The sequence below is a fragment of the Abramis brama genome (genome assembly GCF_963993115.1).
Source record: "Abramis brama genome assembly, chromosome: 1".
Lineage (NCBI taxonomy): Eukaryota > Metazoa > Chordata > Actinopteri > Cypriniformes > Leuciscidae > Abramis > Abramis brama.
Genome location: NC_139963.1, coordinates 22364327 through 22497853, shown reverse-complemented (window position 1 = coordinate 22497853; position 133527 = coordinate 22364327). Strand labels below are relative to the sequence as shown.

The 133527-nt window shown below is 38.4% G+C and overlaps 3 protein-coding genes across 3 annotated transcripts; 2 read left to right on the top strand and 1 right to left on the bottom strand.

Moving 5' to 3' along the window:
• The first annotated feature begins 15405 nt into the window (after positions 1 to 15405).
• col1a1a (collagen, type I, alpha 1a) lies at positions 15406 to 32901 on the top strand. The gene is made up of 51 exons (XM_084125804.1): positions 15406 to 15620; positions 17025 to 17216; positions 17593 to 17615; positions 17831 to 17866; positions 18727 to 18819; positions 19245 to 19316; positions 19672 to 19716; positions 20091 to 20144; positions 20558 to 20611; positions 20842 to 20895; positions 21036 to 21089; positions 21188 to 21241; positions 21329 to 21373; positions 21501 to 21554; positions 21794 to 21838; positions 21985 to 22038; positions 22497 to 22595; positions 22717 to 22761; positions 22898 to 22996; positions 23086 to 23139; positions 23358 to 23465; positions 23564 to 23617; positions 23769 to 23867; positions 23973 to 24026; positions 24629 to 24727; positions 24933 to 24986; positions 25095 to 25148; positions 25407 to 25460; positions 25569 to 25622; positions 25849 to 25893; positions 26007 to 26105; positions 26277 to 26384; positions 26527 to 26634; positions 26744 to 26797; positions 26914 to 26967; positions 27063 to 27170; positions 27316 to 27369; positions 27511 to 27564; positions 27678 to 27839; positions 28659 to 28766; positions 28946 to 29053; positions 29159 to 29212; positions 29341 to 29448; positions 29560 to 29613; positions 29724 to 29831; positions 29937 to 29990; positions 30137 to 30244; positions 30338 to 30617; positions 30722 to 30912; positions 31014 to 31256; positions 31561 to 32901. The coding sequence occupies exons 1-51, from the start codon at positions 15539 to 15541 to the stop codon at positions 31705 to 31707; spliced, it is 4347 nt and encodes a 1448-aa protein (XP_083981930.1). The 5' UTR covers positions 15406 to 15538; the 3' UTR covers positions 31708 to 32901.
• A 7566-nt stretch (positions 32902 to 40467) lies between these two features.
• On the top strand, positions 40468 to 86138 carry ppp1r9ba (protein phosphatase 1, regulatory subunit 9Ba). Its single transcript, XM_084127631.1, has 11 exons — positions 40468 to 40602; positions 42382 to 43785; positions 72938 to 73070; positions 74441 to 74561; positions 75472 to 75576; positions 76381 to 76516; positions 80139 to 80279; positions 81073 to 81126; positions 81261 to 81490; positions 81674 to 81770; positions 82422 to 86138. The coding sequence occupies exons 2-11, from the start codon at positions 42439 to 42441 to the stop codon at positions 82473 to 82475; spliced, it is 2418 nt and encodes an 805-aa protein (XP_083983757.1). The 5' UTR covers positions 40468 to 40602; positions 42382 to 42438; the 3' UTR covers positions 82476 to 86138.
• A 2820-nt stretch (positions 86139 to 88958) lies between these two features.
• rapgefl1 (Rap guanine nucleotide exchange factor (GEF)-like 1) lies at positions 88959 to 127008 on the bottom strand. The gene is made up of 15 exons (XM_084127639.1): positions 125949 to 127008; positions 111363 to 111441; positions 108629 to 108779; positions 108323 to 108420; positions 107533 to 107645; positions 104767 to 104934; positions 104468 to 104565; positions 103491 to 103613; positions 102220 to 102398; positions 101524 to 101614; positions 101086 to 101136; positions 99927 to 100014; positions 96042 to 96106; positions 94780 to 94834; positions 88959 to 89230 (listed from the first exon to the last, which is right to left on the bottom strand). Exons 1-15 carry the CDS (start codon positions 126328 to 126330, stop codon positions 89106 to 89108), a joined length of 1866 nt encoding a protein of 621 aa, XP_083983765.1. The 5' UTR covers positions 126331 to 127008; the 3' UTR covers positions 88959 to 89105.
• Positions 127009 to 133527: the final 6519 nt, after the last annotated feature.

Genomic DNA, 133527 nt, shown 5'->3' with positions numbered 1-133527 from the left:
GAGACTTACCTGCTAAACAACTCTGCCTAAATCTGTTTAAAACGATTTGCTGGGCTTGGGTTAAGCACCTGGTATAGCCTGGACTGCAGAAAAGTGTCCAAAACCCCTCTAAAACCAGCCAACAGACCAGGCTGGGTAAAGTGCTCCCATTAGAAAGAGTTTGAAGAATTGAGAGTGGTGATTCTGACTGACTGATAAATGGCATGTTGAAGAACAAGCCTCACTCCTTGGCCAACAGACCGGGCTGGGAGAACAAATGAGACCAGAAAACCAGCTTAGGCTGGTTTAATGTGGGGGGTTTCCCAGCAGGGTTGCTATCTTATGGCATCAGAAGATTTAGAATATTGTGCACAACATTTATTAAGCTTTTTTTTTATGGTGCTTTATTATTATTTTTGTCATTTTGCAGCCTCCAACCACATGGACTTTTAATTATTTGGAAATGTTTGACCTGGATACTTATCAAAACAGAAGAAAGAAAGTCAAACAGGTTTGGAATGACATAAGGGTGAGTAGATAATGACAGATTTTAATTGGTGGGCAAACGTTTGTGTGCACACTCAGGGTGTTTATTCACCATGGCTTTTCTCTGCACACGTTAAATGTGCTCTTGAAGCTGACATCCAGGTGAATGCATCCTCTGTGCATCATTAATTAACAGTTTTGTGTGTTTATAATGGAGCTTCAAGTTGTGGCAGAGTGAATAAAAATCCCAAATCCTGAGGCAACAAAGTCATGAAAGTTTGATAGATTCCTTCCAAACAGACTCATTTAAACGCAACTTGTGTTTGATCGCCAAATGTTGTAAATATTTACTTTGTCATTGCACAAATAATTAAATTCACATCGTTTAAATTTTCCAGATACGTAGTATTTAAAGACCTTTCTGCTGCATCTGGTGTTTTTTTACTCATTGAATTTTGCAGTTATGGTTAGTTATGCTGGAAACAGTATGAGACAAGGGGCCCTATCTTGCACCCAGCGCAATTGACTTTGTACACCGACGCATGTATCATTCCTATTTTGCACCCGACGCACAGCAGACTTTTCCCTCCACAGACGCACGCCGGTAAATTAGGGAATAAACTTGTGCTCCTGGGGGCAGTTCAGCGAAAAGAGGAGGCGTGTTCCGGTGCAAACGTTCCCTGGTGCTATTTTGCAGTTCCAGAAAACAATTCCGCCACAGACCAGGAAAAACCTAGTCTAAAGTCAGTGCTATTCAGATGCTATTTTAAGGGCGCATGCTTGGCCATAATGTAGCGTGTGCACAACGTGCATACACTTTGCTTCTCTCATCTACACACAGACGCAGCAGTTGCCATTTTTGCAAACCATACATAATTACAAGGAAAAATATTCCACATGAGGGAAATCATTATGGTGTCCATGAAGATGTGAAAAAATAGGCATAAATCTAGCTTACACATTTACCCAAATTATTATATGCCTGTTTAACCGAAGCTAATTTGGGTGGGTTTCTCCCATCCCCATACAATGTCACTTTTTACGGCCCTGACAAAAACGTCGGTCTCCTCGGCTGTGAACCGCTCCTGGCGTGCGCCTGGCAAATCTGCCGTTATAATAGCAATCCGCCATGGAACAAACGCGCCTGCTCTTAAAGGGAATGTGAGAAGATGCTCTGATTAGTTTATTGCACGTTACGCCCAAACCACACCTATGAGTAATGTAGCTACTTCAGACCAACCCATTTTAGATTTGTGCCGAGATCCGCCCACAAAGTTATTTGCGTTTCGCGTTTGATACTTGCGTTTCAGATTGTTAAAATAGGGCCCTAGGTGTCTACTTGACTTCCTGAGAACACATGCACTCAGTTAGAAGAAATAACTCCATGTATTCCTCCCTGTTATCTGCTCTCCATCCACTTTGTTGGAATATTCCATGACCTTCTGGCTTCCTCTGTCCTCCCCTATAGTGGAGAGGAAATGGTTGTGTAAAGTGCCATATACAGGGTGCTCACTATACAGGGTGCTCAGGTTTGCTTTATAAAAAATATCAACTCAAGAGTGTTCACAGTTCTCTTAAAACTTCTAATAATTGCACTAAACTGTTCAAGTTTAGGGACAGTAAGATTTTTTTTTTTTCTATTCAGCAAAGACACGTTAAATTAATAAAAAGTGACAATAAATACTTTTACATTAAAACTTTAATTTGGAACTTTCTGTCCATCAAAGACTACAGAAGAAAAGTATTGCAGTTTCCACAAAAATATAATTGTTTTCAAAATTGATAAGAAGAAATGTTTCTTGAGCACCAAATCACTATTTTCAGCTCCACTTTTAATAATTAGGTTCTTTCTGGGTGATAAATATTGTAGGCCCACATAGGGGAGTTTTACCCCACATTTTCTGCACTTATTGTAAGAAAAATGGGTTTAAAATGGGTTAAATTTAGCTGAGAGTTTCACACTCTTATTGGTTACTAAAAGCATTTAAAAACAATAACTAAAATATTTAGCTAATAACTAACATGCAAGGTTCAGGGAAGTTCAGGGAAGAGTGACTTGAATTCTCCTAAAATCTTCAGAGTTTTGCATACAGGCCTAATAAAGAATGAAAATACATAATTTAACACTGCATAATTGTCAATATGTCATGTTGGCCATTGTGCACATTTGTGGGAATGTAGTTTTGTTCGTAATCTAATGTATCACAAGCTGCCCAGCAGTATGAGTGTTATATGTGAGGGTTACTCGTTTGCCTTTGCGACCTGTAGTTGGGCACAAAGATCAAATGAGCTTATCTTATTCATTGACAAATACAGTAGCAGGGTAAATGCATTCATGTGGTCGGAGGGCGAAAATACTTTATTTTCTTTCTGTTTCTCTCCAACTCACACTCTTTCTCTCTCTCTCTCTCTCTCTCTCTCTCTCTCTCTCTCTCTCGCCTACATTCCTGAAATCCTCATCTCTTCTCCTCATTCCCTACCATTTACTTTTAGGTGATACTGGGTTTATTGCCTCGTGTCCTCCTTCTGTGCTTTCATTTCTGGCAGCTTAAACGCATAGAGCTGCCATACTTTCCATAAACTCACTCACTCTCTGTCTATTTCCTTTTCTATCTCTCTTTCTCAGTCGTTAGCCTTGTGGTCCTCAAATAATGTAGCAAAAGTATCATAAAATAAATGCATTGTGGCTACAAGACAGCACTGTACATTTTATACTTTCCACCTCACAATATTGTTATTCATTTTTAATTTTAATATTATTAATTCAGTTCAAACTGCTTCAGACTGCATTCAAATGTTGATTTATGTATAATTTATAACAAAGATGTGTCATTTTATGTGATGGATTTTTTGGCATTTTGAGTTACTAACTATTCTTGTCAGTCTCACATCTCAGTGAATTAATGGACTGCAGTTGTGGAGATCCCATATATAGTGCACTGCAAGGCACTTCTAGTGGTGGTCTTTAATAGAACAGACCTTGTTGAAGCCATTGCATTAAGCCCAAGTAGGATTTTGTGGTGTACAAGGGACACACAAGCCAAATATTTGTACTGCATTGTTAGAGAATATTAAAGTGTATTAAAATGACAAAAAGCAAGTTAGGCTAACAGTGAGACTTGCTTCTAAAGTATACAGATGATCATTTGTTGTTCACTTGTAATAGTTTGGCCACTGAACCTAAACTGGTGGAATGAATTTATCAATCTTATAAAACTTAACAGGATAGAGACAGACAGAAAGAAAAAGAGAGAGAGGAAAAAAATCAAGAGCCAAAGACAAGAAGCCTCGCCTAAACCTAAAACACATAATCAGTCCAAGGCAAAGGAGATTAAATTATACCAAAGTAAAACAGAATCCTGCTTCCACTCTTTCTGTAAATTACATGTCTCTTTCTCTCGTCTCTCTCTGTAGGTCGTCCCTTAACCTCGTTCGCTTCTGGTGTGAGCTGTGATCAGCCATGGTTGAGCAATAATGTACGTCAATCAAAAGCTCATGCCACATTAATTTTGATATTCGGAACCTTTTTTACAAGGACTGCACAGATTGTACTGACTAAAAGGGTTTGAATTTTTCTGGAATTGTCAAAATTGCAGCTGCCCTCCCAGTGAACGGCGAACTACACAGAAGACGCCCCCACCTTGTTTCTTTCAGCTTTGCCGGCTTGGGCGGCTCTTACATCCACACACACACACACACACACACGGCTCCATAATGCTTTGCAGCCTCCAGCGTGCCCAATCATTAGAGCTGTCTGTGTTTGTGTTGAGAGCTGGCATAACAAGCATCCGGAGCTTTTGTCAGGGAGGGCAGGTAGGACCAAACTAAGTGATATCAGGTGGACTGCATCAAGAACGGCTGGTCTCAACTTAATGGAAACAGCAGGAATCGAACCTGGAGGCGAAGCTCACCTAAGCAACTTCATGAAATCCTCCATTCATTCAGTTTCAATCCCTATAAGTCCTCTGTCAGCAGAGTCCCATGGAGACGTGGCTGTCCACGGCCTTGTCTCCTCCTCCAACCTCAGAGCTGTTCTTTTCTAGCCAACATAAATAATCACAAAGGAGATGTCAAATTTATCCCAAATATTGGACACTTGCTGTGTTTTACTGCAAAGGGTGGACAGACTTCCGGTTTCCTCAACTACTCTGAGTCCTAGCCTGAGCTATAAAACAGTGGAAATAACATAAAAAGGTCAATAAAAATTCAAAAGTCCATGTGGAAATAAAAATATTTGGTGCAAGTAATAGTATTTGGGTCATTCCTAATATGTAGTATGCTTACCTTCCCCCATCATATAGGCTATATGTCTTAATATATTGGATAAAAATATTAAACTTTCCATTTATGGGAATCATATTAGCTATATTTTTAACAATACCACAATAATGTGAATTTTCTGATCGGATGTTGACATTTTTGCACCAGGTCCTATGAAGTAAGATCTCAAATTTATTCTGCAATGTATTTACAACTATTCCAGGTATTTTTTATTTTATTTTCATCTTCTAATGTTTCATTCTGATCATTTTCTCAAAATTTTGAAAATAATGAATTCATAATTAAGTTTAAATGCCTGGGCACTAACAGGAATTACCCATTGGTATTGGTTGCCCCATCGTTTATTAATTGTCGACTGATTTCCATTAAATTTACTCAGCTAAAAAAGAAACTTCTTGCCACTTTCAACTGATTTTTTCCCTGCAAATTTCTTTCAACAACTGAAACATAAACTGAAAATTTTTTACAGACATTTGATGAACAGAAATGGAATAATGAGTCCGTGAACAAAGGGAGGGTCAATATCAAAAGTAGCAGTCTGAATCTGGTGTCCAACAGCTGCTTTAAGTCCTATAGTGCATCTCATCTTCATGGACTTGAAACAGATTTGCCAGTTCGTGCTGTGAGCTTAAGTCTAGTCCCAGACTAAAATGCATGTTTGAGCTGTTTTAACTGAAAGCAACTTGCACTGACAGATCTTAAAATATATCAGTTCCACTATTTAGATTCACACTAGTGATGTTTTTTTCTAAGGCACGTTTATAAAACTTAAAAGTCTTAACTGAACTAAGGCCTAATCCTGGTTTAAACTAAGCCCTGTCTGTGGAACCAGGCCTTCATGTCCTTAGGACTATTCCATAGGTGCATGTGCAAAAATTGTTTATGGTTCATTAAACGAGCATGACAAACATTGTTTAACACTCTCCAATAAAGATCTGTAAAGCTTATTTTGGAGTTTAAAAAATTATCTTTAAAATACAGTATCCTGAAAAAGGGTTGTTTCTTTTTTGCTGAATACATGACCGTTATTCAATTAAATTCAAATTCTAAAACCATAAAAAAGCTGAAGTTTCGCAAATGTGTTAAGCTTCAAGTCAACCACCTGTTCCCCAGAGCCCAGTATTTCTCTCCAGTTTCTGTGTACAGAGGGCACCTGTAATTGTGTGGGATGATTTTTACCTCTGCTCTAATGACAGACGTTTACAGTCGTCTCTGGGGCGGCACTCAGGAGCGAGATCCCCCCTTTCACCACCACCCACCTTCACCCTGTCATTAGTCTGGAACGTGAAGAGATTATCAAAGCAGAAGTGATGCCATGGTAGTGCCTGGTGGCCAGACAGTGAGTGAAGTAAAACATGCTGTCTGTGTGGATGAAGAGGGCTCTGAATCCCCATCATTTCCTTTCTGCAGGTGTGTATCCACATCACCCTCCTTTACAAAAAAAGTGCTGTGGCAGTGCCATGGTATACGGATGGCAATACTATGGGGCTTTGATACATGCTGTGATATTTACACACACAATATTCAAATGTGTGTTTACTGAAAGACTAGGGAGACTAAGGACTCTGGAGCATTGTTGTATTTTGTTATGACGATGATAATTGTTAGCAATGTTTTTTTTTTTGTTTTTTTTTTCAAGCATCTAATAAAATAAAATAAAAATCTAAGAAATCAAGTGTGTGGCTGATCAATGTTTTTTCACTCTACCATTCAAAAGTTTGTTGTCAGTAAGATTCCTTCATGCTTTTAAAATAAGTCTGTCATGCTCACGAAGGCTGCATTTATTCAATCAAAAATACAGAAAAAAGTAATATTGTGAAATATTATTACAATTTAAAAATAACTGTTTTCTATATTTGAATATATATACTGTATATATAAAATGTAATTTATTCCTGTGATGGTAAAGCTGAATTTTACTCCAGTCTTCAGTGTCACATGATCTTTCAGAAATCATTCTAATATGATGATTTGCTGCTCAAGAAACATTTTTTATTATTATCAATGTTTTGTGGAATTTTTGTAACATTATAAATGTCTTTACTGTCACTTTTGATCCATTTAATTGCTCAATAATTATAATTCTAAAGCTAAATACATAAATAATTGTTTGATTGCTATTTATTTAATGCAAATGATATAAACCGATGGATGGATGGATGGAGGACAACAGACAGATAGATGGATAGATGGATAGATAGATAGATAGATAGATAGATAGATAGATAGATAGATAGATAGATAGATAGATAGATAGATAGATAGATAGATAGATAGATAGATAGATAGATAGATAGATAGATAGATAGAGCTGTTGCAGACTGCAAACTGTTTCAGAATTCAATACATGCTTTGTGGCCTCTTTGATCAAGCATTGTGAATTTTTTTGTTAGCTGTTAAATTGCATTGAAGTTGTGGAGTGATATCCGATGCTGTAAAAGCATGTGCAAGTGTGACTGCTCACCTGCTGAGCAACAGAAGTGTCTTAGCAAGCACAGGCGCCAACTAACACATTCTCGTTGCTCTTTAACTTCTAACAGGAGCTTGTGAAGTGTGCCTCACACCCAGAAGCTACTGGTTGACACACATATGCAAAATGCACACGCAAACAAGCCGACGTGCACTTCACAGGGCTAATAAACACACACTAACTGAAACACACAGCGTGAACACGGTGCATATGCAGACGTGTGCAGCTTTAATTGCCGTTCAGTTCCAGAATTTGAATTGATTTTAAATGGAGGTAGCAAAATCAGTGTGTATTTGCAATTAAAATTTTAACGTAAGGAAGTAGAATTAGGCAGACATATAGACGGACAGACGGACTGACAGGACAAGAATATACTTAGACTTCAGTTTGCGTTTACTCTCTTATTATGGGGCAGAGAAATTGCAATGTCTTTGGTTTAATATGGGGCCGTTCATTTTAGATTGGCTTCAGTTTATTTTAGTGGAAGGAAAGGTCCATTTTTACACACTGTTGTATAGGACATAACTGTATTGAACTTTTCCTGATGCTTAAATGACCCCCTCACACTGCAAGGCCCCTGCGTAACAAGGCAGCTATATGGTATAGGCAGCTTTTTTTCTTGTGCAGTGCCTTGGGCAAGAAAAGCCAAATGAAACATCTGTCTACAAGCTGCTACAAGCAGAGAAAGAGGGATAGTAGTGCATCTAACCTCTGAAATGTGTCCATCTTTCCAATGAGGAATTATGCAATGAACCCATCTGGGCATCTAATCATTCAGATTTATGTCAGTGATGTCAGTTGTGTGACAGATCTTATTGTCTTACCTATTGTGTCTGCTGCATCTCTGCAGTCTGCAACAGACTGTATCTATCTATCTATCTATCTATCTATCTATCTATCTATCTATCTATCTATCTATCTATCTATCTATCTATCTATCTATCTATCTATCTATCTATCTATCTGTCTGTCTATCTGTCCATACATCCATCCATTAGCTTTAGAATTATTATTATCGAGCAATAAAATTTATCAAAAGTGACAGTAAAGACATTTTTAATGTTACAAAAAAATTTCACAAAAAATTGAACAATACTGATAATAATAATAAAAATTTCTTGAGCAGCAAATCATCATATTAGAATGATTTCTGAAGTATCATTCAAAAAATCCTGTTTTTCTGGATTTTTCAGCTGGGAAAGCCATTAAATTTCACTTTCTCCCGCTGTACTACCACAAATTTTCTAGATGATAGAAACTCAGGCTTGTTTTCAGATAGATGCAAGTGGAGAAAGGTTAAAAAAGAGCAGCTTTGCCTCTGGTGTCGAGTGTTTCATTAAAGCTGTGCTCTAATGCATCATTACCTGGTGTGCTGGTTCCTGCCCTGGAGATGTGTGTAAACTATGTGTTGTGAGTGTGTGTGTGTGTGTGTGTGTGTGTGTGTGTGTGTGTGTGTGTGTGTGTGTGTGTGTGTGTGTGCGCGTGCGCATCCATGCTCCCAGCAAATGTGTCCTTTAACAGCTCTACAAACAGGTTGCTTCCGTTCATAAAAGCGAGGCCTTCAAAGAGAGGAACCTTTTGGTTCAGGCAGTCAGCGTGGACATCTACATTGTACTCATTAGGACCCTGTTATGAAGGGTGATGAAAAAGCAGATGTTCACAGGGGATTCATAAGCCTTCCGCAACTCTTTGTAGTACTCATAGTGTTTTTACACACTTTAATGTTTAGCTAGACAGTTCTGTAATCATGTTCACTACAAACACATGAAGGTTTTACATATGACTGGTGATAAAAATCCTTTCAAAAGCAACATGCATGCATCTTAATCAGTTATCTAGTGCTTTCCAGTTAAAGTATGGTTGTTTTTTAATTCATTTGAAAAAGAAAGAAAGAAAGAAAGAAAGAAAGAAAGAAAGAAAGAAAAAAAGTAAGTAAAGAAAGAAGTTACTCCGATCTAACCTCTTTTCTCAATCCAGTGGGACTCCACCCATAATCACTAGCTGACCTCGACGAGACTCTGACCACAGAACTATAGATTACAAAGACCAGGATCAGACGAGGAGGTTCTGAAAATGCCAGTTTCTATTTCAATGCTGTGCCTTTCTGCCACTGTAACTCTGTAAACTCTGTGAACGCTGAAGGCATCCACCACAAACACTAAAGAAATCAGCATGAGAAGAACAAGGGAGGCGGGACATGGAAATGACATGACTGCTTCATGTCTCCTCATTTCTTTGTCATTAGAGATGCTTCCTAAATCTATTTTTCAGTGTAGTGTGTACTGTATATAGACAGCAGTAAAACACAGAGACCCAAGTTAGTTTGAGCAAGCAATAATTTCTTAAGTTTAAAAATAATACCCATGCAATTATATAAAGGAATTATGAACTTTTAGCTGTACTAGATATGAAAAGGTTTTCTACAGTAAAACACTCAAACATTTGGGATTGATGAGATTTTTGTATATTTTGCCAGAAGTCTCTTCTCAAGTCCAAGGTTGCATGTATTATATCGAAAATACAGTAGAAGCGTTTCTTATTATTATCAATGTTGAAAACAGTTGTGCGGCTTAATATTTTTGTGGACACTGTCACATTTTTTCAGGATTCTTTGATTAATAGAAAGTTCAGACGAACAGCATTTATTTGAAATGTATCTATAAATGTATTTACTGTCACTTTTGATCAATTGAATGCATCCTTGCTAAATAAATTAAAAAGTGTAGTATACAATAACAAACCATTATGCATTAGGTATCATTTTTAACCTTTTTAATATTTATAGTTGTATAAATACAAATCGGTAAATAATTAACAAATGTGTATTAATAAATTGCCATAAATGCTGTAAAATTGTATATTGTTATTAAATGACTCCTAATGTATCAGCTAATGTTAATGAATCAAACCTTATTGCAATGTGTCACCAATTTCAGAATCAAATAAAAATGTCTCATCTGCATTTCCAATTCCGTTGAGTTCTTACTCCAGTCACAGGTGAGCCGGCGTTCCTGGGCCAGGAGTTTTCCCCCCATTGTGTCTGGATTGAGCCTACATTTCAATCAATTCCTCCGAAAATCCAGTAAATGCAGGCCACTGTTCCTGCAAAGATACAGTTGTTAATGTGTTGAAATCTGCAAGTATCACCAGAATTTAGGAACTTTACACATTCCCCTTCATAATTACAGACTTATTTTGTAACCTAAAGTTATTGCATAAAGACCAGATATTTGTGTACTTTATATTTCAGTACTTGGGGGTATGTGCTATAATGGATACAATTACAGCTCTTTATTTGTTATAAAATGTAGTCAATAAAATGCAGACATCCAAGTATATGTTTGACCCTGATGGTGTGTAACATAAAAGGGAACTATATTGAGAAGGGTATCATAACATATAAATCGACTTGTTGGCAAAAACATTGTGGTTAAATGTACTTTTGCCAAGACACCACTCTATTTAAAACTATTACATTGTTGTCCTCATGGTAGCCAATGCACATGTTGCTTGAAAAGCAAGCATGCATCCTTTAATTGGGCTTTTTGGAGCTACTTCCATAACATTCCGCAAAAACGGATAGATTTAGAATCAAGCGTGTAGTTTTTTTGCTAGAAACGGTTGTTGTAGTGTGTGGTTTCCTCATGCCATTAAATCAAACTTTGTTCAAACTAGAGGAACTTGGAGTAACCAAACAAAATTTCCAACAAAAAAAAAGCAGAGCTTTGAAGAATTGGGCTGAGATGAAAATCATCCAAACTACACAGAGTAACTTTGGAGAACCTTGACTAGATTTTAATGTAAAATAAAACAAACCCAGTCTCCTGATGAGCGGGCCTGCATTCAATGTGATTTATCAGTGTTTTACAATCACCCTCCCATTCCTTTAACACATGCTTCCCGAATTTCCAGGTTCACAGATCCTTCATCATATTGAGTGTGTGTGCAGGACTGCGAACCATAAAGAGGATAAGCACTTTCCTAAAGAGGAACAGCTGTGGAAGCAGGAGTAGAGTGAGGCTGGTATTTTTGGAGAGCAGGCCTTCTGCACCATGAAAGCGTGGGGTGGGTCACAACACCTGTTTGCTCAGGACAGACACCCGCCTATCAAAGCACAGAGTCTCCGACCGTGCAAGACCGAGCCGGTTGCCGTGTAATGACAAGACGGTCGGAAAGCTCCTCAATGCTGCAGCGCCAGCGTGTCCCTATTCCTCGAGTATAAATGCTAGTGTTTAGCTTGATTCTGGTTGATAATGAAAGCGTAATATGTGTTTGTTGACGCTCAAAAGGTTTAAAATAATGCCTAGATATCATGATGCAACAGATTTGGTCTTTGTTAAAGGGATAGTTCACCTAAAAATTCACATTCTGTAATTCACTTACCCATTCACTCGTTTCCAAACCTGTATGTGTAAGAGGCCATTCGCACAGAACACTTTTTTGGGGGTTAAAAACACAAGATGCAGGGCAGATGCTTTTTTTTGTTGTTGTTGAACTTAATTTAACTTTAATGCCACGTTTTTAGAACACTTTGTCATGTATGAGACACTGCAAAAGATGTAAGACAAGAGCACAATGGTTAAAGATGTCCGTCTAGCGTGTGTGTACATAAAAAAAACAATGGAAAAGTAGCGCAGCGGAATGGAAAAACGGAGAGGAATATATTTTTTAAGAAAGGTAATCCAAAACAACATTGGACACCATTGAATTTAATTGTATATATATATATATATATATATATATATATATATATATATATATATAAAATAATTTTTGGGTGAACTATCCATTTAAATGTCTAGACACAGAGGTGTATCTCACGACCAATACGTACGAATTCGTACGAGTGAGTAAAAGGTGGCTAATTCGTACAACCTCACTTGTACGAATTCGTACGATTTGTCTAAACCCACGTGATGGGTACGTTTAGGGACGGGGTCAGGTGTAGGTAATTCGTACGAATTCATACGAATTGGGCAACTCGTAAAATATGATTTAGCAAAAAGTGAGGTTGTACGAGTGAGGTCGTATGAATTCGTACGAATTAGCGACCTCGTAAAATTAGTAAGAATTGCTGTGAGATCGGGTTGGCCTATCAGCTTACTTGCCTATCAGTCTTACCCCCAGTTTCACAGACAAGGCTTGAGTCTAGTCTATGTCTAAGTCTACTAAAATGCATTCTTATTATATGTATATATATATATACATATATCTTAAAATATGTTACTGTCATTGTTTTGTCTCAAGATGCACATCAGTAATGTTTTTTTAAGGCACGTTTACATAAATATCCTAATTAAACTATACGGCCTAATCCTGGCTTAATCTAAGCCCTATCTGTGAAACCGGGCCTAAGTTTACTGAAGTAAATTGATTTGACACAGTAGTTCCTCGTTCCATACGAACCACTTGCTGTGTTACAAAACCAACCAGATCAATTTTTCAGCCCAATAAAAAGTTCTTCTTCTTCTTCCCTCTATCCTGCTGCCTTTTCCAGGTCACATCTTTAGAAGCCGTCTGTGCTCTGTTGTGCTTGGCTCTTTCTCTGTTGCAGCTCATGCTGGCTTTGGACAATGTGAGAGCTCCCAGAAGGCTTTGCTCTCCCAGGCTAAACACTAATACTTGGCTTCTTGTGGTTGCATCCATTTTCATAAATTTTCAAGTCTACTTTGGCCACTGCTGCATATTTCTTTATTTATAGTATTTAGACAAATGACAGGGCCATGCAAAGAGACCTTTCTGCACATTTCTTGACAACAAATGGCAAAATTTGCTATATATGCTGGGAATGAAGGCATGAATATGATCCTTTTATATCTTTAGCATAACATTGTGCACTTTTTGTCACTCATAAGTTAGCCACTGACTGACACTTTAACTGAAATGTCTTTGTGGTTGGCAAAGCAAAGTTCAGCTTGACTTTGAGCATCAAAGAATTTTTAACATTTAAATAAATACAGACATTTTCAATCTTCAGAAATCTTCTATAACTTAAGATCTGCTATATGACTACTAATTATACGTCTGTTTCTGTGACTTTAGTTATTTATAGGTAGATGAATGTGTTTTTGCTGTTTTGTTCAGTAGAAAGAGCAAGCCTTTGGCAGCATTCTTGTTTCATTTCTATGCCTTTCATTTGAAATATGTTCGGTTACTATTTTTGTGAAAATTGTTGAATGGGGGAACAAATTATAAGCAAAAACAATTCATTTTTGTGGATTTGTAGAGAGGTCACAGTGAGTGTTGCCAGTGATTTTGTGCATTTTACCAAAGAAAATAAAAATAAAAATATATCTTTTATATTTGTCTTTTTTTTCTTTCACAGTTATAATTATTTAGCTTTTGTACTCAAATTTAGTATTGTGGTACTAATACTAATGCTAATAACTGTATCTTCTGTTGGCTTTTAATTATTTGTAAAGGTTGCTTCGGATAAAAGTCTCTACTAAATGAATAATGTAAATAAATGATATAAAGTAATTGTATTGCAGTTTAGCAGAATTCTTTTTTTAGAAAAGTTGATAGGGATAAACAAATTCAGTAATATATGCACATAAACTTTTAAACACTTAAGCATAGGCTATATATTGAGAACACATGCATTCACACACTGAACTGCATACAAAGTATAAAAAAGACCCCCTGACAGTCTGCACTTGTTAGATAGGTTATTCGTTTAAATGTACATGCAATCCTTCCAATTACGCCTAGGTAATTCGTATTGCTTTGACTTGCCATGTGTGTGAATGTAGCACAAGTGCTTTCCTCGCGACTGACCCTACGTGCACCTGAAAGCGATGAGGTGGCGTTTTCTCTCTCTCTCTTTCTCTCCCTCCCTCTCTCTCCAGGCTCGCGACTCCTTTCATCTGCATTATTCCGAACGGAATAGGGAGGCAGACGCAACTCTTGGATGAGACACTGTTATGAAGATGCAGAGAGAGAGAGGGGGAGAGCGTCAGCTCTGATTGGTCAGTTCCAGAGGTGCGACGTGTCTGCGGAAGAGAGATGCAGCCGCTCGCAAGCCAAATCAATTTTTATGGCTCGTGCGTGGCCGCGTATTAAGGATGTGTACCTTTAAGAGCGCATTCGGTTATTATAGTCTGGGCCATATTTCTTTCTTTCTTTCTTTCTTTTTACAAATGTGGTTTCCTTCACTGTAACAAAGATATATATATATATAAATGCCCACTAAAACTGAAAGAAAAGTTCAGTCGTTGCCTTAAGTTGTAGCCTAAGTGCCAAGTTGACAACTTTTCGACCACGTAGAATTTAATTGTCGATGACGAAAATTGAGTTGAAACACCTGGAATGTATCAATCATAAAATCGAGTAGGCTAAGCCTAAATGACAGATATCATGGTGACAAGTTAAAAGAAAATAAACAACGTTGTTGTTCTGCTTTATTAACAAGAAAATGTGTCCATCCTGAATCAGCATCTGAATATAATGCCTACACATTTCAAAGATGGACCAAACACAACTACATTCATAGAACAAATAAAACGAAATACTGTATTTGGCAAATAATTTCAGGGGCAAATAATAATTATAAACAATAGGCCTACATAAATAACTTTTGAATCGCTATTTGAATAAAATAGGCTGAGATAGATAGATAGATAGATAGATAGATAGATAGATAGATAGATAGATAGATAGATAGATAGATAGATAGATAGATAGATAGATAGATAGATAGATAGATAGATAGATAGATAGATACTTGGCAGCAGAAATCTACTAATGAAAAAATAAAATAAACTGAACTAACGTCTATAAAACAAAATTGTTCCGTCGGTATACAAATTAGTAAAGAAACGATAACAAATTTAGTTCAGAAAGCAGCATTGCGTGGTCCTCGTCTCCAAGTCCTCATCTGAAGAAAGTCTTTGGTCAATAGGTCTTTCCAGAATTCAATATTGAAATAAAAGATATGCCCACAATGCAGGTGGTCACCTTGGCACACAACTTAGCTTCACCAAAAAGAAGTTTTGAGAGCAAACCCTCACCTTTTTATTAAGAGATCGGGTTTCTTCAGATGTTAGTTCTGAAAACGTTGTGAAGACAGCCCCCCTGTCCGGTGAAGGAGGGACGCTATTCTATTAAACGTGAACATGCTTGAGTTATCTGCTGCGCCCGGCACCTCCCAGAAAGTTTGGGGTATAAAAGCCAGGACCTAGAGTTGGTTTAGGCAGTAGGGAGTTTCTGCTGGGGTCTGGATTGGAGTCACAGAAGACCGGACCCTACCGTGTATGATTGGAGTCTAAAGGAAAAAAAAGAACTTCCCTCACCTCAAAGAGTCTACATGTCTAATATTTAGACATGTTCAGCTTTGTGGATATTCGGTTGGCGCTGTTGCTAAGCGCAACGGTGCTTTTGGCAAGAGGACAAGGCGAGGATGATCGTAAGTATAACTTTTCCACAGCTTTTCAAGCTTTGCTGGAGGTTAGTGGGTGCAAAAATGAAGCAGTGAGTCTATTTTGTGATGCTGTAGAAAGAAAAAAGCAAGAGAAATTATTCTCTCAGGACAAAAAAAAATCATGCAGGCGTTTTCCTATAACCTTTAGCATAGACTATGCTTTCTTCTGGAATGGGAGAAGAACAATTGCTTAGTCTGGATATGCATTAGACCCATTGGGCCTTTTCACGCTCTGCATGCGTGAGCCTTTGGAGACAAGTTGGCACAGGTTTTGGAGATTCTCCTCCACGCGCAATGTGTTGTCCTCAACAGCTGCTATATGAGAAAAGTAGACAGGGAATCTGAAATGAACTCATAAAAATGTGGAACCTAAAACTTTGAGAGAAATAAAAGTTCAGATTTAATTCATTGCCTAGTGATAAAATTGGCCAGTTGGGGGAAAAACCAAGCAACTTGGTAACAATATAAATGTTCAATTCCAGCAAAATAATCTGGATATGGGCGACATCCATTTAAAAAATATTTCCCCCAAACAAAAAGAGATGATCTCACTCTTGGATAAGCATCTCTCCAAACTGGAAAGTAAAGTCTGCTACGTACATTAAAACAAAACTACTTGATTTTCTGTACAATAATAAAGAAAGAAGAATAGTTTAAATGTGTTTTTCTTTCTTTTTTTACTTTTAATTAATATTCCAGACCCATAATTTTACATCTGAAGGGCTTACGTTTTTCAGGCAGTATCCCAGCGCCACTTGGTGGTTAAATGTGCAATGACATCATATTTTGACAATCCCCCACCCCATCCCTTTGACTTTCCCCCCTCTGTTATGGTGATTGAAAACACATGCGGACCCAGCATACTTTCCACTGAAGGAAAACGTTAGCCTTTGCCAAGCCGACAGTTTTCAATTACTTCATGATGGACGGTGAGCTTCAGCAGACGTGGAAATTTTCCCTCAAGCTTTTCCCATTGAATAATGGAACCTGGGGCTAACGGCACTACGCCACCTAGGGGTCATCTTCAAACCAAACATTTTCAAGCAAAAGTGAAGGTGTGCGTTAACATCCGCTATTCTGTTCCCATGCACGTCTACGGGAATTTTTTTCAAAGCAAAATGCTAAAGAGATGGCCTACTTTCAGTTGATATAATAGCCTACCAAGTCCTTCACATTTCCCTTAAGATCTAAGTTTAGAAATCTGGAGGTTATGACTTAAAGTACATTATCAGCATTTCCCACCTTCCGTCACTGATTTAGGCTCACGTGGATGGCAGTAAACAAGAAACACACCGACCTGAATATTTCATATAAATCATATGACATAGTCAACTAGCAAACGTTTACATTTCTACTTTTACACTCATGCAACTCTTTTACTCGTTATAGGCACAAGTGGCAGCTGCACATTGGACGGCCAGGTCTACAATGACAGGGACGTCTGGAAACCAGAGCCATGCCAAATCTGCGTGTGCGACAGCGGCACCGTTATGTGTGACGAGGTGATCTGCGAGGACACAACCGACTGCCCCAACCCAGTGATTCCCCACGACGAGTGCTGCCCCGTCTGCCCAGACGACGGTACGACGCCTTGATTCTCACGCATGGGGGGGGGGGGGGGTTTCCCCCCTTACCTTGGGCAAACAGAACAACCCCACCACATCCCCCATTAAAAATGTCTGGGAAAATTCTTATGGATCCACAACATTCACTTCCTTGGATTTTTAAATATGACCTTCAAGCTTCAAGCCTTATGGTTATTCACTGGATTAATTTGTCGCTTGGTTCTTGGTCTAGTAGGCCTAAATCGAGGCTCAAAGCCTCAAATCTAATTGGGGAAAACCAGAGACTCATTTGTTAGGCTGATTGTTGATTAGAATTGATAAGAGGCATCTAATTAATTTCTGTTTTTATATGATTTTAATTTTTCTTTTCTTTTTCCCCCTCAATTGTATAGATTTCCAGGAACCCAGTGTTGAGGTAAATGTTGCTTTACTTTTATCAGCTTATATTGCCTCAAATAAGTTGTCAGTTCATTGCTTCATAGAAGAATCTTGGGAAATGTCCAGTATATTGCAATAAGTACAGCATGCTCAAGGCATCTTTTGAACTCATTTGAAACTAGTTAATTAAAAGTTGTTATGTTTATTTATCTGGGAAAACAAATGCTTACAAAATCCTTTGTACTCTCTTAGGGACCTAGAGGTTCTCCCGGTGAGAAGGGTGACAGGGTAGGTTTATATTTCTCTTTTTTTATGCATCCATTTATTGCCTCATCAAGGGTTTTGTTTACTTGATGAACATCTTTTAAGTTCTTGAAGACCAAAAAAACATGTCATTCTAAATCAGCTGTCACTGCACAAAAAGATTTTATCCCTAACATCTATATAAATAATATTTTATATTATACTTAAAATATATATTATGCTTACAAATTATATATATATATATATATATATATATCTATATATATATATATACTGTATGTATATGTATGTTATGTAACTATATGCTAAATGCTACATTTCTCATAGTTATAAATTATATTTTATAGCTTATCAGACTGACATTGAATTTTATCTAAAACAAGTTTAAATCTGATTTATTTGAGATTTTGATTTGAGTTGTTCAGGTGTTTGTTAGCAAGGTTATGCATGGTTTGTTATGCATGAAATATATATAAGTTTTGTAACTATATATTATAAGTACTCATACACAGAAAGTACCAGCAGCACTAATTATATGCTTTACAGAATTACACTATAAGCACATGCAGATGGTTTAGTTTGTCTTATTATATGGTATTTGTGGTGTTTTAGCTGCTCTTGTGATGATGCACAGAAAGATGATTTGGTCTATATATATATATATTTAATGTAAAAAGACTACCAAATTATATATCAGCCCACCACTTTCCAGTAATTATACCTCTACCAAGTAAAAAGGACTGATCTATAGATGTGGTGCATCATTTTGAATTGTAAGGGCTTTAATGTGAGCTGGACTCAGTCTACAAACCTTTCTGTACCATAGTGTAGCACCTGCCTCATCCCCTTAAATCCTAATTTTCCCTTCTCTTGATCTTTAACAGGGTCCTCCCGGGCCTGCTGGCAATGATGGAATCCCTGGACAGCCTGGCCTTCCTGGGCCCCCAGGCCCCCCTGGACCTCCTGGCCTTGGTGGAGTAAGTATCTTTTCCTAAACTGGGAAAATACTAAATTTCTCCAACCGGTAAAAGGTGTGACTTAAATGTATCTTCAGGCCAGGTACAAAACTTCCAGAGTTTGTCTAGGCCAGAATCTGAAATCAGATCTCATTTAAAATACCTTTAGGTCACAGGGCTGACATGTTTCAGCACCATTGAAGTGGACAGCACCCTTGGGGCAGTAGCTACAGTTGCACACAGGCATTCAAAGCTTTGGATTAAGTTTAAGATAAGCCCCTGAACATGAGCTTGCTAGATACATTCAGCTACGTTTCATCCTGTCCTGTGCTGAGATGAGCACAGATCCCTTTTAAGGGTCTCTGATCTCATCCTTTGAAGGAACTAAATGGACATGGTCCAAATTACTGACAAGGTCTTTGCTTTTTCTCCTTGTCCCTCCACAGAACTTTTCTCCTCAGATGTCTGGTGGCTTTGATGAGAAATCCGGAGGAGGAATGGCCGTCCCAGGCCCCATGGTAAAAATGCACACGTTAACCGACACATATTCCCAAACATGCATGCATCCTACAAACCCCTGAGTGATGCAAATACCACTTCAATAAATGTACAATATGCATGTCCACTTATTTATCTCTCTATATAATCATAGAGATTATTGTTCACCATTCATCTTTTTATTAACAGACAGCATCTAATCAGCTGCTGCATTACAAACACATGCTTAGTATATTCTTGATCTAAACATAACTCACTGTAGGCCAAGACAAGGCAAGCATGTAGCTTCAAACAAAATATCCCTTGAACAATATGTTCACCAATTGTTACTTTTTCTGGTTTACTGACTGTATCTCCTTTTTCTCTTGTTTGCAGGGACCTATGGGCCCTCGTGGACCCCCTGGGCCTCCTGGAACTTCTGTGAGTACAATTCTTAAAAGTCTTGTCATCCTGACATATAATATGTTTTAAACAGTTCCATATTGGAAGTCATATTTAAATGAATAGATAAATATAAATATGCACCATGCATTTTTAATGTTTTTTATAAAACCCCTTTTTTTATTTGTTGTCATTTTCAATTTAGTCTTTGTGAAATTAGTTTGATTACTGCCATTTCGTATCTGGGAAAATCAGAATACATTTAATTTTAATTAGATCCACCCAGGAAGTCTAAATGAGCTACAACCTTTTTCCTCAATGCTTATTTTAGCATGTAATCTCGCTCCTATCATGTAACAGTGTTCCTCAGGCTTGTGCTTTTTGTAATTTGTGCCCTTTGTCCTCCTCTACAGGGACCCCAAGGATTTACTGGTCCCCCTGGTGAGCCTGGCGAGGCTGGTGCTCCTGTGAGTATCTAAACAAATAATTTGTACATCTATCCAATCAAACACTAAGTAAATATCTGAGGTCAATCACTTTACCCATTCACATTCACCCACATTAATAGTACTCTCACCTTCTTCGATATTTGACTCCAGTTGGTCAAAATGGTGTTCATGAATCTTGACCTCAGGCACCTAGATTGCTTTTCTACTGAGTGGATGCATGACATCCAGCCTGTTTATTTGTATGACAGAGGTCTCTAACTGGCCAGCAAAAAGTAATTTTAGTCAATATTTCACTTTTTTCATCTGGATAATTCACTCTGCCAAAGTGTGACTCACTCATGCCGCCACAATGTGAAACATAAAAATACACTCACATGGACACAAATGTTTTTCCTAACTTAGATTTTTTTTCTGCTGCTTTCCTGCTTTAGGGTCCAATGGGTCCCCGTGGTGCTGCTGGTCCCCCTGGAAAGAACGGAGAGGATGTAAGTAATCCACATCATTTTTTAGATTTTGGTTTAAGATGATGTAAGAAGAACCTTTTTGTTTTTTTACTTCATTAGTTAATGCAGTGTAGTTTTGTTATAGTACAGCATATTGTTAATCTAAGACTTCGGGGAGCAGAGCATTAACATTTCTCATAATTCATTCTAGGGTTTAACCAGTGATTCAGCTTCTTTCTCCTTTTCTCATCTGTTTTTCTCTGACTATGTAGGGTGAGTCTGGCAAACCCGGTCGCCCTGGTGAGCGCGGACCCCCTGGCGCACAGGTCAGTGTTGCTATTCACAGGATTTCCGAATGAAAACACTTTTGTTATAATTGCATTCTTTTAGTTATTAGCATTATGGTGTTTGACCCACAAAAGGAGAAAAGGGTGTAAAATCCTTCTGCCTTTCTCTTTCTCACTAGGGTGCTCGTGGATTCCCCGGAACCCCTGGACTTCCAGGCATCAAGGGACACAGAGTGAGTGCTCTAGCTCTAGGAAGTGGTTCCTCTCGTTTGATGACTATCAACCTATGTCTACATGAATTAAATCTTTACGTGCATCCTCTGTACCTCAGGGATTCAGCGGTCTAGATGGAGCTAAGGGAGATACTGGCCCTTCTGGACCTAAGGTGAAATTAGAATTTAAAATCAGTATTACACTTTAAACCTAAATTTCACAGTAAGCAGACCACTTAACAGCTTGCTTTGCTCATTAGGGTGAGGCTGGTTCCCCTGGTGAGAACGGGACTCCTGGTGCTATGGTAAGGATCATCTATTCACAATCGATTTGCATATTTAAGCATGACTTTCATGCTATTTTGCAAATTTATTTCTCTCAGATTCAACATCCACATTTGCAGTCCTTTCTAATGTAGCTCTGTTTTCCAGGGTCCCCGTGGTCTGCCTGGCGAGAGAGGCCGTGCTGGTCCTCCTGGCTCTGCTGTAAGTAACCCATATAACCTTATAACCCTGAAGTGATCTGTACTTTATTAAAGTGATGTAACCAACAGGCATTTCACAGCTTAACCACATTTTCAAAGGATCATTTTATATGTATTGAGATAATCCTTCAAACATAAAACAGAGTTTTTATAAATCCTAAATCCTGTCCTCTCCAGTGCACAGATTACACTTTGAATATATAAATAATGAATGAATTCTCAATTTTCTACATTTTTCAGGGTGCTCGTGGTAATGATGGTGCTGCTGGAGCTGCTGGTCCTCCTGTAAGTAGCCTTTTTTATCTTTTTTTTTTTTTTTTATAAAATAGACCATATTCTTTTTGTAAAGATACCAGTTCTGAATTAATCAGAAAAATGATGATGAGTCAAAAAAACACTCAATATAATTTATTTTCTTTTTCAATTTTTAGGGCCCAACTGGCCCTGCTGGTCCCCCAGGATTCCCCGGTGGCCCTGGAGCTAAGGTAAAAAAAAACCCCTCTCATTTGTTCACATGATTACACAAATTCAAACTCCATATCAAACCAAACAAATAGCTAGAGTGCCACAAGGTGGGCCAATAGAGCCAGATGTCGGTGTTCTCGATAAATCTGTCGATCATCTCGATTATGTAGGCCAACAATGAATGAAGAGTTGATCTTTGGAAATGTGTTAGTTGGTCAAAGTTTATTTATTTGAACTTATTATTTGTTTGGAGCTTGAATCATCCACAATAGATAAATTAATAGAAAGTCATCTATCTGAAACTTGAGATGACATACAAACTTATTTTCTAGCGTCATAGAGATATTGATCATCTTAAGGGTTTTTTTTATGGACTATAAACACAATTCTTCATTTACACTGAGAATTGAGATGCCCCGTGTGGCTCTGCATAAGTGTAATGTTGACCCATCTCACTCTTGCTCATTGCTTTCTCCAGGGAGAGGTTGGTGCTCAGGGATCTCGTGGTGCAGAGGGACCCCAGGGAGCCCGTGGTGAGGCTGGTAACCCTGGACCAGCTGGTCCTGCTGGACCCGCTGTGAGTAAATCTTTTCAAACACCAAATATAATATTTTTTTTTTTTTTTCATTTTTAAAATTCAATTATTTGTGCAGTTCAGTCATGACCACCTTGTCCATTTTGCTTTCCTTCTACTGTAGGGTAACAATGGAGCTGATGGTGCCGCTGGTCCCAAGGGTGCTACTGTAAGTATCAGTTTAATCAAATGCTCTTGATGATAAAAGTTCTTCTTTAGGCCAACATATTTCCTCTTCCTGGATTAGAACTTTGGTGTTAGTAAATTAACGGCATATCTTTGTTACTCTCTGCTGCCACCTGCAGGGCACTCCTGGTATTGCTGGTGCTCCTGGTTTCCCTGGACCTCGCGGTCCACCCGGACCTGCTGGAGCTTCTGGTTCCCCTGGCCCTAAGGGTAACACCGTAAGTGTCCATTTCTTCTCAGATCATCAGCCACATTTTTTCAAACAAAATGTGAATTATTTCACACAATTACTTTTTACATTTTACAGGGTGAAGCCGGTGCCCCTGGTTCCAAAGGAGAGGCTGGTGCTAAGGGAGAGGCTGTAAGTATAAACTTAATTTATTTGATCTAGAAAACACTGTCACACACTTCATTGTTTCTAAAACTCCATTTTATATCAATCTTATCATGCTAATTTAGTTGAAACATTCCACAGCTTTGTAAAAACAGTGCCTTAGGACTAAAAAACAACTATTGATTTCTAATCTGACTGTCTGTTTCATTTCTAACCATCTTCCTTTTTCTTGTGTGCTTACCCAGGGTGCCCAAGGAGTTCAGGGTCCCCCTGGCCCACCTGGTGAGGAAGGCAAGAGAGGAGCCCGTGGTGAGCCCGGTGCTATTGGTGGTCGTGGACCCACTGGTGAACGTGTATGTACCCACACTTAAACCTCTCCAGATAATCAAAATTATCAGTAAGAACCTTAAAAGCGGCCTAGACCTTAACAATTACACACCTCTTTGTGCAGGGTGCTCCTGGTGCTCGTGGTTTCCCTGGTGCTGATGGATCTGCAGGTCCTAAGGTGGGTCTACAAAAGATACAAAATGTTTCACAATATTTAACATCCCTTTTAGTTAGAAACTAAACAGAAAATCTGTTTAGGATATTATCATATTTGTATATCAAATTTCATCAGTGGTAAATGGTGCAACTCTTTCTGATCTCTGTTACAGGGTGCCCCCGGTGAGCGTGGAGGCCCTGGAGTTGTTGGACCTAAGGGTGCCACTGGTGAGCCTGGCCGCAATGGTGAACCTGGTATGCCAGGATCCAAGGTGAGAAAATTGGCATCCACAGGAATGATATATATATTATTGGTGGGAATTATTGTGTATTAGTATGTCAGTGTTTGACCTCCTCTCTCTTCGTGCCAATTACAGGGTATGACTGGTAGCCCTGGCAGCCCTGGACCTGATGGAAAGACCGGACCATCTGTGAGTGCCCACACAATTCTCCATAATGTCACAACAAACCCACTACACTATAACAGATAACCCAAATGCATGCTAAAGTGGTCTAGTATACTACTGGTTGGATCCAGTGTTTGAAATCCAACAATATCAAGCCTAAAACTGCTTTTGACACCTTAGATTGATTATTCCAGAACATTTCAAGAAAAATAGGTTTAAAAAAATAGACTTAAATCAGTCAAACCATTGGCCTGGTTTCACAGACAGGGCTTAGATTAAGCCAGTATTAGACTGTAGTCCATTAGGATATTAAAGTAGCTTTTATAAACGTGCTTTAGAAAAAACATTACTGGTGTGAATCTTGAGACATTTAATTTGAATGAATTTTGTGAATTTTTTGAGACATCATGATATTTTAAGATACGTCAGTGCAAGTTCCTTTAAAACTCAACTCAAACATGCATTTTAGTCTGGGACTAGACGTAAGCCTTGTAAGTAATTAACTAATGTTAACTAATGAAACCTTATTGAAAGGTGTTGCCATTCATTCATACATACCATCTCACACCCAGATATCTGTAGAAAAGGATCAAAGCTCACATGTCTTTTTGTTTTATATTTAATAGGGTAATGCTGGACAAGATGGCCGCCCTGGACCACCTGGCCCCATTGGAGCCAGAGGACAGCCTGGTGTCATGGGATTCCCTGGACCTAAGGGTGCTGCTGTGAGTGCACTAAACTCTCTTGACTCTTTCAGTTTGAAACAAACTACACTATAAAATGTGAGTATTCTCACTGCATAGCCAAAATGCAGACAGTCGCACCTTGATAGCTTATATTTTATGTCTAAGAAACTTTTGAGTTCTGGTTCAGTGTGTGTTTGTTACAAAAAGCTTTTTAAGAGTGATGTTTATTTTTGCCCCTGTGCAGGGTGAGGGTGGCAAACCTGGTGAGAGAGGTGTGATGGGTGCTGTTGGTGCCACCGTAAGTATCTGTGCTTTTATTTTACACACCACAGTTACCTTTGACCCTTTTTGGTTCATAGCGTCTTAGTCTGGGCCTTATTCTATTGTGTTTTATGTTTATCTATAGGGTGCTCCCGGTAAGGACGGTGATGTTGGTGCCCCTGGTGCTACTGGACCTTCTGTGAGTAGCACTTCAGTATCCCATAATACATCCTGTCATTTAACATTATTTCAGCCTCTTTTAAAACAGTGGTCCTGCTAATACATTATACAAACTGTCTCAAATATTCATATAATGGCTATAAATATAACATTAAAATATATAGCTTCAACTTATATTGTTCTTACACCTACTACTTTACAGTAATACTTACAATAACAATGAGGTATAACTACTTTAATGAACCACTGTGTCTCTTGATATTGTTTTCATGAATAGGGGCCTACTGGTGAGAGAGGTGAACAGGGACCTGCTGGTCCTCCCGGATTCCAGGTGAGTGTGCCAACTCATCTTACCCATACCATCCACTCAATACACAATATTTTGTTATAGACATTGGCATCAATATGCTGATCTATTTTTTGTGCATCTAAATGACAGGGTCTGCCAGGACCTATGGGTGCTACTGGTGAGCCTGGCAAGTCTGGTGAGCAGGTAAGTTATGGAGCTACTGTTTATTATATACAGTAAACCAGAAGATGTGAACCAAAGATCTAAAATGATTAGAAGGGATTAATGGAAGTTCAGAATTGCTTGCTAGGGTACTATGCATAAACATGCACTTTCTTTGAACAACAGCAATTAAGTCTCTTGGAAACCCTCATTAGAAATGAAAGGCCTTGCAACACAATATTGATTTGCCTTCTTTGGCCTATTACAGGGTGCTCCTGGAGAGGCTGGAGCCCCTGGACCTTCTGGATCCAGAGTGAGTATCTACAGCATGATCAACAAATGGCACATAGACCATAATTCTAATTCTAGTTCTAGATTTGTGAGATGGACAAGAACTGATGGTATCTCTATTTACTTTTTACCCAGGGTGACAGAGGATTCCCTGGTGAGCGTGGTGCCCCTGGCCCTGCTGGTCCTGCTGGTGCTCGTGGTTCTCCTGGTTCAGCTGGTAACGATGGTGCCAAGGTGAGTCTCACCTGTCCTGACACACTTTGTTGAAGTGATACCACACATTTATTGTGAATGGCTAGGCGAAATCCAGAGGATGTCCCAAAATACGAGTCAAAGCCCTGAAGAGTATGATATCAAATTGCCATATGTATCAACATTAAGATGATTTTTTTCTTGCTTTCTTAGGGTGATGCTGGTGCCGCAGGAGCTCCTGGCGCTCAGGGTCCTCCCGGACTTCAAGGAATGCCTGGCGAGCGTGGCTCTGCTGGTCTGCCAGGTCTTAAGGGTGACAGAGTGAGTACTAATGATGCACAACTTTCAACTTCTGTCAGAGCTGTTCTTGACAAGAAACTCAATACTAATTCACAGCAATTCAAGTGAGCAAATGAATCGAATTGCACAGATTCTCAAAACTGATAACAAACTCTTATCCCAGGGTGACCAAGGTGCCAAGGGTACTGATGGTGCCGCTGGTAAAGATGGCATTCGTGGTATGACCGGACCAATCGGACCTCCTGGACCTGCTGGAGCTCCTGGTGACAAAGTGAGTGTCTTTTGTGCTAGATTCCATATATCCATAATCACTGATGATAAATCTTACAAAGTTGAAGGGCATATTCAACCATGGTTCTATCATTTGTATTTTAACATAGGGAGAGACTGGTGCAGCTGGACTTGTTGGACCCGCTGGTGCCCGTGGACCACCTGTAAGCACAATCCTTGATGCACAGATATACTACACAAAATTGATAATTTGCAGAAACATTGAAGTTCTTTTACCAAAATGATCTGATGACATCACCTGTTTTACAATTACAAATAGGGTGAGCGTGGAGAGACTGGTGCTTCAGGACCCGCTGGATTTGCTGGACCTCCTGTGAGTAACAAACTCTAGTATATATATAAACTTATAAAGTGTTTTAACAATTACAGGCCAGTTCTTAGTTCAAACGTCTAATTTCTCTCCAACAGGGTGCTGATGGTCTGCCTGGTGCTAAGGGAGAGGCTGGAGACAATGGTGCTAAGGGTGATTCTGGTCCTCCAGGATCTGCTGGAGCAACTGGCGCCCCCGGACCTCAGGTGTGACCTTCTCAGATCATCTCTTCATCAAAAACAGATATACGGTCCTTTGGGTCTATAAAGTTTGATCCATGTAATAGTCATGGTTGTCTTTACTAATGTTATGTCATCCAAATGTTTAATCAAATTGATTTGTGCCATACAGGGTCCTGTTGGTTCTACTGGTCCCAAGGGTGCCCGTGGTGCTGCTGGTCCCCCTGTGAGTATGACTTCCATTTCATATTCCTGGGTGATGTGTCAGTACTTGGCACAACTAAAAATTACAGTATGTTATGCTTTTAAAGACACTTGGAAATTACATATCACAATTAGACTAATTCATTTTTACTTTTTTGTTAAGGGTGCTACTGGCTTCCCTGGTGCTGCTGGTAGAGTTGGACCTCCCGGCCCTGCTGTAAGAACCTTCACAACAAGATTTTGATAGTAGTAATTTGTACATCAAATTGGTTATTGTGATTCCCTTCCATGATTAACAACGGTTCTCTAATTGCTTCTTGATTTTCTTAGGGAAACTCTGGACCCCCAGGAGCTCCTGGACCCGCTGGTAAGGAGGGCCAGAAAGGTAACCGTGGTGAGACTGGACCTGCTGGGCGCACTGGTGAGGTTGGTTCTGCTGGACCACCTGGTGCCCCTGGTGAGAAAGGAAATCCCGGAGCTGAGGGTGCCACTGTAAGTCTTTCATGCCGATCGATATCATTATTGCCTTACCTTGTGGCCTTGTTAAATACATGACTGTAAGCAAACTAGGAATATAATATCAATTACAGTGCCTTGCAAAATTATTCAGATGACTTAACCAGTTCTCTTCTCTCAAATCCTCACAATTTTTGGCCGTGTTGTATGTGCACAACATATATTTATTTGAGCATTTAAAATGCTATCCTGGTCTCATCTGACCACTAAATGTTTTCCCACATCAAATCTTTTTGAGTAAAGTCCTGTAAACTCTGTATCAAGGAGATTACTTATTACTGGCCTTTCAGTTTCTTCTCTCACAAGTCATTCCCAGAATGAAAGACAGGATGGTCTGAATTACTTATTGTTTGAAAGAATTAAAATTAAAATAATTAAAAATATATTTTTTTCCTAATTCATGGATTTGTTTCTCTTTATTTGATGCTCTTTAGTCCTCATTTTCACAGTTATCTTACAAATTCACAACTTGAATGGTTATACTTTAACTGAGAGCTTTCTGTCTACCAAATGTGGTACTTATTTAATCAATTATAGGTATAGTTCAATTGTAAGACAATTATGTGCTTGTTATCACAATTGTTTGTCCTAATACAATCTTTGCTAGAGGGTAATAAGATTCCTCCTCTGTCTTCCTTCTTGATCTCCATGCAAATATAAATTAGTATATATGTATACATGATTTCTAGCTATAAGAACACAGAACACAGTTAAATAAAGACATGAATAAAATAAATACTGCCTGTGATGAACTTCCTAATTTATCTCACTAATATCCCTTCTTCTTTCTTGCAGGGCCCTTCTGGTACACCTGGACCTGCTGGTATTTCTGGTCAGCGTGGTATTGTTGGTCTCCCTGGACAAAGAGGCGAGCGTGGTTTCCCTGGTCTCGCCGGCCCATCTGTGAGTATTCTGGTTTCCTTGTTTTACACTCTTGATGGCTCATCTACTGCCATACAATCATTAACTTGTTTTATTCAGCCAGTTTCTACTTTCAAGAGTTTGTCTGGTTGGAAAGTTGGTTTCTTAAGCATCAATCATGGTAAAGCATTCATCATACTTCTCTTCATCATTCCATCTAGGGAGAGCCTGGCAAACAGGGACCTTCTGGTCCCTCTGGTGAACGTGGACCTCCAGGACCCATGGGACCCCCTGGATTGGCTGGACCTTCTGGCGAGCCTGGTCGTGAGGTAAAGATGCACACCTATACACCAATACCTTTTGAATTTCATTGACATAACCTGAAACTATAGAGTCCTGCCTTGTTGACACCTATGTGCTTTGCTTTACATTAGGGTACTCCAGGTAATGAGGGTTCTGCTGGACGTGATGGTGCTGCTGGCCCCAAGGTAAGCTTCAGACTTAATGGTTTCCCATATTGCAACACATTCAGTAGTCAAACCTCTTTACCCCACATTCGTTTGTGTGACTGTGGCAGTGTCCCTTAAAAAATTCTGTTCTTCTGCTCGTGACATAGGGTGACCGTGGTGAGACTGGTCCTGCTGGCACTCCCGGTGCTCCTGGACCTCCTGGTGCTCCTGGACCCATTGGCCCTGCTGGAAAGACTGGTGATCGTGGAGAGTCTGTAAGTGTCCCATCTCCAAAAATTAATTGAACTGGTGATGGTTTAAAAAGTTTGGGAGTAGATTAGTTTTATAGTCTGACAAATTTGACAAATTAGTTTTTTCCTTCTTAGGGCCCTGCTGGTCCTGCCGGTGCTGCTGGCCCTGCTGGTCCTCGTGGACCCTCTGTAAGTCCTGAGTCAAAGACTCGAACCACAAAAGAATTTCCAATCCAGACTCTGCGTGTAGTCTGTGGTATACACAATACTGTTGTCTGAGGTGTAATGTCTTTATTCAGGGACCCGCTGGAGCTCGTGGAGACAAGGGTGAGGCTGGTGAGGCTGGTGAGAGAGGCATGAAGGGACACAGAGGATTTACTGGAATGCAGGGACCCCCAGGACCACCTGTAAGTGACTCTGTTTAGCTTATGGAACATACAGTTTAAATTTAAAATGTAATATCCACAGCTTGAAAAAATAATAATTTTCATTTCTTTTTTTCTTGTCACTAGGGACCTTCTGGAGAGCCTGGACCTGCTGGAGCTTCTGGACCCGCTGGACCTAGAGTAAGTATTATTATAAAATATATAATCTTGCTGCATATTTGTACTACCATTCTTTCTCTGATTTGATCAAGTAGTTAAATTATATACACAGTGTTTTGGAGTTCATTCTGAGTGGATTTGGATGTTTTCTGTTTTTGTATTAATAGGGCCCTGCTGGATCTTCTGGATCTGCTGGTAAGGATGGTATGAGCGGACTTCCTGGACCCATTGGACCTCCTGGACCCCGTGGTCGCAATGGAGAAATTGGACCAGCTGTGGGTGATTCTTTCTTTTTCTACATGATTATGCACCCAGTAAACCAAACATATACTTTAACCCCGCCATATTTGGTTTACTCTCTGATATAGGGATCTCCTGGATCTCCCGGACCCCCTGGACCTCCTGGACCCTCTGGTGGTGGATTTGACATCGGCTTCATTGCCCAGCCACAGGAGAAGGCCCCTGATCCCTTCCGCCACTTCCGTGCCGACGATGCCAATGTGATGCGCGACCGTGATCTGGAGGTTGACACCACCCTCAAGTCCCTGAGCCAGCAGATTGAAAGCATCATGAGCCCAGATGGCACCAAGAAGAACCCTGCACGCACTTGCCGTGACCTGAAGATGTGCCACCCAGACTGGAAGAGCGGTACGTTTCTCAATTGCCCAATTCTAAATTTCTAAATTCTACAGTCATCATACTACATTGTCATGCTTACTTTAATCCTCTCATTCCTCAAAAACAAAACACAGGAGAGTACTGGATTGACCCTGACCAGGGCTGCAACCAGGATGCCATCAAGGTTTACTGCAACATGGAAACTGGCGAGACCTGTGTCTACCCAACTGAGTTCTCCATTCCCAAGAAGAACTGGTACACAAGCAAGAACATCAAGGAGAAGAAACACGTCTGGTTCGGAGAGGCCATGACCGATGGATTCCAGGTGAGAATGTCAACTAGGCCAAAAAGTATGACAGATTTTTTTTCATGTGTCTGTTTATTATTTTTGCTCATTTTCTTGTACTTTCTTGTGCAAACCTACAGTTTGAGTACGGCAGCCAGGGCTCCAAGGCTGAGGATGTCAACATTCAGCTCACCTTCCTGCGCCTCATGTCTACTGAGGCCTCCCAGAATATTACATACCACTGCAAGAACAGCATTGCATACATGGACCAGGCTTCTGGCAACCTGAAGAAGGCTCTTCTTCTGCAGGGCTCCAACGAGATTGAGATCAGAGCAGAGGGCAACAGCCGCTTCACATACAGTGTCATTGAGGATGGTTGCACGGTGAGTTCTAACTTCTAGATCATTTCCTTATGTGACTATCGCAGTCATTCAGCATCTCAATATCACAACAGTACTGTTTACTTGAATATGAGAGCTAATACAAGATACATTATTAAAATGACAATTAATATAAAAGCATTGTTTCAATGTGATTACATTAACATATATTCATTTAGCAGTAGCTTTTATCTGAATGAACTTTACATTAATTTAGCAACATAAATGTTTATTATTATAGCAACATAAAGAATGGTTTGGCAAAGATTCTAATTCTATCCCTGTTTTGCTTTTTCCATCTCTCCAGTCGCACACCGGTGCATGGGGCAAGACAGTCATTGACTACAAAACAACGAAAACATCCCGTCTGCCTATTATTGACATCGCCCCTATGGACGTTGGTGCACCTAATCAGGAATTTGGCATTGAAGTTGGCCCAGTCTGCTTCTTGTAAAAAAGAAATCTGGACTTGAGATTGTTTGAATGCGTGTGTGTTTTTTTTTTTCTAGCAATCATCTCTCTAAAATCTTTTCTATGCATTAAAACCAAACCCTAGAATTCAATTTGGCTGTCCAAATGGTCCACTTGCTTAGACCTGTGCTTCAGAAGACAGTGGTTGTGTGTTACCAGGCTTTTTTTGGACCACTATTTTGTCACCAGCCACACTGAGGATACTTTAGAAGATTCATTTGTTTCACTGGCAACAAGAAAATAATATATACTTATAAAGAGTAAAATCCCCCTGGAGTTTTGAAGACACATCGCAGTGACTTTTTTTCAACCACTGAGGAAGGACAATGAAAGAGCGAAACCAAATGCTTTGTACCATGTTCAGGTGTTAAATAAATCTGTAAAATGACATTTAAGTGTCTTTGTGTTGTACCCATTAGGACCACCGGGTGCCCAATGCCAACGTTCCTCTCAAGAGTCACACAAAGTACTTCTAGTAGAGACAGGGGTTCAACTTTGTTTTGATGTCTTATGGCTACCTCAAAAAAGAAACCTGCAATTCCCAGTGTTGACCAACACCAGGTCAGGATTTTACTTGGCAGAAGTATGGTTAAAAGATCAATTGACAGCTGTAAAGGTGCTATTTCCTCATGAGGTCCCGAAAGTTTTAAAAGTGATGTATTGTTAGTCGCTTTTGCTCACAGGGCCTTTGGTGCTAAAGAAACCCCAGTATCTTGCTTCCCAGTTGTAACAGACGCCTCTCTTTCTCAAGTGCAAGCTAAGAGCCAGACAGCAGAGCTTTTGTTAAGAAGCAGTACTGTAGCTGTGATGCAGTCTTTTCAAGTGCAGAATAAGCAGGTGGAGTCTGTTTTTATGTTCCAAACACCTTTTGACACTTTTTGGTTGTTGTCTTTTGGTTTCTTTACAAAATATCCCCCCAAATGTTGTCCAGTTGCTTCCAGCTACATCCCCACTTCCTTCCCACCCTTCTGTAATCAGGATTTGTTTTGTTTTCACCCAGGGTTTTTTAAAGCATAAAACAGGCAATCAAATAGAAAAGTCCTAAAATTATGAGAGAAGCACACCATAGGGGGGTTAAAACAAGAAGATCTGTACCTATTTTGTATATGTATAATAATTTGAGATGTTTTTAATTATTTTGAATGCTGAAATAAAGCATGTTAAGTGGTCGACCTTATGTTTGTCAGAAGTGATCTTGACTCGTCCCTGACTGCCCAATGGACTTGAATGAAGCACAGCTTGCACCTGTTACAGTTGTTTTTACTAAAAGGAAAGATTAAAGAAAATATCAGAAATGTCTGCTACTTTTTTTGGTGCTTTTTTCATGTTGTTGTTTTTGCTAAAGTAGTTTATTATACTACTGAGCAATCCATAACCAACAGGACATAAACTTAAGCAAAATAACTTAAAGTCAGCAGAAAGAAATACTGCATGTTCTGATGCTTGCGTGTACTAACCTTGTGCTGCCTTGAGTCGCTTATGTTGACAAAAATGCATCGTGAAATCATTGCACTCCAAGATGATCTGGATAATATTCCACCGATAATCCAAATGAACCATTGGTGAAAATTCAGATCAAGACTGGTTGTTGGTTGATGCTCCAAACGGCACATCTGTTGAAATCATCGGTCATCAGAGCTGTTGAGGATAATATAATCCGCAGAGAATTCCTTTGACTTGAAAGCTGAGAGAGATGTTGCTCTAAACATATTTAATGTTTTTAAGTATTTAAAAGTGGAGCTTTTTGTGGAGCTCAAACTGAGGAGAACCAATCTTTTGCTGCAGTGTGAAGTGAAATGCTAAAGGTGGTAGGTGGTGAAGGTGGTAGTCCTGTAGGACACAACAGGGCCATTGTACCGTAAGGTATGCGGGGGCTTCCGTAGTGGGGGGCTTGAATATCTAAACTGCTAACTGGATCCATGCACTCACTTTCACTTTTAAACACTGAAATGCTTTGTGGAAAGGGGAAAACTTTGCAAACCTAACTAAAGTTAAATAGTAGGCTTTATTTAAAGAGTAGCTAGCTAAAGATTATGATACAAATGTGTTGAATTCAGTATTGAACGATTGGGAGTGACTGTTGCATACATCTAAATTATTCATTAGTTCATACATCGAACAAAGTTTTAGTTCTAAATTCAGTTTTTAATCCCTAAATCATGTATGATAAATATTCAATTCCCAAAAAATTAGCATGTGGTGCACATACAATACATCTTACATAGTAAAAATATTTGTAAAAAGCATGAGTTAGTTTAGATGAGTAAGAAATGCATAAAGTTCTTTGAAATGGGAAAACTGGGCTTCATTCTTCACAAGCTACAGTGTTCTTTGTGCTCACAGGGCAAATAGAGTATGTTAGCTAGTGATATTAAATTATTAATACAGTGAGGACTAATTCAAGGCATTAGGTTATAGATCTGGGGGCCAGCTGCATAAACATATCCACTATGTTAAGACTGTGTGTTTTAAGAATTAGTCTGACCAACTAGCAGTTAACCAAAGGATAATCAGTCTTACTTTTCAGATCCAAATAAGACCAATCTACCTTTTATGTAACTGACCAGTCCTGAAAAGAAAAAATTTGGATGGCTAAATTTTTATGCAACTGAACACAGGAAGACTGTAGCCTACTCGTACTGGCTCCCTGCGCCCTCTATTGGATCAAGTAGCTACAGTAGCCTAGTCGATAATACAACAAAGTATTTTAATTACAATGAAAAAACTATTTAAACAGACAAAATATGTATGTAAGTTAATATGTAGGCTATGACATAAGCAGAACTCTTCCTAATTTCACTATGGTAACAGAAAAAAATGCTGCATCCTTTCAGGTAGCCTATAGGCTACCCTCCCAATAAATGGTCCAGCTAAAAGTATTTTATATATATATATATAAAAAAAAAAAAACAGATCCTCCATAAGACTTGAGAGCTTTGGTGATAACTGAGCAAATATTTAATTACAACAGTAGTAATTTCTCGCTAGAAATGACATAAAAAGCAAAAAACCGTTGGTCAAAGACGTATACAAACTGACCACAAACCGCAGATTTCACCAATCAATTTTTGAGTTTCAACCAAAATTTGAATAAAGATGATTCTCACCTGCTATGTTATGAAAGATATAACGGAATGAATTGATACACCATTTTACTTCATGCAATACACGTGGGTAAAATGGCCATAAATGAACGTTCACATTCAATACAAATACACTGTATCTAATTCGCATATTAATGTGTTCTTGAAGCAACATGTAATGAAAAAAGAAGTGTAATAATGGGAGTAATAATTGGCAACATTTTAATAACTAGATGTACCGCATGGCGGTAAAAAATATGACCGCCGCTCAGGCCTGCACTGGCTTTCCACAAAAATAAATGACGTGGAGCAATTTGGCTGTATTGCGTGTTTATGTATATACCTAAAAAAAGTAGTAGTATGTGCATGTCTGTCTGTGTGTGTATGTGTGTGTGTTTGTGTATGTGTGTGTCTGTGTGTGTGTGTGTGTGTGTGTCTGTGCGTGTACAGGGTTCTCAAGTTTTATCAAAAGCTTGGAGTGAGATCACATGCGGTTAAGGGAGGAGCCCTAATGGAGCCCCTCCCCCGCCTGTCCCCGCCCCCCAATTTTACCCATTGTTTATAATTAACCAGCACAAATTGAAATTATAATAATTGGTAAATCTGATAAATGACAGAGCAATTCATCACATCAAATATACTATTTAATGTTATATTTCAAATTACAAATATACAAAAATATAACAAATTGCTCCAAACAGTTTGGAAAAACAAATCTTTTTGCATTTTGAATGTGTCTCGTTGAAATGGTATAATGATTTATTGTGTGGTGGGACATTGTGAACAAATGACATATTAGAGTATTAAGGTGTGTGTTTGTGTTTGTGTGTGTGTGTACACAAGAGCAGGGCTGGACTGGGACAAAAAATCGGCCCTGGCATTTTGGCCCAGACTGGCCCACTATATGATCATAAACACCACCCATCTTTGCACGCCCTTAAAGGAGAAGTTCACTTTTAAAATGAAAATTCTGTCATCATATACTCACCCTCATGTTGTTTCAAACCTGTATGAATTTCTTTCTTCTGCTGAACAGAAAGGAAGATATTTAGAAGATTATCAGTAACCAGACAGTTTTTGGCTCCCATTGACTTCCATAGTATTTTTTTTCCTACTATGGAAGTCATTGGGACCCAAAAACGGTCTGGTTACTGATAATCTTCTAAATATCTTCTTTTCTGTTCATCAGAAGAAAGAAATTCATACAGGTTTGAAACAACATGAGGGTGAGTATATGATGACAGAATTTTCATTTTAAAAGTGAACTTCTCCTTTAAATATATGCATACCATCTCCTATTCCTTAAAACCACTAATGCCATGTAATGAGTGAGTATAGGAACGAGTGAGAGTTAGATGAAATAAGTAAAAAATTGACATTTATTAATACAGTTGAACTATACTCCACAGTGATGAATCCTAAAACAAGCTATAAGCTGCATTGGCATAGCAATACCCGTGTTTCTTACAGGATGTTTGGTAAAACTGTGGTGGTGGGACCTCGGTCCTTCTGGGGGGGGGGGGGGGGGGGGGGGGGGGGGGGGGGTTAAAATTTAAAATGCACACAATTAAAATTTTGTGCATTTTAATGTTAAATTCATCAATCTGGTGCACTTTGAGAGTTCAAAATTAAATTAAACAAAGAAAAATTGAAACCTCTTTTAGTTACAGTGTCTATTTACATTACACCTACTACATAATAATGTTATAATATTAATCCAATGACAGCAATAGCCATATTTTGTAAAAACAAATGCACTAAAAAATAAAGGAAACTTTCATAATTAGATTTGTACCTATTTCTATACTTGAAAGAGATAAGCACATGATCTTTTATTTTGACGCAAACTGCATCAAGCTTTTATTTTGGTGGAAAACATGGTTTACAAACGCCTCATTAAATTTCTAGTGAATTGCGGTAATCGTCAACTATGCAGATGTGGAAATAATCTGTAACTGGGTTATGGGTTCCTACACTCATGACATAGCCTAAGTGTTTTGAAAGTAGTTCTGCTTACCGCGGACTCTACACTCTCTCATCTCTCTCCTGATCCTCCTCACTATCATCATCATCACAGGAGCTGATGACGGGCAGAAAACATACTGTATATTTTGACACAGTTTACAGTGTCTGCTTTAAGGGCCTGTTTCTATTGTTTCACGCTATTTCTCTGCACATTCCTTGCGTTTCTTCTCCATCTCGCTGACTATTTTGACAGATACACACTGACACTGCAGCACGCTCGCTTACTCGTTTAAAGTTGTGATTGGGCCAGCCCAGTGTCAATCAAGAAAAGAACCAATGGGCCGCTGATCTACGTGTTTCATGGGCTGGTCTGTCAGAAAAAAAAAAAAACTAACGCTGACTTTTTTTGACCAATGCATTACACCAGCACAAACCCAGCGCGTTCGCGCGATGTTGTTGGTTACCTAGTAACGAACGTACGGTGCGTGTGCGTGCACACTTTGTGTCCGTGCGCCTCGTACACAACGTTATAAAGCTTGCAGGACAACTTGGTTGGCATTGCCTTTTTAGCGTGAGAAATACATGGTGTGGCGTGTGAGCGTGTGAACTGGTTGAATTGCGTGTGTCTCACGGCCAATGCGTGAGACTTGAGAACCCTGGCGTGTATGTATGCGTGCGTACATGTGTGTGCGCGTGTGTGTTTGTGTGTGTGTGTCTGTGCATGTGGATTTGTATGTGTGTGTATGGGTGTGTCTGTGCGTGTGGATGTCAGTGTGTGTGGATGCTTGCGTTTGTTTGTATTCCTGCATGTGTGTGTGTGTGACAGTATCATCCTAAACCAGCAACCCTTCGCTCAACACCACCATCTACAGGCCGATGAGTGTACAGTCACTAAATGTGCACATAAATGAATTTATTTTATACCCCCCCATGGATGAAATTCTACGAAACTTAGCATACCCCCAGAGGATGTCAAGTTAACCCGGGGCCCCCGGGGACCAAACGAAATTTTCCCGTAAAAGTCTAGTGGGGCTACATGCCCACCAAATTTCATGTTCCCCGGTGTTTCGGTGTCCCTGGTATCGTTGACGAAAAATTCAGTAGATGACGAAAAAAAAAAAAAAAAAAACTTTGACAATCCCTACATAATAATATCTAATATTTCATAAGAATATTGATGTATAATTTCTTTCCTTATTCACTTGCTGTGTCTCCCAAAATGCCTGATAAACATGATTTAAGTCCTGGTGTTCACTACAATCAATGCCCTGTTCTGTAACAGAAAGTCATATTTTGATTTGAAACCCCATAACGTTTTCCTGAGATGTTGGTTTATGAAAAGTAGTGCAATATATTATCATATTTCCATAAGAGTGCTACATTTAATCACTAAATTAATGTCACTCATTTTTAAAGACCAATGAGAAGTTATTGTCATGGTGAAACCTCGAAACATTTGGTTTATCTGAAAAGCCCTGAATGTGCTCTTTAAAACTGTGACATCTATGGTGTCAGAGAAATTTACTGAAGTATAATGTCCACTGCAGTTGACAAAAGTCTATTCCTGGGTCCCAGGAAGATATAGGTTATCGTGGCCACAAGATCATTTTGTGGAGGTAACAAACATCGGCAATGGCCACGTAAACAAACCTGCATGACCATAGCAACCTGGGTTCTAAATCTGCCTCAATGCAACTAGGGGGAACTGGACTATTTCTATATAACCAAATACCTAAGACACATTGATTCCTAAATCAGGGCATGAAATGTGGTAGCATATTGTTTGGAGTGATAACTGATTATATTTTTTTCTAGAAAATTAAACACAATCTACACAATTCATAACAATGTAGGCTAACTGCAAAACTGGAAAAGGTAAAAAAAAAAAAAGTACTATTATTTTGGCCAAATTTAATGGTAATCTAACATATTCTTTTGAATATCAATAATCTGCTTTACATACACTTACGTATACTCTAGCATGCTACCTTTTTCGTCATCAACTCCTGGGCTATTTACTCACCTATACAGGATAATAATGAACTGAGCAATGATGCATGTTTAGCAGTTCAGTACCCAGAGGTGGCACCCTGTGATCTGTTTGAGTCTGATCGATGTCAAACAAACAATAGCTAGTCTGATCCGATTTCAATGAACACACTCATGCATAAAAGCCCAGTGCAGGGGGAGTCTGTGTGTGTGTGTTATGTGAGTAGTGAGATTAGTATCAGAGGAAATATGGGTCACCATGGCAGGCAATGCAGTGGAGGTGTTGCTGGGGCAAACCACACATGTGTTAGCAAAGAGACTGGAACTGTCCCTGAGGAAGTCTCGATCATGCTGTCACCAGGAGTCACACTTCTCTACAGTATAACTTTGAATTAACCGTTTTCATGTAGGATATTCAGGTTTTCTATCTACAAAAAACTGATAATGTGGGTCATCGTCAATCCAAAATATTAAAGAAGTCATATTGTAGTCAAATATGGGTGTTTGTTGGCCACAGCTCATATCTCCCGTACATGATTCCTAGCCTACAAACAAGATTGTCACAGATGATCTGTCTATCTTTTGTGCCTGCAGTGTGCAACATCATGGGCTGAGTAAAAATCTTCTTTATCCCTTAATTCTAATTTCTTTGCAGCAGCGTGTCAAATTTCAATTCAAATGGAGCTGAAAAGGCTGTCCCACTTCATCTTCAGTCCATATTCAGAGCCCACAGACACGGTTTCCACAATCACAGAGTGAAAGTGTAACAAAGACTCCCCAGGGTGTGGGATTCCATACCGCTGTCCTGGCTACAGTCTGGACAATGGTTTGGGATATTCTGAACTTATAAAACTCCCCACACGATGTCGCTCTTTACACACCATCATTTGCCTATATACGATCAGAAAGAGGGCCAAATGTGGATGAAGTGTGTCTTTCTTATAGGCATTTGCAGTGGTTTGATTTAGAGATTCAAAGGATACAGTACAAATCTATCTATCTATCTATCTATCTATCTATCTATCTATCTATCTATCTATCTATCTATCTATCTATCTATCTATCTATCTGTCTGTCTGTCTGTCTGTCTGTCAGTCTGTTTGTATATCGTCAGAATGTAGCATATATTGGCAGGATTTGTCAGCAGTTTTCATTACATTGAAAGCATTTATAGTCCTGAAACAGAACATAAATAGGTCGAATTAAAGAATGATAAGAAATGGAAAATAAAATAAAGGAAGGGAACAAGGAAAAAATAAAATACAATAGGCTACAATAGGGCGAATTCACATTTATATGGAATATACCACATTGAAAGAAGTAGCCTATCTATTTATAGTCAGAAAAATAAAGAATATATAAAAATATTTAAATAAAGAAATACAGGAAAAGACCGAAAAAAGAGTTTATTAAAAAGGGATACAGCTAATATAGGCTACACATGGTTGCCTATGCTTTATATTGCTTATTTTCTTCTATTTGCTTACTGACTGTACTACTACTTTGTATGCCGCTGTTGTGTAGCCTATTATTGTTGTGCAAGTTACCGGTGTATATGTATCATATCATATTGTATTATACTTAAAAGGTTAAAATAACCTGCGATGCTGCTGTGTAGCCTACTTGCTGTGAGTTGGAGAGAAGGGCACAAGCGGGAAGAGAGAGAGAGAGAGAGAGAGAGAGAGAGAGAGAGAGAGAGAGAGGGAGGAGGGGGCATGCGCGTCACACGCTCGTGGGGGGAAATCAAGAGGGCGAAAACGGCTCGTGGACACAATGGATTTGCGAACCAATGGACTTTGCGTTGATTAAAGGACGGAGTCTTGATGAACACGAGAAACAAGGTACGTTCAGTTTTTGAGGAGAGCGCGGCACGTTGTATGTTGCTCTTTTCCTCGTTTTCTTTGATTCTAACGGTAGAACCGTTATTTGGACGGTAGAGGATGCAGGAAGTCGAGGCATCATTGCAGAGAGAGAGAGAGAGAGAGAGAGAGCGGCCCGCTCCGCAGGGTCCTAATGTGATGTTTTGACAGGCTGCAGTCTCAATCTCTTGACACTCCTTCAACACAATCAGCGGCGCAGAAAATATATATTTTACAGTTTACCATTTTAATCAGCGATTTGGTTTGTCTTGCACACTAGGAACCTCTCGATCTAAGCGAAATTAAAACGACAGCCGATGTTTCGGCGCCTGAAGGCTGGTTGTTTCATGCTGCCAAGATAAGTAATCTACTGGCATCAGCAGCAGCATGGGATCACAACAAAGCCTGTCTGTCCATGCCAGTATGCATGGTATTTCCCAAGGATTTGTGCACCGTTAAATATATATCAAATGACTTTAAATGGTCTCATGTTCTTGTGTCTCTGTTTACGGTTTCGTTCATGATCTGACTTCCTTTATCTGACAGAAAGATCAATTTGACGTCTACAGAGATCCAACCCTGTTGGAGCTGCGTTTGTAACATGGTAGCTGGCTTCTAGTTGGTCCTTTTCTTGTTCAACCTGAAAATTTTCTTTAAGATGGTTTGTTGCTGGTTTAAGATGATCTGTCATCTAATCACCATCTTAGGCCATCTATAAACGAGCTACCATGTTCCAAAGCACATCTGCCAGTCTTATTTAAATACTGTTGTCTACCAAAATGAATAGTTTATGTTTATGTTTATGAAAAGCTTTGAAAGCATTGTTATGTGAGATGTGGGCAATACTTGAAAGTACTTCTCAAAGAAATTAGAGTACGGAAGTGTTTCGCATCAGTGCGTAAACCGTTTCCTTTACAGTCTTTAATATTGTTCAAATTTGTAGCCTATGTATTGAGCCTGTATTTATTTATTTACTTATTTTTTTTATTTAAAAATGTTCTAAATGAAAAAATAGTCTTATATCTTCATTTACTCCTGTTTTAGTGCAATTTTAAGTTAACTCTAAAAGTAAGAAGTGTCTGAGAATGTGTCTTTTCTGGCTTTATGACCCTGGGACATCTGTGTGGTCCATGGTAGAGGTGTCAATGAATGCTAAAAAAAAAAAAAAAACATTATGGTACTAAACATGTAGGTGTTTGCACTGAGACTGTTTATGGTATTTGTGGCCCCTACCGAGTTATCAAACATATTTAGGCACTTAAACTACACTTAAAATGAATGAATGCCATTGCATTAGATGCAAAATATCAAACCAAAAAATGCAAAAAAAAAATATCAATAGAGGCCTCTCTTTTAACTTTTTACTTTATGTGGGTACTTGAGTTCTGTGAACAGGCCTAGCATAATTTGTCTGCAGATGCCACTTGGTTTAATATTTTACATCTACATTTTTTGATTTACCAGACGCTTTTAATCCAAATCCACTTACAAATGAGAAAAAATGTACAAATGACTTAGCTACAAAGCGATTTAGCCTAATTCATTCATCCCATAATTTTTTATCTAATAATACAATGAAGTTCACACATTTATACAGTAAGTGTGGATTTAGTGTTTAAAGGGCCACCCTTTATAGATTTATATTTCTGATAAAATATGTCATTTATTTTTGTCTTATTCATACTTTCTACTTTCTTCTCTTTTTTTTTGGCTGATGATGGACTGATCCTGATGGCTGCCTCTCCTTATTCATTCAATAAGGAGGAGAAGCAGAGGGCTATGCTGTTTCTGCTTGTCTTTACTGCTGTTTGATTAACCATGATGAAGACTGAACCCCCATCTGCAGCCAGCGGCAGCACTAGCACCACCCTTGTAGCAAGAAGTGCATCGCCGCACAGGAATGCCTATGAGGCTGGAATTCAATCTCTCAAGCCGGTAAAAGATTCCAGTGCTGCTAATGGGGAGGATGGGAAACCTCGACCACAGGGCCGGGGCCGCAGGTACGGCTCCAATGTGCACCGCATCAAGAACATGTTCATGCAGATGGGTTCTCCCGGGGATGAAGAGGATCCGTCGAAGGCCAAAGCCCCAGACCAGTCGATCCGACTGTCCCTTCCCAGAGCAAGCAGTCTAAATGAGAATGTGGATCACAGTGCACTGCTCAAACTCGGCGGGACTGTGTCAGAGCGGGTTAGCCGCTTCGATGGAAAGACTGACGGTAGCGGATCCCGTGGATCAACCACAGGCATCTCCAAGCTGCAGGAGACACGGAAGATATTTGAACAACGTCACATGCAGGAGAAGCAGGCAGCGACTAATCGAATCCTGTTAAAGAAAGAGCGGGCGTCAGGGTTCCAGGACAGTCGTCTGGACGTGGTGGTTCGCTTCAATGGCAGCACTGAGTCATTGGACAGGCTGGATGCAGGCGACTGTCCCGCAGATGCAGTGTCCCCTACGGTCAGCCAGCTGAGCGCAGTTTTTGAAAGAGTAGACCAGCGTAACAACCTTCACCGACCATCCTCAACCTCCCCGCTGCCTTCTACCCCGGCCAAGGTGGAAGAAATCAACTCCAAAGTCACCACCAGAAAGGCAAGAGCCTTCTCTCCAACAGGAAATCAAGAGGAGGGAGCTCAGCGCATAGACCAAGAACTTGCACCTGGGAGTCCGAAGAGTAGAACAAGCATCCAACCTGATGGACCCAATGGCAAACCATCCAAGGATGTGGCTTCTGACAGTGCTGGCACAGTTTTCGATACGTCCAGGTCAGAGGAGATCCAGAATGCATCCAGCAATGATTCCATACCAGGGGAGCATGCAGCACCGGATGCTGGGAGCAGACTGGTACAGGCGGATGTCCACGCCTCTCTGGAAAACGGGGAGGCCACCAGCAGCCATGAGCCCTCAGAACAAAGAGAGGAAATTGGACAGGCCTATGCTGAGGAGGAATCCCACAGAGAGGATATCTCAGAAGCAGATCTGGTGGACATCAGCGCATACAGCGGGATCGGAGAGGACTCTGGTGGAAGTCAGCTGGATGAAGATGAGGAGGCTGAGGAAGATGAGGCTTATGAACCAGAATCCAGCTCTTCAGAAATCCCTGGGTTGCCTGTAGAAGATGAACCACCCCCCAGCAGGAAGATTTGTTTCAGTACGAACCCCATCAAGGTAAGTGCCTAAAATGTGTGAAAGCAAGGACGCATTGTTTAATAAATTGAATGCATTCGCGATGCAGTGTACACCACCTTAAAAGCTGTGGGCACGGTTTCAATTTTAGGCTTTCTGTGGTAAATTATGATAGCTTGTAGCCACCATTTTGAATGAATAATGTGGATTGGCAGGGTTTGGAGTAGGAAAATAGAAGCTAGTCTTTGAAGATTGCATTTCTTTGGGGAATTACGCCTAAAAGTGTGTTTGTTATTGGTGTGACGCACAAGTAGTAGATGCCTTTGTCTCCTTAAATGTTCAGGCACAGATTCTCTAAGAAGGGAGGACTGCTTCACTGCTTGCAGAGTCATCACCGGGCACCGTCAGCATTTTGATAAAGAACACGCATGCCACTGGCCCTGCTGACGGCCCATTTCTGCTGGTTTAAGAGCTCTCTCTCGCTGGCTGTTTTCAGACTGCATGGTTAGTCAGGTGCTGCACAGTGTTCTTAGCATGAGAGTCACATGGTCGTGTTCCTCTGTGTTTTGGCGACTTTCACATCTGAATTTGTATTCTTGAGACAATGGCACATTCACATGATGACCAACACTATCAGAGCGCCATCGCTTCAAAGTGTTCATGAGCTCAACAAAGGGATAAGTTGTGTTTTGCGCTTTAAGACATGCAACCGCTACCAGAACGGTCAGGTACTTTGCTCTTCAGGTGCTAGATTCACTGTCTGCATGGGAATGGCTAGCTCCCAGTGAAGGCATACCGAAGGCATGCTGAATCTAAAGTGAATACTGTGTAATCTCACTGATGTCAATGGGATTTTATACCAGGGGGTTTGCCTTGTGTTGCAAAACTGTGGCCGTCACGGTCCCTTTTTGTTCCTAGTGTAGAGAAAACATACTTTAAAGCAGAACAACGATAACTACAGTAGCAAAAGAAATGCTTGAAATGTATAGCTTTTTTAACCTCATTTGACTGCATTTTGACCTTTTCATTGCAGATATTAAATAAAAACCAGGTTGGAACACCTGTAAACACCAGCTCTCCAAAGCCTGTTTGCTTGTCAAGTCTTGTTTACCCTATACAGAATTATTCCGTGTCTATCATCCATTTCATTCTTAAACATTCTCCCTTTTTTCACCATCTTCCTCTTTTTCCTCTCCCTTTTTTCTCTCAGCTAGACTAAAAGCTCTTGTATCTGTTGATCACAGCCTCATTAGTCCCTTCTACTCTGGTATCATTATTTTAACCTATATTTTAACCTAAAATATCAGAGGGTATTTTTATGTAATATTTGACTGCAAAGGGGTTTGGCTGACAAAGACATTTTGGGAATACCTGCAATAGATAATATCTTGATACTTAAATATAAAATCTGTAAGCAAACAGTGCTAGACATTGTGATACTAACTTTACATTTCACAGTCATTATTTGTCATCACTTTTAACCAACTGCTTCCAGTATCAATTTTAATGGATGAATGAAGTCAGTCTGACCACAGGTGTGGATGATCATTAACTATGAACATGTTCTTTTAACATTTGACTACCAGAAGGTGTGAGTCTTCAAAGCAGTTGTTTAATATTTTCACATTTGTTAAATGTTCTGACTGAATCTTTGTGCTAGCTAATGCACAGGCATTCATACATTTATAAAGTGTTTAAAGTGTCCAGATTTGGGACCACTGTATCTGTTTGTGAGGGAAAGGAATGAAAACAAAAACAAAATTTGTGTCCTATGTCTGCTGTTGCTTACATGTTAACATGTTACATGTTGTTGAATGTTTGCTTGCATGAATAGTTGATGGTTAGTGTTCACATCTAGTTCATAGAGTGGCCTTATTATAAAGTGTTTTGTGAGTCCAGAGTCGTGGACAGACTCTCTTATCCTCTCAAAGACACGAAGAGCTACAGCAATTTTAGAGCAGGGAGGTGGTTAACTCAGGGAGTGTCTTTTAGGTAGAAGTTGACTTTTGGAGGTGATCTAAGACTGGTACCAGTTCATTTCAGGAGTGAGAAGCTCTGGGTTTAGATGCGACCAGATCCTAAAACAGTGTAGAAAGTGAAAGGTTTACTTTATACATAACTTTAGGCGGGAAGAAAATCAGTACAGAGGAAGTGATATTCAAGTTTACTAGTCTCTGACTAATACTAGCCTATGGTGCATAGACAAACCATACACTATAAATTCAGTGTGTTACTTGGCATTTCTTTGTAATTATTTGTGAAATGTACTAGCAATTTCTGAATGAAAATTGTTTCCTATAGGTTTTTTTTTATTTATTTTTTAAGAAAATCCTACACGTTTCATTGTACTACAGTTTGCAACTACCCTACATCAAAGTATTCAAGTCAGTTTTTCAGGAAGAAGATATGCCAGAACAGTAATCCACCACAGCGTAACATTGCACTTATGTGTTGCTGTTTAACAGCAGGAATTAACTTGTATTTGGACTCATTGTCTCAGCTGGCATATGTGTGCTTTAGCAGCTCACAACCTCAACACATTGTGTCCATTCCTGCTGCTAAAAATAGTTGCGTTCTCTTCACTTTCACATAATCCAGAAAGTCTTACTCCCTGGCCCTGCACTACAGGTGGTGGAGCTGAAGGTAGCACTGATTCCAGGCAATAACACAGGGAATAATAGAGCTGTGTGTTGTCGTTGCCTTGCTGAATGAGGCCGTTATTATCAGGCTGCAGCAGGAAACTGACAAAAAAAGGAAATGCTGCCTTAAAGGGGCAGTACAGGTTTTTTTTAATGAGAGACTGAAACCCATTGATGCATCCGTTCGGTTGCCTCCTGCACAGAGGGATGTTGAGTTGCTTTTGTTAGAGCCAAACTATGCCTAAACGAATCTAGCATGGGATCATAGCTTAACACGCCATTTTTGTTCTCCTGGCAGAGCTGATGCATCATTCCACGGTATTTGGAGAATGATGTCAAGAGCTGCTGGGTAATAGGGCTGAGCTAGACAGTATATGTCACATATTTACAATATATTTTTTGGTTTTATTATTTGAATCATCACTTAAATGCTTTCAAATTATTCAATAATTATTTTTTGGTGCATATTATTACTGTTTTGGTGCATTTGAATAAAAATTATTAATTTAGTGAATAACAATGCTGAAAACATCTTGAAAACGTGTTTTTTTATTTTATTTTATTTTTTACTTCTTTCATTAAAAGATATTGAATCCCTTTAAGGAATTTCAGTCAGTGTTATTTTAGTTTTATTTATTTACTTTTATTGTTTTTATAAATATGTAGAATTAGCTTTTATTTTGTGTTTTGTTAGTCGTGTGCTTTGTCATTTTTATTAGTTTTTGTTTTTTTAATATCCTTAGTAGCTAATTTTTTTTTATTATGTTTTTTTTTTTTATTCGGAGTGTCTATTTACAATAAGTGCAAATAGCCCATCTTGTTGGCAGAGGTTATTTACACTAACTCCGCCCACTGACGTCTGGTTTGGCCAGACAAAATTACAGAAGACACTGGTTGACAACATTAGCAATAGTGTTGGGGTAAAGGGGTGTTTGCAGAAAGTTTTGACGCAAATCGACCCGAGTTCGAATCCACCTTTTGCTGAACTCGCTCTATTTCCTTTTCCCATCACATATCAAATCGGAAAGACATTTATTTTCAATTAACCCCCTGAGGTCGGCTATCGCGCTGGCGCGATAGGCTCGTTTTTTTCCTTATCAGTGCAAAAAAAAAATTAAAAAAATAATATTAATTTTTATCTTATATGCTTGTGTTATACATCAATCGATCCTGTTAAGTGTGTATTATTTTTGTGTATACTCACAATAAAAACAAAGTGTTTTTCGCTTTTCGCCAAATAAAGAAAAATAAACATGATGCGAGTTCTGCCTTCTCTCTGTCAGTGAAGTCCATTCTGAAACGCGTCCGAAAATGAACCATAACTCAGCGAATACTCAGTCAAACAGACATACAGACACACAGGCATGAAGCTTGAATTCTCTTCTTTTAAATGAAGTATTTTTTATAAAAAACAAATATTCTCTGTTTATGTAATCTTTATGAAAAGAGAGAGATGTCAGTCGTTCTCATCTCAGCTAATTATTTTTAATGTGACTCCGCCCACGGAGAGCGCGCGCTATTCAAACGCAAATGACTGAGGCGATCCGTGCAAACTGTGAACGCCCCCATTATATTAGCTCGAGAAAACACATCAAGCTTATACAGATCATTGTAATGGTTTACACCGTCTCGCAGCGCTGTGAGGAATAATAATAATAATGGAAAATGTACCTCAGAAGTGCTGGTATTTCGAGGAGCAGATGCAGCTGAGCTGAGGAATACTGTACGTTTTTTTCATTCTCAAGTGAATCGCGTTTCTGTGTGAATGAATGAACGGCAGAGATGCGCTGTTTACCACAGCTCGCACACTCGCGTTTCTGTGTGTGAATGAATGATCTGCTTTTAGCAAACTGTATTGCTATACTGAGATGAGTAAAATTCGACTGAAATATGTTGTAATAAAATGTATTTGTATAAGCAACGTATTAAACTGCAAATTAACATTTATATTCCTTATAATAAAAACGAAAGACCTATGTTACAGACATATGAAAGACAACATTTCATTGACTAGTTTTGGATAGATTATATATTTTTACTGTAAAATATCTGCCACCTCAAATAAGCTTTTGTTTGCCAATTTTTGCTTTTGTCAATGTAGGCTATATTCAAAAGTAATGAATCCTTAACTTTTAAATATGTATGATAAAATGTATACTTTAGTTTTTACAAAGAAAGATTACACTTGAATTGTTGTTGTAATTGTAACCTTTTTAATAAAAAAATATATATTTACAAGGTAGATGTAAACAAATGTTAAAAGGTAAATATAAGCCTTTTCTTTAAATAATTTTTATTGTGTTTTATTATTGACAAATTTGGGGAGAGGATACATATTCCAAAACTGAAAATACAGTATGAGAATTAACTGCACAATTACTAGACATGTTTTCCTTGGATATTATACAATTTGCAAGCACAATTTGTGGAAAAATAAAATAAAATTGAGATGCTTCCAACTGTGAACCAATGCTCTTGCATTCTTTCTTGTGGCTATAGGTGACACACCTGAATGAATGGCTCATTAAGTATGCGGGCCCCATTGTCTCCTCAGGTGTGAATCACTAAATATGCATGATGGTGTTGAATCGTTGACGCCCTTTGCGCATATTGCCTTTCCAAACAAAAAGTGTTTTACAAGATTTAAATCAATGTATTGTGTTATGTGAATGATTAGGCAGGATGATTTTCACATCGTTTTGAAGAAAAAACTCTAGGCAACGACATTAGTCAAAAGTCTTATTGACACATATTTAGTATGTGTTTTGTGGCCTTATTTCAGAAACAGGTTTTTAGTTTTTTCAATAACAATGCATAAACATTATTCTCTCAAAAATACAAACATGTACATGCACGTTGCTCACATATTATGGTAGCCCTGTTTGTGCTAAATATAGTGTAATTACACTTTTGCCATTAATATGTTTATAAGCAACTGAAAAAAGCACAAATGTCAGGGCATGTCAGAACATCTCAAGGACCCCAAAAACCCCTTAGACCCCAAAGGGTTAAAATGAAGAAAATATTCGAAAAGTGAAACTGAAGTTTCACTAACGTGACTAACTAACATGTGTTTAATAATAAAGTGTTTATTGGTTAGGTTTAGGTTTAGGGAGGGCTTTATTGTCCAAATAAGGCGACATCCATTTAATAATTGTAGTAAATATAATAATTTACACTCTATTTTATTATTGCACACCGTTTATTGTACAACAACACTGAGGTGCAAATACTATCTGCCACTATTTATAAGTATAACTACTATTTATCGCAAAGAAAATACTGCTATTTTTACATAGTGTAAATAGAATCTATCACTATTTTCATTGTGTAAATATTGCAAAGAAAATGCAGCTGTTTTCAGTTCACTTAGTGTAAATAGAATCTATTGCTATTTAAACACATTAAATAGCAGCTATCGCTAAGAAAATATGCTATTTACACTTAGTGCAAATAGCCGTTGCCTTATTTGTTCACAATTAGTAATTTTAGTTCTTTAATTTAAAATCAAATAACATTTATATTTTGTTTTATTTTATTTCAATTAACAAAATGCTTTTAATAGTTTTTGTTAACGATAATAACACTGTTTTCAGTACAAATACATAAAGACTGAATATAATCAAAAGGCTGAAAAATATAGAATTTTCTTTAGCTACAGTATATATATATATACTATATATATATATATATGTATATATATTGCTCAGCCCTATATGAAGTTTATATGCACGTTACATTGGCATATTAGAAACATCCAGCACAGCATGGTTTCTGTGTAATTAAATGTCATATACATGAGTTGTTTTGTCTGTTTTAGCCTTTGAGGTTACCAAACAGGCCAGTTAGTTTGCCAGAATACCCTCCAACCTTCCAATTAGAACGCTGATATATTGCGATCCACTCGTGTACATTGATTGGGAAAGACAGGCAGAGACATTGTTAGGCAAGCTGAATAATATACTGAAAAACGGGGTGAACTGCTTAAATCCTATAGAGGGCCTTTGGCTAGCTTTTAGGTGAGGTTATTGATTGATGTATGGCCTCATTTTGTTAAACAGTTCTTGCTGCCCATCCCCTCAGTCAGTGGCTGGCTAGTACTGCACACAGTCAGATCGTGGACGTACGATCTGTGGGCAAAAGGCTGTAAAGACTCTATGAAATACGTTAATTGCCTGGTGATTAAGGACCTCTTCATGTTCCGACCATTTTCTGGTTGTTTTTCTCAGTTAGGAAGTGAGAGCAAAAGCTTGTTTGTAGCTTTCGGTGACTGAACAGAACATCAAGACAGTTTTTTCTCTCTCTTTTTTAATTTTTTTTGTCTGGCATTTAACACAGTTTGCAATGATTCTTAGGGAAAAAATAGGGGCTTAAAGGTCCCATTGCATGAAAATTTCACTTATGAGGTTTTTTAACCTTAATATGAGTTTCCTTAGCCTGCCTATGGTCCCCCAGTGGCTAGACGTTTTGATGGGTGTAAACCAAGCCCTAGGTATTTTTGAGAAAATGAAAGCTCAGACGGGTGAATCTAGAAATCTTCCCCTTATGTCGTCATAAGGGGAAAGGTTACCTCCCCTTTCTCTGCTGGCCCGCCCATGAGAAAATGAGCTGCGCGGGCGCGATATTGGTTTTTCCTCGAGAGACATCATGGCTTGCAAACGAGCGAAGCATGGCAGTTGCTCAGTGTTTGGATGTACAAATGAACACAAAAGTATTTTTTTAGTTCCTTCATCCAAGCCTCTGAAGAACCAGTGGGTTATGTGAATTTCTGATGTGTAATTGTTCAAGTTCAGACAGATAATCTTTCTCTCAAAGTCGTTCAATACTGTTTATGCATCAGTAAATCAAGCCAGTGACTAAACGATCGACTTCACGTCGTTTCTCTTAGTAGGATGAAAATAATCTTACTTAAATTGTGATTAATGTATATACAGAAAGCGATCAAAGAACAATCCCTTTCCAATCGCCCAAGCTGTCAATCACACAGCGCGAGTTTATCTGGACACTTGCCAAAACTCGTTATGAAATCAATGATGCTGTTACGCTGCACGACGAAGCTCTTACTGTACTTACCTCATGTTTGCATTGGTGAAATCATTAATGAGAGTGCAGAAACTGCGTTGCAATGATAAGATCTTCATTCATGCGATCAACAGGCTGTCATCTGCTCAGTGCTCATCACTGCAACCTTTTATGTGATGGGAATAGATCTAAATACTTAAAAAACTTCTCTCGATTCGTTAATCCCGAATAGTAAAAACGTATAATAGCTGTAATACTAAAAGTTTTCGAGAGAGTTCCACATGTAATGCTAAATATTTCATATGCAAGCATGTCAGCCAATCACTGAAGTCTCACAGCAGACACGCCCCTTCAAACAGAGCGTTCAAATCAGAGGCTAAAATCAGGCTAGGAAATAGAGCATCACAGTCCCGCCCACAGCCGGTGCCGGAAGTAAGAATTCAATACAATTTCTCCATTGACAGTTGGGGTATAAGCCATAAAAACGTAACCATACATGGTAGACTTAAAACCAGCTACGGCTGTACTAAGCGATTGTATATGCTCATATAAACGCCAAAAGTTCATGGGGCACTAGCCTTGTTTTGAGATAAATTCCTTTTATTCGCGATGTCTTGTATAAGTACTTCATTACCCACAATCCCACAGTGATGCATCTGATTGGTGGAACTCATGTAACTGTCTGTTAAACCCCACGAAGGTCCGTGAAGACTGAAGATCATTAATAAAAAAATATATATATAAAAAAAACTTGTGTTGCGTTTTTGCACGGTAGACTTATCAGTGCAATCATGATCTCTTGGCTGCCATGATGGCTTTTTTCAAGGAGGAAAACAAAAGTGTTCAAATTGTGAAAACCACTTCAAATCAGGTCATGTAAGTTAGTTGAGTGTAACGTTAGCGTGTCCGAGGGTCAGCTTGTGGGTTTTGTAAGGGCCAGCATGAGGGACAAGACCTACAAAGTTGTGGTGAGTTTTGCAGGGAGGTTGGTAACGTTAGTTAGCATTATCGTTCACGTTAGCTAGGCTACTGTAGCCTTCATAGGGTATGAGTCATATCAAGCATTTTATGATGCCACTGTCAAAACAGTATTTAGCCTAGGCATACATGCATTTACTAAACATTTGTGTAATAATTCATGGCAAGTTAATAAACTGAATATGATGGTGGTCCAAGAGCGGCCCATGCATCAGACCGGTGGCGTGGTGCACTTTCTGGTTTGCTGACCATCACGTTTTAATTTTCACTTGTTGTGGATATTAAGACAATACATTAAATGTTATTAAAATTAAGGATGAACTATAACTTCATGAATAAAATGAGCATGGACCACAAGTGGGAAATTGTTGGAGTATATGTCAGCAACCTGCCCGTGGGCCGCTGAAACTGATGAGAAGAACGCCGCGGACCATCAGATCTGCACCCGTGAGCCGTGGTCCACCAGCCTTGCTATCCGACTCCCAGCCAGTCTTTTCATTTTCCTCCCACCCTCGCAGGCGGTTGGTCTAAGAGCGTGACCCGGCTACCAGCAGTTTCATAAACACGTCCACACACAACAAAACATGCTAGACATTACAAATAATTGTATAGTTATTGTTAACCGCTTTCACACACGCACACAATATAAAATACACTATGATAAATATAAAATTCAATACACAATAACTATATAAAACACTTTTATTTACACGATTACTACTGAAAGAACTGCTATTAACTGCACATTCACTACGATAAATGACCGGACTGGAGGAAAAAGTTCGTGTGGCCGTCGTCAGATTTGGAAGTCGCTCAAAAGGCAGGCTCTTTCGCGGTTGTGGCTTCAGTCGACTTCAGTGAGGCGCGGTGGTTTATGGGATGAGTAGTTCCTTCGCTCGGAAATGAATTATGTACACAGTCTTGTACCTTTGACTTTTTTTGGGATTTTCATTTTGGTTATCCTCAGACATGCTCTAAAACTCTTTAGATACGGATTTTCCAAAATGTCAGTGGGAGAAATGAATGGGAAATTTACTTCCGGCACCTAAGCGCTCTCGGGCTGTGGGCGGGACTGTGATGCTCTATATGCCTTTTATTTCTAAATTACAACAACTTTTGATTTTTACTACAGCTCATTGGATAATAGTATTCAAAAGGAAGCCTCTTTTGCATTTCAGATTGTGAATGATAGTATTGATGTGTTTAACGCCTCCAGGCCAAACCCAGACACCATATTTACAAGCCTTCCGGTGTAAAATGAGGTTAGACTGCTGCATCTATGTTTAACAGCAGTCAGGCAAATATGACTTGATGGCCAATATTCAAATCTGACTTTAATTAAAGAATTAAAGGTCAGCCAATATCCAGATGTGCACTTAATTGGATGTGACAAAGACAACTTTGTCATTGATGTTTTATATTTTCAGCATGTTGCTAGATTCAAGCCAATTTCTAGTATTTGAAGGAGTTAGGACGACATTTATCAGGGTTTTATTATCTTTTGCATTGCGCCATCTTGTGCTGCAGTAGTAACTGATTACATGTAATCTGTATAATGAAGTAATTGTAAATAATGAAGTACTTGTAATTAGATTATATTACATTTTAAAATGCTTGTAATCAGAGTACAGTTACTTTATTGATTAGCCTACATATTATTCACATTCTTTCACAAACCCCATTATCCTATTCAATTCATTGTGATATACGAGTTAGGTCAAAAGTAATCTAAAAGATTATATCACCTGAAATGTGTAGTGTAATGGATTACATTAATTTCTAATTTTTATCATGTAGTTTGGAATCAGCAACAGGCTACAGTTTGCAAGTAATCTATCAGCACTGGCTGCAGTAGCTATATAATGCACATGTGCATGACACATTAAGAGATCAGCACTTAACTACAAAGCATCGGTAACAGATCTAAAAGCATTGGCGTCAAATCAGGGAAAATCTGTCATTTCCTCCATTGATTTTCTCTGATTGATTCTTTCTGGTGTTTCTCAGTGGCCTGTCGTCAGTTATTTTTGCTCCTGTGGAGAGATGGACTGGTTACGAAAGGAGGTCAGAGGTGCTTCTGTCTTGTCAGATGTCTTTTAAAATGTGCTCTTGCTCAAAGACAATATTCAGCTGGCCTCACATGCTGTGAGCCATTAAGTGATGTTTATCTTTTTATGATAGAGCTCTGCATTCTGCATCAGCTTTGCCATCTCAAAAACCTCTTTCATTTAGGCTGGCAAAGATTGTCTTGGTATGAGACGTACATTATATCTGGAGAAATAGCTTTATTGGATGACTAACAAAGCGGTATCAGATTGCATAATAGTTATAATAATGGACTGTGCAAAAGGTCTCTCTGTAGCTCTGTTTTCTATGATGACAAATTACTGTATATGCCTTTAAAGTTGTTCTGATTTAGTGATACAAAGTGTTATTGGTTTTTATAATCAATACTTTACTGATTAACATTTACATTTATTTATTTAGATAATAAGCTAATAGCGTTTATCCAAAGCAACTTACAAATGAGGTGCATCACAAGCAATATATCATAAGAGTAATATTTGCAGTACACAATGCCAAGTTTTTATTATAAAGATTTGCACACGAACTAAAGCAAAAGTAATGCAGAAACCATTTTAATTTTTTTTTCTGCTTTAGATAAGCTGAGGTAAATTATTAATAATTAGGCTGTAAAAATAAATACATAATATACAATGTAAATTTTTATAATACTGGCTAATAATATGATGCCATTATATTTTTATGCAGTAATGTCCCATAAAAACACAACCAATGCACAATGTGAAAGCACAACAAACCTCTAACTAGTCATTAAGCAAATATTTTTATCCAAAGTGACTTATTATAATGACAAGAATTTTGGTAAATATCACATTGCTGATCTTAAATCTTTCAGTTTTCAGCTCAGATCTTTAACCATTAGGTCAGACCTTCGCAGTCACTGTCTTTCCTAGTGTAAAAATCCTGCGCGTAAGCAAGCTTAATACAACAATGTAACATAATCGCTTAGTAGTGCTTACTAAAGGTATTTGTGTTTGTTGTTGCTTGCTTTAGTCAACCTAAGCTCTGAAACAAAACTACGTGATTTGACACTTATTTCAGCTATAATTTCCTCATAATTATCCCAGATGTTTTCAGTATGGAATGTGTCCCACTCTGAGCTCTCTTTGTTACGGAGCAGCAAAACAAGTGGATGAAGCACTGGCCAGTATCTTTTTTTATTCGTTTAGGACATTAACTAGATAGAAGCAGCATTCTTTTGGTGTTGTTTTGACTGAGTTGAAAGGGGCCGAGTTATTTGGTGTTGTTTGAGAGTCAAAGTCTTTGTCTTTTTTGGTCTTTAATGCACCTTTAGCTTTTACTTCTAGTTCCCGGGTAAGAAATGCCAGCCGAGGCAGCAAGCAGCTTTTTTCCCCCTCTGTGTGGGAGAGCAGAACGTCAGCCCTTGGATAACTCACAGGGAGTCTGTTGAAGAAAGGTTGCCAGGGTCACGCTGGAATGCCCAACGCACTCGTTTATTTCTTTCATTCTTTCTTGTTGCTGCCGTTTCTCTTTAGCAGTCTTCTTCTTCTTCGAGCGCTTGCTGTCTGGAGAGAGAGAAACGGGGCACACTGAAGCCTCTGTTCTCCACTTCTTCATCGCTCTCACATTATATCACACAGCCCTTTCCCGTTAACATTCTCTCTATTAAGCTCTCACACATGTGCCTTCCAAAGAAGTTTGTAATATCTGAAGAAAGCTGTCTGGTGGCATCCCTAATCGTATCAATGTCAGTTGTTTGGTTGACGCGTTCAAGCATTCAATTTGAAAACTTCAGCTTTTGCTCACAGAATCTGTTGAGCTGTAACAAGCTGCAGGGCCTAACAGGACCATGTTAACCAGCCAAACTTTGCCCTCCTCCTTTTTAAAGGGGTCATAAAAGAGCTCAACGTACTAGAAAAACATACTGGAACTCAAAACGTCCTCCCCTGTCCAACAAGATCATTTAATGAAACTAGGCTGCTAAAACAACTCGCTCTGAACTTTAGCAACCACAGCAACTGTGGCACTTTGGCTGATGAGAAACGCCTTAGTATGTGTTATACATTTTACGTAAGATCCCTGGGCATTTCAGTCCAATGCAGATTGTTTTGTGAATTCATCACAAGAGGATGAAGGAGTTAAATTATATTATGAAATCACTGTAGCTGGAGCACAGACAGTGTTATTGGGAATTTTGTATGTGATTTGGGCGCTTAAAGGTGCAGTAGCACAAAATGTTTACAGAACTATTTCTACACTGTAAAAAATATTTGTAGTTTTTACAGAGAAAATACTGTAAAAATGCTGTGATACAAATCTTGGTGAACTGTAATACACCTTACCAGTGCAAATAATTTAACATCATATTATAGGTAATTCGTCACCATAATAAGTCAAAACTGAATTGAAAAACAGTAAAAGATATTCCCAGAAGTGATTCATCATGTGCCTTTGTATTGTACCACCTGTATTATTATGGTGGTTATCAGTACATAAGGTACCAGACAGATTTTGCTACTTCAAATAGATTGTTTATAAGTTATAAAATATACAGGCACCAATATGCCAGAAAACATTGACACTGATTTTTTTACGGCGAGTTTCTGGCTCTTACAGCTGCCGTTTTTTAAATGGACCTTTTTTTAAATGGACCTCGGGGGAGAAAAAAGTATTCAAAAATGTGATATGACCCTTTTAAGAAACACTATATCTCACCCATGACTTCATAATCTAGTATACTGTTTTCTATCTTTACACTATGATTAACACTCCAAATTGGTGGTTGCAGGGCTGGGTTTGCTTTCCACATTATTCATGCATGATCTTGAATCTTCAGGTCATGTTTCTCTAAATGTTTCAGCAATACGGATCGCACTCTGAGGTCCTCCCTTTCTGACACTTATTTGCTCTGATAACGGATCCGCAAATGGGTATTCCTGAACGCTGCAGCGAAGGGACCTGGAGTGGAGGCAGGCACAGAGCCAGAGTTGCTTTTTCATCTCCGTTTTCTTATTAAACCCATTTGTTGTGCACACATCTTGACAGCACCACTGCAGCTTCGGTCTGCAGCTTTGCCTGCTGTCAATACTTAAAGGGACAGTTCACCAAATAAACATAGTCGTCATTTATTCACCCTTGTGAATGATTTCTGAAGGATCATGTGACACTGAAAACTGGAGTAATGATGCTGAAAATTCAGCTTTGCCATCAGAGGAATAAATTACATTTTAAAATATATTCAAATAGTAAACAGTTATTTTAAATTGTCATAGTATTTCACAACATTGCAGGTTTTACTGTATTTTTAATCCAGTAAATGTTCCCTTGATGAGCATTATGGACTTCTTTCAAATACATTTAAAAATCTTACCAACCCCAAACTTTTGAATAGTATTGTAATTATGTTCAGAGCAACATTTGGGAGAGTAAATTATGACAGAATTATAATTTTAGGATGAACTATCCCTTCAAATCTTGTCTGGATGTCCTGTAATGTTCCTGAAACAGATTGGCTAGAGTTACTGACACAAGCCATTAAAACGTGCCGTGGAGTTAATCACAAAGGCTTTAGTCGTTCAGTCCCGAGAGACAGCATTCCAACGCTCTGAATAGTCCTGATGCCGAGAGACTGTAATACAATTAGTTACATTTGTGTGTTTGTGCTAGAAAATAACAGCTGGTCAGTCCCTAGATCAATATTACGGTAGTATTAGTGGAAGCAGGACCAGCCATTGTGGCTTGGACAGGAAGCTCTGAAGGCATGCATGTGTGTGTGACCATGATTGTTTTTCCTTCATCTGGTAAGCCTATTCATTTCACCCGAAAGAAACTTGAAACACCCACTGTCCCATTTTACAGACTCATAACAAGTACAGTGCTGACTTTTAATCGAATCAAAAAACTCACATATCTCAGAATGTTTTGGTGTTGGTTTAGTGTCCATCAAAAATCCCTTATCTCAAAGGGCTGGTTCACCTAAAAATGGAAATTCTCACTACGTCTGAAATCAAATACTTCCCTACTATATAGTATCGCAACAGATTAGTATGTCTGAATGCATATTATTCGAAAAACAGTAGGCGAAGAGTACCCGGATGACCTACAACTTCCGGCGAGATTATGAAGTCCGCATTTGTTGGACACTTTACTATCCCATGAGGCCAAGGGAAAGGATTTATGAATGCATTCACCTAACTATCGGGATATCTATTGATTTTTTTTTTTTTTTTTTCAGAATCTATAAATTAATTTTAAATTGATTTTTTTTAGTCCTTGCTTATTGACAAGGTGGAGGAAAGTTACCTCTTTTATTTAATCAGGAGGGTGATATGTGTTGTATCGGTGAGTATTACATATCTCTTACTAGTGGACACGAGAAATGAAAAATGGCAGTAGGAGAGATATCTACTGATATATGACCTGCACCATCATGTATAAGTGTATCTTGGTCTAGAGTTGAAAAAGCAAACAAAATTTGCAATACATACTGTAGCAATATTGAATCGCAAAACTTGTAGAATCACAATTCTTATATCATATCGGCACCCAAGTATCGTGATAGTATCGAATCGGGAGACAGGTGTTTCGTCCCAGACCTTCTACCCACATTCATTCTATAAAGAACATTTCTAATGGTCGCAAAGTAAGTACAAATTCAAATATAGTACCTACACAATTTCGGACACACCATCTCTCATGATTTACTCACTCATGTTCTAAACCTGTGTTTTTGTCCATACAATGATAGTCAATGGGGTCCAATGCTGTTTGGACTCCAGTGCTCTTCAAAATATCTTTTGTGTCCCACAGAAGAGAGAATGTCATACACATTTGAAACGACATGAGGGTGCGTAAATCGTGACCAAATTGTCATTTTCAGATTTCATTATCTATATAAAAAAAAACTTTTAAATCAAACTAAAGCAATAGTTTGTCTTTTTGAGATGTCATGTAAACACAGAACATGCTTTTAGCTCTTCATCCATGTCAAATCGCCCATAATGCCTCAGTCACAGACTGAAAGCAAACAGTAAAGAAGAGGTCAAATGTCCTCAGGGCTCACAGCCTCTTGGTGGGATTAAACCAACAGGTTGATTCTTAAGGATTAGCAATGTGTCTTGTGAGATTAGAGAAGTGCAGCATGTACCCTACAAAAACCTTTAGACCTTTAACCTTTAAAATAGTTCAGGCATGAAACTGTTTGCGTTCAGATTGGTTGTTTCAGTAGAACTTTCACAGCAAATTGATTTTACTTATTTCATTACTACTTCCCTTTATAACCACAGCACCAAATGAATACATTAACTCTGCGTGCTATGCAAATTCTTATTTTCGCCCTCCACCTCCCCCAGCACCACCTGTCTAGATCTGCTACGGGGGTCTACCTCTCTCTAGCTGCCGCAACATGTTTCCCTTCATTTTATGTTCTGACCATTTCAAAATAAAAGGCCAATAATTAAATTAATGTTCATCTTTATTGCAGGGATTTTCTTAGTATATATCGACATGCAAATAATTCAGCTAATTAATCAGCATATCACATAATTTGATTCGTCTGATTGACAGCTGTGGTTAGGCTACGTTTTGGAGAGATGATTAATGCCATATCGCTTAAGATCAGTTTTGCCAGCAGACCTTAGCAGGAAGATCGGTGGTGTCTGTTAATTTGTTTGTATGTTCAGATGTGAAAAAGCTGAGGGTTTGATGGTTTTGTGGTGTTCTGTTCTCTACGTCTCTTAACCTGACTGCACTGGAAAGCTCTTAGAGCTGCTTGTGTACTCAGTATGAGTGAATCCTTCAAACGCATCCATGAAAAAGTCTGTTTTATCAGCCACTTTCACACATGGAAAACATGAAATTGCTGTATAATTGCTGGACAAACTTTTCAGGTGAAAATATAACATCTGTTTTTACACAAGCAACAGCTTACCGTGCTTTAAACAAGAAATTTGTCACCTCTCATACTATGGATTTTTTTTTTTTTGTACACATTGCACCAGTATAGAACTATTAGTCAGACATACTGCTTGAGCCAAATTCATTTCAACAACAGTTGTTCACACATGACCTCTAAATGGAAAAATGTAATTAAAGTTGCTGCAGAGGCGTGTACGTCACATTTGCCCTCAAATAAATGTATGTGACCTCTCAACTCTATCATAGCTGAGGAAGGAAAGCTGTAGTCAGGCTCTCTGGGTCTCTTTTCTAGATGGATGAATGCATGTCTATATTTTAATGATGTTTGAATATTTTGTATAAAAAAATACTTGGATAATTGCTTGACATTTATGCTGTAGGAAAACGAGGGTACACATTATGATTCATTATGAAATTAAATTAAATAACATAAAGAAAGAAATTCTTACCTTGTTTGTGTTTGAGCTTCTGCAATTTGTGCAAACAAAGCCAAACTAAAAATAATGACTCTTGGGCTGAAATGCAGACCATTGTCTGATGATGTAAGAGAGACAGGTTGATGGATCGATTGATTAGTTGATTGATTGGCTTCTCTTTAATGCCACTCTGAATCAATAGCACACAAATGGGTGTTTTAGCAATGTATAGATTTAATGCCATTTTAGGTCCTGGAGTGCGGAGTGAGTTTTTAAACTGGTTAAATTAAGGTTACTACAACCTAGGGGTTGCACATACTAGGGCTGTCACTTTTGTGAAAAAATCCTGTTCGATTTTTGAGACATAAGTGTTCATTGAATCGATTGTAAAATCGATTTTCCATGTCTAAAGACGTTTCCATTTTAAACGCCAAATATAGGCAAATCCATGGACAACTAACAGGCATTAGGACGAACGTAAAGAGGGCGCTTGAGACGCGCACAAGTCTGTCAATATTTCTGATGATTTATTGGCGTGAAGTTTCATGCACAATGACAAACAGGAGTGCAACATTCTCGAAAAACAATAAGCAGAGTGGACTGCCATAACATCAATGAAAAACATTACTGCAGGTTTCAACATGGCTGTGTTTACGATTAGAAATGTCAAACAAATTTCGACCTACGTAGGTGATTGTAGCCCAAATCTGTATCTGTATGCATGAGACTGTCTGAATACCGGCAGAATTCACATTTTTGTAGTAAAAAGAGAAACATTATGCAGAAGTATAATTTGCTGTTATGAGTGTTTGTCAGAGCCTGCAGTTGCTGTGTGACGCGCGTTCACTGCAGGCGTATTGTGACGAGCTGGACGCGCTACGAGAAAAGGCCGTTAAAATCGATTCGCTATTTCCGTTTTCAAAACTTGTGTTGGTTGGTCCGATCGATTGTGCAATCGATTTTTGAACGTAAAGTGACAGCCCTAGCACATATTATTCGACTAGTCGACTTTAATGCTCTGTCATGACACTTTAAGCTTGATGTTGACTAGTCACTGCCACTGGTCATGGCCACTTTTACGCTCCATTTCCAAACAGTTAAAATGGCAAATAAATGCATACTCCGAGAGTGCTCCACAAGATATGTTTGATTATACCATCTGGATGCTCAAAATTGATCGGGTGGAATATGCATTTTAACACACACACATACAGACAGTAGCTTGCACATCATGCGCAGATCGCGCGCTCACAGAATCATTCAGTAGTGCAGAAATGTATTGTCAACACTGTTCTGTGATTTATCAATAAAATAGCTTAGAAACTGAAAAGTTCTAGCATATATTTCTTAGTAACTAAAACCCACTGCTTCACTGTTAGTAGAGAGACGTTGCCAGGTAGAATTAATTCAAACGCTCTCTCACTAATGCAGTCATATAAATGTAATCTTTACTGTGCTCATTTTTCTGTATCTGATTTAGAACGAGCAGAAATCTGTGAGAAATGTAATGACCCAACAACAAAAGAACTGTTAAAAATAAGCTGTTATATAGGAGCATTGGCCTTGTGGGCAGCGCTGTGTCATAGCCTATGCCATTGCTGTGCACAAGACAACCCACGTTCGAGTCTCAGCTCGAGGTTCAGGCTTATTTGTTCATTAATGACGTCATCAGCGAGTAGTCGACTCTAATTTAATCACATAAATGTCGATTTAAAAAAATCTTAAGTGATTCAACCCCTACTACAACCACTTAAAGTGTAACTTCGCCGATTTTCAACCCACTTTGTATTGTTACAATGGCGGTAGTATGTGTAAATTAGCCATTTTGAATCATTCTCCGTGTTACCTGGACCGAGAAATTCACATTTAATTCTCAGCAAAAGTCCAACTTCCACATTTTGTTATCCCCTCCCATAGACAGTCAGATCAACAGAGGGGTTATTAACAGAACACGCTATGGCAACAGCTTTCTTACCTAAACGCAGCGACAGTTTGCTTAGGGTGAACTGACAGAACGGCAACTTTTTCAGTTTTTTTCCCTTCCGTTTGGCCTAAAACCCTGTGTTCATTATCATTCAGTTTGAAATGTTAACTACAAACACAGAGGTTTTTCAGATTTTCCGTCACTACGTTCTCTCCATATTTACAATTCTTTTGCAGCCTTTAGCCACTGCCTACAACACGCTGGATCTGTCTCTAGAAACCGAATGTAACTCACTCCCGCTAAACGTTTACTTTTTGAATTCAATACAAATCAACACGATTATGACTACAAGTTTGCTATGAAGTATTTCCTACTAAAGCAAAACGGTATTTGACTCTGGTACGTGTATCCATTGCAGACTGGGACTGGCTTTGGATGGAAACATCCCCAGTGCATTATGGGTGTTGAAGTTTTCCTACCTATTTGGCAAAAAGTAGAACCGATTTAAAAAATGTTTTGCCTTTCTACTAGTGCTACAAGATTGTGATCTTGATTCAAACACCCACGTGATCTCATTCCTAAATGACAACGATTCTCTTGTGTCTATTAAACCTTTGACAAAATTACACCGTAACACTCAAATCTGTGTTCGCGCTGCTGCTGACCCAGGTAAAGCAGTTGTCATGTATAGGTATGAAACAGCTTCACAAATGTCTTTTCAACCACACATTATCGTTATTTCTGTGTTACAAATATTCATATTATTATTACAGAAGCACTGGGATAAAAGTTTATAATTCAGACATAAACACTGATGTCTGCAGAGGCGATTGGATTGATTACGCCATTACGCCACCTTGTGGTGACTAGTGACTGTTAAAAAATGTTATTTGTCATTGAATCATTCATTCAAAAACGGAAAAAATGTTCAAAAATGCTGATTCATCCAGTAATGAAACAAGTGAAGCATTTAATTACATGTTATTTTGTTTAATTGTTTGTTCAGAATCGTGGGAGACTCGCAGATTTATCCAGAATCATGCATCTTTACTTTTAACTGTAAACAGACAAGTTGAAAGCCCATTTTGCCAGCGCTGAAGTACCCCTTTAAATGGAAAATTAAGTTTCTGTTGTAATTTCCTAACTAGGATTCGAACGAGGTACAAGAGTTACACAAAGTTAAGTTACTCAAAAGCTGAACGTGGCTAATGGTGTTAATGCTAATAGTTGCTGTGTTTCTGACTGTACTTCCTTTGACAGTGTTGGCGACTTTGATCTTAATCAGCAGCTTCCTGTTGTCAAAGTTGGCTTCCTGTTTCTTTGCTTGTTGCATTTATTTTAAGGATAAATGAGTGAGAGTTTGCACATTGTAGTTCATTTTTATCACAGATTCAAACCCCTGCTCTTACATACCTGCTTGTAATTTTCAAGTGAAGCTGAAGATCCTGATTTGCAGTGTTCAGGGTGCAACTAAACTCTTAATGAACATTGAGCTTTTGGAGAAGGATTGTGGTTTGAAAGATTTTCATTAGTTATTCTATGATGGGAGTGCATTTAAATTCTCTAGATGGCAGAATATTATCCATCTCATGCCCTTTGATGATAGAAAGTTTTTTGAGTAAAAAAAAGAAAAAGAAAAAGAATGTGTGCCGCCTGATTGTGTATTTCTCTTAGTGACTTTTAAACTGGATTAGGATCAACTTCCTCTATTCACATCACAGCCACAGCTGTTTCAAAAGAGAAACCACCACCCAATGATAAAAGTTTATTAAAGGAAACACAGGAAGACAGGCATTATGGGTTAGTTGTTGGCACAGATTTGGGCTATGTATTTGGAATAACGTATTACCATATTGTTTTCAACATACACTGTAAGATTATACAGTAGATAGAATATTATCACTACAGCTGACAAAATATGCTATATACAATGAAGCATTGTTACTTTAGTATTATTTCTATAGTTTCTATTCATATTTTAAGAGTTAACTTTTATTTTTTAAATATTCAGCTTTTTACTTTTTTTTTTACTTTTTTTAAAATAATAATATTTAAGTTTAATTTACTTTTTATTTCAGGTTTAGTTTTAGGTTTTATTCATTTCCAGTTAATAATTTTAGTTCTTCAACTTCAACTTATTTCAGGTAGTTGTCATGGATGGCAACATTTTACATTTTTGTTTCAAAGTTTGTTTTCATCCAATATTGATTTTTTGTTTTATTTTAGCTTCATTTCAATTAACAAGTACCTATGTTTTTCAAGTCAAGTCACCTTTATTTATATAACACTTTATATACAATGCAGATTGTTTCAAAGCAGCTTTACAGTGATAAATAGGAAAATAATGGTTCAATGATGCAAACAGAATTCAATTCTGCTGTAAAGCAGCTCTAAAATGACAATAGTATTCAGTTAAAATCAGTTCAGTGTTGATTCAGTTTGGTTCAAGAAAATGCAATCAGTTGTGGAACGAGTTCAATTCAGCTATAAAGCAGCTCTGGAGAAAATAGCAGCCACGTTTTTTGTTTCAGTTGATGAATCCGAACATAATGTTTAAATGAACGCTAAAGTGATTGAGTTGATTTGCGCATTCCTGTGCCCAAAAACAAGGCATCAGTGAATGAGAGTCTTTTATTCTATTCAACAACAACATCAGCTTGTTCCGTGCGTCACACGTCATTACGCCATTTCTATGTCATTGCACAGGCGCAGAACATTCCAGTGTCGTTTTTTGAATCTGATCAAGTGTTTGCATGTCTTATCAAATTTATTCCACCCCTTTCAAACTGATTGAAATTTCAATTGGTTTGGGCATTTTTATTCCAATGGTGTTTACACTGAGCATTTTCATTTGGATTGGACTTTATTCGGAATGCAATGCTCCATGTTAACGCACCTAGTGATGTCATCATCCAGCTCAGTTCAGTTCTCATTCATTTGTGTCAAGTCACTAATATTGCTGAATATTAAGTGTCCCCATCTAAACAATCCTATATGCCACAATGCTTGTGCTCAAATTTCAATCTGCCAAAAAGTAGCATCTTTTTCTTTAGGCATAATATGATGCGACAGCCAAGAGTTTTTACATACATACTAGATTAAAGTAATAATTATATAATTTTAATAATAATTTAATGTAAAATGACTGCATTTATTCTTGAGATGATACCTGTTAAATTAAGCATGCATATTTACATGCATTAAGCTTGATGCTAGTATTTTATTCCAGTTGTTGTCCATTATCATTATCCGAATATCTAAATATTCAGTTCATGTCTGTTTCATAAGTCTACATATTTCATAAATGTTTAGGACTTGTCTTCACAAATTCACTACATTAATATAGCGCTTTTCTTGGCACTAAGTCTAAGGCCTTTACACAGAAGGGGGGAACTCCTCAACCACCACCAATGTGCAGCATCCACCTGGATGATGCGACGGCAGCCATATTGAGCCAGAACGCCCACCGTACACCAGCTTGCTGGTGGAGAGGAGACAGAGTGGTGAAGCCTATCAGTATATGGGGATGATTAGAAGGCCATGATGATGGACAGAGGCCAATGTGAAAATTTGGCCAGGATGCCGGGTTAAACCCCTACTCTTTTTTTTTGAAGGACATCCTGGGATTTTGAATGAGCACAGAGAGTCAGGGCCTCGGTTTAACGTCTCATCCCAAGGACCGATTAGACATTCAACAAAGTTGATCTGCATTATGAATATTAAATGGGAAGGGGAATGAAGGAAGTGTTTCAGTGCTGTTTTGACCACCCTGCAGTGTCTGCGCTGTTGTGGGTCTCTCTCTCTCTCTCTCTCTCTCTCTCTCTCTCTCTCTCTCTCTCTCTCTCTCTCTCTCTCTCTCTCTCTCTCTCTCTCTCTCTCTCTCTCTCTCTCTCTCTCTCTCTCTCTCTCTCCTTGACCTGTCTGTGGGGGATACTGTCGACCACCCTGCAGCTGAACCACGTGTGACTTTTCAGGGCTTTAATTATTAGCAAACGCAAGTTGCTAAGAATATTTGTCACAACCTTTCAGAACACCCGGGGGTTTGTCATGTGTGCGCCTGTGTCACGTTTTATTAGTGTTTGTGAGTGTGTTTTGTGTCTGAGGAGTGTGTATCGGTCTGCATTTAAAGACAATCTCCATGGCAACCAGGCGAGGAGTGTCAAAACAGTGCCTAGAGAGGCTGATTTTCACCATGGCTCGGAGAGAAAGGCGTTAGTACTGTTGCTTGCTCGGAGAAGAGCAAGAAATAAACTGGAATACAAAAGTGCATGGGAACGCATTTGTGTTTCTGTCTGCATGTGTTACATTGGGGTTGAATTGAAGATCTGGTCTGGTAAAACACAGGTTTAGGGTTCGGATGAGCGGTTATCCATTCTGCCACCATTGTCACTTTAAGCTAGATTGCTGCAAGTGTTCTGTTCCTGTATGTCCCTTTGGGTAAAACGAGTCTGATACTGAAAACACATAGAAAATAAATGCTCCCTTTTTAATAAAAAAAACTAATATACATTGGTTAGGTGACCGAGATTTTTGGTAGAAATGGACATGATTGATCTTGAAATATTGATACTTCCAATACTGATGTTCTATAATATTGACACTTTTATTTATTTTATTTATTGTGAAAATCATGAAAAATTAACTCTTAGCAAATTGTGTTGGATAGTATTTGTGGGAAATTGTTGTTAAATGATTGATCAGGATGATTTTGTTTTTACCAAAAATTAAAAAAAAGTATGATAACTATTATCATTAATAACTATTATCATTAACTATTATATCAAATATAATATTAAATCTAATTTTTTATTTAATGTTATATGATTTGTTTTAAATTTCAATGAATTATATATGATAAATATTTGTAAAAATTATGTGTATATATATGTGTGTGAGAGAGAGCCTGTGTGAGAGACTGTGTGTGTGGCTGCTCAAATTCCAGGACCCTCCACATCTTACTTCGGTGATGTGACATGCAGAGAAATGAGGGTTTGTTTGTGTGTGAGGGAGGGAGGGGGAGGAGCATGCTGTAATGCTAACACACTGCACTTTCCCCATGCATACCAACTAGTGAGAGTTTAGAGAGTCTGAGCCAAAAACACACAGTCAAACCAGCTGCAATCCACATGCACACACTGCAACTGTGTGCATGAATGTGGGGTTTCTAGCTCATGTTAGCACTTATCAGTATTATCTGTCAGCTTGTGTAATCTATTGTCACATGCTTGACATGTTCTGTTAGTATGGCAGATCTTTGAAGTATGGTGCATCGAGCAGGCTGAATTTGTTGTCATTTCTTTCTTTGATAGGGGGAATAATTACAAAAAGTCAGCCTCAAAACTCAAACTCAGATGGCTAAACCTTATGAACCTTAGTCAGGTTTAAAATGAGGCTATAAAGGAGAGAATTACATCCATTCCATTGGTTTTAAGTGGTTTCAGTAAGTCTTAGGCCACAACTAATTTTAAACCCGCTATTTTTATTGTTTTGTAAACAAAACATTTTTCAGTAACACTTTACAATAAGGTCTCATTGGTTAACATTAGTTAATGCATAACATGAACTAACAATGAGTCATATTTTAACAGCATTTAGGCTATTATTCCTTTGATAATGTTAGTTAATAAAAATGTTCATATTAGTTCACAGTGCATTTACAAATGTCATCATATACAACTTGTTTTAGTAAATGCTGAGATTAACATTAAGATTAATAAATGCTGAAGGATTGTTGTTCATTGTTAGTTTATGTTAACTAATGTAATTAACTAATGTAAACAAATTAAACTAGGGATGCACCTAAATTTCGGCTACCGAAATTTTTCAGCTATTTACATTTACAAACCGAAATGGTTTTGGAGGGCCGAAATCAGGGACACAAACAGATGTTTAATTATCCCTTCTCCGATGGCACGTTTTGAATGGCAAAATTTTCATTTCGGTGCATCCCTAAATTACACCTTATCATAAAGTGTTACAGCTTTTATATTAGTATTTATTTATTTATTTAACTTTATTTTTTGACACCTTGGAGGTTCCTGGATTTTGAAGGTTTACTCTTGCAATTAATTTCATTGCATCAAATTTGAAGTCTGTAAGTTTCTTCTGCTCTGTGGAAAGAGTTCACAGAGGATGCATGTGTTTCAGACACATCTGGCCTGTGAATTTCGTGTCGTCCCTTCCAACATTCCTTCTGAGAGAGACTGAGAAAGAGGTACAGAAAAGGAGACACCAAAAAGGACTTTTAGCCAATGATAATAAAACTCACAGATGGCACTTGCACTGCACTGTTTGAATTGGCCTATAAGACATGAGTGACACAATCTGTGTTTACTGGAATCCAGAAATTCTAGAATTGAAATGTATTGAATTTTCTCATATAATGAAAATCACATATTCAGTGATGCAGGCAGTATAGACATGATTTTAGTATTATATACAGTTGCATTTGCCCCTCCCCTCTTGCACAGCCGTCAAGAGGAAGGAAGGAATAAATAAAAGCAGGAGAGGAGGGGGAGGGAGAGAGTGAGAAGAGGGGGTGGGGGGTGGGAATGGCACAACGATGTCATAATCACAATCGCCGGGCCGTTGCCATGGAGACAGAGACATGAGAGCAGGCCGATGGCATTCGCAGTGAGGGTGCTCCGACCTGCTGTTCACTTCAGCGCTGAGATTCAGGAAATATTTTTAGATAAGAGATGGAGCGGATCTGAGGAAGGGAGGAGTAGGAGAGAGACGGAGGTGTGAGAGAGGAATAAAACGATGATGTGGTATATTGAATCTACTGTGCTGGAATATTCTGATGGTAGTTGGTTTTACATGGTTTCTAGGTGGTCTATATGGCTGGTAGACCTGGTTTCAAGCTGGTTAGAGCTGGTGACCTTGGACCAGCCACAAACCAGCTACCATTTTTCAAGAACCAACTTTAGCAGATTTGGCCCAGTTTTTCCCAGCAGGAAAGATAATATCCAACAAAGTCACGTTATGAAATGTCAGTGGAAACATAATTTGATTTGGTATTTTGGGAACGTAAAGGGATAGTTCACCTAAAATTGAAAATTCTGTCGTCATTTACTCTCCCTCATGTCGTTCCATCCAAACCCGTGAGACTTTCATTCTGCTCAATTCATATGGATTAGTTTTATGGTGGTAGTTGCATAGACTGTCAATGGAGGGACAGAAATCTCTCAAGATTTCATTAGAATATCTTTGTTTGTGTTTCAAAGATGAACAAAAGGCTTACTGGTTTTGAACGACATGAGAGTAATTGATGACAATTTTTTACATTTTTGGGCGAACTAACCCTTTTAAGATCCAAATAAAGCACCATAAAAGTAGTCCATATGACTTAAATGCTATATTCTTCTCAAGCCATATGATAGATTTGTGTGAGAAACAGATTCATATTGAAGACATACAAGGCTAAATCTTCTCCTCCAGTGTGCAGTTAACAACTGTGAGTCAGTAAGTTCAACTTAAAGGAGCTGTATGTAAGAAATGTATTTCAATTAATCATAAAATGGCCCTGATATGTCACTAGACATTAAGAAATCATGTTCATTTAAAATACTTATATCACTGACAACAGTAGTAGTAGTAGGCCAGGATATTGTCATTTAAAAAGTGAAGTTGCAGCCCTCAACCGATGTTGATGTTGTTCACATGTTTTGGCCTGATGCTCCACCCTCCACCTATCTACCAATCACAAAGTCAGTAGTGTTTCGGCATCCGGGTTGCCAGCTCTGCTCTAGTTACCACAGCTACATAGCAGCCTACGTTCCTGCTGGATCCTGCAGCCTATCTGGCAACCTCGAGTCAGGGGGGAGGGGGAGGGGATACACCGCTCTACAGTAATTTGAAAGTGATTGCAGTACCAGTTTTGGCCACAGTCTTACATACGGCTCCTTTAAGGAACCATCTTCTTTTTTTATCTTTTTTTTTTATGAGGCTGATCATTTTAGTCATTCATAGTTCAACTTACTTTCTTTGGTATGGACGTTATAGACAATATATAGAACTACATATTGTATCATATAGACTTTTATAATGTTTTTTAAGCTCCTTCATTGTTTCCCACATAAGAAAAGAAATAATAAATGAAAAACATTTTTATGGTAAAATATTCCTTGAAATGAAGGGATGAAAGAATTAAATGTACTGGGTGAGTAGATAAAAAGAGGGAGTTGAAATAAAAGGAAGTGAGTGATTGTGAAAGACACAAGCTCAGTGGTATGGGGTGGGCTGAGGAAGTTGAAAATGAGAAATGTTGAAATGGGGGTGGGGGCGAGTCAATGTCTTTAATTCTGCTGCATTATGTCCTTCTGTACCCAACTACTGATGTGCAGAATTATCTGTAGTTTTTCCCAGAAGAAGAGAAGTTGACGGCAGCACAAGCGGAGAGGCAGATGGGTACTGATCACTGCGTTACTCCGCTACTGATGCAGATTTCCTCCATCAGCAGTTTTTGATATTATTATTTCCCACTGCAGTATGGCATGGGAAGAAATGGAATCAATGTTTAAAACATTTTCTGTAAAACTTGGAGATAACATTCATAATTGTGACATAAACCTTATTCAGAATAAAGTATTAACTTTGTTAGCTGTATTAAGAAACAATGGTATAAGGAAAAATCTGAGACTTAAATCTAATATGTCATTTAAAATGTTATATGCTGATTAATTAACAAAATGCTCACATTAAATGAAATGAATCACATTATATTACTTTAATAATCGAGATGGCCATAAATCAGTGCAGCTGTGATTCAGCTGTAAGCACTGAATGATTCAATATTTTTAAACAAATCTGTTGAATGCATGTGTCTGCCACTAGTTTCGTTCTTGAATGAATCAGCATTTTTGAACGACTGGGTTGAGTGAATGTTTTAATGATTCACTCATCAAGATTCTTCTTTTGATGTGTTTTTGAACAAATCTGTTAAATGAATGATTCAAACGACTCACTCACGTGTCAGCATTTACTTGGTAGTGTCATCCTCTAGCCTGGCAAGCCAGACCTACATCAAGATGTTAGGTCTGGCAACTCACCATAGACACGGCTCAATCCGAGGGGCGGGATAAACGGCTGTCTTTCAAATTCCCTCTGCACGCAATAGGATAGCGCTACAACCAATCAGAGCGTTTTCCCAACAGCGGAGCTAACGTTAGTTGATAGATTCAACTTTTGAATCTGGCCGGCAAAACTACGAACACATCTTCCTTTTTTAAGAATGACTTAAGTGCCGTTCTTTGCTCTTTTCTCAAAGAAAAGCTTAACTCCAAGTCCTCCAGAGTCGGGGCCAAAGCCGATTCGAAAGACTGTTCGCCAGCAGCAGCCGCCATTGTTTGTATTCAAGTAGCAGAGTCGCAACTCTGTCGTCATTATGTTAAGCCCGCCCCGCCTACTCTATACACGATGTGATTGGCTTGACCCAATTTAGGTTTTTACAGCTCCGAAAGTCAACGGAGAGTTGCTAGACTACCCTGTAATAAATAAATTTTGTTGCCGCTAGGGTGCGTCTAGATTTCTAGGCTACTCATCCTCTGGTTCAAATGGAAAAAGTGCCGCTCTATTCAGCTGTCCTCCATCTCATTGTTTTTAGTATGCGGCTTTAGCAAGCTTCGATCAAAGACAGCTGTAAACAGGAAGCTGTTACCACAATATATTCAGCTGAGGTAACACAAGTGCTGCTTAAAGACTCATGAGTAAACTATGGTGCTTTATATAGAATGGTACTCTGTTTCCGGAGCAAGGCTGTTGTAGTTCCCAACTATTATTATAATTTATAAATGAACCCACAGTGATACACCCATATGCTCGTGTGGTTTCATGGCCCCAGTCTCTCTGATGGAGAACATGATGCATGACTGTAGCTGTAAAAACTACTGCTTTAGTGGCACCCAGGGCTACAGAAAAATAATCTTCACTGAAGAAGATGAAGATGAATAATATCCACTAGCGGTACCAAATGAAACTGTAAAAAAATGATTGTCTCCCATACAATCCATCTGACATTGTTTGTCAGGTTACAGTAGCATGTCTCAGTTAGCATCTGCTGGTAGATGTCATAACTACACCATCTGTACCCTGTTTCTTTCTCCATTGACAGTCATTCAACAAATAGCTGTGTATTCTGATGAGAATTGTTATTTATATATATATATATATATATATATATATATATATATATATATATAGTTATATATAACTATACTCTATACATACTCAAGCTTTTTGACTTGTTTTCTCAGGTTTTCACCACATACTCCAATGAGGACTACGACAGACGCAATGATGATGTTGATCCCATGGCGGCTTCGGCCGAGTATGAGCTGGAGAAGAGGGTGGAGAGACTGGACCTATTCCCCGTCGAGCTGGAGAAGGGTACGTGACCCGCCTTACTAGACCATGTGTGTTTTTAGTGCCTGTGTGGTATGTCCTTAAGGGTCCTTAACTTCCTGTTTCTAAACAAACTGACTGAAGCAGCTTGTTTTGGTCTGTAAAGTAAGCAGCTTTTGCTGATTAGAAAGTCTGAGGGGTTGAGCCCTCCCTCCTAAAGCAGTCTGGCGGTTACCATAGCTACTGTACGTGAAATATCACAGCGCAGACATAGATGAGTTTGTGTTCAGATGTGTAGCTTTAATATTGCAATGGTAAAATGAAAGTTACAGTCAATCTGGGCTTAAAAAATAAGTGATTAAGAACAAGATCATTCCAAGAGGATTATTTGAAATCAAATGTGTTTATAATTGCTAAATAATTATAATCTCAAAATCTGGTCACAGGATTTACAGTCACAGGATTAGTCGCATACTAATTCTAGATCATTATCCCAATATTTAGTTATTGGCATCTAAAAGCCCTAAACCTCTCTAAAGTGCCCATTTACAAATTAAAGCATTATATTATTATACTATTATAATATTTGTTAATATTTTGAATTGCCGTTTACTTTTATACTTTAAATTTTAGTTTGTTTTAGTCATTTTATGTGCTTTTGTAATTTTTTAGGTTTTTTATATTTCTATATAACTTTAATTTATTTGTATTTTAGTACTTAAAGTCCGCGTGAACCGGAAGTTGCAAACGACTTTTCTCCAGTGTTGTGACATATTTCCCAGTGAAAAGGAATATTGAACAGAGGGCAGGGTTTTACTCTAGCGCTCCTCCTCTCCATCTCTCGCTCATAACAGACTAACGGTTTGAGGGGAGTGGTTAAGCGTTTCCCAACCCAAGTCCTCAAACCTACGTCATCAGGGAAGGTCCTCCAATGCAGAGGGGAGGAGCATTTTCAGATTTTGATTAAAGATTACGAAGCCAAAAATTTTTTTTGTGTGGATTGACTTGCATGGATGAATTGTTCACCACAAAACGATCAATTTAGGCAAACAAAGTAAATATGGTCAATTTTGATTTCATGTGGACTTTAAATTTATTTCAGTTAGTTGTTGAAGCAACATTTCTAATTTTCTCTAAGCTTTTATTAATAATTTGTATTTTATTTCAGCTTTATTTAAATTGCCGAACACTTTTTAAAACATGTTTTAGTTTTAGTTAACAAAAGCAAGACTGATTTAAAGATTATGTTTTAGTATTTTGATCATAATACTACCTAGGTAAATAACTAAATCAGTCATTTCCACAGCATTGCAGCCTATAGACTTGATGTCTTCCTGCATATTATAACTCTGTGTTGTGTTCATTTACGAGACACGCGAACTAGTCATGATAACACTGTGATTCCTTGCGGTCAGATAAAGACGGATTGGGAATCAGCATCATCGGGATGGGTGCCGGTGCAGACATGGGCCTAGAAAAACTGGGAATCTTCGTCAAGACCGTGACGGAAGGAGGAGCCGCCCACCGAGACGGAAGGTCAGTAAGAGAAACTGTGATGCAGAGACATACATTTATGCATATGCTTAAGTGTACATGGTTTTGTTATTTTATAAAACAGAAGTTCATCATGCGTGACTGAGAATTCAGTCAACACACATGCAGGGAAGGAAGGATGGTGAAGTTTATTGATCTATATTCAGTTGAATCTGACCTTGCAAAGTCGTCTGGGGATTTTCAGACCCTGGAGTGAATCATGGAGGTCGTGGAGAAGTTACTTCTACCCTTCAAGCTCAAGAGGTTTAATAACAGTAATTCAGCCTAGAGAAGCCCCCTTTTGCTCATGACGATCCTTCAGAGATTCAGCGAGTGTTATGATTCTTAATAAAAATTCATAACGTTAGTTATTTCTCTCCAGGCTTGAGTCAGTAGGTTCGTGGTGCATTGCAGTGGCTTCCTTCTCATTTTGTCATGACAGTTAGAAACCTAGAAGCCACAGGAGACATACAAATCTAATAAACCGATGCTAAAATGTGCTGTAACCACATGTGTTTTTCCAAGCACCTCATCCTCACTTTCTGGCTCCTGATTGGTTTATCTGCTGTCAATCAAACGTACGGCTGCCCTGACAAACAGGCTGCTCGGGCCATTTTGGATGGGGTTGGATAGTTTGACATGTTTTGTGACTGAGAGGGTCGATCGATCATTTTAACGGCCTGGAATACAAGAAGTGGTTTAGTTAAGTGGGGCACTGATTCACTGCTGCTGTCGGTCAGTTTTCAGGTCTATTTCAGACCGAATAAATTATTCCTTTGGCAATGTCAATTTCTTTACACATAGAGTGATGAGATTGTTCAGTAACTTGGCCCAAGATGAAGCAGCTATTTTACAAATGTGCTTTTTTTTTTCCTCCCTGAGCTGTTATCCTGGTTCTTCTTCCCTTCGGTAGGATCCAGGTGAATGACTTGATCGTGGAGGTGGACGGAACCAGTCTGGTGGGCGTAACCCAGAATTTCGCTGCATCGGTCCTCAGGAACACCAGCGGCACTGTCAAGTAAGGAAACAAAGCAACATTTGCATAGCGACTTTTGGAAAGTATACTAAAATAGTCAAATCAGTAGTATTGTTAAATATTATTACAATTTAAAATATTTGTTTAATATTTTTATATATATAAATGTAATTTATTTCTGTGATCAAAGCTGTACATTACTCCAGTCTTCAATGTCACATGATCTTGTGTTGACGAGGTGCTGCAGCCTGCTTAATATTTTTGTGGAAACATTTTCTAGATTTTTTTTGATGAATTCAGGTAGACCTCAAGCTTTAGTGTATTAGAACTTAATTCCCCTCTATTTAATCAGCATTATCTTCTGTTGTCTCTGACTCACTATCATCTCTAATAGTGCCGTCAAATAGATTTCTGCTTTCTGTCACTTTGACCTGTGTAGTTGTATCTACAATCAAGATGAGGGATTGGGTTGTGGCAATTCAAACAAGCTCACAAATCTGCGTCCTGTTTTCTCTTAATCTGTCCTCGCTAGGCATGGATGGTCTATGATTGTAGTGCAGGAAAATGGAAAATGTGATTAATAGACGAGGCTTAAGCACAGGAACATGTTTAATAATAACTTTTATTTTTGTGGAATACCTGATTAAAAATCAGTTGCTTTTAATACAGTTGAATGCATACATCAGGATGGTGATGAAGTTTTTGATATTATTTGATTATTTTTTATAATGAAGGTCTTTTCCTTTCTGTATATAGTATATTTTCACTAGAGATCACGCTTCAAAACAGTACAGGAATGGCAGCTAGTCCACTAGGTCACCTGATTGGCTGGTGTTTGTGTTGCAGGTTTGTGATTGGCCGAGAGAAGCCGGGGGAACAGAGTGAGGTGGCCCAGCTGATCCAGCAGACACTGGAACAAGAGAGATGGCAGAGAGAAATGATGGAGCAACGCTACAACCCCTACATGGAAGAGGACGAAGAGGTAAAACTTCATAAGATACATAATGGACCCTTTAACAGTCAACTTTTTCAATTTGTGACTAATGCAGAATTAGTGTTGCATTTTTCTTCAAAATCCTATCACTAATTATTTAAAAGTGAAATATTTGCAATTGTAAAATATAAATTCTATTAGGGCTGCATGATTATTCTAAATAAAACCGAAATCAACTTAGTGTGATTAACAAATTGCAAATGCTACGATTTAATTAAATAAATAAAAGTATGCGCTGCATGTTTCAGAGTGAAGCGCAGCACTGTGTTTTTAGAGCAGCTCAGTACCTGCCGGAGTTTGCAGCGGCTCGGTTCGCAGTAAATGTGCATCTCAATCTCTGCATCTGCAGTTTGGGTCGATTTAACGTGCATTTGGGAACGCAACATGCACTGACCATCTTCACATACTTCTAATGAGAAGCGCTTATGAACAAAAGGGAAGCTTTAATGTTTGAAAATAAAGAAATCAAGTCAGCCATAAATATTAGTAGTGTAATTTCATACTTGTAAAATAAAGAGAGATATTACAGTAATATTTCAAATTTTTTGTCATTTTTAGATTTTTATTTATTAATAACAATAATAATATTAATATATAATCGCAAAATTTTGGCCAAATTGTGCTGCACTACAAACAAGCATTTTGGATTTTTTTTTAAAATCACAATCATAATTTTTATCAGAAAAAACGCAATTTGATTTTTTCCCTAAATAGTGCCGTCCTACTTTCCATTTTTTAAACATGTTTCCTAAACTCTCCACCATTACTAGGTTTTAAATTGTATTTTATCTTATTTTATTAGACCAAAAAAAAAGTAGTGAAATACACTCATTTGTCAAGGATAACACAATAAAGATAAAACTTGTTTCCATTGCAGTCCTTGATGTAAAGCACAAACTTCACTCCTAGTGACAGGTTACTTTGGCATTGCATGCTATTATAAATACAAAGCTACAATAAGCTTCCACATTTGCAAAGTTTACAATCACAATTAAACATCCACTCAATACACTAATACAAATTCATCACTAAAATAACCTATATAATAACCAACTTTTGACTTTCAAACTAAAACCAACAATAATTGAAATACTTAATATCCAGAGGCAAATTATTCCACATTTGAGCCCCTAAGTATTCGAAAGACCTACGACCATACAAAGTTTTAAACGATATAATGTAATATCCACAAGACTTTGCCTAGCATTATAAAAATGTCCCTCACTTACCCGAGAAATATGTGTTAAAATATATAGGAGCTTTATTATTGATTATCTTGTGTACCATTTTTAATTTAAAATGTGCTACTCTGCTTTCTATAGGTAACCAATCAAGTTGTCTAAAATGGACACATCAACGTGTAAAACTACTAAAACCTATATCCAACCTTATCAATTTATTTTGAGATTTCTGTAACTCATCCACGTGAATGACCAGATTTGAAAGTTGTACATTTAGTTGGAAATGTTTTTGGGGCTTGAAGTTAGACTGGAAATCCCAGTCAGTGTGTGTGTGTGTGTGTCATACTTTTACACAACATTTGCTGATGGCACTGACGGTCAGCAGCTTTCTTGGAGAATACGGACACAAGATTACCGTAGGGCCGTCTTCATCACAGCCTTGTCAGCTGCCGTCTGTTTCTCAACTTTGTATCGGTATGAGTGGGGTTTAGGAGGCTCAATTTGTGTTTGCCTTGAATTTTAAACAACCACATTTAAGTTTCTAATTCGTTCAGCTTCATATTCACAAGTAAATCGTGGGTGGAAAGGACAAAATTTCCATGTTAAGAAATGCTTAACACAAATACTGTAAATAATACAGACAAACAGTGAAAGCAAGAGGGGAAGAGTCAAGTGACTAATTTCAGACATTGTTTCGTTTACTTTATAGACTGTAATCATATGTAGTTATCTGCAATAGCATGTTTTTCCATCTCTAACTTGAGAATGTGACATTAATGGGGAATGATATTTTACCTTGTTCTTGGCGATGCATCAACACAGCTGAGGTATTTAGTTTTTTATGACATGTTCAAAATGCTCAACTCATAAATCAAGTTAAACTGAAAGAAATGTTTTTTCAACAGCTAATACAATCTTATTGCATTCATCTTGCTGTAAGATTGCTATGCAGTGGAAGACATGATGTCAACATTCCTTCATCGAAACGCTCTTTCAGAATCCATGATATAACAATAAATAGCTCTGTTTTAAAGCATTCATTGCTTCAACACATTCAACCTGTACCTCCTCTACATGTCTCATGATTGTCCTCCACACCTGCCCACTTAGCTATGGCGTGAAGGGATTTGATGAATAATTCAGATATTAAAGATTGACAAGTTCTCACATTTGATATTTTTGGAGATCTTGGGTAGGGCAGAATTCCATCACAGTGCATCTCACGGCTTAATTTGCCAGCTCAGTGCCCTCTCAGCACGTTCTCCTCCGCAACACTGAGCGCACGTCAGTCTGATGTTATCTTAACGTTTGAGAAGCGCTAAAACAGACAGTTTGTCTGCTGCTTCACCCACATGGCAGAGTTGGACCGAGGGAGACAACGACAAACTAGGCTCACTGAGATAGAAAAACACATTTGTAAATACAGAATGTAATTTTATTCAGCAAGGACACATAATTATTCAAGACTGCAGTGACTGGGATGGGGGGGGATACAGGTTTGGAACGACTTGAGGGTGAGCAAGTGATGACCGAATTTTCATTTTTGGATGAACTCTCCCTTCAGGATGACATAATAAGATATTGTGATTCTTCGTTCTTTTCTTGTAATGCTGAACTGATACTAACATACAAAATAGATTGTAAAGGTCATTATTAACAAAATCAAAACTCTACATCAGAGGAACCACGATTGTCACCAAGCATTTCTGTCACATGTGTCATGAACTGTGACTGTTTTCCTGGTAAGAGTTTACACTGTTCACTCATCCAGACAGGAAGTCATTGCGAGAGTTAGCCTGCTCATGTCCTAACTTGTAGGGGAAGTCCATTGTTAAAAGGATGTTTGTAATAGTAGTGTATTTGCAGTGGTTTTTAGGGAGTGTTAAGTGTACGACAGGCTTTTGGGGTGAGAGTAATAGCCGTTTTGGGATATGGAGAACGTGCTGGTTGTTTTATTTCAGATGTGTTGGGGCATGCAGTTTCTCAGAAATACACGAGAGACTTTGTGTGTTTATTTAAGGTCCAAGATATTCTCCAAGGTTTTGACAGCTCCCAAATCACTTCAAATGTGGCACATCAATGTATCAAGCGGTTGCAGTTCTTTCAATTAGCTTTTATCCGGCTTTACTTCATCTTCCTGCAGCTGCACAGTCAATTCAAAATGGTGGTTGGCCAGTCACAGGTTTTTTTTATAGTGTCCTGGCATGCATTTCCCCTTGATCCAATTGGTTTCTGCCTAGCTTAACTCTGACATCTAGTGGTTAATGTTATTAACACACCGATCAGACACCAATACACAAGTCCTATAAATAAACTATTTTGCTTCAAAATCCATAAAAATAAGATTAAAATCAGATATACAAATTTTATTTGCACGTGTCTCAATGTCTTTCTTTCTTTGTCTCTCTCCATTTCTTGTCCATGTTCAGACGGGTGAATATGCCACAGATGAAGAAGAGATGAGCCCCATGTGTCCTAATGCCATCGAGGTGTTTGACCTGGCAGAGAATGAAGACATGGTTTCTCCTGTGGAGATGGACCCAGAGAAACTTGCTCACAAGTTTAAGGAGGTCAGTAGAACATACAAGGAACTTCTAAACTTGGCCACTCGTTAACACATGACCTGAAAAAATATGCAAACCTGTTCAAACTGGCATTATTGACTTGCCAATATCCGATAATTCTATTTATATTTTGAACTATAGGTATCATTATGAATGGAGAGTTTTTTTAAACTCTTTTTTTATTTTAGTGTATTGTTTTACTTTTATCTATCTATCTATCTATCTATCTATCTATCTATCTATCTATCTATCTATCTATCTATCTATCTATCTATCTATCTATCTGTCTGTCTGTCTGTCTGTCTATCATCCATCATCTATCTATCTATCTATCTATCTATCTATCTGTCTATCTCTCTGTCTGTCTGTCTGTCTGTCTGTCTGTCTGTCTGTCTGTCTGTCCGTCTATCATCCATCATCCATCTATCTATCTAGCTATCTCTGTCTGTCACTTAATCTAAAATCTAGAATTATATGTTTCAGTGTAGAATTTTAAGTAAATTCAGATGGCAAAACGTTATGAACAGATGGATAACTGTAAAATTATCTGTTTCTTCCTGGGGAAAAAAATATAAAAAAAAACTTTAATATTGATTTATAACATGGTCACCAATATTGTACATCCTTAAAATAAGTCTTACTTAAAAGTGCCTAAATATATGATTATATAGCTTAAATTTAATTGGAATAGTTTTGTAGACATACATCTGTAAGATTTTAAATCAGTAATCAAGAAAAATGTACATTAACATTGCTTCCATTGGATGCTTCAATACCCTCTCCATCTCTGTGTCTCCAGCTCCAGATCAAACATGCTGTGACCCAGGCTGAGATCCAGCAGCTCAAGAGGAAGGTATGACTGACCGTCACAGACACCACTTGTACATGTCATTTTGTTTGCTTTTTCAGAATAATAAACATTTGTAAGAGATCTTTAAACAACCTTTATTTACCCTTGTGACAAGATCTCTCTCTCTGTCTCTGTAGCTGGCTCACGCTGAGCAGGATAAGCTGCGCTGGCGGATGGAAAGGGCTCAGTTGGAGCAGACGGTGAGAGAGAATAAGGAGCGGATGGAGAAGTTAGAGGGCTATTGGATGGAGGCTCAGAGCTTGTGCCAGGCAGTGGACGAGCACCTGAAAGAGACGCAGACGCAGTACCAGGCGCTGGAGCGCAAGTACAGCAAAGCCAAACGCCTCATCAAAGAGTACCAGCAGAAGTGAGTGCGGGAAATGGTGGATAATAGCCAGTCAGACTCAATATAATGACTTTAATCAGGGTTACAAAGCTAAATAAGCATGTATCATATGGTTTGTGGTTGAAGGATTTGGACAAAACTCCTTCATGTGACCCAGCGAAAGGGTTTAAACTAAGTTGTGTTTATGTGTGTGTCCTAATGCAGAGAGATTGAGTATTTGAAGAAGGAGACTGCGCAGCGCAGAGCACAAGAGGAGTCAGAGGCCAGCCACAAGGTGGAGACAGAAAATCTCCAGGAGAAGGTGCGTTTGGAAATCAGTATTTCCAGAAACTGCCAATGCAGATCATTCTCATTCACTCATACATTAGCTACGTTTACGTGCACCCAAATAATCAGATTGATGGCTCAATCGGACAGAAAAGCCTTCGCGTAAACACCTTACTCGATCTGATTGAGCTCAATTTAGATTGGATTGAAAGGGGTGGACCTGAAATAATAATCTGATCAACAGAAAGAAAATTAAGCATGTAAACGTCTACAATACTAGTTTTATACTACATTATTGGTTCCTGCTAAAACAAACATCCCTCTTAATATTTATCATACTTAAGGTTAACGTTTACACTACCATTCAAAATTTGGGGTTTGAGCAGCATATCATCATATTAGAATGATTTCTGAATGGTCATGTGACACTGAAGAGTAATGATGCTGAAAATTCAGCTTTGACATCACAGGAATAAATTACATTTTGAAATAAATGAAAAGCGAAAACAGCTATTTTAAATTGTAATAATCTTTCACAATATTACCGTTTTACTGTATTTTTGATCAAGTAGACGCAGCCTTTGAACGGCATTTAAATTATTTACGAATAAAAGCATCTGCCATGTTTATAAAAATGTAAATATTAAATGTAACTGGCTTAAACTCCAATGTGTTTCCATCTCAGATTACTGACTTGGAGTCAAAGGTTGGCGCTCTGAAGAGCTTGGAGCCTTCTTAAGCCTTCCACTGTGGAACTGACGGAGAGAACGACAGAAACGCCTTCAACTCCGCCCACTCTATCCTCCGACCACATTTTTCCTCCATGACCTGAAGAACCTGATGAACTACAGGAAACATGCTGAGGGGATGTTACCGGGGACAAAGAGGGGACAAAACAAACACTGTACCAGACGCCTGAGGGACGTCTAGCTATCAGGAGGCCCTTTTTATAGTCATTTATTCATGTTCTCCTTGTTTCTTTTTAAGCGCCCTTAAAGGTATTATGAGCCTCTCTGCTCTCGGCAGGAATGTAGAACCTCTTCGTTAATAAATGTTCACTCACATGCTTGCAGGAGAAGAACGAAGCGGTTGCCGGACGAAGACCGCACGGATGCCAACACGCACCATTAATAAATGTAGGATCGGAGCGAGGGGCGGCCTGTATCGCAGTGACTGACAAGAGGACTGTTTGTATATATTCTGGCATATATTTAAATATTAAAATCGCTTAAGCAATGTGCTGGGGGGGGGGATGGGGTAAGGGCTTTACTTTTCACATCTTGGCAAATAATACAGTGAAAGTTCATTTTGGCATGGCAAAAGAGACGGTCAAGTTTTTGTTTTTTAGGCCAAATTGGAAAACAGGGTGTGAAAAGTGTAATCTTGACATTTAGAGTTAGCATTCAGGAGCTTCTTTTGTTTTCTTTCTGTGTAAAAGATATGGCAATGGGAGTGTAGAATGAACAGGGGCTTATGGGTAATGGTTTCTTCACAGGAGAAACATCACCCTGTGCTTAATCTCCAGCGCTTGTGGTTAGTTGGTGCAGTGTTTATGTGCACTGCACAGTGTGCCTCGGTCAACCCGACAATGTGACCGAGCCGCCTGACAATGTGACGGTGTTAGAATTCTGAATCAATCAGAAATATGGCCTTGCTTAAATGCTACACAAAACCTTTCACCAGCCCTCTCTGTTTTAAGCACTCTTCGTGTGTTTACTACAATGTTTTGGTCTCCGGGGACCACGGTAAGTGCACTTGGATTGCACTAACAGAGAGTCCTGGAGAATCCTAAAGTTTTATGTCTCTGTTGGCTTTCATTGTCCTCTGTCCTGCTGGACGTGATTTGATTCAGTATTATCATTCCATATACATTGATATGGAATCTCTTTTTAGTTGTGTTATAAGCCACTTTGGTCTTTTTTTGTCTTAAATGTGTTCTTTTAAATTGTTCTCCTGGGAAAACTGGAATTTTGACAGCAATTGTGAGGCTTCAGTGGTCTCAATTTAGTGTGTTGACACAAGCCTACTTTGTGTCAAATCTTCGTAAACCCATTCTTATGTAAATTCTTGCATCTAATTGAGTGCGTCAGTTAATGTAAGCGCTGGTTCACTGCTTTTCGTTATTTTTCTATTGTAAGAAAATAACGTCTTGGACTGTCTCGCTTCTCCGCTGACTCGGACAAGAGTGTCCCGTTTTTTAGAAGCTGTGAAGCGTCTCGAGACCCTGCGTTCTTTTCTTTTTTTATTAGGCTGCGTCCGAAAGCTTAGGCAGCTGACTTGCCTCGCTGCTATATCAAGCAATGACTTTGCAGGCATCGTCTGCGCACGAAGGTTTCTCATGAAACTGCAACAAAATAAGAGTGCTTTGGTGATAACTAAGCAAATATTGAATTACTATAATACAAATTTTCTTGCTAGAAATGACATTAAAAGTGGGAAAAAGTTGGTCAGAATCTTTGTTTACACAAAATGAACAGCAACCTATCAGACCCCATATTTATTTTTTGCTCAACTGTCATGAAATGGAACACAGAATTGTGGGATATTATAGGCAGTGAAGGATACATCTAGGCTGCCTTCAAAAATCAATCAGTTGAAGGTTTCTTAGTAGACAGGATATGTGACACGATCATTGGATTAGGACGTGCCTTGTTGACTTCCTACCTCCGTGGATTTTTCAGCTTTCGGACGCAGCCTTAGGTACCGCCTCTCACGTTTTAAACTGAAGAATGTCTTCTGTGTGAACAGCCCTTAAAATCATTATTACCTGAGATTATAGTTCAGTCGGATAGCTGTGGCCTGTTCTCTTCACTGTTGGGCCTCTCACATCAACCGTATAAATTAAACAGAACCGAGTTTGTTTTTCAAATGCCGGTGTTGTGCTGAATTCGGTGACCCTAGTAGGCGCCTACTGGGGTCACAGAATTGGGCACTACACCTGTAAACTCAGCACAGTATTGAAAACCCTCAAGAGTATTGGAGTTCTTCCATTTCCCCCCGAAAGTATTTACGTGTTCAGATTTTTATGCGATTGTTTATTTTCATATAGTTTTTAATCCTTTTTTTTTTTTCAATATTACAAGTCATTGGTTAAAAATGTTGAGCAACAGGGTAACACTGAGAGTACATAGGACAAAGAGTTTTGTAAAACGATGCAACAAACACATAGGCCTATTCTAGGAATCTTACAATCATTGATATTCCGCGGGTAAATCTAACGTATTTTGTGCGTCAATCATCCTAAACCGCAATAAGACTTGAGTTTATGTCTGACTTTCGTTGTCATAGTCACCTAAAACAATTTGTCAAGCAAGCGAGGTCAAGCACTGACAGGAAACGATATTTCTCGCTACGTTAATTATGGGACTATTATCTCAGTTTTACAGCTATTAATTCGTTGACTGTTTAACCCTGACTGAAACCTCAGCGTTATCTAGCAACCAAGTGCAGAACGTTATTTGAGAAATTACAAAATGATTGACGCCGCTGTAAATGTATATAGATCTCAAAAATAGAACAATTTTGAGGGCTTTTTTTTCTTTTATTTGCACAATGTCAAGGAAACCATGATTTCCCATCTGCAAGGAAGAAGCCCACTGGTTTGACAAGGACCTAAGATATTCGAACATAAAGGTCATATTTGCTGTGTATAGTTCTGTTTACTATGAGCCTCTGTTTGCTGGGATTTATTATTGTAATGTGCTGGCTAGTACACAATGACCATGTGTATGGATATCCAGACGGTGGCACAGTTGAAACATGGAAACATTCATTTATTTCCCCCGTGCATTACACTGTAGAAACAAGCAAACTGAGTTATGGAGGAAACGAACACTTTGAATCTTATTAACGCTTTTAAATTTCACACTTTAGCTTAGCTTAGCTTAGCTGCTGCCTTTAATGAAATGAATTTGCTTCCATGTACAGGAAAGAGCTCTGTGTTTATCTCCTCACCTGTTGGTATAAAAGTTGGTTCCTCTTTATTTTTGGTGTCTACAGTGTATTTAAATTGAAATCTAATAATAAAAATGTGTACAGAATAAGATGTTTAAAGATGTAATGCCGTGTGTCCTTACACATGCATCAACTTGTTTGGAACTATATTGGAGGGCGGAAAATGCAACAACTTGTAATTTGATTGTAATTTCCATAATTATGGCTTTATCACATTTGTCTGACACCTAAGGTAAAGCAGGAACGCCTTTGATTTTATAGTTGTTTTACGAACTTTTACGACTCCATTTTCCTCTGTACTGTTTTAGTTCCTTTTTTACCCATGCCATGTAAATTGCTACAACATGACAAGAGGAAGATGTTCTCCATTTGAAATAATTATCATCATGTTCAATAATTGCATAAGTACTGTCATAATAAATGCAGAAATGTGCTGAGCAACAGCAAATGTTGTCTGTTTTGAAAGAGTGGGAATAGGTACATCGTTGAGCATTGCTATGACGTTTTGTTGAGTTGAAATGTATTTTTTCCTTTGACATTATAGTAGCATCGAGCGATATTGCAAAAATAATGACTTACAGACTTAATACAAATACAGAATACAACAGGGGCCGTGCATTATTATTTTTCTGTCTCATAAAAAATAAGGGCGGGAAATAATAATGCTTTGCCCTCTGTGGATATCAGTATGTGGCCATGTTTGGAATGTCATTATTTCTGTCATTTCTGTCACAAGGTTATGAACAAACGTTCGGAAGAACTCGGAAGAACTTCTAAACATTAATAGAATGTTCGTTCAAAGTTCTGTTCTTTAATAACGAAACACAAAAACGATATTCATATATCGTTCGTGGAACGATTTTCTGCAACATTTTAGCTGGAAGTTTGTCTAATGCTACTTGTTAAAGATAGTTTAGACTAGAGAACAGTCAAATGTACCATTTTCATAACTTAATGAGAATGTTAGCAAATCATTCTTAGAACATTTTTGTTAGCTGGGGTTATTGTCAGAAATTGCCTACTTTTTATGGATCCATGCCACTACATTTTAGGACAAACGTGGCGTTCCTTCTTATTTTGAACAAACCCAGATCCGCTCTGATGTAGCGATGTCCGAATCGATTCTCTTTTGAGTCGATTCTTTCAAAGAACGAACCAGTTTGAATTCGTTTGAATTGGTCTTGGCCGACTCAAAATGAGCCAAGAACCGAGAGTAGGCTACTAATATAATACTCGGAAGTTTGAGAGTGCTGACTGATAATTCAAAATTGAATGTCAAGGTTTGAGAATCGTAATTTTAAAATCCCTATCTGTTGGCTACTTTGTAACATTTTCTCCCCAGAAAGCTTTGTGGTTTTAAGCAATATAAAACTCAACATCATTATTGCACCAAATAAACACTGAGGCAGAGCGTCTCGAGTGCTCATCACAAGAGGCTTTATTTTAGATGCATCTTTGACGTATGTCAAGAAAAGGGGGCGGGGCAGTATCTCCTGCCCCGCCCTCCGTGTCTTTCATTGGACATGTCTGAGTTTCAGAGAAATCGCACTGTAAACACGGACTTCTGTACAAAACCAAAAAACAACAAGAGAATACCCGCTTTAAAAATATCAAATAAAAACAAAATGAGAAACTTTTACCAAATAAAAACAGCAAAATTCAACTAAACCACCTACATGCTGTACAATTCATCCATTTCAGACAGACAACGCAAAAAAAAAAAAACCTATGCAACCAAAACAGAGGATATGTACAAGTCATCTGTAATGGATAAGAAATGATATCAAACCGAAACAACAAAACCAGCGAATATGCTATACAATTCTTTCATCGCAAACCACAGACTCTGTCTGGGTCGTCCCTTTTAAACTGTACACATACTTTTTTTTCTTAATTTACAAAACAAATATTCTTCTTGAGAGTCCATCTCATAGCTCTTACATAAAATAGAATCATATTCATATTTATTTTGCTATTTACATGACATATGTACAGTGCAGCCTTACAGGCCGTCCCTTATATGACCTCAGGAGGAGATCCTGAGAGAGTCCAATCCAAGACAAGTCATCCGGTACAGAGCCCATTTTGACTGATTAGCTTGGGATCGTTCAGGAGAAAACTTGGGTGCAAATAAACACTTTTCTGGTCATGAGAATTAACATTTCCATTGGCCCTTTCAACATAACGCAAAGGCATACAGAAAACAAGTGCTTGACCAAGTAAAGCTCGACTTGAAACGAAGCAGGGCCATCAGGAACTACTAATATTAACGGCATATTACATTAAGCGTTATAAGTGGTTCTGTCCAAAAATAAGATAAAATACTGCATTTGGTCTTTTTTCTTTTTGGTCTGGTATTAATCGTTAATAAATTAACAGCAGTGAAAGTTAAATTTGGCTTCAAGACCACAAAAAAAATAATTATCAGTATTTTTGCTTGTTTTTCAGAACTAATATCTAAACATCCTTTAAACAATATGCATTAAAATTTTAATTAAAATGTAATTTGAAAAGCAAAATTGCATAATATATTCAAATTTGTATACAAACAATAGTTTTTTCTTGTTTTAAGTATAAATCTAACATAATGTAGTGTTCTTTATATATAATATTTAAAATATATATTAAATATATTACAATTGTTTAAATATTAAATGTATTATTATTATGCAATTATGTTTCAAAAAAAAGATTTTTCTCGAAAAAACAAGACAGAAATATTGATATAATAAATTTTTGCAGTAAACGAGCTCCTGTACATTCACTTTAATGTCCAGTTAAAGCCAATTTCTAGTGTAGTATGACTTTATCATTTACATTATTCAGGTTATTTATGAAAACATCCTGTACGTTGGAGCTGGTCTTGGATTCGGGACTCATTTGATGGCTGGGGATCCATATTGTTCAGAACACTAATATCTAACGACTGCAGCCAAGTTACACAGGGTTGCAGAAAGTGCCAATGTTGGCAGGGGAAGAGGGAAGACCAGAGGTCAGAGTTCAAGAGGTCAGATTGTCTCATGTATTTTAGGGTAATGAATAGTCAAAATGCAGTCTGTTTCTCTGAAGGCCCGGATGAAAAGCTTATTTCGGTTTGGTTCAGTTCAACTGATGGCAGTGCAATCAGGACAGGTTTCCCTTCAGTCGTGAATAGCGAAAAAAAATAAAAGCAGAAATGAATCCAGATCCCTATGCGTGGTCATAATTAACATTGACACAGAATCACTCAAAAGCACAATTCACACCATTTTCATGAGCAAATTTCCTCATTCAGTGATTCGGAGGCGCAGCCTGAGATGATTGACAGACCAGCTGGGTTGATCTGTGACAATGGAGGATGAAGGGTTGGGTGTCTGGGTTTATTGGAGGGAACAAGAGGTTTTGTAGATATGGCTTGTAGGTACGCTTGGTCCCTTCACATGTCTTTTGGCTCCAGCTTGCTGGACATCTCAAAAAGCAGGTTCTGATTGTCGATGACCTGCAGCTGCCGAACATACGCTTTCGTCTGGAGGTGAGAGGGGGACGGCTCGGCCTCCATTGCTGTGAGGAGGAAAGAAAGAGAGACAAAAAGAAATCAATTAAAGTCACTGGAAGAAAGAAATCTAAAGAAACAGACAGAAGTAGTAAAATTCGAATTTGTAAAACATTATAATTATTATATCAAAATAAATATACATTGGAGGTCAAAAGTTTGGAATAATTGCGATTTTTTTTATTTATTTTTTTTATGTTATGTTTAGTCTCTTATGCTCACCATGGCTGAATTTATTTGATAAAAAATACAGCAAAAACAGAAATATTGTGAAAACTGTTTACTATTTGAATATATTCTAAAATGTAATTTATTTCTGTGATGCAAAGCTCAATTTTCTGCATCATTACTCTTATTCTTCAGTGTCACATGCTCTTTCAGAAATCATTCTAATATGCTGATTTGATGCTCTATTATTGGTGTTCAGTATTGGTTATTGTCAGTGTTGAACAATTATTTTTAAAATAAATTAAACATGTTAAAAACTAGCTAAAAAAAATGCAATCAAACAATCAGGATTTTAATATTCATGCATATTTTGAGAACAGGGATGCAAAAAATGAAGCTAGTAAACAGCATCAACCTGCTCTTTTGCAAAACATCTGTGTTCTGCTGAAGAAATGATCTGTATTGAGTATGGGGTGATACTGTGGCTGACCACATGGTGGTGTGGTAGAGCTGAGATCCCGGCATGCACGTGCTCAGCTCACAAACGCTCATGTCCAGCTGACCTGACTTTACACACACAGCATCCGTTGCTAAGACACACTTTTTAAAAAGAAAGAGAGCGAAAAAAAATTCCACGAACAGAGAGAGAAAGGAAAGCAGCTCTTTCAGTAGCTATGAATAGCTGCACTTTGTCCTCTCTGATCTCAAGAAAAAAAAACAGTCTCTCTGACTCTGCATCAGATTCTATGGGAGGCGTTTTCTGCCTAAATGAAAAATACAAACTGTATGCAAAATATGTGCCAAAATTGAGGCAAGACTGCCAATATTAAAATGAACAGGCAAACGTGAAAAAGAAACTGCAAATAATCTTTTTTTACCAAGCTTACAATGCCCTACTCTCATGTAAAAGTACATGACTATCTCTTTCGGAAGGTAATCTGTGGCACTGTCCACTCACCATAATATATGTATTAGCATACGTTTCAAAATTTTACTATTTTACTGTATATTTTTTATTAAATAAATGCAGCCTTGGTTAGTATGAGACTCAGTATGAGTCCAGTAGTGTAGGCTACATTAATCTTATGTTGAGGATGTTAAAATATTTTTTTGTACAAAATCAGACAAAAATATTGACTAGCAAGATCAATTTTGCAATATCTTGAAAAACCTTTTCATAGCTCAGGAGATTTAATCATGTTTAATTTATCCCTGTAAAAAGTGTTCAGTTCACTCACTTGAATTGAGTAAACCCGTTGTCTTAAAATTATTAAGTAACTAAACAATGCTTAACTGAAAAAACTTGACAGTTCCACATTACTTAAGTTTTTTGATTAAGCATTAAGTTTATTTACTTAATCATTTTAAGGCAACTTAATTTTTTTAAGTTAAGTCAACTGATCACTTTTACAGTGATGCAATGCAACTCAGATTTTCTCAGATGTTTCATAAAGGAACTTGATATAAACAAAAAATAAATGTAGATAGCAGAACCCTGCAGATAATGTGGTCTTGGACAATTTTACAGGCTATAGAATTTCAAATGATGAAATATGAGCATTTGCTTGAGCGTCTCATTAATGCCTTGGAGCAGCATTTGAGATTCTGAAATAATTTCCTTGGTGATTTGTCTTCCCTAACAGTAAAAAACAGATGACAGAACTGATCTGAGATCATCAGCTGTGGGCTGCAACATCCTTCCTTTGACACGTTGACAGCAGGAGAGCATTAGAGACAATTACAGAGTCATTAAGTCTCGCATCCGAGCAGCTCCCCCAAAGTTCAAACCCGCTCTAAGGGAAATGGAGTTGTGCATGGTCTAACAAATGTCAATGGCTGCAATTTGTTCATAGAAATTGATGCCCTCTGGCCTCGGCACGTCACCCAATGAGCCTCAGCCACCCTATAGAAATGTCATTGCAAATGGGGTCCGGTTGCGTGGGTGACAGATGCAATGTCACGCAACACCAGCATAAATTAACAGTGTCTGATGAGATATTATCTCACAATGCAGTTTTTTTTATGAATGTGCGCTGATAAAGATAATGGGCTGCTGTTTTTGGTGCATCTAAATGCTATGCATAGAGAAAAAAAAAAAGATTGTTTTAAAAAACTGAAAAAGTGGCGTGCGCTTGGCTGGGCATCAATCCCTCTAATGGGAATGGATGAGGGCAATCCACTCAGGTAGATGGAGGGAGAATGAGCCCTGATAATTACAGAGGAAGAGTCAGGGAAATAAGTGCCCTGACGCACGAGACCTGCTGCTCGACTTCAACAGCCTGACAAACTCCAGAACAAAGTCCTGGTAAAAGAATAATACTAACATAATAGCTGAAAATAGGGCATATTTTTCTTAGTGATTCATTTCAAAAACCGAGCTGACTCATAATGCTGCTAAATTATGGTGCAACATTAACAAAAACCCTTTAAGGGAAGTCGAAGCGACTCCAAGGCCATATTGGCAATGAATACATTTCCATTTAAAAGTTGTGGTTGGTAAGATTTTTAAATTTGTGGGAAAAAGAAGTCTCTTATGCTCACCAGGACTGCATTTATTTGATTAAAAAAAAATACAGTAAAACAGTAATATTGTGAATTATTATTACAATTTAAAACAAATGTTTTCTATTTGAATATATTTTAAACTAATTTGTTCCTGTGATGGTAAAGCTGAATTTTCTTTGATTTCCAGTCAGATTTGATGGTCAAGAAACATTTCTGATTATAATCAATGTTGAAAACAGTTGTCCTGCTTAATATTTTTGAAGAAACCGTCATACTTCTTTTCAAGATTCTTTGATGAACACTCCAGTAAAAAAAAAAAAAAAACTATACCAAAATGTATTTTAAATACATTTATTTCACACTAAGTATACTACAAATCCATTAACATATTTACTGATATATCGCTTGAGACTTATTGATATAAATATAATTAAAGATTATTTGGAGTACTTTATTGCACAATGCACATTTCTTAATATTGAGCCTAAAATGTGTTTAAATATATGAAGCCTTGAAGTTTTAAAGATTTAATATCACTATTAGTAAGGATAGTATGATCTCTGTATAATATCAGTCGTTAAGATATTTAAAGTGTATTTAAAGTATACTAATAATAGTTCCACTATATCTTTAAGTATACATATCTTGAAGTATATCTATAGTTGGACCTCTCAGCACTATTTCTGGATAACTAGAGTGCATGAAGTAGAAAATCAGTAATTACATTTAGTATACCAACAGTACAATTGCAGGGTATTTATATTAAGTAAATAAATATGTAAATGTATTTGTAGTATACTTAGCATAAAATAAATGTATTTCAAATAAATTTTGGAATATTTATTTTTCACAAGGGACAAAAAGAACAGCATTTGGATTATTATTATTATTATTTTTCTAACAAAACAAAGTCTTTCCTGCACATTTGATCAATTTAATGCATCCTTGCTGAATTAAACCATTCATTTATTTTTAACAAAAATATCTTTAAAAAACTTTTAAACACTAGTGTATACAAGTAGTATACAAGTAATACTTGAATGGAAACCGAAATCTAGTCTGGAAGTCCAGATTATTTCGATAACATAATTCATAACAAAGTTATCATCGTTCTTTTCCCCCTTTCTTTAGCTCAAATCTATATTTTTAGGCTGGTAAGGCTAATGTGTATTCTAGAGAAATATAATATTTAAATATAAGAGAGTTATAATACTTGATTTTTTAAATATGATTTTTCGCTTTCTCCTCATAATATCTCTGACATTTACAAGAACTGCAGATATAGAAGTTTTGATATATTACAAGCTTGACAGAAAAATAAAGTTATATCAGATGAAAGTCAGACAAGTCGATTATGGATGGATGGTTGTCGTGATTATTTTGAGAACTATTCACTACTATTATAAAAATTCAATTACTATTATTTTTATGAAAATAAAAATATTTTATAGAGGAGTCTCAATCCAAAAATCCCATCTAAATCTCTTTTTAAATAATAAATCATCTTTGAAGCCATTACCAAGCATATCTGTTTGTTTGTGTGTTAACCACTTGATGATCATAGAAACGGTGGTTTGAAATGATGGTGATGATACAATTATGCATGACAACCTCAAAACAAACTTCGCATAGAGAGGAAGGGGAAGAGAATCTTTTGCAGGGCATGATGGTGCAGACGCTCTTTAAAAGCACGCCAGATGATGCAGCATGACACCAATCAAAAACTGTGTGGGTGCGTACGGATTCACGACTTCTCAACCTCAGGCAACGTCATGCTTACCATGGAAACCATGTTTTGTTTGTGTGATTGTTAAGATTTGAATGTAGGGAGTCGAGATTCAAGGCAGCGAATCTCCTAAAAATAATTGTAAAATAGAAACTGACATTCAACTATTCTGAGCTTCAAGAAAACCCCAAGAGTAAAAGAGCTCAAAGGTCAGCACAAAAAGGTACCTAGTGCACATTTTGAACACCCAATGACAGCATCAACACAAATAAAGCAGGGTTATTATTAAAGTTCATTAAAACTAAGGTTACGTTTGCACGACAACGATGTACTAAAAACGTTTTTAAAAAGTTTTTCCTTTGCGTTTTTCGTGTACAGATGACAACATTTTCAAAATGATCGAAGTATTTGCCGATGTTCTTGTAAAGAAACACTACACGACTGAACACGTAATACGCATGTGCATGACGTCACCGTTTTCACAAATTCACGTTTTTGTAGTTTACACAGAGACGATAACGGTAAAATTTGCATTTTCAGCATTGTCATGTAAATGAACGGCCAAAATGCATACAATTTTAAACGGCCCCTAAAATAGAAATAAAAATGAATAAAAACCCATAAACACAAATTAAAAAACTAGTAAAAATTACAAAAAGCACGCAACAAAATTTATACAATTTTAACGAAACTTTTTTAAAACACTAAATGTAAAAAGAAATAAATAATAATAATAATAAAAATAATTCAAACCATAAAAAAAAAAAAACTATAATAGTATCTCAGTGACTATAAATAACATTGCATTAATGAATGTTATTACTCATAATGCACATGCAAACACATGTACAACAGCAAATCGTACTGTCTGTGAACATAAATAGTTTGAAGTGCTGTCCAGCTGTTGCATGTTTGTGTATACACACGCTGTGGGCATGGGCATGGGCATGTGCCTTTGTGCTTGTGTGTGTGTGTGTGTGTTTGAAGTGGTGCCCTGTGGCTCGTGGCCCCGAGGGCTGTGCTGTCCTAGACAGATGGGCTGTGGCAGGGTGGAGCAGCAGTCTTCTAGAACTAATCCACTCAGACAGGTGTGTGTAGGTGTGTGTGTGTGTGTGTGTGCGCGTGCATGCGCACGTGTGTGTGCAGAAATACACATACCTAGCTGAGTACTCCTGTACCGCCTGATGCTTCGTACCATCTCAGCCACTTTGTGCTTGGTAGAGAAAAGGAGACAGAGATTTGATTGACACTCATTCATTAATGATATACAATGACAAAATAATGTACTTGTGGCCACTAATTAGCTGTACAGGATATCTTGATCAGGGCTTCATATAGTTCATTAGATTCTTTTTTAACGATTCGACACGGGGTGAGGGGGGGGATACACAATGTTTGGAAAACAATTCTTATTGCACTCACTGGCCACATACACACACTGTAAGATTCGGGAGTGACAACCGCATTTAAATAAGGGACTGAAAACAATAAATGATCGTTGTGTGTGTGTGTACTGTGTACAGAAAACGGCTCACTCCCGAAATTTCGATGATTGACAGCATGGTAACCATAGTCTCGTGTGATTGGTATCCACTATTTTGACAAAAGTAATAATACACGACCAAATACTTGTTATGTTATGCAATTTTAATTAAACCACCGTTCACAGCAGCCCAGGCTCATTTGAAAAACATATCGGTACGTATTTTGCTTTTTGCAAAAATGTTGCCACAGGTATGCCTACATTTTTCCATTGAGCCTGTGAAGGTTTACAGAGGCGTCATGTTTTGTTTCTGTTTGTAAGGGTGCTTCAGAGCGCACTCTCAAAGTGTTGCCATGACCACTTATTCTACGCGTTTTGGGGCTTGTTTGGGTTCGATTCATAAAGCGATCAAGTTTGTGAGGATATTAAAGTGGGAAGATGTGGGTCACGATATTTTGGTATTCTTTTCAATATATTGAGATTTATCTTGGTTTATTATGAGCTTGTTCAGTTTTTTCTAGCAAGATCTGGCAACACGAATGAGTCAAAACTCATAGCTCTTCCCCATGTGATTTTCTTTGCACCGCACACATACAGAAGAGAGAAACATCTCTGACAGACATAAAATCATGGAAATCAGTTGCTAACATTATTTTTTTTTTTTAAATGGAACCAATTTAGTTCTCAATTCATAACCCTACTCTTAAATAAGGTAAATGTCTCTTTTTTTATTGTAAAAAAATTAAACATTTGAAAAGGTTCCTTTTAGCGGAAGGGATAAGGTTAGAGCTAGTCTGTAGAAAATATAATTAAAATAATTACAGCTTTTTTTAATCAAAACAGAATTCTGTGGTTTGCCCTCGTTTAGGTAGCTAGGCAAATATGTGTGTGCATTAATGTAAGCACATCATTACTTCCATTATATGTGCCAACTCACCATCTTTTCAAAATTAACCAGCTCCCCATGGAAAGACTTACAGCTCTCATGAAGGAAGGTCAGATCTGCAGAGAGAGAGAGAGAGAGAGAGAGAGAGTGAATGCATAATAAAGGGAACTGTTATGTAATGACATGCCATCATGCCATCACTCGTTCAGCCAGGCGTCTTCTTTCTGGCTGAGCTGAACTGAAAGCTTGACGCTCACACGCAAGAAAAGAGAAAGCGAGAGAGAGAAAGCGAGAAGGAGAAGTGAACAGTCATCATGTCATGATGGGTGATCTGTCAGTACCTTGGCCAGGTCTGGTGAAAAAAGAGAGAGAGAGAGACAGCGAACATGAGAGAAAAGGAGAATGTTAGAGACACTACATGCTGTCAGGATGAGTGTATTGAATACAGATGATTGAGTAAAGAGAGAGAGAGAGAGAGGCCGTGCGCCAACGTATCGTCCAATAAAAGTTGTTATCTGCACACGACTGTTTGAGCCCGGCTGTTCAGCTGTTCTGTCTGCGCGTTTCACAACTGTGCAGCCCTACTTACTATATGGCGGTTTTGTTGATAACTGAGACCAGTTCGTGTATAGAAAACTGCTGTTTTAAATTGTTATACTATTTCACAATAGTACTGTGTTTATGATATGTCAAATAAAATGCAGCTTTGGCAAGCATAAGAGACTTCTGTAAAAAACATTTAAAAAATCGTACCAAACGGTAGATTATATGTATACTCCCAAACTGAGTGATGTGCGAATCGATTCAAATCAATCATTGAAACGAATCAGTTCAAAAGAGTTATTTGAATGAGACATCACTAATGTAAAGAAGGACAATCTAAAAAACTTAGATTGGTGTTTTCCTTTCGATTATCCATTAGCATGCTTTCTGACTGCAGTCCTTTCTGAAATGAATTAAGGATATAGTAACATGTTTTCAGTACGTTTTTTTTTCTTACTGACAATATTTACAGTATGCAACCAGTTTATTGCTCATGGACTGTTGCCTATAATGCAATGTGTCTGAGTCCAAACATTTAGAAAAGTCTTGTAAATTCCTTTTTAAGGTTTGTGATGCTCATAGCATGGCTTCATCTGTAGTCTGACGGTGTTTAACGGATTTGAACACTGTGTTTTCTCGATGGCCTGCAAGGAGCTGGGAAAGTGTAAATTGTCATGTGTCTGCTTGGATAAAGATGTTAGAATGGTGTTAGTAGTTGACAGACAGTGTTATTTGTGTTCAGAAATGTCGTCTGATCTGAAATCCTTTCAATGTGAATACAGCAGGAATTGTATATGTATATGTTTATGTGTAATATTAATGCATCCAGTGTATTAGGTTATGCTCATTATGCTGTATGCCTGAGGACAGTAGCCACGTTTTATGTTCATCATAAATTTAGATGGATAATATGTTAAAAAAATCTTCTCAAATGATTTGGGTGATATTTCAGACTACACAGGCGATACAATTGTGACCTTGGAAAGAAAGCTGAAGAAGTCGTTTGGGATGTTTGTTTGTGATGGCGGGGCGAAATGTGACACGTGTTGCATTTTTTATGTTTGGCTTTTTGTTGAAACCGCCTCAGAGAAGCAGGTCAGGAGGTGAAGCGTGATGAACTCCTACTCCTCTTTCGCTCCTTCTCTCTTTCTTAAGATTTAAGAAGCTATATTGGCATTTAAAATACTTTTTTCTATCAATAAAAAAAAAGGAAAATGATAATAATAATTAATGTTGTATACAATTTTTGGAATAATAATAATAATAATAATAAACTGAGCAGTTCTAATAGGGTCCTCAGGCTATAATAATAAAAATATTGGTTTATTTCCCCAGTTGAAATAATGTGCTAATTAATTTGTATTTGACAGACAAAAATAAGTCAATGTATTGTAATGTTTAATATTATTTATATACTATTTATTAATATTTTGAATAGCTTTTTTCAGTTTTCATTTTAATTTGTGTTTTAGTAAGTTGATTTTGTGCTTTTGTCATTTTTATGATTATTTGAAAAAATATATATATAGCATTAGTTAATTTAAATTTTTAATTTTTTAGTAATTTTAGTACTTCAACTTTTCATTTGGTTGCTACATTTTAATTTTCATTGAGATTTTTAATACTTAATTCATAGAGATCTAATACTTATATTTTATTTTATTTCAGGTTTACCTACCTAAAACATTTGTAATAGTTTTAGTTTTGGATAACAATAATAACCATTTTCTACATTCATATATTTTAATATGTAATTTATTCCTGTGATGTCAAAGCTGAATTTTCAGCATCATTACTTCTTGTAATGAAAGTCTTCAGCGTCACATGTTATGTAAAAAAATAATAATAATAATAATATAAGTAAAAAAAAAACAGCTTTTATTTGAAATAGAATATTTTGTAATATTATAAATCCCTTTACTGTCACTTTTGATCAATTTGATGAAACCCTATTGAATATTAAAATGTTTTGAGGGAACTTATGAGAACACTTCAGTATTTTATTAAACATATCAGTCTTTTGATCAAAATGAATCAGTCTGCTAAATATGAATTAGAGTTTTCAAATTACTGGTCCTGTGTTCATTGTTCTTGAGCCTGTTTTTCCTAACTGTAAAGCCGATGGTTTGTATTCTGAAGCCTGTGTGTCTCGTGATAGAGATGTGTGTGTCAGACTGAAACGCAGAGCAATGCTCAGCAAAGACTTTGATGCTCAACTGATCCTGACAGGCTTGAGTCATGAGCACCTACAGGGAAGGAGACCGAGAGTGAAAAGACATGGAGAGAGACTACAGATATGAGAGAGGACAGATTGGACAGGACATGTGTGTGTGTGTGTGTGTGTGTGTGTGTGTGTGTGTGTGTGTGTGTGTGTGTGTGTGTGTGTGTGCACAAAACCTTACGAATGTCCAATATATATATAAGTGACAGTAAAGACTTTATAAAATGAATCCTGAAAAAAGGACCCATGGTTTCTACAAAAAAAATAAGAACAAAATAAATGTTTCTTGAGCATCAAATCATCATATTAGAATGATTTCTGAAGACTGGAGTAATGATGCTGAAAATGCAAATTGCTTTTGTCATCACTGGAATAAATTACATTGTAAAATATATTACATAGAAATGAAAAAAAAAAAAAAAATCTGTATTTTTGATCAAATGAATGCAGCCTGGGTGAGGACTTCTTTAAAAACTTTTTTTTTAAGAATGTAAGAATGTAAGAGAAACATTGTAGTATAAGATGCTAAAATGTGTCAATACATTTCCTGTTTTAGCCGTTACTGTTTGAGAAAATGTGCCTTGAGCCTTCATCACAAGACCTTTGTGTAATTATATGTGTGCTTTTCAGGCAACAATTTGTGCATATAATGAACCTTTTTAATGAATTGCAGCAACAGAGTGTGGGTCAGGTTTTGCTTTTATTGTGGAGACCAAATATCCCCTTAAGCATGGTAAAATTACACAAATCCTATATTGTGGGTCCACAAGGAAACCCATAAAGGAGCTAAATAATGTCTTAATGGCAATCTAAAAATGCTTAAGGGTTAAGTTTAGGGTTAGAGAAGAGAAAATAGAAAATATCATTAGCTCAGTAAAATAAAACCAACAGAAGTTCTGTCATAAATACACATGTTTGTATGTAGGCGTATCACTAATGTGTTTGCATGCATGTTGATCGCTGCTGTATGTTTGGCTGCAGGGGGTCTGCAATCCTGCATGTAAAGATCTGCACAACAGAGAGGCGTTAATTAATGAGGCGGGGCTTTTCAGACCCACTTCAAATCACAGAGGCCACCGCGGCAGGAGGACACTTTATAGGAACACATATGGACAACAGCTGAAGGAAGAGACGAGAGCACACTGGCGCTACTGTACATGCGGGGGACTCACCCTTTAGCAGCAGTGGAGTGAAGGGTATGAGTGGGGCTCTCAGGCTTGCTAGAAGGTCTCGGTAGGACTTGTGGTTCCTCGAAGGGTCCTGTGGCAAACATAAACAACATCATCATTACAAATGCTGTCAAACATGTAATGTCACACCAGCATTCAGAGTGATGAAATTAACAGTTATAATGCATTCAAGTGCTAAAGTATTTATTTAAAGTCATACAAGTATTTATTTTATTATAAGTACTGAGTAGAATAAGTGACAGTAAAGTCTTGTACATTGCAACACATATTTTGGTAACACTAGCCTTTATGTAGCCTATAATGCATTATAAAAGTATTCATAATGTATGTTTTAATGCATTATATCTTTTCAGAAATGATTGTAACCAAAGTTCAAATGCATTATAAAATTTGCAGATTCATTGTTACAGCTGAAATTGGTTGTTTGTCATGTGTTTTAATGCATTTTACTTTCTAAAGGTGTGTTCAATGAATAGACAAGCATTATAATGGCATAATTAACAAGGCATAACAAGGCATAATTAATGCTTTAAAAATACTTTTATAATGCATTACATATATGGACTTGTAGTAAAGTGTTACCAAAATTTCTATTTCAAATAAATGTTGTTCTTTTGAATTCATCAAAGAGTCCTGACAAAATGTATCACAGTTCCCACAAAAACATTAAGCAGCGAGCACAACTGTTTTCAATTTGATAATAACAAGAAATGTTTCTTGAGCAGCAAATCATCATATTAGTATGATTTCTGAAGGGTCATGTGACACTTAAGACTGGAGTAATGATGCTGAAAATTCAGCTTTGATCACAGGAATAAATTACATTTAAAATAGATTAAAAGAGAAAATAGCTATTTTAAATTGTAATAATGTTTGACAATATTACTGGTTTTACTGAGAAATCAATGAGAAACAATTGAGCTCATTATGAGATCTCTAACTTTTGATCTTTGCAAAGCTGAGCACAGTTCAAGACATTATTAAGATCTGTTCAGAAACTCTAGAGGAGTCTTTTTTTTCCCAAGAGAAAGTAAGAGACCAAAGCAAAAGTCAATGTTTGCTCTCCATTTAATTTCATTGCTGTCTAGGAGAAACAATTGAGATATTAAAGACATTGAATTTGTGATTTTTCTTCACTTACCGCAAGGCTCTCAAACTGCTGAAACTGCTTTCGGAACTTTCCTGGCAAACCCTGCCAAAACACACATACATATGCAATTAGTAACCAACACATTTCAATTGGCAATTGAATCTCTATTAGGAATCGGATGGATGAAAACCAACACATATGCAACACATATGAGGCACAAAAAAAAAAAAAAAACAGGATTTAGGGGTTTTTAATATTATTTAAAAAAGCATGATCGAGGACAGGTGGACATGGAAATATTTCCTTCGGAACGGCAGAAGCTAATTCAGTTCCGTTGCCATGGCAACTGCTAATAACCTCCTGCCAAGAATAACACTCGGCGGTTCTTGGGAACGAGAGTAGGCAGAGGTGCTAAGAGAATGTGTGTGAGTGTGAGAGAAAAAGAGAAGTGAAAAAGAAAGCGGGAGATTAACAAACAAATGCACTCACTTCCCAGGTCAGACGTAGGCGGCTGACTGCAGGGTTGTCCAGTCCCAGAACCAGCGCCAGGAACGACAGCAGATCCTGCTGCTGTTTACATCTAAAACACACACAAGAATGAGGCGGTGTTACTTGGATAAAACATAATAAATGTTAGATGAAAAACTTAAAAACTAAGAAGTCAATAGTATTAAAATCAGCATTAAAAATTATTAAACTGACTAAAACTGCCATAAAAAAAACAAGTTGAAGCAATGTAGAAGTGGTAAACCATAAAAAAGGGTATTAAAAATGACAAAGCACATAAGGACTATAATAGTAGATTAAAAAAAAATCCTTAAATAACAAGAGCTGAATAAACTTGAAAAAGCAAGTCCACTTCAGGGAACTTTAGTCAAGTTTTCTTTCACCAAAAACAGATTAATCAGCATCTTTCCAGTGACCCTTAGAATTAAGCAGATATTTATTTGCTACTGCACCTTTAAGACTATATGCAAATTAACTCTGCTATGATTGGCTAACCTCTTTGTATGTGAAATCACTGCTCGCACACCCTTCAAGTAGCTGAATACTGAACAGGTGTTGATATATGTGGGTGGTCACATGTTAGCATGTTCACGGTTCTGACGATTCCTGAATAATTCATTTTTGTCACCTTCATAAGCGGATTTAGCTTGTACTCTGCACAAACACATATACACTCACAAGGCTGCAATCTTTATGAACTTTCGCAGTAGCTGTATCCTCTTTGGAAGCGACTGGCACTGCAGGATCTCTGTGGCGACCCAGTGCTGCACTTCACTGCATCGCTGCAGGATCAGCTCCAGGTTAAGGGGGCGCCAGCGAGCCTGTTCCCCGTGGAACACGTAACACACAAACTCCACCTGTTCAAACAACAACAATAAAAATCAAACCAGAACAGGAACTAAGACACTGGGAAACAGAGAAAACATTGCATAACGTGCCATAAAGTTTTGTTGTTTTTACATGAACTTTGCTATGCGACTAGCCTTGAACTTAAAGCCAGTTTCCTAAGGCACACATTTGATTGCAATGGAAAACTACAGAGTGTGTATTGTAGCTCTCTAGACAAGCCTTGATCAGACTTGTAGTAACCCAGCCTGTAGAGATATACCAATTAAAAATATGCATACTGACAAATAACGATATAACGTTGATCATTTTAGGACAGTGTTATTTCAGAATTATGAATTTATTATTATAGCATTTATTAATATTTTTAATATTTTTTTCTATTTATATTTTCATTGTATTACATTCATATGTATTTTTTTATGTGCTTTTGTAATTTTTATTAGTTTTTGTTTTATATATTTCTATATCGCTTTAAATAATTTATTTCTGTTTTGGTGATTTTAGTACTTCAACTTCAGTTCAGTTAGGTGTCAAGGCAGCATGTCTAATTTTCGAGTTTTTGTTTAAGTTTAAGGTTAAGTTTATCTAATATTTATATTTTATTTTATTTCAGCTTTACTTAAACTCCTGAAAAAACATTTTTAATAAGTTTTATTTTTAGGTAACAATAACAACACTGTTTTAGAAATTTTACAACCTCTAAAATCTGAAAATCTTAGACTCACATTTATTTTGTGCAAAAACCTAAAAAGTAAATAAATAAATGTTACTATTTTAAAAATGACTAAATAATTGTAGCTCAACTGGAAGAGGAAGGATGAGAAACTGATACTGGAAAAAAGAGTTGTGAGTCTGATTCCCACATTCAAATAAAATTTACCTTGAATGCACTGTAAGTTGCTTTGGATAAAAGCCGCTGCCATGCACACAAAAAACCAACAACTAATAACCAGTTTAATGCACAAGACGCAATGAATTTGTGATATCTGTCTGGAAGCATGAAATGTTTTGATATTATTATGTGCACAATGCAACACAATAGTTGTCTGCTGGACTGTCAGTGTGTGGTGAAGCAGTGCTGAATGCTGTAGTGTCCTGACCTCGTGCACACAGCTGAAGAGTTCCCAGTCGAACACCACCAGCTGATTGGCCACCTCCTCTGCACTCATGTCATGGAGTTTGCTGTCGCCTGGTGACCAGTGGATCTCCTCAGGGAGAGGTATCTGACCAACAAAGAAATGTGGATGAGGACCAGACTCACCAAAAGACACTGAGGGGGACAAGTCAATATGGGTTTTTAATAACTTCTACAACATTTAGTGCCCCCAAGCCTTGAATATTTGCTTACATCCTTGGGTTTCTAACTGCATTTTCTCTCAAACAGCGAAGCTGAAATACAAAGTTCTGTCATGAAACTCTAGATGGTGCAGGCTAATCCTTAACTCAATTTGCTTGCAATCACATTATTCTCTATTAGGCGCAGCTGATTGGTTCATGCTGTATCAGTAGCCAATCAGCTCCCTGCTCAACCCTAAAATATTTGGTTAGCATTTTCCTTAGCAGTGCAGAGCGTTTTTAGAAACCCTCCACCTTCCCCAGCTCCACCTGTATAGATCTGCTACCGGTAATTCATGCATGCTATATTGTACAGCAGCAGCGCGTTGTGTGTGTGTTGGCAGTAGCAAATCCTGTACTTGCTCCGCAGCAGCAGCAGTGCAGCAGATCTATTCCGCCAAGACCAAGCATATCATCACTGTCATACCCATTACCATGCCAAACACACAAAGAGTTTTCATGACTTTAAATAACTGTGACACTGTGATACTACTTTCAGTTTGTGTTTGAATAAAAAGATATTTTGATGGCAGTCGAATGCCTTTAATAATTTCTAAACCACTGTATAAAGTCCTCAACACTATTGTGGATAACACCTTCACTGAACATTGTAATTCATGGTGTTTGACACATGATAATCATAAGTTTGCAATCCAGTGTGGGCATTAACGGTTGCTATTTATGAAGGCATGGCAACACCACTCCCCCCACCCAACATGAATGTCTCGCCCACGGTTCTCACCAAGCTCTCGAGCTCTGAGGCCTCGCAGGCGAACAGGTGGGTGTTGACGCCCAGGGTGGTGAAAACGGCCTCGTCGCTGGGACGGAACACAGCCTTCTCTGAACAAACACAGATTAGATTGTGATGTTAAAGCAGATGATCAAAGACACTCTGAAAAATGTTGTGACCCCAAGCAGTGAATCAAGGTCTGGATCATTATAAACTTGGCCATTTTGTACACAAATGATGCTGTGTTTGAGGTTTTAGTTTAGTCTTGGTGTTTGCATGGTGTTTATGGGTACAAACTTTAATGCTTTTACCTCCAGCTGAGGTGACAGCCACCAGTATAAGGTTGGCAGGTTGGGTGGGCTGGTCCTCACTATACTGGAGCTTCTCTTTCACCAGAGCCAAGATCTCCCCGACCCGGCATGAAAGACGGCTCCGAATGGTCACGTACGAATGATCTGGTGTGTAAACCCTGCAGAAGACTAAACATAAACAAGGACCAAACAGTCAATCCTGCTATCCAACACAAAGTCAACAGAGATTTCAGGCAACAGTATCACATGCTTTTATAATAATAATAATAATAATAATAATAATAATACAATATTTTATTTATTAACCAACAGGTTATTATTTGGCAAAAATAGGTTTAGGTAGCTCAATACATTTGCTCATTACATATAGATAAGATATACAGTGAGGAAAATAAGTATTTGAACACCCTGCTTTTTTGCAAGTTCTCCCACTTGGAAATCATGGAGGGTTCTGAAATTGTCATCGTAGGTGCATGTCCACTGTGAGAGACATAATCTAAAAAAAAAAAAATCCAGAAATCACAATATATGATTTTTTAACTATTTATTTGTATGATACAGCTGCAAATAAGTATTTGAACACCTGTCTATCAGCTAGAATTCTGACCCTCAAAGACCTGTTAGTCTGCCTTTAAAATGTCCACCTCCACTCCATTTATTATCCTAAATTAGATGCACCTGTTTGAGGTCGTTAGCTGCATAAAGACACCTGTTCACCCCGTACAATCAGTAAGAATCCAACTACTAACATGGCCAAGACCAAAGAGCTGTCCAAAGACACTAGAGACAAAATTGTACACCTCCACAAGGCTGGAAAGGGCTACGGGGAAATTGCCAAGCAGCTTGGTGAAAAAAGGTCCACTGTTGGAGCAATCATTAGAAAATGGAAGAAGCTAAACATGACTGTCAATCTCCCTCGGACTGGGGCTCCATGCAAGATCTCACCTCGTGGGGTCTCAATGATCCTAAGAAAGGTGAGAAATCAGCCCAGAACTACACGGGAGGAGCTGGTCAATGACCTGAAAAGAGCTGGGACCACCGTTTCCAAGGTTACTGTTGGTAATACACTAAGACGTCATGGTTTGAAATCATGCATGGCACGGAAGGTTCCCCTGCTTAAACCAGCACATGTCAAGGCCCGTCTTAAGTTTGCCAATGACCATTTGGATGATCCAGAGGAGTCATGGGAGAAAGTCATGTGGTCAGATGAGACCAAAATAGAACTTTTTGGTCATAATTCCACTAAACGTGTTTGGAGGAAGAAGAATGATGAGTACCATCCCAAGAACACCATCCCTACTGTGAAGCATGGGGGTGGTAGCATCATGCTTTGGGGGTGTTTTTCTGCACATGGGACAGGGCGACTGCACTGTATTAAGGAGAGGATGACCGGGGCCATGTATTGCGAGATTTTGGGGAACAACCTCCTTCCCTCAGTTAGAGCATTGAAGATGGGTCGAGGCTGGGTCTTCCAACATGACAATGACCCGAAGCACACAGCCAGGATAACCAAGGAGTGGCTCTGTAAGAAGCATATCAAGGTTCTGGCGTGGCCTAGCCAGTCTCCAGACCTAAACCCAATAGAGAATCTTTGGAGGGAGCTCAAACTCCGTGTTTCTCAGCGACAGCCCAGAAACCTGACTGATCTAGAGAAGATCTGTGTGGAGGAGTGGGCCAAAATCCCTCCTGCAGTGTGTGCAAACCTGGTGAAAAACTACAGGAAACGTTTGACCTCTGTAATTGCAAACAAAGGCTACTGTACCAAATATTAACATTGATTTTCTCAGGTGTTCAAATACTTATTTGCAGCTGTATCATACAAATAAATAGTTAAAAAATCATACATTGTGATTTCTGGATTTTTTTTTTTTAGATTATGTCTCTCACAGTGGACATGCACCTACGATGACAATTTCAGACCCCTCCATGATTTCCAAGTGGGAGAACTTGCAAAATAGCAGGGTGTTCAAATACTTATTTTCCTCACTGTATATATAAATATATAAAGATATAAATACTATAATAATAGAATTTTCAGCATTATTACTCCAGTATGAAACCTGCTCAAGAAACATTTCTTATTATTATCAATGTTGAAAACAGTTGTACTGCTTAATATTTTTGTGGAAACCATAGGTCTTTCTTTAGGATTTTGTGATGAACAGTAAGTTCAAAAGAACAGCATTTATAGAATAAAGCAAAATAATAGAGATATTTTGTAATGTCTTTACCGTCTTGAGTATATATACATACATAAATATATATATTTCAGACTTTCCAGATATCAGTATCAGCATCACCCATTTATACTGAATCATTTTATCACGAGTTAAATGAAAGATCCAAAACTTTGAATAGTATTATGTACAGTATTGACTTCCTCTCCATTAGCCAGTCACAGCTCTGACAAAAGCAGAAACTGGGTCACTGGAGGCTTCAGGGTAGCAGCGTTTTGTACTGTCAGATTGCCTATTGATTAAGGTCTGGGAAATCACTTAGCTTGGCTTGAGCCACTGCCCCGACAAAGAGTCCCATTCCATCAGATGAGCTCATTGCATCTATAAAACTTGGCAGACGCTACCCCGTGACCTGATTTGTCATTCTGGTTTCAATGAAGTGGAAGCAGACTGGCACTTTTACAAAAAAGGATGAATAAGATGATTCACTAACGGTATTCTCATGGGTGTTATTGCGAAGCTAAGCAAACGCAAAGTTAATAAACTGTGGTCAGTCTGTGCAATATTTATGCATTCTATTAAAACGTACTCTCGTCTGAGCCACGGAAAGCCTCTCGGGGCTGCAGGCAGGCGTCGATACGTCTGAAGTGTCGGAAGAGCGGGCGGACTTGCTTCTTGCGACTTTCCTTGTCTTCCTCGGCTCTGTCGGATAGGAGGGAAAAACAAGTCAGGTAGCTATTCAAGTGTAAGTAACTAAATAAGTTATTTGTCTCCAAAAGACGAATATCAACCTAAAATTAGTTTGGTAATGGCATCAGGGATGGAAAATGCTCTATGCATGGGCAAGATATTTGAGGACCAGTCATGGCAGGCTCTTAAACTATTTGTTATGACTGGACTGCAAGAAATTTTAAACTCCAATATGCCAGTGGAAATGACATTGTTTACATGGCATCTTTATAATTTAAAGAAGCAGAAAGACCAAACATGCCATTGCCAATTTAATGTCAACCAGATAATATATAGGCCTATTTTTATAAACTGAGATACAGAAATAAACTGTTTAAGGGTTTATGAAAAGACTGCTGCCCCGTTGAGAGGCTTTTAATGACACAATCGAAATTGAACACAACACATTAATGTATTAATCTCTACACATTAATTCTTCATCTGCTTCTAAAGCTCTTAATGTGCAACTACATACGCCTCATTTAATACTTTACAACTCATGATGTACGTAAACTAAGAGGCTCTGTTTCTTCATGTATTAAATGATTTCATGTTCCTCTATGATTTCTGCAGCCATTATAGCGCATAAAAAAACATTTATAGCTTAAAATAATATTCCACTGTGAGGATGAAGAGGATTTGACGCTTACGGGCTGTGTAATATCTCAGTCCAGCGCTGAAGTTTCAGGACGTCTTCCACCAGTTCAGGAAAGCGACTGAGCTCCTGAACGGCGCGCAAATACAGCTCCTGAAACCATAGGTTGCATTATTATTAAAACCAGGAGTGAATAAAGAAGAAGCAACTGATGATTATGAAAAGTGAACCTCTTTATATACCAACAATGTATAAATTGTTTTAATATTTTAATAATAATGAAATGGCAATGTGAAAACAAAAAGTTGTAGTTTATGGTCTGACACTGATTTGTGAGGTTTTTTACACATGTGTGCAGTACCTTTGGGAAGGTGTTAGAGCGATCTCCCTCCTCCTGCAGTAAGTCTCTGTATGTGTCCAGATAGCGGAAGGCCACAGTCAGAACTGCAAGTTTCCGCTCAGCTCCCTCCCAGCCAGGCCAGCCCTCACCCTGCTTACCCTCTGAGCTGAATCTGAGCCAGGAGTTAAGAAACAACACACTCGCGAGCCAACGCATACACACCTGCGCTCACTAAATACACTGAATACAAATGTACGCACATCTGAACCTGTACAGACAGGCAGACAGACAGACAGATAGATAGTTAGACTTTTGCCTTGTAGCCTAAAACACAATATACAGCTGGTGATTTTCAGCACAGATATTGTGTTGAGTGGGTTTGCGGAGTGTATGCGGATAAACACATACTCAGACAGCCGCTGTCCGATCACCTGACACAGATGCCGCACTGGAAAAACAAAATCTATGCCTCTGTGGCCAGACAGCCAGAATAATTACAACCTTTGAAAAGTATTGAGGGCGATGGAACACACCCATCACACCCACACACACTCACATACACACACGCTACAACATAAGCACACACGGAATGGATTTTTTCGTTACTCACACACTTACATAAGTCAAGTTGGTGAAGCATTACATAAGCATTTAAGCAGAGACATAATTTTTCGGCAGGTAAAAATGACCTAAAATCTGCAAAGACTCCCTGTCCCCAATTCTACCACTCATATGCGCAGGAAACCTGAAAGGCGGACTAAATTAAAACTGGAGTATCCTTGAGCCTCTCTGTCTATAATTAAAGAGTCCCCGACACCCCGTCTAAAATTGACACAACTATTCCTGTACTTAAAAAGGCCCAAGAGGAGCTTCTCCAAATGGCATCCCAGATCTAGTAAATCTATATCCAGAGCCGTCACCTCTGCTTGGGTGCCCAAAAAACAGCAGCAGTCTGAGCCGCTGGACAGCTGCAAAACATGAACTCTGTTCCCTTGCACGAGTCCTGGATCGCGGTTTGGAGCCCAGCCAGGCCGAGAGAGTGTGTCAACGTGTGAAGGGCTGAAAGCACTATCAGTCCTGATGAAAAGGAATCATCCTGCTTTGAAATCTTTTTTTATTAAACCCCTTAAATGAGCCCTGACTAGTGGGAAGTGTAGGAGACGGGTCTTTTCTAAGCAGGAAGCAGACATGTTGCCACAACAAAAAGATCTGATTAGGCCTGGATTAGGTCAAGTCAAAGACCAGGAAAAAAAGGTGTGGAAAGTAGAAAGATAAATGGCTCAGGAGGAGGGGGAGGAAAGAGAAAGAGAGGAGTGGATCATAAGGCGAGGTGGTGACGGAAGATTAGCAAGGGTCACTGATTCCCGCAGAGGATCCGCAGCAGACACGCTGCATTAGGAGCGCTGAGGCATGCAGACGGGCCTCCCCAGGAATACCTTTGTGCTCAAAGTCTGCAGACAAGCCCCTCAGACGCCATTATGGTCTGGATGGGGGGGGCTATGGCACTCACAGAAGGAATGTAGGTCACCAAATAAGAGGGGACTTATGGAGAGAGAAAGAGAGAGAGGGGTGTCCTCTGCACACACACACACACACACACACTTATAAACACTCTGCCTAAAGCTAACAAAACAAACACATTCCCCACATTGCACTCTTCTTATCTGAATTTCGATGGATGGACGGGGCGGGGCGGGGGGTGGCTGCAGAGACTGATAGAGGTAGGTTAGCATTGCGGCTAATTGGTATGTCATTTTGACCCAAATCTTAAGCAGCATGTGCGACTGCTCTTAGCCCCCTGCGGTAGACAGACGCTGGGATTCTCGGCTATGTTTGTTGGCTGTTTTTAGCAGATAATTCGGTTCGTTTTGGAAGTGTTTTGAAGACTGACAAGTGTTCCGTTTTTCTGGACTGTTACAAAGTAAACAAACTGATTGGAGAACATGTTGTGCACTAGCATAGCTGTCACTGCAATAATTCAATTTCAAACACAGTAACATAAACAAAAAAAACGTAATAATAATAAAGTTTATTGTTGCACCACGAAATTTCACCAGAAATACAATTAGTAACTTAGACGTGATTTAACCAGTTCTGGGTCGAGATGGTAACCTTTGGACTGGATAACCACAAAGCATGGTCATGCTAGACTTTGAGCATGTGAAATTTCTTCGGATAAAGACAACAGGATATGATATCACACTATAGTAAGGAGCCACTAAGGGGACATAATAATGGAAAAAAATTAGATGGGAGGAGAAATTATAATTCAATGCTTTTGTGTTTAATCACAAAAACTTGCGTCCTCTTACAAAAGTATCGCATTCCAGAAGAAAAAAAAACGTATAAGTTTTGCGAGTGAATGCAAAGTTTCTCAGGGGAACGAGGGCTTCTGTTTTTTAATAATTAAATTGTTTAATAAAAGTTCAATATAATAACTTTTATTAAATAATATAATAATTTTTCCGCAAGAGAGGGCAACATTGCGTTGATCCTGAAGCAAGATTCCCAAAATAAATGGTAGGCTAACCCTTATTCCTGATGCTAATGCTAACCAAAATTGATCGATGAGACCCTTATCCTAGCCCGCCCCCCATAAAACTAACTGGCTAATAGAAGCATTGATCCAAAGATGACGATCCAGGTCCATGTTCTAGTTGTATAAATCACCTTATGATAGGGTTACGGTCGCCCGTTGAAGAGTTTCAGAATTGAAGAGGTTGACACTTATGGTTCTGGCGAGAAGAAAGGATACTGCTGAAGCAAGACCTGCTGGAACTTGTCTGAAGCCAAGAAGATTGGGTGTGTCAGCATGAAGTCATCCAGGAGTATTTCTGCAAAGAGACAGAGAGAAGAACACAACCTCATTAGTGACGTCACAACTGAACAAAATGTTCATGTTTGTCTGAAACAAACGGTTGCAGAGATTGACACGAGGAGGATGGAATAATGAAAGAGAAGGAAGCCGAGAAAATGATATCTTTAGCGCAGACTTCGTCGTAGCTGTTCGGCAGGTTGTGAACACTCGTTCAGTGAGTGTGAAGTTGAACCTGACGGCACAAGCCTTCACCTCTGCTAGCTCATCTCAAGGACATGCAGTGGGTTTGTGGGTAGAATAAATCACGGTGCTTTCTGGCCCACTTTGGATCACAGACACTCCCAAAGGCTGCAGTGATGTACTGTACAAGCATGTCTGCCTCTACAATATGAGCCTGAACAGTAGCAGACGAAAGTAAAGAGCGTGAAAAAAACCCGTCAACAGTGAAAAGGGAATCGTAAGCAGCATAACGAATGAACGAGACTTTGAAAAACTGAAATGCTCAAAAAAAGAATAGAAATGTGTATCATATCTTTCGTTCTGGGGCACATCTTGACAGTGAGGTTTTCAGGGACTGTGTTTTGGCTGATTTGAGGACATGATGCTGATTATGTATCTGGGTTATATCAATGTGGAGCACATAAATCATTGATACCTAACTATTTAAAACGTGATCGCCTAGAGGAACGAGAAAAGAGTCAGTAGCACAAAATGAATATGTCAGTTCAGTTCAAAATGCTAAAGCGGTCGCGTGCCATGTGAAACAATTAACACATTCCCTTTTCAGAGCAGTAGCTTAGACACAGAATCAACTTGTATCACTGGTTCAGTGAGACGATGAGTTTAACTAAGATGAACTCTCAGTTGAATTTCCTTAGTTGAATGAATCATCTGAACAGAAAAGATTCCCACAATCATCCTCTGCTTTACCTACTGATTTGCAGGCAACAACTGATCACTGATTGGTGCAGACGTGCTTGTTTCAGTTCCTGACTGTGATTATCGAAAAATGATGCGCACGTCCCCCTGCACACGGTGCACTCAAGGCGTCCTAATGTGCATATTAGAAACATGCTCAGACCTGCATACTTCACACCTCTGTGCATGTTTTTGTGAAGTCGCACCTCTTTTGAGAGTCACAGGTGAGGCGCAATGGAAGCTTGGGGAAGATAAGGTCACATGCACACCCCTCTCTCTCTCTCTCTCTCTCTCTCTCTCTCTCTCTCTCTCTATATATATATATATATATATATATATATGTATTTATATGTGTGTGCAAGTTAAAGGCACACTATGGAGTTTCCGTTTTTTCTCAAACAGTGACCCCTAGAGTCGCTGTGGAGTACTTGTATTTAACGTTACTGTCATAAATACCACTCACGCAGAGCTGTCGTTTTCTTTTCCTTGACTCTTCCGCCCGCGATTTCTTCATCGACTCTGCCATGATTCACGTCTGAAATTCGTGCTAGTGTCTTCCACAGAGGCTGCTTAATATGTTGTTGATGTATGTGACCAGTGGCGTAACTTTGTTTTAAAAAGTGGGTGGGACAGGTGGGGGGAGGGGGGGGGGGGGGGTGGTAACTCAATGCTAAATCATGAAACAGATGTATGTACAATAACATTACATTACGATGTCCAGCAATCGATTTAAATAGTACAGTGATTGGGTTTAATTAGTCGTTTAATGAGGCCTATTATATGTTGATCCGACTATTTTAAGTGTGTAATTAAATGGTCCAGGGGCAGAATTTTCACCCAGCGTGTCAGAGGTTCTCGGTTCTAATCGCACTCTATATATTTTTTTTTTTTCTCGATTATGTTTTTCAGTGGTTGTATATCAGGCATGGACACGTTTGTGTGCATTTTGTTTTGTAATTTAACCGGAACGAATAGAGAGTCTCTCCACAACGGATTGAAGTGCGCGTCCGAGTGAAGACTGTGCGCGAGCCACAAACAAACACAGTATCCGCGCCACTGATCGCAGCGGCAACGAGCACTTTGATCACTTGATTTCAAAAACAACACATTTCAGCGCTAGATCGCCTCTTATTTGACAAACGAATGAAATTAATGCTCTGGTAGTTAACTGGAGATGTTTTGTTTATTTGTATTGGTACATTCGTGCCGCGAGATGTTTCAAAAGTGGTGGGGACAATATCGACCTTAGCAAAAAGTGGTGGGGACATGTCCCACCCGCCCCACCCGCAAATTACGCCTATGTATGTGACGTCTTGCCGTAAAGCAAGTCGTGATTCTTGCGAGATTTGTCGGGGCGCCACCTCTCAAACTTGCATTGCTGGTTTTGCCAGCGGCGTCCCCCGCTGCTTTGCTATCGGGATGATTCACCCTACTACGAGTTCGTTTACCATCGAAATGATTTCGAAGCTGTTATATTATGGTACAAATCTTGCATAGTGTGCCTTTATAAGGTGGGCATGCGAGTTAGTTTCCTTCCATATCTTTGGAGCTGCAGATCTCTTGCGGTTGCCACGGCAACGCTGACTTTAGAGGCTGCATGTTGAGTAAGGAGAAATAAAATAGATGAGAGACAGAGAGCGAGACACACAGACAAAATACAGACAGATGTACGCATACAGACAGATGCAAAAATAATCAAGGTAGAACCCACAAAAAAAGCAAATGGGATGCAAAGCCAGAACCGACAGCAAGGCAGGCAGCCAGGTCAGGCGAGTCAGTGAGAAAAACAGGAACGGAATAACTGGAGGAGGAGTCAACTGGGTTAATTACCACCTCTGATAGCTGCAAGTCCCTCTCGGGCACGTGTTAGCAACCGAACAGAAGACACGCGACGGACAACCTCTACTGAAGTCGATGATGAATTTATAAGGTGTTGTGTCAGAGCTGAGGGTGTAGAAGATTAAAGCAACTTAACTTTTAGTCACCGTATGAGCGTGTGCGATTTTGAGGGACCCCCTCCGGTCAGATGTATGTAAGCATTACATTCTAGGGCAATGACCATCTCTCTTCATTAGAATTTGTCATGGCTGTTGAGATTAAATTAGGGTGGGAGTTTATAATTCTCTATAACTTGTACTGCAGCCGTAATTGAGCCATGTGTTATGTCAGCGTGTGGGTCTGTTTGCCTCCCTCAGGCATATAATGCTTAGCAGAGAGCATCAAAACTGCTCTGAGGAGCCAAGTAAATTCCTGAATCACGTTAACAACCAGCGCATCACGCACATTTAATGCATCCAGCTGTCCTTACTCAACACTTTTAGCTCCGACTTAACAGCTTTGAGCCAAATGTAAGGGTTTTATGCAAATAAAACTTTACCACATCAAGTTAAATCAAAGGAATAAAACAGAAAACTGCATATATTTCTCATAACTGCGACTTTATATCTCTCAGTTGTGACTATCTTTTAAGTTTGACTTTATATCTTACAGCTGCAACTTTATTTCTTATTATTGCGACTTTATATCTTATATCTATCAATTGCGACTTTAAATCTTACAAATCCAACTTTCTTTCTTATAATTGTGACTTTGTATCTTTAAATTGTGACTTTACGTCTTACAACTGCAATTTTATATCTTACGATGTGACTTTATTTCTTATATTAAACTTTATGTCCTGTCTCCATTACCTGTTTTAGGTGGAAACAGGCTTCCATAAGAAACTGTCAAAGCAGCTTAACCGTGTAAATGTTTGATATCCACATTTAGTGGTAAATTAGTCAGTGCTGATGTTTAGCTTGGAAATATAAATCAGCATGAAGATGAGGCACAGAAGACGCAAATATGACACCTTTCCGCCTCTCATGCTGTTTCTCTATTTAATCCCTTCTTTCACTGACGGCCCCCACATTCTCCAGTGTTCTTTCATCCATTTTCCTCTTTCGACTCACTAGTTTACATTATGATAGAGCTAAAAGTGTAGCAAATCTCCTGCCCAGATTGGCACAAAACACATCTCTTTAAATGACAAGAGTGGGAATAGAGTAAAATCCAACAGCCACCCTGATACCCACACAAGCACATGCACACACACACACAAACACACATAATCATTGTCAAATATAGAAACTGCACATGTATTCTCCACAGCAGCACATGATCTCGCACTGTGAGGACCAAACTGAGCAGATGCAGCAGGGAGTTCAGACAGACACCCATTACACGTACAGAACACCCATCGTTCAGACAAGTGAAAATCACTCCCTTTCTTTTCATCTTAAGGTCAAGAGAAGCTCCTGCCAAAAGAAAACACCATAATCCTGCTGTCTTTAGACGGAGGGAGGTAACGGGGTGTGTGCAACTGAAGGCCGTCTCAAAGAATTTCAGTTTCAGCAAAAACAACCTTGGTGAGACTAAACTAGGATCATTTCATGTGTCATTTCATGTCTCTCTAGAGTTTCAGAAGAGTTCTCATTCTCAACCATATCTTAAACTGTGCCCAGAATTTCAAAGATACCAAGTTTGCAATCAAAAGTCAGTGAAAAGACACTTCCACCCTTTTAGGGCCAATTTCAATCAATCAATCAATCAATCAATCAATCAATCAAAACTTTTATTACAGACTCAAGGTCCAATTTTTAAAACACACCCAACATATAACACAACAACAATAACAAAATATAAGTAAAATGCATATAAATAACATTTATAAGCTATTTTCTGTGAATGTGTGAGACTTCCGGTTAATTATAGGTTAATAACTTGAAAAATAAATAAAATTACGTGCACTACAAATCAGTGTGTTTCTGATTACAATAATAAATACTAGTTTGCAATATCAAGCAGCATAACGGACTGTTTTTGTTCAGCTAAAATAACTGGACATCTGAAGCCTTGCACATTCAAGTTACAAATGGCCGAACCCGCTCTTACTTTAAAAACACGGTAGATAGTATCATATTAATGCATTTACATACTTTGTAAACTTCATAAAAAGAGTTTCAAAAATTATAATTGGTCGACCCCTTGGAAGACTGCCAGGGGTTGCGGACCCCCAGCTGCATTTTAACAACTGACATAATTAATACTTAAATGAAGCATAACTAAAAACTCCTCTAGGTTGAAAGAGCAACATTTGAGCAATTTCATTTTCCTCTGTGTCTATATGTAAATGTCTTTAGGCATGGGGACACCTCAAGGTTCAAGGTCACGGAGGTTCACGCTCAATAAACCGCTGTCGGTGTAAAAGGGCTAAGAATCCAAGCTGCACGGATGTGGTCAATGTATAGACTGTAATCAGCTGTAGATCGGAGATTGGGATTTCAGGAGAGCGTAATGGAGAGGACCAGGGTGGCGTTACATAAACCATGATAGACATTCCGTTACCATGGAGGCCTTATCACATCTAAAACCCCCACTACCCACGCATGCTTTCCTTTCTCTTCCTCGCGCCGTCTTTTCTTCATCTCTCCCTCGCTCACGTTGGTGCCTTTTGGCATGACGCACCGTGTGTGTGCATTGGTGTGTGTTTTGAAGATCTCTGTTCATTCTCTGAGGCTGTATGCGCTTGTTCTTCGTATCTTCGTATCTCAAACCCCCCCCTGCACAAAATTCTTCCATTCTGGGAGGCATTTCACCCTTCAGCTCCCATCTTTTCTTTGGATCGTGACACAAAACACCATCATTCACATGCAAATCTGCTTTGGCGGGCCGCCAACTATAAGTAAATACGCGAACGCCACTGGAGGACCGCCGCTATTCTCAAAACAATCCTTTGAAATGAATGCTCGTGGTGAAAACTTCCCATACAGTTTGGAAGGAAGAAAGCAGGTGCAAATGAAAATACATACGCTACGAGTCTTTCAAAAGCTGACAAAAGCAAGCAAGAGTCTATGTCAAGCCACCAGTCTAGAGAAACACAGCATGTGACTCGAAAAAAAAAAAAAAAAAACACCTTACGGCCTTTAAACTAAAACAGAGTGCTGAATTTAGAAGCATGCCACTTTTTTTTAGGTCTAACCCAGTTCAAACTGGCACCAGGAGAGATTGTTCCTAGAGCAGGGCTCACAAAATGCATTTTTAAAGCCTGCTCTCTGGTCAACCGGGAGAAATGGTTTGAAACCTCTGTGACTGGTATTACATAACATGAAAATGAGAGATATTTTAATAGCCGAACAACATCAAGATGTGCCCACATGAAAGCACGACACAACTGAACTCCACAATACCAGAGAACAGAACACCCGTGCAAACAAATCCAAACCCATAGCAGAGTTAATGGATTCATTTTGCACCCTTTTGTTTGCCAGCAGTGTGCACGAACTTTGAACCTGGCCCTGAAATTATGCATTACCGCTGCAGGCAGCGTGTTGATGCTGCTGTTACTCGGGGCATTTTGCACATTTTCTTGCAACATCGAACTCAAATATGTGCAGTTTTATCACATAATTTCTTTAAAGACGGTGTGCACTAGGGGTTTAATGGTTCTCGGCATTGCCGCAGGAGCTATGGGTGCTTAAATGGAATTTAAGATGACGAAATAAAGTTTTGTAGCCTACTTCAGCATGTATTCAATTTTCCACCTTTATTCATAAAATTACTCCAAAGATTAATTTGTTTTTATATGTTGTCGAATGTAGTTTGTGACTTTGAGAACTTAATATATTTCAACAGCCGATCTCGCACGGCGTGAGTGACGTGACTACGCTGGTTGAGGAACTCATCTGATACTTATGATAACGGTCTTGATTAAAGCATTCGTCAGCATTACTCCTGAGCGCTAAACTTCATTTGAGGATAATAACAGCTCCTGTGTAGTGAAATATACAGTGTTTTTAACATTTATTCAATCATGAGTTCTGAGCGTTCTCATATAACTCTGTCGTCATTTATTTGTATGTTAATCTGTAAGTGTTGTTTGGGCTGTTTAATTTGAGTTTTTTTGCTGTCGAATCACTCTTGCAGTACTTTGATGTCACACACTGATCGGTCTGGATAGCGCCGCTTCAGGTCAAACACACCTTAAATCTGCAGTGGTCAGGTGGTACAGTGGCCAAGTGCACACACACACACACAAAAAAATGAGGGTACGCTACAGCTCATTGCGTACCGGCCAACTTCGAGTACTGCTCTTGACTGAATAACTTTTGTAACTTTAATAAGGATGAATCATTATTTAATTTATACAGTGAAGATTATATGCAGTGTTCAATTTCTGTACCTGAAAACTATACTGTTAGATCAACCTGAAAAACCTGACAACCTTTATTTTATTTGTATCTTGTATTTTCATTTTACAGTAGTCCTTTTTTTCCTGATAGCACATACCGAACCATACAGCGACCGAGATACAAACTGAACCTAGAGTAATTTGAACCGTTACACCCCTAGTGTGCACATATATTACGACTATAATATACGGTATATATAATTGTCACTATATCACCCTGTTTGGACCATTTCCCGCCACTATTCTTGTCACCCTAGTTACTGATTTCATTCATCATCACTGTCAGCTGTGTATCGTTAATCACCTTGTTTGTCTGGGTATTTAAGCCATGTGTTTTCAGTTCACCCTTGTCTGGTCTTGTTCATGTATGGTTGTGTTTTGCTTGCTCTTCTTCGTTTGGCTTTACCTTGTGGATACTATTAAATACAGTATGAACCTTTCCTCTTCGAGCCTTCATATGCAGCATAACGTGACAATGGTAGGCTATATACAATACCATTAAAAAGTTTGGGGTCGGTAAGATTTTTTTTTAGTAAGACGGAGTTACATTTATACTTATATGCAGCAAGTATCCATTAAATGTACAAAAAGTTAATCTATAATACAAAAGTACAAATGCTGTTCTTTCTATACATAAAACATCATGTGACATTGATGATGTCGAAAATGCAGTTTAATAAAAATAAAAAACATTTCCTAATGTGCGCTCATGAACAATAAAATTTCACTTCCTGTTGCTTTTAAAAGGTTTTCACACCTATATACATCATAGATATCCTCAAGCCAGCTTGTGTTTGTAATACTGCATACGCATAAACTTTGTGAAAAATATGTCACAGTTTCCCACAGGCGAAGAGAGACGAACAGACCCAGCCCATCGTCACAGCGAGAATGGCCCCAATACTTCAAAATAACATCTAACACATGTTTGATTAGGATAAGAAGATCATCAGAGCTAAAAGCTCCTTTATGGCTCTTTTTCTAAACAGTTCCGTGTATAATCATCACCCTCCTCCACTAAAGTGAAAGAACTTCATCGCCATTATAGTACGCAGTGATTAATATTACTCATTGCTATGTTTATCACTCTCTGCATTATTGTTTATGCCACTATGTGGTCTAAAAGCATGAATAGCTGTTCGAAGGTTCTGTATGTTCTTTGGTAAGCTGTTTCGGAAGGAGGCTTTCCATGTGCGACTGATTCTTGGTGGGAATGATCACTGTGTGCTAATCACATCCTTCTCTCTAGCAAGCAGGAGGCTGTTTTCAGGCTGTTATTAGGGCTGTCGGTCAAGCCACTGATCCGGGAGCTCCGGGCCATCTGTGTGTGTGTGCACGCATGTGTTTGAGTGTGCAAACTGCGTGGTGAAAAAGAGCAACCTCTGCTGTCACTTCAAAGGGGCGTCACGTGGCGCATTTGCTATGGTTTGATTCAGGCACTGACTCGCAGTGACTGCAGTGCTGTTTTTGTGATGCAGAATGAAAAGAGCGGAGAGAGAGAGCGAGAGAGAGAGAGAGAGAGAGATCGCTTCAGAAGTGCCGCCTTATAATCGCTTTCAAAAATTGTGTCTACATAGCCTGAGTGTGATTTTCTCCAATAACATCAGGGCATGAATTATGGGGGGTTTGCAAAGGGAATACGATGCCCAAAATAAGGCATGAACCTTAGACCCAGAGAAACTAACGTCGTCTGTAGACGTTCAGGGACGTCGATTGTAGATGAGACCCAGGTAGACTTAGGTCAGGTGCGAAACTCTACCACAAGCATTAGACTTTTTTGAATGTAAAAAATATATATATATATGCTGATCCCAAACTTTTGAATGGTAGTGTATATATAGACGATACAAAATTATAACAAAAACTTTTTAAAACATTGAAAAAGTATTTAAGAGTCGATTAACATTTGTCTTATTCTACTAGTGGTGCCGAAAGACAATTTAGCTTGTGCTCATCTGATTTCCGATATAAATACCAAGAAACATACACTGAAAGTTATTATATTCTAACACTTGCTCTCCACGTATCCCACAATTCCAGCCGCCTTCCATTTACCTTATCCTCTTCACCTCCACCTGATCCGAAAGCGGCAGTTGCCATGTGAACAGGTGCTGAGTCTGAGAGAGGCTCCTTCTTCACACTGGAGCATTTGTGTTAAGAGGAGCCAGCATGCTCACACAAATATCCATTTCAGAACATGGAGAGAATAGCATCCAAAAACATCTATTTACAATATATATATATATATATATATATATATACATACACGTATATATACGCCCAATTCAAAGGCAGTACTACTTGTATCCTTTGCCGGCAATCCCAGAATGCGCAGAATCCGCAGAATGGCGGATTCCAAATATATTTATTCCAACACTGCAAAGCATTGATAAAAAACTTCAGTAGCTATAATTCAAATGAACTATTTTTCCTGTAGCTCAGAGTATGAGCACTATAGCAACAACAGAGTCATGGGTTTAATCCACTTTTGCATCTGCCAAATGCATAAATACAACAATTTTGTTTGTTGCTTATTAGAGAATAGCATTATTAGATAGTACTAAACTCTACTGGAATCAGCTGTAAGCGCTGTTTTCATAGTGAGTGTCAAGTTGTTGCAATAGTTTTCTAAGTTGCCTATATGCAGGAACAGTGCAAATGAGTCACATATATCCTGCTGTATATTAGCACCCACTCCATACATTAATATTGCAGCACTAACATACATCAAAATGCATATTCAAAATGCACAGTCGAGGTGGACACCGTAGCTGCTTTCAGCAGAGCTGCCCAGGTGTGTGGATAAGCAGATAATGAGTGGGCATAACCATTAAGGATCAAGGAGAAGGGGGGCGAGAGGGTGACAACCACACAGAACGAGAGAGATATCTCGCTTTTCCTCACAATGTTATGTAAAACCCTGCAATGGGAGGCCAGTGAGTGGGCAGTCATTCCACTCTAATCCCTCACTCTTTTCAAAAGAAAAAAAATGCTAGCATTCCTCCTACACAAACACACTCTCTGCGATTGCACTTCTTTCTCTCCCTCCTTGCATTTATTTCTTTCTCTACACTTGCTCACTTGCCGAAGATTCTTTAAAACACCCTCAGGACAGTTTCGGCCCACAGGAAAGCAGCACATGGAGAGTGGTGTGGTCCTTATACAACCAGGCCTCAGCCTTTAGAGACTATCTACACCTCTAGTTACCTTTATTAACTTCTGATGATATACCTGCAGAAATCTTTGGGCATATGACTACAGAAGTTTATCTGAGCTGTAAATGCCATCACTCTGTAAAATTACATCTTGACAATGCTGATTGGACACAAGAAACACACAGTCCCAAACCTTTACTATAGCAAAAGTCTTGACGTGATATGAAAGGCAGCAGAAAGGGGAAAATAAGTGCATTTCACTCCTTTAAGAGTATGGCTGGGAACCAAGAACGAGTTTTCATTCATTATTTTTAACAAATACCGAAAACGAATGACACTCGGTTTCGTTTACATACCGGTTGACCACCAACTAACTGTGAAACTTAAATCAGTGAATCAGTGAACTGGTTGATACGACAGCATGTAGTTAAAGATTCACTTTATCAGTATTTTATATAAATAAATAATTATGGCCCTTTTTAATAATATATGTTAAGGGCAATTATTATATTGCATTTGTCACTTCAAAAAAAACCTATGAAAAGACATTAAAAACCCTTTTGCAATTTTTTTTAATGTATTTATTTATTATTCCCATTCATATTGAAGAGCCATATATATATATTATATATATATATATATGGGGAGAAAGAAATTAACTCAAAGATCAACCAAACAGTATTGCTGACTCATACAAAATGATTTTCGCAATAATATAGATTGAAGTATGTATTAGAACTGCAAAAACTTTTCAGCAAAACCAATTAAGCATGAAGTCCCAAGCCACTCCCCTCCCTCGGCGTGTAAGACTGGAGGACATTTTCACAAAATTGGCAACTAACGAATCATATGGCCGTTGCACTGCTCTTGCTCTGCCCTCTGGGACTTTGTTCTGACACGCCAACCAACAGAACTACTTTTGCCTAGGGCTCACAACTGGAAGGGTTACAGGTAAACACAGTTATGTAATGATCAACTTGCTAATCTTGGTCCGATGAGCCTTACCAAATCACTCCATTACACACTACCAGTTACTGCACACACTCATGAGGTGTCCTTACACATTCCAGAGATAAAGCAGTTTCATGGGTGTGTTGTGTTGTCTTGGAACAGAGCTAATTATGGTTCCCGGGAATTCTGGATTCCACATAGAAAACTCAAGAGATAAAGTTAATAAAAGTAAACAGAAGTAGATATACCAGGTATTTTTATATTTCAAAGTCATTAAATACATAGTGAAACGTAGAAACATCTACAAAGTGCATCTGTCTACAGTTACTCATTCGGTCAACAGCTGGGTTGTGTGTCTTCTTAACGCTGATGACTTGACTGCATGTGCATCAGGACTGATATGTAAGCAGTGTCTTATTTCAGTGTGTTACCTCTTGACCCTGGATCAGTGGACTTCCCTCAGTCCATAATCCACAGTCACTCTACGGACAACAACTAGATGAGACAAATTGCAAGCCCATTGTTGGCTAATCCAGGATTAGTGACACATTTTCAAAAATTTCCCGGGCCTCGATAATGACAAATTGTAGAGAAAATGTCAGTCTTATACAGAGGCAAGGCATCCCCCTTTACATAAAAAGAAGTAAAACAGGTTGAGAATAAGGCCAACTGTCTCAGTATGTGACATACAACTGAAATCTCTCTGATCTGTTCTAGATATAGAGCAGAGGTTCAAGATAAATTGCTTAAAATCACCTCCAAAGGAGAAAAAGAGACCTCAGCTGTCAAGCACACTACACGAATGAAAGTTTAGGTCATGGCATCATTTTAGAGGTTAGCAAGAGCTAGAATGTGTTTTGAAAAGAAATGATTAAATTGGATGAACTTTTGATTTTGAATGATTAATGTAATGTTTCAAGTCACAGTTTTCAGTCGGTTTAAGCAAGTTTAAAGACTTTAAATTCTTCAAAAGAAACACAAATGAAGATATTTTCGTAGAGATAAGAAGATAAGATCGTGTCTCCTCAACTAAACCGCTCAATTTGTATGGATTCGTTTTACGATCTCTTTATGAACTTTTTGAAGCATCAAAGTGGTAGCTGCACAGACTGTCAATGGAGGGACAGAAATCTCTCAGATTTCATAAAAAATATCTTCATTTGTGTTTCGAAGATGAGCGAAAGTCTTACAGGTTTGGAACGACATGATGGTGAGTATGACAGAATTTTCATTTTTCGGGGGACTATCGCTTTAAACATACAATCTACCTCAAGCACATAAACCTTTCCTCGCCTTTCTATACTGTTCAAAACAGTCCAATGAAAAATAACAAAACTAGCCTATCCGTCGTCATAATTTACCTAGTCTACAAAAAGGGACATTTTATTAGTTACCATACATCCTGTCAACGCACTGAACCACGGCAAACGGCCCATCTGCCCATTGATTTCGCATCAAGCATAATTCTCTCTTTATGCACCGGCATACTGTAGAAATCCCTGCAGTTTCCATGGTTACTTCACAAAAACACTCTCTAATGCACATGTGCAGTGCAAACTGCTGCACTATGGCTGCAAAGCATCACTGCTAATAAATGTGTGGGAGAGCCATTCTTCATAAAAGTCCTGGAACTTACAGGAACAGGTAACATGTATGCACTTGTTACAGACAACCCATTCCCATCACAACACAATTCGTCATTTCCCTGTAAAAAGTCCTTTGTCTGAGACCAAAATAGAAATCCCCTCACTTCATACATGCATGAACTGATTGGTTGGTGGTGTTTTCTACATACAGGTGCTCAGTGCTGTATATGTGGGTGTCAGGTGTGGGTGGTAGCTGCTTGTGCGATCATGAAACATCCATAACACCAATTTGAGGAAAAACACACAGGAAAGCACCATGGGAACATTTAATAATTTCATTCGATTGTCATGAGCTTTCCCATAGCCGAGGAAATACCCTAGTTGAAGATATTTCCCAGCCAGCTCCTCATTTAGTGATAGGATCTGTTATTGACAAATGTGAAAGCTCTTTGTTTTATGACATTACTCTCTGTGACCTTTTGATGTGACCTTTTAAATGTTGCCAGTGCTCAATATAATCTCAAGGTTTATGACTAGCCTTGACTGCCTTCCTAAAATACGGTGGTCCACTGTCATGCCACATCTCTGTGAAATAAAGAGTTCCTCTGTCTAAAAAAATGACCTTGTTTACCCAAATTAATATGGCACTACATAAAATGACTTATTCATACAACAGCTTACAGAAGCGGTCTTTTTTTCTTTCTTTTTTTTGGTCTTTATGACCAATTTATTCTCGCAATAGCAGTGAATCTGTAACCATAGAGAGATAGTGACTAAAGTAAATAACAGAATGGCTACTGTGACTTAACTGACAACTAGTTGTTGAGTGTAATTTGGTTTACCTAGCACAGGTTTTTCCCGAAAATGCAGTCGTGAGGCAAGAGAATTTAAGGGAGCCAGTTTGGTTACATTTAAACTTTATGGTCTGGTTCCATTCTGGTACAACACACCCACTTTTCATGATTTAATCAATTCCTGATCAAATTAAGTCCTGCCCTACAAATTTACTCAGAAATATATCATATTCCCAAAGTAAAATGTTCTGCAAATGCTCTTTCATGTTGATTTTTTCATGTTTTAAGTTAATATGTTGTCTTAAAAACAAAATTATCATAAAATGACAAAAAGACAAAAAAAAATAAAAAATAGCAAGACGACAAAACAATTTAAACTTAGTGTATAAACGTTATTGATACGGTACCAAGACATGACAAAACGCCCGACAATTTAAACTTCTTGTAGCCTTCAAAAGTTATTGAGGAGCTCAATATCGGAACTAGCGCGACTGCGATTATGAACATTTATTTGACAATTCATTTTCATAAATAAATAATAATAATGATTTACAATGTTATTGTTTATTCCCCTTATTGTGCCTGCACTAAATTAATATCGTGCAATCCGCAAACCACAACGGATAAAAATATTTGCCATTACGCGAAAATTAACATAAAGTGAAAGTGCATTTAAAGTGCACGGTAACCGCGGTTATTGCAACAAAAAATAGCGATAAATTGATAATCGTGACAAGCCTTGTGGAAACGATTATTTATTGTAACCCACAACTACAACACGGGCGTGCACCATACACAGTCACCATAGTTGTAAACGAGCTGCTCTTCAAAGATCCACCAAGAATATCTGTCAATGAAGCACGAACGGTGGGGAAAGAGACTCGTCTCACCTGTGCAGTTGCCGTACCGCTTTCCAGCCACACTATCCAGCAGCGCCAGCGCTAGATTGTCCGGAGTGTCCGCGGGCAGCGGAGTCCAGTTCGTGTCCAGGCTCGCCTCTGAGCTCTGCTCATCACTGGACAGCGACGGGCTCCTGATGTCCGCAGTGGCGGATGGCCAGCACGGCGCTTCTTCGGTCTCCGGGCTAAACACCTCTCTCGCCGGGCCGCTTTCAGGAGATGTCTCCCTGAAGAACGGCACCACACGGGACAGGCTGGCCCGCCGCCTGGATGCCCCTGTGCCGGTGGCCTTCTCCCCAAAACCACCCGCCCGAGTGAGTGCATTGGTCTGTTTCTTCAAGAATTTTTCAAGAGGCTTCATTCCAGCCGGCATTTTGATGACAGAAATCACAAGAAGGCCCTGGGTTGATTCTAATTAATACTCAATAATGAACACTGATGATAACCGTATTGACGTGCGCGTGTAGGCTACATCATAGCTGGATAATGCTGGAACCCAACTCTGATTGGAAAATGCCTGAAGAATATCTTCCTCGCTGCGTTAAGGTGTCAAGAATTAAATACGGCCATTTTCAATGTTCCTTTTACACAAGTGGATGCTGATGATCGAGTCCTACCCTCAGAATAATAATAATACAAAAAAAAAAAAAAAATCCAAACGTATCCCAGGGAAACCCGTCCTGCACTGCAGTCCTTCAGCTCGAGAAGAAGGCTATGTGTAGGCTACTGGCATTGCCACTGTCAACGAAGCCTTGATCGATGAGTCAATTAGACGAATACTCAGACACAAAAAATGAAAATAGCAGCAGGTAGCACTTAATAATGCATATACATGTATAAATCAGTCTCTGCCAAGATGCTGGACCATAAATGAATCGTTTACCGCAGCAGGTCTGAGGGAAACGGGCTTTCGTCGCAGGCAAGACAGGCGACTCGATACTGAAGATTATTCCGTGTCTGTAGATCCCTGACTGGTTCGGTGGTAGGCTATATCCGTATTTATTTTTCTCTCACGGTACCGAATGTCTCTGCGTCTCTGAGTCCGCACAAATACTGCGCTCCGTCGCTCTCACGTACAGTATACAGACTACACACACCCTCTCTCTCTCTCTCTCTCTCTCTCTCTCTCTCTCTCTCTCTCTCTCTCTCTCTCTCTCTCTCTCTCTCTCTCTCTCTCTCTCTCTCTACCCGCCTTCTCTGCAGCTGAGTGCGGGTTATTGGTGGTGTGAAGAGATATTGCTCAATTGCTTTGAATCGCAGCAATTGCAGTCACAAGCTCATATTGACGCTGAAGAACCCACGTGTGCACCAAAGGCTGAACATTTGATAGGCTTTTTGTTTTGTTTTTAATCATGCACCCCGAAATATTGAATAACTGTTCCATCAGTGTGCATGTGGCAACTGGTACAATACCACTATGTTTGTGCTATGTGTTTCAACGTTTGATATAATGTTCTGAGATATGAATGCTTCAGAATGTATCCTACTTCTAAACGGTTCAAATTAATGTAAAGTACAAAGAATTCCCACTGCTGAACCTTGGTTGTAACACTAACGAAAAACTTTTTTTCATTAATTTTGTGAAATGTTTTTTTTTTTTTTTTTTTTTGTGATAATCAAACTTACAGTTTCAAAGAATTTGAATTCCAGCACTTGTTAAATTTTAAATATTTTAATAAATTATTACAAAGGAAATAAATATGAATACATAAAACTTTCTTATGGTATCGGTGACTAATACTATTATGGCATTTAAACTTCTATAGCCTACTCTTAAAAATAAAGTTATTTTATTAGCATTCATGGTTCCATGAAGAACCTTTAACATCCATGGAATACTTTTCCATTGCAAAAGGTTCCTTATAGAGGAAAAAAGATCCCTCAGATTATCAAAATATTATTCACACTATAAGCAAAGAAGAAGTTCTTTTAAGAACTGTTGACGGAAAGGTTCTTTGGAGAACCCACAATGGTTCTATATGGCACTGCAGAAACTTCTTTTTAGAACCTTTATTTTTAAATGACATTTTTGTAAGGAATGACAAAATTACATATATTTTGTGTGTTTCCATTAGCTCTATTACAGTAGAAATAGTGAAAATAATGTGAACACATAATAAGAACAGGGACTAAGAACTTTTAAAGCATAAAGATAACAGCAGCGACATTCATTAATGAAGAACCTGACTCAGACTGAAGTTCTGTGCTGTATCAATTACATTTGGCATGTGTCTTGTTCTCCGTAAGGTCTACAGTTAGCCAGCTGTATGGTTTCAAATTGCCCAGCTGGAAAGCACAAAAGGGGTTATCTCTTTCACAACCACTTCATGAACACACACACTGCATTTAAGTGTCTTATTTATCAAAGGCACTTATTAGTAGGCACATGCCGACACCATCAGACCTCTGGCCTGCATGGTCGAGGTACGAGTGGCTTATAGTTGTGAGCCAATAGAGTAAGCAACTTCATTATCAGTATTAAGTTACGTTTGGCAGGCCATGGTGTCTTGTTCAAACGTCTGTCAGGATCAGGAAACAGTATCCCAAGACACCTATGAGGGGTAAACATGGGATCCGGTGACCATCGGTGACCACACTATGCTGCAGCACTTAATTCAATACAGAATCATTGTAACACATGGATACCAATTCATTTGCTTAAAAGTAAAATGCTTGAAAAATTAATGAGGTCTATGTGGTTTATAAAACACGTTAAACTATTATATGACCTTACTTTCTTTAATAAAACTCACAAAACAAATAAAATATTGCATAAAACTCATTTTTATGCTAGGCAGGAAAAAGGTTTAATGGGTTCTATATAGAACTCTAGGGTTCTTGACTCAATTTTAAAGAACCCTTTATACCATACAGGTTCTAAATTGGCAGAAATGTCTTAAATTATTGCATAATATTGCATAACAGTTGTTTTTTTCTAGTGACAGTCTGTTTATGTTTATAAATTTAAACTAAATCCATCAAATGATTCCATGATGGGAAATTAAAAGGTTCAGTGTATGTAGCGCTTGATAGAACCATTTAAGGGTTAGCACAGCAGTAATCTCTATAAAAGCATATATCTGCATTTATTTTTTCTATTGTGGAACTGGTCCCTGATCAACAGAAGAGGGAATCATCTGCATGATATAAGATGAACTCATTCAACTGTGGTTAGAGCTTCTTCCGCACATCATATGTGATAACTGGCAACACCTCAGAACGGGAATTTCCGCCCTTTGTGACATCACACAAACAAAACATGTTCGAGTTAGGCTGGGTGTAATGAACCTCAGATAAATTCTACATGATCCTATTGAATTTTGAGCATTGTGTGTGTGACTTCACTTAGCCATGTCTGCAAGCTCAAAACTGCAGGCGGGAAAAGGTATAAATTTAGCTCTGCGTCAGTAGAGGTCCTCGTTGTCACCATGGAAATGAGAGTGAGACCATGCTGCAGAGTGGTGGAAATCACACATGGGGTGAACCACTGCAGTCATCCGCTGGTAACAGAACACACTCAATCTCTCCACCGTTATAAACTTAGTGGCTTCCCCCGTTTATCTCACGGCTGGTCGTTCCTCATTTTATCCCACATCAACCTCTGTGGTTTCTGTGGTCCCTTGAAAGGGGAAGTACACTGCATTAGGGCCGTGGTCAGATGAGTGTGTGAGTGTCAACAGAATGACAGTCAAGTGTTTGCCATACCATTTAGTCATATGACCTTCTCTGAAGATGACTGACATGATGTCAACATGCATAGTCTGTGACTTCATCACAAGAACCCCCATAAAACCATTAGACTTGCCATCAAAGTGCTGTAAATGGCTGCATCATGTTTTCTGTTCTCTCAACAAGAGAATTTAAGGGGTAATGAACCCATAAATAAATTCACTCTAAAGCCAGATGAGGTCCTGCAACTGGGAATGACATTAATGAATGTCAAAATTAGGAATGTACAGACATAGAAACATTGGTCTATACAGTGAGTACTGTATCGTTGGTCAGTACAGAAACATTGGTCGATACTTGTGAGTGATAACTGATTATATAATTATGTTTATTTAATGTTTTATATAATGTTTCGGCTGAAGCTGAATTATAGTATGTAAATTTATATATTTGTTTTTTTATATATTTGATATGATATAGTATATTGAAAACAAATGTAATAACTATGTGTGTATATATATATATATATATATATATATATATATATATATATATATATATATATATATATGTTACCGGCAAAGTGTGTAATCCTAGGTAATGTATAGAATTAGGTAATGTATTTTTTGCAAAAAACAGGAATTCTATACATTGCCTAGGCATTCTATACAATACCGGGATTTCACACTTTGCCGGTAACATATATATAGACAAACATACACACAAATCTAAGCATACACACTTGTATACTATTAAAAGTCTGATCTTTAAAAAGTATAAAAAATAGAACACATATTTGATATTATATTTGAAATATAATAAATAATAAAATACAATAACAATTATTTACAAAATACAGTATAGTGTATATTAAAAAAATGTGTGTGCATGTGTAAGTTTATAGCTTATTGCTGTAAAGTTCACCAGAACATAATGTAAAAACTTATAATAACTCTTTAGCACTTTTGAAACTTGGCATAGAAAAAGTTACTGTTTGAACTGGGTGAAATAAGTCCTAATATTATGTGATTCAAATATCAGTGTTTTCAGATTTATGCAAAAAAATTATAATAAAAAAAGAAAATGTTTGCAATTGGCCAATATAGAGTTACACATTGTATATCCCTACTCATAAAACATTTTGGGTCTACATGTTTATGTTAGTTTCCTCCTAGAAATCCAACAAAAACAGAGCAGTATTTCCACAAAAGCGAATGAAGCCATTACCATGGTAATTCCATAAGCAGATTTGTCTTTGTAATGAACATGACTCTCTAATATGTTTGCCTGGCAGTGAAGCCCACCAGCCCTCATAAGACTACATAAACCCACCCACCCTCCCACACACACTCAGATGATGGATGACCTCAGGAGCCTAACGCACTTGCCCTGGAGTGAGGAGAACAGAGCTCACATCTGCGATGACTCATTAAATACATCCCCCCCATCACCCCTCCCTGCTGACACAACGCCATCCTTATGACATGCGTTATCGTTATCGTACACCACGCAAACACACAAGCTCAAGCACACACGCTCGCTATGTTGTCATTCTCCTTCGTGAAAAGGATTGTAATGTATTGTACGGGCGAATAAACAACAAAACGCCAATGTCCTTAGTCAGAATACTGAGACAGAGCCTTTTATTTTCACAATAAACAATAGATCCATGATGTCCAACACTTTACTAAACTGGGAACCCCTTTAAATCTAGACAGAAGCCTTTCATGTGGAAACACACTCACTCTTTCATACACACATACACAGAAACTAATATGAATGTTGAAGGCCTCTAGAGTGCAGGATCATTGTGTGTGTGTGTGTGTGTGTGTGTGTGTGTGTGTGTGTGTGTGTGTGTGTGTGTGTGTGTGTGTGTGTGTGTGTGTGTGTAATTTGTGCCCGTAAGGAGATTATCTTTAACTCATTAAACAGACCCACTTTTAAGCACTATGATATACAAACCCCCCCCTTCTTATCCCGGTACACAACCAAACACATAATTTAATGAGGAGAGCCGTTTGTCTTACCCCAGCGCAGACGCCCTCCTCCCAGTCAGTCTGGCAGATTAAGATGGTAATGTGCCCCCTGAAGAACATTTTCAAAAACACACTTTTATGGGACTATTATTTCACTGTGATCCTCAGGCTTCACATCATTTAGCTTGGCATCAATTGGGAAGCATGAATGTGTAGCTACTGTTTAAGACCTGACACCAGATAGGTGACTTATCTTAACAACTCTTTTGAATTTGAGAAATATTTGGAAAACAGAAAAGCAATTCGATTGCCAAATGCTTCAATAAAGGTCTAAAACAAAACAAAAATGTTGTAACATCTTTTGCACTTTATTTTACAGTCCTGTTCTCGATGTACTTATAGTAATTTCAAGAACTGGGTAAATATCTAGGTACCAACCTTAACCCATTACCTTATATTAACCAGTACTTTCTTAGGTAAGTACACTGTAAGTGCAAATAGTAAGTGCACAAATTAAAATAAAGTGCAACCCTTAAAATGAAAATTATCCCATAATTTATTAACCCTCAAGCCATAGGTGTATATGACTTTCTTCTTTCAGCAAAACACAATCAGAGTTATATTTAAAAATATCCTGGCTCTTCCCAGCTTTGTAATGGCAATGAATAGTGCCCGAGTTTTTGAATACGTCGTCAGGTCACCTTTCCACCAGAACTCGACTCTCTATGCACGTACGGCTGTTACCGAAAACCAGTGATTATAGTTTATATAGTTTTAAATATGGATATTTTTCGTACAAAAACCCACTGCTTTGCTTTAGAAGGCATTTATCAACCCACTGGAGTCGGATGGATGGATGGATGGATGGATGGATGGATGGATGGATGGATGGATGGATGGATGGATGGATGGATGGATGGATGGATGGATGGATGGATGGATGGATGGATGGATGGATGGATGGATGGATGGATGGATGGATGGATGGATGGATGGATGGATGGATGGATGGATGGATGGATGGATGGATGGATGGATGGATGGATGGATGGATGGATGGATGGATGGATGGATGGATGGATGGATGGATGGATGGATGGATGGATGGATGGATGGATGGATGGATGGATGGATGGATGGATGGATGGATGGATGGATGGATGGATGGATGGATGGATGGATGGATGGATGGATGGATGGATGGATGGATGGATGGATGGATTTTGTTTGTTTGCGAATCGGCCTTCGCTGGTCGCACTGCATATTTCAGATACACTAAAAAAAAGAACCTGGCCCGTTCACACCAAGAACGATAACTATAAAGACAGTAATGATGACTATATTAGTGTCCACACCAGTGGGCGATATTAGGCTACTCTGTTAATTATAAGCATGCAGTTTTGTCATCTGCCGATTTAAATGCTCGACCTCTTTAAAGCAGGATGAATTCTGATTGGCTGTCAATGTTTTTTATCATTCATCAGCTGGAAAAAAATAACTGAACGTGACTCCAACCATATGGTTTCTCTGTTGCGTTATCGTTATAGTTATGGTGTGGAGTCTGGTAGCATCGCAAGAGTCATGCGTGCGAAAATCGCAATACACTAGTCTTGCTGTATGTGTTTGATTCATAATAGAAAGGACTCATAAAAATAATTTGCCAGTGAATCTGATTGTACTTATCGCACTAGTAATCTAGGAAACACTCTTTTACAGTATTTTAGTGTTAAGTCTGCATTGACGGAAAATGCATGTGCGCAAACTGTTAATGGAATCGAATGTCATAAAAAATCATTCAGTTCCGGAAGGGTAACAGCTTCTTATTTCCAACATGACAGCGTTTTTATTTTTGAGCGAGAGAGAAGGAGTGGGGGAAGAGGGAAAGAGATGTATTCTGAGGTGAGACTTGCATCTCAAATGGTAAT

Coding starts and splice junctions, on each gene's coding strand:
- ppp1r9ba (XM_084127631.1), top strand. CDS start 42,439: ATGATGAAGACTGAACCCCCATCTGCAGCCAGCGGCAGCACTAGCACC. Junction 74,562..75,471: donor GCCGCCCACCGAGACGGAAG/GTCAGTAAGAGA, acceptor TCCCTTCGGTAG/GATCCAGGTGAATGACTTGA. Junction 81,127..81,260: donor TCCAGCAGCTCAAGAGGAAG/GTATGACTGACC, acceptor CTGTCTCTGTAG/CTGGCTCACGCTGAGCAGGA.
- rapgefl1 (XM_084127639.1), bottom strand. CDS start 126,330: ATGCCGGCTGGAATGAAGCCTCTTGAAAAATTCTTGAAGAAACAGACC. Junction 104,566..104,766: donor GGCTGTCACCTCAGCTGGAG/GTAAAAGCATTA, acceptor GTGTTTGTTCAG/AGAAGGCTGTGTTCCGTCCC. Junction 101,137..101,523: donor GCCTACGTCTGACCTGGGAA/GTGAGTGCATTT, acceptor GTGTTTTGGCAG/GGTTTGCCAGGAAAGTTCCG.
- col1a1a (XM_084125804.1), top strand. CDS start 15,539: ATGTTCAGCTTTGTGGATATTCGGTTGGCGCTGTTGCTAAGCGCAACG. Junction 21,374..21,500: donor ACGGGACTCCTGGTGCTATG/GTAAGGATCATC, acceptor TCTGTTTTCCAG/GGTCCCCGTGGTCTGCCTGG. Junction 26,385..26,526: donor CAGGTCTTAAGGGTGACAGA/GTGAGTACTAAT, acceptor CTCTTATCCCAG/GGTGACCAAGGTGCCAAGGG.